Source organism: Lutra lutra, chromosome 5, assembly GCF_902655055.1.
Source record: "Lutra lutra chromosome 5, mLutLut1.2, whole genome shotgun sequence".
Classification (NCBI taxonomy): Eukaryota; Metazoa; Chordata; class Mammalia; order Carnivora; family Mustelidae; genus Lutra; species Lutra lutra.
The window spans coordinates 4851055-4992003 of record NC_062282.1 but is presented as its reverse complement, the minus strand read 5'-3'; the positions used below and the strand labels follow the sequence as shown (position 1 = coordinate 4992003).

The following is a 140949-nucleotide window of genomic DNA, read 5'->3' as shown; positions in this document are numbered from 1 at the left end:
CACACACAACAAAAAGATCCTGACGCAGGCTTCCCTGTGCAGAGCTGGTGAATGAGCACAGGGAGGGAGCCGGGGCCCCAGGCGCTCAGCCGAGCTCAGGGCCAGGGCCACGGGGAGAAAGGCCAGGGTCACAGCCAGAGGAGCACGGTCTGCTCCTGCGAAGCTCATTCCAGCACACGCAGGCCAGGAAGACGGCCCCACTCCTGCGAGCTCTGCCAGCAAGGACGCACCCTCCACGGAGCCCACCAGACATGGGGACCACACAAAGAACTCCGAAATCTGAAGGAGTCCAGGGAAGAGTGCTGGTGGGGAGCAGGACGTCTCTGTAAATACAAAACCGAGACTCACCCACTGCAAACTGTGGTCTCCCGCATCCGGACAGGACTGCGGTGTCACTAGGAACCCTGACTGCCTGGGGTCAGAGGCCCTGCTGCTTTCCAGCGACCGGACCTTGCAGCATGCAGACAGGCCTCCACACGGCGTTGTCATGAAGATTTAAGGAATCCAGACAAAGTACTCAGAACAGGACCTGGCACTTAGTAAAGACTCAGTAAGTGGCAGTGATTATAATTACAGAACAAAATACAAACGCCTAACTCCTGGTGACAAAGTAATTCAATGCACATCAGGAAGTAAAGATATATGAAAGGGCTATTTTAGTTCGCTCAGGCCACTGGAACAGGACACCACAGACTGGGCAATTCCAACAACAGACATTTATTTCTCACAGTTCTGGAGGCTACAAGTCCAAGATCAGGGGCCCGGCGCAGTCAGGCTCCGGTGAGAGCCCTCTTCCTGGCTTGTAGACGGCTGCCTTCTCACTCCGTCTGCAACAGGGCTGAAAGCCAGCAAGCAATCTGGCCTCTTCTTAGAAAGACACTAATCCCAGGATGAGACCCTGCCTTTGTGACCTCATCTAACCCTAATCACCTCCCAAGGGCCCCTTCCCCAAGTATCATCACACTGGGGTCTGGGGCTTCAACATACGAATTTGGGGGGACGCGACTCAGTCTGCGGCAAGGACTAACAACGGCTCTACGCCACGTAGCAGTAAGCAAATGGGTATGATGTCATCAAAGCTTCTCCTTTGATTTTTCTGCACTCAGCCACTTAAGGTTTTCATCATTTTTAAGGGGGTGGGGAGGGGCAGAGGGAAAGAGAATCTCAAGCAGACTCCACACCCAGAGGAAAGCAGGACATGGGGCTCAATCTCGTGACCTTGAGATCATGACCTGAGCTGAAACCAAGAGTTGGTCACTTAACCAACTGAGCCACCCAGGCGCCCCTCATCATTTATGCTCTTGGTCTCGGCAATACCTCCTAGAAACTAGTATTTTCATGAGAGGTTCCACATTATTTTCACTTTTAAGCAAAATCAAAAATTCAGTAAACTTTGTTTAAAGAGAACATGAACCATAATGGAAGTATTTCCGTTGATCAATCCATGTGTCTGTCCACCATGGGCTTAAAGGGAGAGGTCTACAGTGGCAGTCACCTAATTGTATTTTGGTTATTGCTAGGGGGTGGACCCCATGACTTTTAAGCTTCTTTTTTTAAACACACACACACACAAATCAACTTAATAAAAATAATCATTTAAAAGTCAGCAGAAAACACTCTTAGACTCCACCTCTCACTGAAGCAATCAGCAGACAGAACTGTTAAGAGGCTCGGCATCGCGCACGGTGGCGGTGTGTGTCACTGACCACTTAAAGGAGTCACCCTTGCAAGGCAGGGGACAGTACCAGATCGCAGGCCCGGTTTGCGAGAAAATACTTTCGACTCCTCCTGGGGAGACTGGGACGCACGGTTCAGAGCCTGGGCAGAGCTTCAAGATGCTCTCTGCAACCTGAGAGGTCCTGTCTCTACCCAGAGACTGGGGTTCAGTGTCTTTCTTTTCTTGCTAGTACAAGACCTCTCTGAACAACCCCCTCTCTGCTCTGCACGTCTAGTGGTTAAGAAGAAATGCTGTGGCCTCAGACTGCCTAGGATCCAAAGCTGGTGCCTCACCGACCTGCGGTGCGAGCTAGCCGGCCCCTGGGCTCCGAGCCGCGCCCCTGCCCTGCACCCGGGAGGGCGGAGGGGGGCGCGGCATGAAGGGCTGTGGGCTCAATGGGGTCCCGATGATGAGTGACAGTGACACAGCACACATGTGTGACAGCAGTGACAAGTGCTGAAGACCACTCACTTGGAGGGAGCAAAGGAGAGGCAGAGGCAGCACCTGCGCAGGAAGGCCGGAGAACGCCAGGCCTCTTCCCCAACCACAAGCCGCTCACTTCTGATGGTCTTACCCCAAAAGCCTTCCAAAAAGGCCATTTTTACTCTTAACAATTTTGTGAGTTTCAGTTCATCCCAAACCTTAACCTGGGGCAGTTCGCACAGGTCCCCATTCTCTGGAGTTCGGTCTCCATTCCACGTGCTTGCTTCGGCCGCGCGGGCGTGGAGGGCTGCTCAGTCTCCCGTGCGCCAGCCTCTGACGGGGCCGCAAACGCTCCCGCCGGATTCACCGTGCGCTTCCGTCCCCGAGCTGACTCACGCGGTACTCGAGGACCTCCGCGGGGCACCGCCGTGGAAGGTGTGCGTCCTCTTTCACATGCCGGCCAGCTCTTCAGCCTTCTCCTTCGATTTTTAAAACTCTGACTGCTTCAGTTTAGAGAAGATGCTAATGACCGAAAAACTCCAGCGTGCTGCACGCAGGCCGCCACCTCTGCCGGGTGGCCATGTCCCTGCTTCCTGCTCTTGATCCCAGCACACCTGTTCCCTCCTGGGGGGGCGGCGGTGACGTGTACGGGCTCTCCTGCCCCGCGCGCCCGCTGGGGGGCTGCAGCTCTCCTACTGCCTGGCTGCCACTCGGGGAGACGCTTCGTCTACTGAAGCGGACTCTCTCTAAACCGAATCATTGATGAGAAAAAATGGGAGGAGGCAGGCAACAGACGCTCACCCGTCCCGCTTCCGGCTTTCAACAATCTTCAGTTGAAACGGCAACTCACCAACTGCTCCACTCTTCCTAGATACAACTTGCCAGAAAAATCCAGACGGGAGGAGCCCTGCCTGCCCACAGTCGGGGACGGTCTGCGGAAAGCAGGCCCTTCAGCGAACCGGAGCATCAGGACGGCTTCGGCCCCGCAGACCCTCCCCCACAAAGCTCCCCCAAGCCCACCTCCAGCATCTTCATCATCTGCCATCTGACTCCAGGTGCCCCCAGGAGGAGCTCGGTTCTCCCTCTCCCTCGATCCGCTCTCTCTCTCCAGAAAAGCAAAACAGCAAATGTCCCCTTACAGACACACGGAGGCTGGCTTCCCAGGGCGAGCTGCCGCCCCCTCCCGCGTCCTGAACAGGTCCCCTTCCCCCAGCAGGCCGGCGCCCTGCCGTCAGCTCTGGGAGGATGTTGGCCTGGCCAGGCTTCAGCCTTCTGTCTGTGGTACCCATCTCCCAGGCCTGCTCGGAGAACGCCCGACCCTCCCGCAAGCCGGCCGAGAGCCCAGCCCCGCGGAGCCCCTGCTCAGGGAGCCGCGGCTGCCCCGGAGCCGGAGAAGAGCGGAGGCTCCGGGCAGGGCACCAGCGGGTGGGCAGGAGCGCTGCCCCGCCCCCCCTCCAGGCCGGACCGAGTTGTTCCTCGTGGCACTCTGCGTGACCGAGACCATGCTGCGTGTGCTACTGAAACGGTGGCCCTTTGAGAAGGAGTCCCACCGGAAACTCAGAAACGCCAGTTCTAGAGCTTTCCAGGGGTGGCTCGCTGAGCCCCATGGCTTCCGCGGCTGTTGCAGTTCGGATTCATTTAGGCAGCAGTTACCGGACCAAATACTGAGTTTGCAGTAAAGAGAGTCTAAAGCTACTCTAGGTCGGCACTGTCAGAAGTCATTAGACTACTTAAGTGTTCATTAAGACGAAATACAATTAAGATTCAGTTCCACAGCTGCGTCAGGCGCACGGCAAGAGCTCCAGGGCCACACGGGGCCAGCAGCGACTGCTCGGGCTGCACAAAACCCGGGTCGGCCGCCCTCACGGAGCACGCCACAGCGCCCCGTCCCACCGTCCACAGAGGCCAAGCCAGAGGCTGCAAAGCGCTCAGAGAAAGAGCATGCGCTCCTACTACGCGCACAGAACCCGAAATCCTAAACCGCCTGCCACCGGTCGCATGAAGCCGCACAGCCGATACCAGAGCAGTGCCCGGAAAGATCTGGAAAGACGCTTAATTTAAGACCTACAGAACACGTTACTCAGGCACTGTTTAAATTTTTAAAATCAGAAAAAAACGCCTTGACTCCAAGGGAGAAGCGTCTCCACGACACTGCTAAAGACCTTTGGGCTTTAGCAGCTTCTCTGAGAAAAGCTCAGGCCTGAGAGGGAAACTTGTATTTTCAAACCCCAAGCAAAAGGCTTTTTCTCTCCAGTTGGCAACGAGCCCCGCCTAATTTTTGGTTTCAATTTCCTCAGAGAAGAGAGGAGAAAAGGGAAGGAAAGGAGTGGCCTTCTCAGCTCTCCACGTCACTATTCACATGGCACTTCCAAGTCTCCTCTGTTTAGCACATCCTGCCAGGGGGATGTTGTAGACGTCGCCTCCCGGGTGGGGAAACTGAGGCGCAGAAGTCAGGACCCAGCATGAAATCAGTCAACACCAGGCCCGTGCATGAGGCTACAGGGGTGCAGAGCGCAGGAGAACCAAGGGAGCTCAAGGCCACGTGCAGATCGCAGCCGAAGGGCTCCGAGCAAAAAACGGAAGGATCTGATTTTTCATTTCCCTTCCACTCCTGCATCCCAGCCATGGCTTCAGATCCACCGGATTCCAGAAACACAACGATCTGAAATCTCTCTCAAATACGGAAAGATAGAAACCACCTACATCCACATGTTATCACTTAGGAAATTAACTCCAATCTTAAACCACAGGAGGACCTAAATGGTTCTACAGAGCAGCTGATCTGGGAATGAAAAAGAGCACAAACCCACAATAAAAAGGCACATCGCTGACAATGAAAGACATTCCCTGCCAATGGGAACCTCGGAGACACTCCCACGGAGCCCGCCCCATCAGCCTGGAGACAGACCCCTGCGCAGAAACCGCTATGCCAGGAGGGAGAGCCAGCGTCTCCTCCTTGCTGCTGGGGCACGGAGCACACGCCCCAGAGCTCAGGCCATGCCCAACCTGATCCCAGGACACTCAGCAGGTGGCTGACGGACAGGCAATGTATCTTCATACTTCCCTGAGTTTTCGGACTTTGCCATGTTTAGGTGTTAGTTTTCTAATAACAAAGAGAAGACTGCTGAATCTAAGTGGCAATGCCTTTCAAACACAGAACTGTTGGAAAGCTTTCTGCTTTTGAGTTCTACACTGTAAGGTATAAAAGTGGTTTAACCACACTCTTTGGGAAGATAAACAGAAAAACTACAATCAATTTTACTTTAATATTCTGCACTTAAGTAACTTCAGAGTTGGCAATCAAATCTTCAAAAATTCTAAGACAACACCGTTACCTTCAGCAACTGACCCAAACCACCTAAGCGGCCAGCACGCCCTTGTTCATGGAAGCGGCCAGACCCCGTCACGCGTGCTCACCATTCATCAGAGCCTGATGCAGAGCTGGCCAGCAGCACCCACTTGGCCCTGGGAATGCAGCTAAGACACGGCCCCTCCTCCCCAAGGGGAAGCGGAAGACCAGCAGTCAATGTCAGCTGTGTCAGAGCGGTGGCCACTCCACAGGAAGGGGCCAGGGAAGAACTGCGAGGGAGTGTGCTTGCTCTGAAGCGAGGGTCACAGCCCGTGGAGGGGGAGGCGCCCACTCCCATTAACTTGGGCTGCTGTACACGCGGTGTGGGGTCTTATGCAAAGCAAATATGGTCTGCTATGTGCTTAGACCTAAATTCCAGAGGCAACATGAGTGAATCTTGTCGCATCCCCGCTGACCCCCTACCCGCCCCCCCCCAGCCCCCGAAAGGAATAACAGCTTCCCCAGGCTGCCCAGTGCAGGGGGCCTCAGGAACAGGACTTTTCAACTGCTGTAGTTCTCACGTACTCGTTCACATGGCTTTCACATACACTTCTCTTAGGTGACATAGGAGACAAGCACAGAAAGGCCCCGAGAGCTAGTCTCTCTGGTTGCCTGAGTTCAGTCGGGACGACCAAGCCAGAGGACAGACAACAATCTACCAGAGTCATCACAGCGGGCTGGAGTCCAGTCGAGGGAGTGAAGTGCTGGAAAAGACAACCACATGGTTTAATCTATCTACAGGAGCATGCCTTCAGGCATGGAAGGAAGCCTCCAGAAGACCCCATGCCCCAAGCCTCAGAACCCGTGGCTGAGACAAAATCATCACCACATGCCCTTAAGAGAGACAACTACCTAAAAGGGCCTGACGCAAACACACAAGCCCTTCAGGCAGAGGGCTTCCGCCAGCTGGCAGAGGGGTGGCCAGAGACAGTCAAAGCTCTGTCGCCAATGTGCAGATGGGGGGACCACAAGTCAAGGAAGGCAAAGATGGCTTTAGATGCTGAGACAGTCCCCCAACTGGCAGCTAGCAAAGAAAGGGGACCTAAGTCCTGCAACAGCAAGGAACTGAATTCGCCAGCAGTATGCAAGAGGAGCCTGGGCTCCAGTCAGGAACGCAGCAGCCAACGCCGTGCCTGCACCCTGGTGAGAGCCTGAGCAGGAAGCCAACCCAGCTGTCCCAACCTCTGACACACAGAGTCCATGAGACAGTAAAGGAGTATTGGTTTAAGCTGCTAAGTTTATGCTCATTTGTCACACAGCCACAAAGAACAACTGCGGCATGGAAACCCTGGAGTAAGCCATTTAAGTTGCGGTGCAAATCCTGCACTGTAAGAAGATGCACCCCTGACCACCTCACCTGGGACACAGACTGGCATGGGGGACAGGCATCTCGGTCAACTGTCTCAGTCACCAAGGTCACCCATCTGCCTTTACGCCAGTGCCACACTCACCCAGCAGCCTTCAGACCAGAGAGTCGGGAGGGGCCTCTCCAGAGCCATGGCCAGCAGCAGTCTTCTCGAGGCCCCGTGAGCAGGACACCGCGCCCCCTCACCTGTCAGCCTGTGCCCAGGTGCAGCGGCAACACAGCTTTTCTCAACTTCAAATTCACAGGCTGCTCTTTGCTCTGTCTTGGTTTGTTTGTTTTAAAGATTTTATTTATTTGACAGAGATGACAAGCAGGCAGGCAGAGAGAGAGAGAGAGAGAGAGAGATGGAAGCAGTGTCCCTGCGGGGCAGAGAGCCCGATTCAGGGCTCCATCCCAGGACCCTGAGATCCTGACCTGAGCTGAAGGCAGAGGCTTTAACCCACTGAGCCCCTCAGGTGCCCCCGTCTTGCTTTTTAATAGCTTCTTTCATTCCGTAACTTAAAAAACTGGTCCTAAACCAACGCACAGGAAGTCCTCATTTCCCAGAATAACCATGACGCCTCCTCCCATCGGACGTACACGATTCTGTTTACAATGGGAAACAAAATTTCTTATTAAATAGTGACCAAAGGAAGTCTGAGGCTTTACCTTGAAAAATCCCAAAGTTATGAAAAATGGACACTTTAAAACATTTACTTAAAAACTATTTTTCCAGGTGCTCATCACACCCGCGCTACTGCTGAGAAGCCAACAGCATCGCCGCCTCAAGCTCCTCCCTCACAAGCCCCGGGCAGCCCGGCAGCGCGGGGTCCGCCAGCGGCAACTGCGGCAGCATGGCCATTACCAAGGTCGTTTTCTGCAAAAAACTTTCGAGGTCTCTGCCTTCCCCCAGGACTCCTTCAGCCTGTTTCATACCGCAATCCTTTCCAGGGCGTCCGTCCAGCCCTTCTCCGAGGGTCGGCAGTCCTCATTGCGCCTCTTCACTTACCGGCAACCAGGCGCAACTCTCCCCAACTTCATCCCGGCCCGCACACAGCCCTAGATTTTCGATCTCACTTTGCAGTGACAGGCCAGGGCATACTGGGTGGGAACAAGCGACACTGTTACTAACGGGGTTGGAACCTCTGAGAAGGAGCTCATTGCACATGCTCAGCGCAGCAGCAATGCGGGCACGGCTTCCACGCACGACCTCATACCCAGTGGTCGCAGATGATGAACACTGAGAAAATGAAGCCTGTGCGTGCCACTGTCACCTTGCGGGGCGGGTCTCATTCTAACCTCTCCCATGTGTCCCATGTGTGCAGGCAGATATGGGACGGAAAGGACGCAACAGGAGTGATGATGCTGTCGTCTGCCATGGGTTCTGCTGGGCTTTCACCTGCGCCCTCCCACTGGGTCCCCAGAAGGACACATTGCGGGAGGGGGTCACCTGCATGCTACTTTACGTAGTGCCAAGTCAGGCTGCAAGCACAGAGGGAGAGGAGGCATCCTGAAGCCTCCTGAATCCTCCTCCAGGCTCAGCCTCTCCAAACAGAGTGAAGGAAAACACACATGGAGTCCTGCAGGGTCACCATCCTACGAATGACATGGGACCGTTTCTCACCAACATCAGATGAAGAACTGAATTTTGAGTGAACAGAAGATGTCAAAAAATAAACACTGTTAAAAGCCCTGCAGGAAGGACGCTCCATGACCATTTCACACTCAGGCACACCAGAGAGGACGACGCACAGATGGCCAAAGCCCACACTGAAGCCTGGTCAGGGCCTGGCCTGCAGGGGCCCACCAGAGTCCAGGGGCCTTCCCTCGTCTCATTACGCTCCTCCTGGGGCTCTACAGGGCACCAGTAAGGACGCAGCAACACACTTGGGGTCCAAGCTCCCCCCACCCCCACCTGGGACTTTTCTTTGCCTTGAGGCTCACGAGGTTTCTGAAGCTGGCAGCACTAACCAGGGCAAAGTAACAACTCGCTGGGCCAGGGAGTGGAGGTGAGGACATGGGAAGGTGACAAGGGCCGGAGGCTAGGAAGTGCAGGGCCCAGGAGCCTGTCCACACCTGCCCACGTCCCTAAATCAGAAGCCCAGGTAGAGAGGAGAGAGCACATTCCACACCGTTCCCAAAACAAAAGTTTGAGTTCGGGCCCCTGGGTGGCTCAGTGGGTTAAGCCGCTGCCTTCGGCTCAGGTCATGATCTCAGGGTCCTGGGATTGAGTCCCGCATCGGGCTCTCTGCTCAGCAGGGAGCCTGCTTCCCTTCCTCTCTCTCTGCCTGCCTCTCTGTCTACTTGTGATCTCTCTCTCTGTCAAATAAATAAAATCTTTAAAAAAAAAAAAAAAAGTTTGAGTTCAACGGAAACACAGAACAGCTGCTCCAAGACAAGTGTTTCCCTTTCCCTGCTCCGAGGGTTCCCGTTCGGATCCCTGTCTGCCTCCCCTGGCTTCGTCACCTCCTCAAGGGTGGAAGCAGACCAGCAACCCTGTGAGGCCAGGCCACCAGTACAGTTTCGAAGGGCAAAGCCCTCCACCCCAGAAAAGAGCAGACAGCGCAGCCTGCTCCACGGGCCACCACGCAAACGCCCGACTGGCTTGGGCTGATGCTACCCAGCCTCCTGCAGCATCGGCCGATGGCTCAGCCTTTCTTGAGGACTAGAGACGTGGTCCTTCCAGAAACACCTGTCCTGGGCCTACACAGTAAGTCTGAGCCACTACTCATCAACAAGGCTCCTTTCTACTGACCAGGTCAAGGGCTCTCCCATCACAGTCCTTTCCCCTTCTGAGCTATAGATGAAACACGTGGCGGTGGCCTTCCTCATCACCCTGAGTAAGCTGGTGGCTGGCGGCGAGTTCTAGACAGACTTATTTCTTGATACCAAAAAGTTAGCAGCCATAAGCCCAGCGGCCCGCCATGGGCAGGACCATGAAGAACAGCTCCCTCCTCTGACCACAGGCATACCTCCACAGCTCAAGGGCTACTCTGACTTCCTGCTCCTCTGCTCAGTGCACCCCCCCCCTGCCAACGGTGGCCTGCTAGAAGCATTCTGCGTAGCAAACCAAGATGGGGCACCCCACCCTTCCAGACACATGGCCGGCAGTCCTAGCAGGCTCCTCCTCTAGGCAGAGATGGCAGTAAGTGGAGAGACCCCGAGTGGTACACGTCAGCCACAGAGGCAGCCAAGGAGAAAAGAAAGAGCATCACCAAGAGCAGGACTGCACCGGCTCCTATTCAGGTAGGTTAAAACGGGGAACTCCTGGCTGGGCTGCTTCAGAAGCTACTCTTCAACCCTCCACAAGGCCTCTGAGCAGAAACCTCACAGGCCAGCAGGGGGGGGGAGGGTAGGACCCGCAGTAGGCCCCCAGGCAGGGCCCAGAGCAGCAGCGCCCAGGAGGCAGGCTCAGTCTCTGGCTGCAGTCTTTAACCCCAGGAGGACCGCAGAGATGCCATCACGGCGATCTAAAGGGGACAGACCTAACCAAACCTGCTGACGGAGGAGATTCTCCCACTGGCCGCTCTGGGAGAGGCCCAGAGGCCGGCAACAGTGTTCGAGGACCACCGGCCGCTGGAGCAATCTCCGCGAGCAGTGACATGCTGCGGGAGGGTAAAGAGATCTGATCAAAGACTAGATGGGGGAGACAGACAAGGAGGAGGGAAGATGTGCACACTGTGCTAGCGTGCGCTGTGCAGGGGCACGCAGATGGAGGCCAGGGTTCAGAGGCAGGATCAAGAGACAGGCATCTTCCAGGCCAACTACTACCTCAGGTCCTAGCAAAGAACCTCGTATTTGGTGGGCTCATTTATTAATAAAAGCACCAGCAGGGGCACCTGGGTGGCTCACTCAGTTAAGCATCTGCCTTCAGCTCAGGTCCAGATCCCAGAGTCCTGGGATCAAGTCCCATTCTGGTTCCCTGCTCAGCAGGGATCCTGCTTCTCCCTCTCCCTCTGTTCCTCCTCCCCCATCCCACTCCTGGTGTGTGTTTCTCTCCCTCTCTCAAGTAAATAAGTAAAAATAAATAAATAACGTACGTATTGAAGCTTTCTAGAAACCTAGGGGGGAGGAAATAGCTTCCAGGGCCTAAGTAATTTGCAAAAAGGCATGATGCCGACACTGTCAACAGCTCACTGAAGAAGCAAGACTTGGGACCGTTTGGACCCCCAAATGCTCTACCAGTGAAGACCACATGTCCTCCTATTTTCCTAGTGCTAAGACACAGAGTCAGTTCCAGAGACATGACAGGCTGGAAATCTGCATGCCTCACCACAGCCCCAACCAAGGAACTCAGGTATGATGCTATACATCAGGAAATCGCTCCATACCACCCTTTCTTGGACAGTTTGACAAGTAAGGGCTGGAGACAGAGAAGCAAGAGGAGAATGGCTCCTACCTGGGGCTGAAATGCATACTGGGGCTTCGGGGAATTTAAGAATGTAACACTTCTAACCCAGACCAGGTGAAACAAATTGCAGGACATGAAGCTCCTACTACTTGCTTTAAAGTAGTATCAACTTAACCATTTTCCAATCTGAATGAACAGATTTACAACAAAAAAGAGTTACTTTAAGAAGTAATCTCAACACCTAGCAATCGCTGGATTAGAACTCTAATATTTGTTAAAAACAAACAAACAAAAAAAAACAAAAAACCCTAGTACCCTGGAAAATCCTTATGCAGCTCTTAAATCAGCATACAACTTGCAAAGAAAGTTTATGATTTAAGTCTTGAAATAATGACATAATATCTACATACAAACGCTTTGTTTCTAGATGCTCAGAAAAGCACAGAAAGGCAAAAGGGCTGGCAGGTAGCATTCCCACCTGAGCAGCCTCACCGGGGACTGCTTCAACCAACACGCCCACGTTTTGTTTTTTTAAACAGCCCCTGTCATGTGTAACTGCACTAAACTTAAGTAGAACTTTTCTCTAGGCCAACGTGGAAATATTTAAAATAAAAATGGCATCTTCCAAAGAATACGTGCTACAAACGTTTTTGTCTTCTTTGAAGACTATCAACTACTTTTTCAAAACTAGAAAAATGCTTTTTATGTTAATTTCTGCATAAAATTGAATCATAACACACACGCCGTCATCCAAAAAAATTACTTCTAAATTCACTGTTGGTTAAATTGTATCACTAATTTAAAAAAAAAAAAAAAAAAAAGACAATGAATCATCTTCCAAAAAGATTTTTCTCAAAAAAAAGTTATTATTTAACGAGTATTTGCCTTCAACTCAATTCAAGTTCCCGGCAATATTAAAACCGTCTGCAGCTGAAATAAAGCTCCACACCCATCCGCGCCCCACTTTGACAAGGGGTCCGTCCCTAACATGTCTGGGGAGAGGGAAAAAGGTGAAGTATCCCACACCCCCTTCCGGTGGCCCAAGTCGGGCTCAGCGGCCCCCGTCCCCCGCGGTCCGTCTGGGGATCCGAGCAGCAGATCGCCGCTCCTTTACAACAGGAATCTACTGCGCAGTGCAAGGAGAAGCCTTCCGCGCAGAGTCGCACCCGGCGTCCCCCCGCGCGCCCCGCACTCACCCCTGGATGCCGGGGCTGTACGCGCGGCTCTTCCAAGGCGTGCCGGGCCGCGGCGCCTGGGGCCCGGGGCCGCCCCCTCCGCTCAGCGCGGCCGCACGGCTGCCCGACAGCAGGTAGTTGAGGCCGTAGGTGCTGGCCTTGTTCTCGCGTTTCCGGCGGCCCGGGTGGAACTGGTGCTGCGGCGGGGAGCCGGCGGGCGCGGGGCCGCGCGGCCCGGGGTGCCCGTTGGCCGCGCCGGGGGCGCTCGGCGGGCCGTCGGCGAAGTGGAAGAAGGCGCCGCCGCGGCCGCCGCCCGCCCGGCCGAGCGAGGCGCTGCTCGAGGACGACGACGAGCAGCCGGGGCTCTCGGTGCCCGACTCGGCGTTGGACGAGGACGACGACGACGACGACAGCGACGGCGACTTGTGCAGGCGCCGGGCCCCCTCGGTCGCGGGCCCGAGCGCCGTCAGCAGCGCGGGGGGCAGCGCGGCGGGGCCGGGCGCGGGCGGCGGGGGCGACGCGGCGGGAAGCGCGGGCCCCGCCAGGCCGCCGCCACCGCCGCCGCCGCCCAGCCCCGCCGCCCCCGCCGCGACCGCGGTGTCCAGCGCGGGCGAGTTGAGGCAGAAGTAGGACGCGAAGCCCGACCCGCCGCGGCCCACGCCCTGCGAGGTCTCCCAGATCTGCATCCACAGGGCATTGGCCGGCCCCTTCTGCTCGGGCTGGATCCAGGCCACGCGCGGATCCATCCACGCGCCGCCCCGCGGGCCCGCGCGCCCGCCCGCCCCGCCGCGGCCCCGCCCCCGCCGCGCCCCGAGCCCCGGCCGCGCCGCGCACGGACGGACGGACGGACGGGCCGCGGGCGGACGGGCTGACGGGCGCGCGGGCCTGCGCCCGCGGCTCCGGCCGGCTCGCGGCAGCGGCGGCGGCTCCCGTCGGGGTCCCGGCGCGGGGCGGGCCCGGGGCAGGCCGCAGCGGGCGGCTCGGGCCTGTCGGGCTCCCTTCACGCGGCGCGGGGCGGGCGCGGGGGCCGCGGCGGCGGCGGCGTTCCACTCGGGCCGGGGGGAGAGGCCATCGGAGAGGGGCGGGCAGCCGGGCCGAGGGGGCGGGCCCAGGCGCCGCGCGGCCCGGGACCCGCGGGAGGGCCGCCGCCGTGCGCCGGGCCCTCGGTCACGCTCGCACCGCTCGCTCCGTGCTCCTGCAGCGGTGGTGGCGGCGGCGAAAAGACACTCTCGGCGGCGACAGGACGCGGGGGAAGGAGGGGGCGCCGCCGCCTCCGCTCCAATGAGGGGCGGGGAGGGAGCGGGGCGGGGAGGAAGCGCGGCCTCCCTCGCCGGGGCCGGGACGTCAGTGCGCACGCGCGGCGGATTTCAAATCCTCACTAGACACCGCCGCCTTGGTTACCGCGCCTGCGCACTGGGACGCTCCCCCGTGTGGGTGAGGAGGGCACCGCGTCGGAAGGAGACACGACTGGGAGGGGCTGAAGGGGCGGCGGCGGCAGCGGCGTGGGTCTTTCTAGACTAGACTTGGCTGCAGTGTGGCGCGGAAGAAGTGAGGGGGCTGCTGCGCCGCCTTCGCCGCGACTTCCTCCGCCGGCCCCACCTCCCGCCGTCGCTAGCAGGCCGAGGCCTGGAGACATGCGCGCTGGGGCCGGGGTCCCGGCAGCCGCCCGGTCGCGCTGCGCGTGCGCAGAGATGAGACGCCGCCGCCGCAGCTGGGTGGATGTTTCCGCGCCGCCCGGCAAGGCCGGGGATCCAGCCCCAGGCCTGACCCAGGGACCGCCGGCTCGCGGTACCAGGGAGCCAAGGCAGCACGGACCACTGTCTGGCCGCTCTCCCAGGAGAAGGACAAAAGTGCCCCCAGGCTTCCTCCCGTCCATCCTCCGGGGTCCGTGTGCAGCCGGTAGCGCTGCGGTCACTCGTGCCCGCCCACGTGCTCGCCGGCGTCCTCCGGGAGGAGCGGTCGCTCACCAGCGGCCCGGGCGGCGTTGCCCGCTAAGCCGCCGCCCTGGACAGAGCGGAACCCTCCTAGGAGAATCTCCTCATAGGCATTTTTGTTTCCTTTTAAAAATGCTTTCCTATGCCTAGAATGAAGTTAAAACTTTGCAGTTAGCTCACTGGCGTGATTTCCCCAGGCAGGCTTGGCAGTGCTGCCTATCAGAGCAGCGGCCCACGTGCTTGGGTGTCTGGGCTCGCAGCTGGCACGGTGGTGGCCGGATTCCACAGAGATCCTACCCGCGGGGCGAGTACCCTGTGTCCAGAGGATGCCCCAAGCCCGGTTTGACAGTGCTGTCTTTAGGACTCTGTCACCAACCACACATACTGTGAAGTGAAAACGCCAGAGTGCCATTATGTAAGCCTGCTTGTGCCCCATGAGCCCAGCCGGTGTGATGGACACCATGGCCCCTCTGGAGCCCAGGCCTGTCCTGGTCCCCGCCCAGCGGATGCATTCCCTGGCCAGGCAACTTTGAGGAAGCTCAGCGCTTGGGCCGGTGTTCCTTTTAAACATTGAAAGAAGCCCTTTTTAACCTGCTCTTCTGAGTACACGTTACTCAGCGCTTGACACTTTAAAACATGGTAACAACTGAAAATCCGTGTATTGCCTACTAAGGCTCCTTGGCAAATGCTAATCAAACTATAAATAACTGTTTTGGTTCAGGAGTCTGTATTGCACACGTGGAAATTACGACAAAGGATTAGAACATGTGCATTAAATAAAATGGAGATCACACACCAGCCAGACAGCAGTTGTTCTGGATCTCCTTGCTTCCAGTGCCTAGGGCCAAAATCCCTGGGGTCATCCCAGTCGCCCCTCCCCATAACCAACAGATTCTCTTATGTCTACCTGCCAGAAACATCCAAAATTCAACAGCTACCCTTCACTCCCTCCATCTACTCACTTACAGCCCTTTAAAGCCACCACTATTTCTAGCATATTTTAAAACAGTGCCTCCTAGCTAGTTTGTCACATTCCAATCTTGTCCTCTTTGGCATTTTCTCCACAGAGCAGCTTGTGAGTGATACTTTAAAAAAAAAAAAAAAAAAAAAAAAGGCAGATTATGTCAGTCTCCCGCTCAAAACTCTCCAGTAGCTTCCTTTCTCAAACTCAGGCTTATTATGACCTACAAGTCCCTACATTGGCTGGTCCTTCTCTCCTTTTCTCCCACTTCGTCTTCCAGCTCATCCCCTAACCCAGCCTGTTCCAGCCAGAAGCATAGCAGGCACAGATGTGCCTCAGGGCTTTTGCACTTGCTGTTCTCCTTCCCCTTGGATGCTACATACCCCCATGGGTCCCACCTTACCCACTCTCACACCTTAGGGACGACGTTGCTCGATCTGAACTACAAACCCAACCCTCAACACTCCCCACTTCCATTCCTTGCTTTATGTTTCTCTTAGCATTTATCTCCATTGGTTTCCTAGGGCCACAAACTGGGTGACTCACAACAGCAGAAATGTATTCTCTTACTGTTCTAGAGGCTCAGTGACTGAAATCAAGGTGTTGGCAGGGCCATGCTCTCTCTCTCTGAGGTCTCCAGGGCAGGTTTCTCTTAGCTTCTGCTGTTTTCCTTGGCCTTCTTTGGCTTGTAGGTGCCTCACTTCATTCTCTGCCTCCATCACTGCATGGAGCTTTCCCCATGTCTGTGTCTCCTCTTGTCGCAAGGATGCCATTCATACTGCATTAGGGTTCACCCTAGTGAACTTGTGTTACCTTGATTACATCTGCAGAGGCCCTATTTCCAAATAAAGCTAACATTCTATTGATATACAGGGTTAGGACTTGAAGTTCATTTGGTGAGAGGGGGCGGGGGGCACAATTCAATCCACTGTGCCATCTCATGAATTTTATTTACCTTATTTATCATCTGTGTCCTCTCACCCAGCTAGAATCTAAGTTACACAAGGAGGGGGCTTTTTATCTGTACTTTTCCCTGCTGTGTGTGAGCTTGAGAACTGTGATTGGCACATGGCGGGTCCTGGATGGCTACTGGTGAAATGACCAACAGTCGGCTGACCGACTCAATGGGAACGAAAGCCTTGCCTGGCTTCAGGATCTAGCCACAGATTGCTCTACGTCTTTACAACATTTTAAGTTGTTTTTCCCTGGGGCTTCCTGCTCTATCTTTGCAATTTGTCTCTAGTTAATCCCTCTAACTTTGATTCATCAGCCATAGTTAACTTCTTATAATTAGATACAGGGTTTCATGCTGTATGTATTTGATCATAAGTTTTTATGTAAATTAGAAGCAATATGTTTCTTTCTGCAAAACAAGAATGAATACTAAGTCATATGTAGTCCTTGTTGCAGTCCCTGTGGCTCTGGGCAGAGGAAGCCTTTCTCACTGCTTATCAGTTTTCACAGATAAGCCCAGATTTTTCCTTCTGTGGCCAAAACCAACTCCTCTTTCTTCTCATGTTGTTCTCATGAACAAATAGTTTCTGAAACTCTGACTACCATGGACTTCCCGTGCCAGAATCGGATATGCTGGTTAAAACGCAGACAGCGAGGGCTCACCAGACCTGAAACTTATTCAGAGTGAGGTCCAGGGATCTGCATTTTAAGTAAATTCCCTGGGCAATTTTAAGCCTAATTCAGGGTTCCCAAACTCAATTGCTCACAGGAACTGAATAGGTTATGTAAGTAACTGAAAAAAAATCAAGGTGTATGTGCATCGGTCAGCTACTACTGGGTAACAAACCACCCCCAAACACAGCGGCTCAAAGGAAGTGCTTATTATTGCTCACAAGTCTATAGATCAGCTGTGTGGTTCTGCTGATCTGGGTCAGACACAGCAGATCTTAGCTTACAAGTCACTTCAGGCTCCACTCCGCTGACAGGAGAGCTGAGGCTGGCTGGTCTAGAGTGGCCACACTCACACGACGGGCAGCTGGCTGACGGGCAGCTGGCTGGCTGGCAGCTGGAACACCCGGGTTTATGGGCCCATGTGTCTCTCCTTATCCAGCAGGGGAGCCCCAGCTTGTTCTCAGGGTGGCTGCACAGGGTTTCAAGAAAGCAAGAGACATGCCTGAAGTAAGACCTGGCATGTCTTCGTTTCCTCAGCATTCTGTGAGCCCAAGTAAATGACGAGGCCTTGATAAGATTCGAGAGGGGGAGAAATAGCCCCCATGTCCTGACAGAAGAAGCTGCAGTCACATTGCTAGGGGCGTGGGACGCTGGGAGGAGAATCATGGGGACCCCAGTGGGACCTGAATGAGGAGTGGTGGGGACCATAGGATCCAGGAGAGCACCTGCCTGGTGTACAGGAGTGGAAAAGCACTCCTCCACAGGTGGTCAGCAACGTCAAGTCTCCTGAGAACCTGGACAGGTAGACGTGAGCCTGAATCCTCCAGGTTTGAGATGTCAACCTCTAGGCAGATGCTGCTGGCTGCCCACACAAGTCCTTTGTCCCCACCGCCCCTTTCTTCTCAGGGTGGCAGAGCCCTGGTCCTGGCCAGGAATTTGCATGGCAGGTACGCAGAAAGGCCGCCCCCGGTGCCGTCTTTCTGTCTGCCAGTGCCAACATAAGCATAATACACACCCCCATTCTAGAGGAGGGGGTCGCCAGGACACTCCTGGGAAAGTCTTCCAGGTGAGGAAGAAGAGACCTACCAGAGGACACTCTCCACATCACCAGTGGACACAGTTCTCTCTGTGTGGGATGCCTGGCACCGCCGTAGCCACCTTGAGACCAGAAGAGAGATGGGACCAGTGCCCTGGGAACCAGGATGAACGTGGGAAACGTGGCCCCAAGCCCCAGCCATACTACACCATATCCCCCAGTCCAGCCCCATCCTGGTTGCTTTGTGTTCTGGGCAGGTCACACTGTCATTTGCTACAGAAAACACCCAGGATAGCAACCAGTTCAGAAAACTGCTAACGTGCTGTGGAGGGTGGCCTGCAAGTCTCTGTGAGTAATGCCCAGCTTGTGGGTAACCTCTGATCACCAGAAGACAAATAATATGATGGGGCGGGGTGAGTGGTGCCCGTCCTGAAGAAAGGTTTCCTTCAGAGAGGTGGGTTCCCTCCTGCAAGGGTGAACACTGAGCCCTGTGAAAGTTTCAGGCGCCAGTGCCACTCATTAAAGGAAATCTTGGGAGTGAGTTTTTCTGCAAAACTATCTTCCTCCTATCCTTAATTATGGAAAGTCCCAAACTTGCATAACACTGGGGAGACTATATATACTGAACCCCTTCAGTAGCTGTCAGCTCAAGGTCAAACTTGCTCACCAATGTCCTTACCTGCTTTCTCCAATTATTTCAAAGCAAATCCCTGGTAATACATCCTTTCACCCATAAGTGACACAGTATGCATTAGTGAGTTATAAGCATATGTTTTGAAACGTAACTACAATATGACCACATCAAAGTAGTACTAACAATGTCTTCCTTAATATCATCAAATATCTGATCCATAATATCTTTGATTATCTTATAAAATTTTTTACTGGTAGTTTTGTCAAAAACAAAAGGTCTATATACTGATTTAGATCTTCTCATGCTTTTAATCTGTGGTTTCTCTGTCATCTTTTGTGGGGGCAGGTTGTCGGGGGTCACCTATTGTTGAAGAACATGGTTCATTCATCTCATAGTCTGGATTTTGCCGATTATATCTCCCTGTGGTATCATTTAACACGTTCCCTGTCATCCATATATTTTTGTAATTTGGCCATTGAATCTAAGGTGTTGGTCGAATTCGGGTTCTGTCTTTTTTTTTTTTTAAAGATTTTATTTATTTATTTGACAGAGATCACAAGCAGGCAGAGAGGCAGGCAGAGAGAGAGAGAAAGAGGAGGAAGCAGGCTCCCCGCTGAGCAGAGAGCCCGATGCGGGGCTCCATCCCAGGACCCTGGGATCACGACCTGAGCCGAAGGCAGAGGCTTTAACCCACTGAGCCACCCAGGCGCCCCGGGTTCTGTCTTTTATCGACAAGGCCACTTCAGAGGTGCTGCTGTGTCCCTCGCACAGTGTCTGGTGCTCTCTTTGGTGAGATGAGTGTGAGCTCCTTTGATGGTACTGTCTCAAGCCCTGCCCCAGGGCTTCTGTGGGAGGAATCGTACCCTTCAAATGCCGCGAGATCCCAGGACGGCCCCTCTCACAGCACTCAAGAAGCAGACTCAGGGTCTCTGCTTTCCAGGTGAGGATTCTGAGGCTGGCCCACAACCAAAGGTCCATAGGGATGACCAGTGTTGGGGGCTTAACATAGCAAGTCCTACGAATTAGACCCCATAAAAATTAACTTTGGTCTGTCACATGGACTATGACCTAATGGGACATGGAAAAATTGAGAAAATGGTCTGTAGGGAATCTAGATCTAGGGGGTCCAGAAATTACACTTGGGCTCTTTTTGCCCAAGGAAGCACTCCCTGACCCTGGTAAGTACACAAGGTCCTTCACCAGAAGGTGAGCTCTGTGAAAGGAAGCAGATCTCAAAAGACCCCACCTGGGGAAAAAAAAAAAAAAAAAAAAAAAAAAAAAAAGGAGGGGGTAAGCTATGTGAGGAGGCGGATAAGTTAATTAGCTTCACTGTAATAATTGTGCTGCTGTGTATAGGTGGATCAAATCCCCATGTTGTATACCTTAAACATACACAATTTTTATTAATATAAATGAAATGAAATTTTTAAAAAAATCTTAAGTTAGAGCACATTTAAAAATATTGGTTTGAGAAAGCAAAAAATAGATATTTCAAAGTGCTTCAAATTAATAGTGGATATTAAATAGATATAGAGAATATTCAAAGTTTGTGAACACAAAAAATGGTAAGCCTCAGTTCTGTGTGATACCACTTTGTGTGGGAAGTTGTGTTTCCTCACAGTGTAAGACAAATGAAGTGGCATATAGGTATCCTCCATTTTAAAGGTCTCAGTGATACTCAGGGTTCTCTTCAGATTGTATAAATCTTCCACCTTGTAAATGTCTCGATGATGAAAAGTAAGGAATAAATTAGTGGTACATATTGGGAGCCACATTAAAAAAAAAAGTCCCACGGAGAAGTAGAAGACACGTCCTTCATTTCTCCCCACAGTGACCTTCCAACTGGCTCCCTTCCCTTGTCCTCAGAGGAGGGCACCTGGAGAGAAACACCCCCAGTCTGCGATCTGAGCTGGCTCCCCGCCCATGTCCTCGTGAGACGTGAGTCGGTTCTCCTAAAGTCACAGAAAACTTCAGGAGGGGCTGGACTTGTTGCCTGGGGCTGCCCATAACCAACGACCACAAACTGCACGGATTGAAGCAACAGGAATTGCCTCTCTCACGGTTCTGGAGGCCAGAAGACCTAGATCAAGTTGTCAGCAGGTCCAGCTGCCCTCCAGAGTCCCCAGGGGAGGATCCCTCCTGTAGCTCCTGAGGGATCCTGGGGGGCTCCTTGTGTCCCTAGGCATGTGGCAGCGCTGTTCCACTCACCGCCTCTTGCCCCCATGTGGTCTCGTCCCCAGGGCTGTCTCCATCCCTCCCTTCTTGTGAGGACCCCAATCCTGGGATTGAGACCCTCCCCAAATCCAGGGTGACTTCATGTCAAGATCCCCATCCAATCACATCTGCAAGACCTTACTTCTAGATAAGGTCATATTCTGAGGTTCTAGGTGGACATGAATGGCTGGGGTCAATATTCAACCCCTACAGGGACACAGACAAAATCCAGTTCTTTTCCTCTCATAATTAAGGAAGCAGAAGGTAGAGGGCTTTGGTGTGCACTCCAGGAGGCCAAAGCTGGCCCATCTGTGACTCTCCCCCTGCCCTAGCCCTCATGCCTGCAATCCGGGAGGGAGAGAGGTTGGAGGAGTGTGTGGTGTCTGTTGCTTCTGACCCTAACAGAAAAGCAAAAGTGTCTAAGAAACCCTCACACCAGACTTCCCCTTGTATCTCCTTGACTTGAACTGGTTATACGGCTACCCTTACCGCAGGAGAGGCTGGGATGCTAAGATACAGAATAATCCAGAATAGCCTGGACCAATCTCAAGATACTGCTTGTGTTGGCCATATGGCCATGCTGAAAAAGCCTGGGGTGTGTTGGCAAAGGAGAAGCAGCTGGTGGGTACTCGGTAGGCCCCATGTCTGCCACCCTGAATCTGTTCTGGATTGGGTCCCCACAACTTGGCTTCTGAGAGCCAGTTTGGGCAAAATCTGGTTTCAGGTCAGCGTTGACTAGGGTGAGCTCATCAAGATAACGTGCCCTCTGAATTCTTGTTATGGTTAGCACACGATTCCTTCTCTGACATGACCCCAGAGCAGGGCTTCTCAGGTGGGGCCCACTTTGTTTCCCGGGGGACATTGGACAATGTCCAGAGATAATTTTATTGTCCTCTCCCCGGTGGTGGGTAGTTGTCGAGGTCCTGCTCTGTGTCAAAGACACAGACAACCAACACTCTCTATACCAAGCACTCCTAGTGCAGTGGTGGTGTGTGGTGTGTGGGTCCCTGGGGGGACACGGAGGGGGTGTGGCCAGACTCATCCCACAAGATGAGCAGCAGTTAAGCCGACAGAGGGAAGTAGAGAGCAGAGAGATGGAAGGACATTCCAGAAGGAGTCTGGTGAGAAAAACAGCCATGAAGACAGAAATGCCCGGCACTCCCGTGGTCAGGCCCTGTGGGTGCCAACAGAGAGCTGGCACGAAGCTGGCCCTGTGGACTGTGGACGAAAGCAGGCCTGGGAAGACCACGTGCCACATTAGGGTCCCTCCAAGGCTGCATTTGGCGGTGCCATTGTCAGCTGTACACCAAGGAGCAGATAGACTGACTTGGGCTTTAAGAGGCTCGCTCTGCCTTAGCAGCTGGAATTGGGATGGCTGAAGGTGGGGCAGAGGCGGGGAGGGCAAGGAGAGAGGTAGGAAGGCAGTGATGGGCACAGCGGTAGCTCTGGAAGGATCACCTAGGAGAAGAGAAATTAGTCAAGTGGCTGTGTTTGCTGCAGGACTCACCCTCAAACCTCAGTGCGGAGAATGTATTTCTTACTCGCATCCCAGCCCAGTGTGAGTCTGCGGCGGGGCCTGGCTGTGGCAGGGAGGTCCACTTCATGTGGTCATTCAGGGACCCAGCCCCCCTCCATCCATTACCCTGGGCCTGGCTGTCCTCTGCAGCGTGCTGCCCGGAGAGGGAACAGAAAGGATGGAAGATGCTGCAGGAGGCTGGGGGCCAGGCCTGCGGTGGCCCACACGGGACTCCTGCCAACGCCCCAGCGTCCTGGCTATCAGAAAGGACTCGGGCCTGTGGCCCCACTGCTGAGGATGAGTCTCAGAAGTGCAGTTGAGCTGAGCTCAGAGCAGAAAGGAAACGGGTCTGGCCAACAGACAGTACTGACTCTGCCACAGAATGTTTCAGAGGTAAAATCATCCTCAGGCCCCATAATTAATCCCATATGGAGGAGGGGAGAGCTTCCAGGTTCCCACCAAGGAGCCTGGGGTGGACGTTTTGGTGGTGCGCACAACAGCCACTGCCTTAGCAAGTGACACAGTGGGTCTGGGTATGTCATCCTCCGTCCCAGACACCTGCAGCTGAATCGCCCCTCGGCTGCCAGGCCCCTCTCCTGCTGAGGTCCATGGCAGCCTTGTCTGAACCTCACTGTCATGGCCAGAAGTCTGGATGTACAGGGAGGCCATTCTGGGTCCATGAGTCCGATGGTCTGGCTTATGAAGTTTGCCAAAATGTCCCTGTTTTTGGACTTGAAGCAGGGTGTCCAGTCTATTGCCAAACTCAGATCTGTTGAGTTGGTTAGGAACAGGGACTGCGGAGCCAGTTTTCTTTGCAATGGCTCTGCTGTTTCTGAGGTCTCGGGTGAGCTGATTAACCTCAGTGGCCTCAGTCTGCTCATCTGCTGAACAGGGACAAGAGTTGTAACTATCAGACTGTGTGACGATGAGAAGGATCAGCACCCGTGAAATGCTTGCCAGAGTGACCTGTACGTTGTACCCGCCCACTGTGTGCTCCTGCTGCCATCGTTCTGAGGTTCTTAGAGAAGCTGGAATTTCTTTTGCAATTTTGTCCCTTGCGGGTCTGTTCTCTAATTAGGGGAAGACGCGGTCGCGGGAGCACTGCTGCCTGCTTTCTGATCTTGGGCACACTCCACCTTCCCCGCTGATGCAAGGGAGCCGCTCACTGGCCCCCACTCTAATGACCTCATTAACTTTTTTATTTCTCTGACTGCTCTCCTTCCCCAGCTGAATTTTGGGGTGAGTGTTTTGTTCTGTTGTGTAAACTTGGGGTTGGGTTGGCTGGAGGCATCTCTCTTTGCAATTGTTGCTAAATCTTCACTGGAGTCAGAAGCTTCTGTACCGGACATTAAGCAAACAGAGGTAAGACAGGTGGGGACTCACAGGTACCTGACTCCTCTGTCACAGGCCAAGGAGAGGGGTGGAGACATGCACGGCTCCACGGTGAGCCATCGAAATGGGATCTAAGATTTAGGATTTATGTTCTCTAACAGATCCGTCTGTGTGTATGTGAAGAGGTACCTGGGCTGGGGGGGAGGGGGAAGTCGAGGCACTAGCTCCAGGGGAAGAGACATAGTGGTACCAGGCTGGTGGGGGCTGCGGGGACCCAGAGGCAGATTCATTATAGAGTCTGAAGGTGGAGTCACCGGGGCCAACTGGGGAGTGAGGCAAAGGGAAGGGCAAAGGGCGGGGTCCTAGTCTGGTGGCTGGAGCCATTGACCAAAACTTCTCCCCAGAGGAGCACCTGGGGCGGGGTGTGCGAGAAGCATTCCCTTTGGAAATGTCAGGTCTGAGGAGATGTCCTGGAAGCAGGGGGCACACAAGTCCTGCATTTAGGAGAGAAGCTGGACTGGAAAGGCGTGCCTGGGAGCAAACCCCGCAGAGTGGCCCCGTCGGGGGTGCATGTGGACAGGGGCAGAGGAGCAGAGCTGGGCCAGCAACAGGGAGCAGCGCAAGGACTCCTGTCACTTGTCTTCGCGGATTAGGAGCATGGCGTCTAAACTTGTTTGAGCTTCCGAGTAGAGTAAGATGCGTTTTCAAGGTCCTATTCAATAAAATATTTGGGTAATTACTACACTCAGGAAACTGGCTCAAATCCACCAAGTCCTAAAAATAGCGAGTTTTGGGACCTGTGGATTCTTTTATCATGACAGCGAGGCCTCCCGGGCCCAGCCAGGCAAAGGGGGAGGCGCGGCCTCCCTTACAGGCGCAGTCGGAGGCTAGACACGGAGACCGGCAGGCAGAGAGCTTTCCAGCGAATTCTGTGAGGCCAGAAAACCAGATGGAGGCGACGCCTGGGCTCTCTCCAGCCTGGCAATCGGCCCTGTGTTGCGAACAACGGCTCGACCTACTGCCTCCTTCCTTCTGAATGTGAGCACCAGGGGACCAGGACCAGAGGCCGCCCCCATCACTGCAAAATGGGGCTGGGCACCGAAGACTTAAGGTGGTTCTGAGGGAGAGGGGGGGAGTGTGAGGGGGAGGTGGACTGTGAGGGGGAGGGTGAGAGGGAGGGGGAGCGGAGTGTGAGGGGGAGGGGAGGGAGGAGGAAGGGGGAGGGAGGAGGGAGGGGGGCTGTGAGGGGGAGGGAAGAGGGGGGAGGGCGGAGGGAAGAGGGAGGAGGGGGGAGGAGGAGGGAGGAGGAGGGAGGGGGGCTGTGAGGGGGAGGGAAGAGGGAGGAAGGGGGAGGGAAGAGGGAGAGGGGGGAGGGGAGGGAGGAGGGAGGAGGGGGAGGGAGAGGGGGGAGGGGAGGGAAGAGGGAGGAGGGGGGAGGGAAGAGGGAGGAGGGGGGAGGGGGCTGTGAGGGGGAGGGAAGGGGGAGGAGGGGAGAGGGAAGAGGGAGGAGGGGGAGGGGGGCTGTGAGGGGGAGGAGGAGGGAGGAGGGGGGAGGAGGGGGTAGGAGGGAGAGGGAGGACGGGGCAGGGGGAGGAGGTAGGAGGGGGGAGGGAGAGGTAGGAGGGGGGAGGGAGGAGGGGTAGGAGGGGGGAGGGGGAGGGAGGAGGGGGGAGGGGGAGGGAGAGGGAGGAGGGAGGGGGAGGAGGGGGGAGGGGGAGGGGGAGGGAGGAGGGGGAGGGGGAAGGAGGAGGGGGAGGGGGAGGGAGGAGGGGGAGGGGGAGGGAGGAGGGGGAGGGAGGAGGGAGGAGGGAGAGGGGGGAGGGAGAGGGAGGAGGGAGGAGGGGGGAGGGAGAGGGGGGAGGGGAGGGAAGAGGGAGGAGGGGGGAGGGAAGAGGGAGGAGGGGGCTGTGAGGGGGAGGGAAGGGGGAGGAGGGGGGAGGGAAGAGGGAGGAGGGGGAGGGGGGTTGTGAGGGGGAGGAGGAGGGAGGAGGGGGGAGGAGGGGGTAGGAGGGAGAGGGAGGACGGGGCAGGGGGAGGAGGGAGGAGGGGGAGGGAGAGGGAGGAGGGGGTAGGAGGGGGGAGGGGGAGGGGGAGGGGGAGGGGGAGGGGGGAGGAGGGGGAGGAGGGAGGAGGGGGAGGGGAGGGAGGAGGGGGAGGGGGAGGGAGGAGGAGGAGGGGGAGGGGAGGGAGGAGGGGGAGGGGAGGGAGGAGGGGGAGGGGAGGGAGGAGGAGGAGGGGGAGGGGAGGGAGGAGGGGGAGGGGGACGGGGAGGGAGGAGGGGGAGGGAGGAGGGGGGAGGGAGGGCGGAAGCGCGGTCTTTCCCCAGCCCAAAAGGTGCGGTTCTGGGCGGCGCAGTCGAAGTCCTGAGGCCGAAGAACACAGTCCCGGAGAGGCTCCTCCGCCCTCGTCCCTTCGCTGGTTTCCGCAAATCGGAGACTTTTGTTCTGGCCTCACCTCCCCGGGGTCGGAGCCCCAGGCCGGCCGGCGGGAGGCGCTGGGCGCCCCGGCGTGACTCCCGGGGAGCCGCCCTCACCCTCCGCTCCGCTCCGCGCGCCGCCGCCCCGGAGCCCCCAGGAAGCCGCGAGACGCGGGTTTCCTCCCCGGGGGGCAGCGGCGGCACTTCCCGAGCGGGCGCTGCGTCAGGCAGGGACACCGCGAACTCAGCCCCACCGCGACACGGGGGGCGCCGCCGCGGACACCACCCCCCCCCCCCCCGCCCCCGGGAGACGCGCGGCTCAGACGCTCTTCCTCTCCGGCTCGGTCCAGCGGCGTTTCTAGGACTCGCTGCCGTCGTTTCGCGGCGGCGCGGGTGCCCCGCGAGTCGGAGCGCGACCCCTGCCGCGCGGGCGGGGCCGGACGCGCTTTCCCCGCCGAGCGTCCTCCCGGGACTACGGCCTCGGCCGCGCCGGTGTCCCCCGCGGGGCGCGCAGCCGGGCGGGGGGCGGGAGCAACTGTCCTCCCGTCCTCGGACCAGGGATTGCTCAGAGCCAGTCGGGGACATCTGAAGTGTCCCAGGACACACACGTGCGGTCGTGACGCACGCAGCTGGTGCGGTCTCGACGGCTGGGGGACGCGTGACCCCGGGTCACGGCCGAACAGGGAAGCGACAGACCAGTTCGGTGGCCCGGGTCTGCCTTCCCGCTGCTCGAGGGAGACACAGAAAGTGCCGCTCCCCAGCATCTTCTTTGCGAAACGCCCGGAGCCAACAGAACAGGCTGGCGCGGCGCGGGCGTTTGCAGAATCCGAGCCCGGAGACCAGCTGCGAGCGGTCACGGCCCGCACCGTGCGCTCCGGACGGGCACGGGTCGGTCCCGACGGTCTGCCGGCGAGCGCGTGAAAGGCAGGAAGGTTTACATTCAAACTGGGACAGCTGAACACCCAGTCTCCTGATGTCCAAAACGTGACACGTGATTTTAGGGGAGGAAAAATATGTATGGTAAATTAAGCTGGAAAATATTTTCTACTTCTGTGAGTCCCCCCCCCCCCCCCAGGATAATTTGAGAGAAAAACAGATATACTATTTTCAACTACTGGGTCGGGAAACATAAAACGACAGTTTGAGGGGTCAGTATAATATTTTAAGAATGATGACAGGGCACTGTCATCAGTGGCTCAGCCGCAGAGCCTGCAACTTGACGTCAGGGTCGTGAATTAGAGCCTCATGTTGGGTGTACAAATTCCTTAAAAATAAATAAATATGGATTAAAATAGAGTTCAAACTTTAAGAATAATGATCAACTAAAGCAAAGAGAAGAGCTATTTATAGAATACTTTTTTTGTGAGTCATTCTTAGCATTTCCTCCCCCAGTCAAATACGCATATTTCCACCATCTGCCTTTATATCCTACGTTTAAAACTTTAATGCATTTTGAATTGATTTTCCTATAAAATGTGACATAGGAAATCTATTTTTTTTTCAAATAATCAGTCATTCAGTCCAATTACTATTTCTCTGATTATTGAGATTATGATATACTAAATTCTTACAAACACTTGTGTGTTTCTAAAGTCCCCCCCCTCCCACGTCATTAATGGTCTATTTTCCTTGACCAGAAAAATACCATTTTAATTATTAGATTGTAAATTGATCTGTTTACTGTCTGGTAAGGGGGGATGGGTTTCCCACCTCCAAAACTGAATGTTTTTGTACAAGAAACAAGTTACCATATGTATTCCAATAAATGTGTTGTCCTAGGTAAATCTTAGAATAATTTTTTCAAGGTTAAAAAAACAGAATTCTATAGATTCAAATGCATTAACTATTACATTTTTAGATTTTATGAATTAGTTCTATTAAATTGTATTAAATATATATAAAAATTAATATGTCTTCCCACTCAGAAGGATATTTTATCACTTGACTTACTCAGAAATTTGTTTCTCTAAGTTTTGTTAATGACTGTTACTAGTTATTCGTGACTTCACAGAGACTCTGTGCATTCTCTTTAAGTTTATTGCTGGTATCTTTATTTTTTTACTAAAAATATAGAGATGATTTTTTAAACTTTCCTTGTTACTGCTGCTATGTCAGAAAGACACTGATTTCTGTATGTTGGATCGCTGTAAAGACAGATGATACTGCTTCCTGGTTTTCAGTATGCAGCTTCATGTTTTTCTCATCTTATTTCATTGTCTAAAATTTCAAATCAATGAAGAACCATACCAGTGATTGCAGGGTTTTTTTATATTCTTGATTTTAAGGGGAGTGCCCATATTTTTAAATTGCTAAATATACTTTAATTGGTGATTTACAATAGGTTCTAAGATTACAAGAAAATTGCATTTTTAAAAAATTTTTATTTTAAGATTTTATTTATTTATTTGACAGATGGAGATCACAAGTAGGCAGAGAAGCCCACAGAGAGAAAGGAGGAAGCAGGCTCCCTGCTGAGCAGAGAGCCCTATGTGGGGCTCCATCCCAGGACCCTGGGATCATGACCCAAGCCGAAGGCATTGGCTTAACCCACTGAGCCACCCAGGTGCCCCAGAAAATTGCATTATATTCCTAGTTCTAGAAGCTTTTTAAAAATTCAGAAGTGAATATTATCAAATACTTTTTTAATATTTATCAAGAAGGCCTATAGTCTTTTCCTCTTCACCTATTTATACATTCAAGAATTATAAAATGGTTTCATTTATGTTAAATTATTTTTACATTCCAGCAATAAAATATACTTTAGACTGGGGAGATTATTACTAGAATAGACTACTAGACAATATACATTAATATTAAAGTTTTTGTGAGTCTTATATAGTTGACATAGTGGCATTTGTTCCCTAAAAATGTCATGATAATGACTTGTAAAATTATCTGACCACACCAAAATTATTGAAGACAGATTTTTGATAACTTCTGAAATTTCAAGAGCCCTTTCCTGGTTTCCTGTTTATCAAATCCTCTTCAGTTATTTGCATCTTTCTAGCAAAGCATCAGTGTTTTCAAGTTGATAGCATGAAACCATGTTTCTATCAATTTCTTTTTGGTATTTCTGAATAGTTTTGCCTTTTGTTTTTAACTACTGTTTTTTGGTAATTGATTCATTAAAGTTATATGACATTCTGAACTGTACAATCTAACAGTATAAAATGACCTCCTGTGCTCTATTTGATCCTCTTTGTGCTGTATATAAGTCAGCATTCTATCAGAAGAACAGAGCCACTGTTAGTATTATGAGAATAAGAGAATAAGGGACTTATCCTAGGAATTAGAGCTTCCAGGTGTGGGAGGAGCTCAGTGAATGAAGGTCTAGAAAGGGAAAGGGAGGATCAGAGAAGCCATTCACCAGCTCACTGAAGACCCAGAGCTAGTGGACATAAGGGAGCTTGCAGGTCTAGCCTCCACAGCTGGGACCACACAGGGCAGCACCCATGGTGAAATCTAGAGAAACTTCTGCCTCAAGGGAGATACTGCCTCTGAGTAACTGTCACCTGTGTAGGACCCACAGGTGCCTGGTGGTGGCCTGGGCACATGGTTGATTAGAAAGGCCAGCAATCAGGAGGATGAGTTGGACCCAAAGTGGGGGAAAGTAAAGATAGCTAGGGTCTACCAGTTGTCTGTGCATTTGTCTGTCACTATAGGTGGCCATGACAACCTTCTATGATTAGTGACTTCTGCTGCTAAGGGTGAGCATTCTGGCCTTCCAAGTTTTGTGCATTTCTCCTTTCAACTCTAAACAGAACCATACAGAAAAGGGGGTTCTGGGAAATCTAGTTTCATTAGTCTTCACCTGGTTTATATACTACAAACCAGTATACATTGAGTTATTGTTTGTCTGGCATTTATAGCTTATAATTGCTATTTTCATTTTGATATATTTTCTCAATATGCTCTGTAGCATACTTTGATACTTGTTTAAATAGATTTTTTTTCTGATTTTAAAATAAAAAGTTCTCTAGGTAACCACTATAAGAATATTACAAGAATGTATAACCAATATTAACATGGGGAAAATAAAATGATGCAAATGTTTGATTAATTCATAAGAAGTCATAAAAAGAGAAAAAAGGGACATAAAGCAGAGGGATGGAATAAAAGGCAAACAGTGAGATAGTAGATATAAGCACAACTCTATCAGTAGTTACATTAAACATAAATAGCCCAGATATTCCACGAAAAAAGATGAAGACTGACTCATCGCTTTTAAAATCCAAATATACACCATTTACAAAAAACAGACTTTAAGCATCAAGACACAGGTAGGTTGAAGGTAAAAGGATGGAAAGTGATATGCTTGGTAACCAAACCAAAAGAAGTTGATATACCTACACTGAGCCAAACCAAGTCAACTTTAAGGCCAGCATGTTACCAGAGATAAACATCTGAGCATGAGAAAGGGGCCAATCCACTAAGAAGATATCACAAATCTTAATCTGTGCATCTAATAACAGAGCTTTAAAATACATGTGACGCAAAATTGACAAGGCATAGAGGATAGATGAATTCACAATCATAATGGTAGGGTTTTTTTTATTTGACAGAGAGAGAGAGAACACAAGCAGGGGGAGCAGCAGAGGGAGAGGGAGAAGCAGGCTCTCTGCTGACCAGGGAGCCTGATGTGGGGCTCAATCCCAGGACCCTGGGATCATGACCTGAGCCGAAAGCAGATGCTTAACTGACTGAGCCACCCAGGTGCCCCCATAATGGCAGATTTTGACATATTTCAAATATGTTACAGAATTATTAAAAAGCAAAATAGTTGAATAATGCAATTAGCAAAAGACTTAATTGACATATATAGAGCACTGTCCTCTAAACCCACAATATGCACATTGTTTGGAATCACACATGGAGCATTTACCAAAACTGATCATGGCTGGGCAATAAGGCCAGCCTCTGAAAACTCTTCACAGTTAAAATAATAAAGAGAATATTCTTCCCACAGTGGAAGTAAAGTCGGGGGAGGGGACTAGAGAATCCCCCAACTGTTTGAAAACTAAACTACACAATTCTAAATAACCCAAGGGTGAAAGAAGAAATCAGAAAAGACATTGGAGAATATCCGGAAGTAGGTGATAATGAAACTATGACCAGTTAAAACCTGTGCTGGGGGGCGCCTGGGTGGCTTAGAGGGTTAGAGCCTCTGCCTTCGGCTCAGGTCTTGATCTCAGGGTCCAGGGATCAAATCCTGCATCGCAGGGAGCCTGCTTCCTCCTCTCTCTCTGCCTGCCTCTCTGCCTACTTGTGATCTCTCTCTCTGTCAAACAAACAAATAAATAAATAAATAAATAAAATCCTTTAAAAAAACAAAGAAACAAACAAACAAACAAAAAAAAAACCACACAAAAAAAACCTGTGCTGGAAAGCTAAAATTGAGTGTAAGAGAAAAACTCACAACTTGAAATTATTACAGAGAAGATGGGCTGAAAGTCTCTCAAGAAACTAGAAAAAGAATAGCAAATCTAAAATGTGGAAGAAAGAATGAATAAAAAAAGGGCAGAGGTCCACGAAATAGGAAACAAATTTACAATAGAGAAAAATAAAAAAGCTCCTTCTTTGAAGACCTCAGTAAAATTGATCAAGAAAAAGGGAAAAGACTATCCCAAAATGAATAATACACTATATGTTAACTAACGTGAATTTAAATCAAACCAAAGAAATTTAATTAAAAAAAGGAAAAAGAAAGAAATATATACAACCAATATTAGGAATGGAAAAAGGGAAATAACTATACATTACATAGCTACCCATTTCACACACTCTTGCAAGGAATGAAAAAGAAGGGACGAGGGGCACCTGGGTGGCTCAGTGGGTTAAAGCCTCTGCCTTCGGCTCAGGTCATGGTCCCAGTGTCCTGGGATCGAGTCCCACATCGGGCTCTGTGCTCTGCAGGGAGCCTGCTTCCCCCTCTCTCTCTATCTGTCTGCCTCTCTGCTTACTTGTGATCTCTGTCTGTCAAATAAATAAATAAAATCTTTGAAAAAAAAAAAAAAAAAAGAAGGGACGACTCCCCACTCAGATTTGAGGCCAGCGAAACATTATACCAAAACCCATCAAGGACATCACAGAAAGGAAAATGGTAGGGCAGTCTTTCTTCTGAAGGCAAATGCAAAAATCCTAGATAAAACATAAGTGAAATTCAACAACATATAAAAATAATAATACATTAGGTCAAATTTGGGTTTATTACAATGTAAGACTGATTTAACACTTAAAAGTCTATGTAATTTGCCACATTAACATCAAGAATATAAGAACCATATGATCTAGATAGATCCAGAAAAATAAAACATTTTATGAGATTTAATGCATTTAAAAAAAGAAAAAACCAAAACTTTTGAAAACCTGGGATAAAATGGTCCATCTTCAATCTAATACAAAACATAAACAAAAACTTTAAGTAAACTTCCTAATGATGGAATATTGAAGCTGTCCTCATAGATCAGGAATGAGTCAATGATGCCACACAATTCACCATTATATTGTAAGTCCTAGGTGTGTGTGATAAGCCCAGGGGAAAAAGAGGCAGAAGAATAATAAAGAAAGAAATAAAACTCATTATTTGCCGAAGACATGATTGTGTACCTGACAAGCCAAAGAGATTTACATAAAGTATTTATACTAGTAAATTTAGAGAGGTTACTGAATATAAAACCAAAACACCCAAAAAATCAATTGTATTTCTCAGTGCAATAATTAACAAGGAGAACATGAAATTTCAAAAATGCATCATTTACAATAGTATGAAAATCAAATACCTAGAGATAGATACATTGAAATATGTGCAAGACCTTTAGACGAAAGCTTCAAAGCATCCTTGGGAGAACTAAGTGCTCCGTGCGTGGAGGGCGCGTCATCTCCAGGGACTGCAAAGCCAGCATTGTAAGGGTTCCAGTTTTCTCAGATTGATCTGTGGGTTGAACCCAATCCTAAGCAAAATTCCAGCATCGTGAAGCTTGGTAAGCTGATTCCAAAAATGGAAATGCAAAATGCTAAAATAGCCAAGAGGATTTGAATTAGAACAAAGTTGGCTTCCTTCTGCTCAGACACTGCCTTCAACTTCTAAGCACATCAGCTTTTTGTAGGCACGACTTATAAAGAGTACATGCTTGTACTTTGTTTTAAGGAACTTTCTGAAAGTTTTCTTTCTTACTCTGGGGTATTACATCATTTATATTTTTTTATTCTGGTTGCTGTACTTTTCCTTCTCTTATGTTGTTCTTTGTTCCACTTCTTTGTTGCTTCTTCATTTTCATTTTTTAAATTAAATTTAATTTCATTTTTTCGCTAGTGTGGGAGAGGTGCTTTATAATATTTTCTGGTCTTTGAAAGTTACATATCCTGGTTTTTAATTCTAACAATGATTGTATTGATCATTCTTAACACAGGCTCACGAGCTAGCCTTTCCTGATTCTCAGGGTGAAGGTTTGCATGTCACTTTTTTTAAAAAGATTTTATTTATTTATTTGAGAAAGAGAGAGCACAAGCAGGGGAGGAGCTGAGGGAAGGGGAGAAATAGACCTCCCCAACCCGCTCCTGAGCGTGGAGCCCCCAAAGGCTCGGCTCTATCGCAGGACCCTGAGGCCATGACCTAAGCCAAAGTCGGATGCTTAACCCGCTGAGCCACTCAGGCGTCCCTACATGTTATGTTTTGATTTGTCATCTATTGCCACATCTCCCCAAGAGTCCGAGGACACACACGTGCACACCCCCCACCGTGCTTGCCGTAGTATCTTCTAACCACTTTTCCACCTTTTAAGTATAATCTGGCATCTTATATCCACTTATTTAATTTCACTGTTTTTTACATTCTAACTCCTCCCTTTTATGAATAAATGCATTATTTATGTTCTAAGAGTCCCGCACTCCTACCAGCCACGTGGCTACCTTTCTCTTTTCAGGCCCCCACTCTTGCCTTACGTCTTCGCCGGAAGGAGCATATCTTCACCCAACACACTCCAGTGTTTTGAGCCAGCAAAATGTGAGTCTTTATTACACTCGGACAAGGTGTAGTAGGGGTTGTTTTGGCCACTTCCCTTGGCTAAAAGTTCAAGTGGGATAAAGTAAAAATGACATGAAATAATAGGAAGAAAATGTCTGAAAGCATTACATTTTTTTAAAAAGAGAAACATTTTGAAAGAAAAATAATTGGAGGAAACTTGTCCTTCCAGGTATCACACAACAACGTAAGAGTATAGTATTCCAACATACGTAGTAGACTGAATGGCATAATACATCCCAACAATGCAGTATCCCGAGAATCTCGTGTCTAGTAAATTAATAAGCAAAGTAGTGAACAGCAAAAGAGACCCAGGCAGATGTAGAGTCTAGTGAATGAAAAGATGTGGTATTTCAAACGCCTGAGGAAAAGACAAAGTACTGGCTTTTCCTAGGGGAAAAGAAACGATAATGTGACTTTGAAGCAGAGAGTTCCCAGATTTCATAGACATCGATGTAGGCAGCTCTGTGTTTGGTCCCTGAGAGGTGGGTGCGTTAGAGTCACAGCTGACACTTAGTCGCACCTGTTGTAGTGTAGGCGTGTGTGCAAGACTGCGTGTGTGTCTGTGGTGGTGTGAATGTGTGTGTGAGGGAATGTATGGTGTGTGTGTGGAATGAGTGTGTATAAGTGAATGTGTGTGAGTGTGTGGTGTGTGAGTGAATGTGTGGTGTATATGAGTGAATGTGTAGTGTGTGAGTGAATGAGTGGTGTGTATGTGAGTGAATGTGTGAGAGTGAATGTGGTATGTGTGTGTGAATGTGGCATGTCAGTGTGACTGAGTGAATATGTATAGTGTTAGTGTGTGTGAGTGAATGTGTGGGGCGTGTGTGTGAATGTGTGTGAGTGAATGTGTGGTGTATATGAATGAATGTGAGTGATTATGTGTAGTGTAAGGGTGAATTCGTGTGAGAGTGAATGTGGTGTGTGTGTGAATGTGTGAGTGAGTGTGAGTGAATGTGTGAGTAAATGTGTGTGTGAGTGAATGTGGTGTGAGTGTGACTGAATGTTGTGAGTGAATGAGTTGTGTGTGTAGTGTGAGTGTAAGTGAATGTGTCAGTGAATATGTAGTGTGAGGGTGAATTTGTGTGAGAGTGAATGTGTTTGTCAGTGAGTGTGAGTGAATGTGTGAGAGTGAATGTTGTGTGTGTATGTGTGAATGAATGTGTTTGTGAGGGAGCGTGAATGAACGTGTGGTGTGAGGGTGAATTTGTGTGAGAATGTGGTGTGTGTGAGTGAGTGTGAGTGAATGTGTGTAAGTGAACGTGGTATGTGTGTATGTGTCGGGGATGCGGGTGTCTGCAGGGGAGGAAACAGGGCCATTTGAGAAGGTGGTGCTTTAGGAAGCGGGAACAGAAGTGGCGAGGGGAAAACCAGATGCTGCGGGGGCCCAGGCCTGGCGGGTGGTGATCAGCCAAGGCCTACGCATGCGGCTTCCTTGGTCACCTCTAGCTCCACGATGAACGCCCCAATTTCACAGGTAAGAAAAGGGCAGGGTTTAAATACCCTTCCCAAGATCCCGATCTTGGGCTGTCTGAGCCCAAAGCCTACTCCTTGCCACGTGCAGTGTGGCCCCCGCGTGGGCTGTGTGCGTCCCCGCACCCAAGGGCCCCACCACCCTGCACCAGGCGTGGCCCTTGCTCACCGTGTGCGGCTCAGCTGTGCTGAGTGTGGGGACGCACGCCCCAGGGGACGCAGCTTAAAAGTGAACGTCACACTTTCATCCCTTACCCACACTTCAGTCGTTAGCCCGTGTGGTCCGTTCTCCAGTACAGTCACATGTAACAGCGATTCTCTTGAACTTGGTTTTTCTGATCCCATCTGGCTGAATGCCTTGTGGGGTCTGCCGCGCAGCTTTCTCGGGTGGCCCTTCCCGGCACAGACCAGCCTCAAGCCCATGTGTCAGAGCGCCTCGCCGGACACTGGAGACAGTTCTGCCTTTCAGAACGGCTGTATGCAAACAGCACGGAATAACGTCCAGCTTATAATCCGAGACTTGGGGTGGGGGGAGAAACTATCTACTGTCCTAGAAGAAGTCTGGCCATCTGTTGGTATATGATGTTGGTTGACCTTGGCCCTTCTCTTAATACACTCCAGGGCTTGAACAGGGCAGCTGGGGACAGGAGAGCCCAGGAAGGAGGTTTGCGTGTGGTTCTGGCCCTTTATTCAAACATCTTAGTGTCCCATCAGGATTCTAACACAAAACTACTGTTGGGGAGCGGAGCCTTCATACCAGCTTTCTTCCCTCCATCAAGGCGCAGGAGTGATACACCTCTGGGCTGACCGCTTGAGAGAAAACTACCAGAGAGACAGAGTGAGGCCCTTGCAAGTCGGAAATTTAATTTGGTGGAAATAGTTGGGCCAAGTAGTTGAATGTACTTGACAGGCTGATCTGGCCTTGGGGGTAAAAGGGAAAGGGACATAAGAGGCTGACCCTGAGGACAGAAGGAATTCCTATCAAAACTCCTTGACCGGGGCACCTGGGTAGCTCAGATGGTTAAGCGTATACCTTTGGCTCAGGTCACCATCTCAGGGTCCTGAGATCGAGCCCCACATCAGGCTCTCTGCCCAGCAGGGAATCTGCCTCTCCCTCTCCCTTTGCCTTTGCTGCTCCCCTTGCTCCTACTCTCTCCAGCTCTCCCTCTCAAATGAATAAATAAAATATTTAAAAACAAAAACAAAAAACTCCTTGACCAAGAATACAGTCAGGTCTCCAGCCTAGCTCTGCCAAGCTACCAGGAAGGTAAAGACGACTTCCAGGTTAAAACAATACTGGAGGGGCACCTGGATGGCTCAGTCATTAGGCGTCTGCCTTCAGCTCAGGTTATGATCCCAGAGTCCTGGGATCGAGCCCTACATCGGGCTCCCTGCTCAGCGGGAAGCCTGCTTCTCCCTCTTCCTCTCCCCTTGCTTGCATTCCCTCTCTCTGTCAAATAAATAAATAAAATCTTAAAAAAAAAATAAAAATAATAAAACAATACTGGAGTGCCCCTGTATTTCTATCAATCCCAACCCCTTCCTGGGTCCTACAGGTCTGGCCTGGGTTGCTCTCCAGCCTGTCCAGCCCCTCTGACCCCACTCTACCCAACTGCAGCCACTTTGGCCTCTGGGCCAGGCTTGGAGTCCCAGCCAATTCCTTTGTCTGGAAGGCCCTCCACCCCCCGCCATAGCTGACTCCTCACCTGTCCTGCCTTCACCTTAATGTCACCTTCTTGGAGTGACGGTGGTGGATATCCCCCCCCACACCCATTTCCCCACCATCTAAAGAAGTGCTGGGGGATGAGCGGTGTCCCCCAAATTCCTACACTGAAGCCTAATCTTGGAACCTCAGAATGTGACTATATTTGGAAGTAGGACCTTGAAAGAGGGGACTCAGTTAAAATAAGGCCATTGGAGTGGGGCCTAGTCCAACAGCACTGGTGTCCTTATAGGAGATTAGGACACACAAAGACATACATGGCATGTCGCCATAGAGAAAAGACCATGTGGGGCCACAGTGCAAGGGGCCCTTGTGCAGACCACGGACAGAGGTCTCAAGAGGAACTGAACCTGCCCACACCTTGATCTTGGACTTCCAGTCTCCGGATCTGGGAGACATGAATGAGGAGAACAAAGGCAAGAAAAATGTAACCAAAACTGAACCATCTTCTGTGTGGTCCACAGATGCACATCTGAGATGTATGGAACATGTTTTGCTAAAGGGTCTCATGACTAATGTTTTACTAGATAACGAAGGGTAACCTTATCTTGACAATAGCTCGGTCCTTCTAAGGTCCTAGAAACCTCACTTTCAACAGACACAAATTCCTTTGAGACTTTGCTATCCACGACGCTTACTAACATAACAAAGGCACCTTTTTGCACAGAAAATGTCTTGAGAATTCTTTCTTGACCATTCACTCACTGACCCCACATCATAATTTGGCTCCCAGTGTGGGGCCTGTCTTTTCGTCTGGACTCCGAATCACAGTGCAGGTGCAAACTTGGTGAGTGACTCCCAGAGTGACTCCCTCTTCTTCACTCTCACGCCGGGGGCTCTTCAAGGAGTGCGGTCTTAGTGGAACACGTTCACGTGGATTGCTCAGGCTGTAGTCCTCTAGCCATTCTACGGGGAGGAGAAGGTCTGCGTTTTGGCTAGAAGCTAGTACCATGGCCAGAATGGTAATGAGACCCAGAAACTTGATGCCCTCTCTTCCTTCCCATTCTTATACAAAGTTGTCTAACTCGGGGACGGGACAGCCACTTAAGTCATCACGAAGGCTGCCAATCTTAAGACTTCCATGTGAGGTTTCCTCCTCATTGGTCTAATGTGATCCTCTTCACATCCCTGGTCTAGTCGCTTCTGGCCATGGGACCTCCGCTTGGAGCCGGCTAAAACCAATACGCAATTGAATTAAAATCCAACTGGGGACCTGTTTCCAAGGGAAGTTGGTGGCAAAAGACGTCATGTGTTGGAATGTTGCTTAGACCATGATGGACCTCTATCCTCACTGCTTTCTGTCAATGTTCTCTACTAACTACTTACAGCATTGTGTAATTCCCCCTTGTAAAACTTTTCTAGTGTTTTCCATGGGTTAAAAACAGCAGTTTCTTCTTGGCATGGCACATTAGTTAGGTCCATTCACTGGCACCCATTTGTAGCCCAGGACACAATGGGGAAATGGAGGGATGCCAACATCCCTCCTATAGCGCAAAACTGCATTCGTAGCAATTTTGTTGGAGGGATGCCTCCAGTTGCTTTGACTCTAGAAACCTCGAACACATCCTGCATGGGACTCCACTTTTCTAGGAACATGGGTTCTTCTTCAGTCCCCAAGGATCTTCTCTTGGGATGCCTTTTAACCCTCTAGAGTCAATTCAGATGGCAAGATTTAAGAAAGACAAGCCTGTTCGTCATCTCCTTCTCCTTCTCCTTCCTCCCCCTCCTTCTCCTCCTCACCAGCACCACTTTTTCTCCTCCTCTTCCTCCTCCTCCTTCTCCCCCTCCCACTCCTCCTCCTTCTCCTCCTCCTCCTTCTCTTTCCTCTTCTTCTTCCTCTTCCCCTTCCTCCTCTTCTTCTTCCTGAGGAAAAATGGCCCATTAATGGGACATTAAACTTGAATATGATACATCAGTTAGATCTCTCCTGCAGGAAACAGGGCAAGTGGACAGAGGTACACTATGTCCAAGCCTTCATGGTCCTAAAACTGGGATCCCAACCTCAGAGTCTCTTGCAGAATGTGTTTGGCCACTAGCCAGGCTAATAAGCCCCCTCCTGATGTACTGGATGATGAATGCCCATTCCTCCTAATAAACCTCGGCTACTGGAGGAGTCACAAGCCTTCCACATAAAGGAGACATTGATGCTGTCACTAGCCCTCTTCCTTACAAGCCTCAGGACCCCTCTGCTCCTGGTCCAGCTGGACACACCAGGAACAGAATTCCCCATCTTCTGGCAGTTCCCCCTAAATCAGCATTGCATCCCTTAGGGAGGCTGCTAATGGAGAAATGGGCATTATCGGAGTCCATATCCTGTCCTCCATGGCACACTTGGCTCAGATAAAACAACTATTAGGTCAATGTTCTGGGAACCTTTTTCAGCTTTACAAGGGTTTTGAACAAGCAGCCATATGTTTGATTTGACTGACAAGATATACATAAATATATCTTGTGTATATACACATACACACATATATATGCCTATAGGGATGATGTTATATATATGATAAATGATAAACACACATATGTGATATGTGTCTGTCTGTCTATCTATCATATTGACTCTTTGTTGAGGAAAAGAACCATGTCTGGACAGGAGCTGCAGAGTTTGCTGAACAACTGGCCACAAGAGATGGAGAATGTTATCTGATGGGGGCACTGCCGTCCCAGTGACTGAGCCACACTGGAGATGTAAGGAAAACGGAGGAAGAGAGAGATGGGATCCTATGATCACTTCCCTGATAGAAGGAATGAAAAAAGGATTCTCTAAACCTGTAAATTTGAACAAAATCCAGAAAGTCCCCCAAATTGCTGGTGACAATCCGGCTGTTTCAGGCTTATAGAAGCTCTCTGTAAATATACAAACCAGGACCCGAAAACACCGGCGGGAATAGCTACTTTAAACGCAGACGATGTGAGTTCGTCGGCGTCTGACATCCGCTGAGATGTAGTTTTTCTGGTCCTTCCATCCTGTTCCACTCCACCCCTTGGGCGAGACTTCATATATAAACCAGGGAGCTGTTCTGCTCCTACTAAAGAAGAGTATGGCTTGTCCTCTTTAACACGTGGAGAACAAGACCCTTACCCTGACGTCCCTTCTAATATCCGGAAGGTAGTAAACCCACAGGTCTGGGATTGCCCTGTCCCAGGATGGACTCTTAAAGCCCAACCCGTTAAAGTGACCTTAAAAGACCCAGCCACTATGCCTCATAGGAGAAAGTTTCCCTTAAAGCCAGAGGCAAAATGAAAGCTGGGTTACACCCACTTCTTGACAAGTTTCTCAAACATGGTATTTTAAGGCCTTGTCAATCTCCTTGCAACGCTTCAGTTTTACCAGTAAAGAAGCCAGGCGGGGACTCTCGAACGGCCTAAGACTGAAGAGCTCTACATGGGACGGGGGTCCCTTTTCATCCCATGGCACCGAGTCCGTATACTCCTCTCTCCCAGGTCCCTGGGGATCCCAACTGGTTTACAGTACTTGATTTATTTGTTTAATTTGAATTCAATTAGCCAACATATAGTCATCATTAGTTTTTGATGGAAGTGTTCAGTGATTCATTCGTTGTGTGTAACACTGCTTGATTTAAAAGATGCCTTCCTCTGCATCCCGCTAAGTGAGGAGACACAGCCACTATTTGCTTTTGAATGGGCCTCACCTTTAAGCCCACAGGCTGCTCAATTAACCCGAATGGTCTTGCACAGGGATTTAGACTGTCCTCACTTGGGGCTGCCTCAAAGGACTATAATTCAAAATGTAGATGATATTTTATTTTACTTTATTTTATATTTTATTTATTTATTTTTAAAGATTTGTTTTATTTATTTGACAGAGAGAGAGAGAGAGACAGGGAGAGAGGGAACACAAGCACGGGGAGTGGGAGAGGGAGAAGCAGGCTTCTCTTCGAGCAGGGAGCCTGATGCGGGGCTCGATCCCAGGACTCTGGGATCATGACCCAAGCTGAAGGCAGATGCTTAAGGACTGAGCCCCCCAGGTGTCCCATGTGGTTGACATTTTAATCCATAGTCCCACAAAAGAAATGTCGGGTAGCAATTCCATAACCTCACTTACTTTCTTGGCAGACAGAGGGTATCACGCCTCCCCTAAAAAGGTACAAATATCTACACAGAAAGTACAATATTTGGAATATGAACTAAGGCCAGGTCATAGAACTCCACCTACTGTTAGAAAAAAGATTGTATTAGATCTTGGGCCCCCAACCACAAAGAACTCCACACTTTCCTAAGCATGGCAGCTTTTGCCACCTGTGGATTCCTGGATTTGGGCCCTTAGCTAAGCGATTATATGATTCAGTTAAAGGTCCCAATGAAGAGACTTTGCTCTGAACCAAAGGCCAGCAGACAGCCTTCAAAGCCTCCCATCAAAGCTTTTACCAGCCCCAGCTTTGGCTCTACTGAACTTGGGAAAAGCTTTCGCTTTACGTGTAGCAGAAAAAAAGGGTCAAGTTTCGGGAGTTCAGACCCAAAAAATGAGGACATGAAATGGGATTGGTAGGCTATTTTTCACTTGACAATGTAGCTCAAGTGTGGCTGGCTTGTCTTCGAGAGATGGCTGGCCCTCCCCGCCTGGGAGAGGATGCCCCAGAACTTCCACGGGACAGTACCAGCCTATGATGACTACACATCAGGTCCAAAGTGTTTTAGAAACTAAAGGCCACTGACGGATGATGAGGGGAAACTTACTAAATATCAGGCCTGGCTTTTAGACACACCGGAAGACTTCCTCGAGACCTGCCAGACCTCAAACCCAGTTGCCCTGAGGCCCAGCCCTGACCATTGTTCTTCTGTAGGACATAACTGCTCAGACGTGGTTGATCTCATGGATTCTAGCAGATCAGACTTGGAAGATTCTCCTACGGGTGATGCACACGACGATGGGTTTATGGAGGGCAGCAATTTCATGGTGAAGGGTGTGCCACGGTCTGTCTAACCCAGACTACTGAGGTCACAGCCCTCCCAGCACGTATGTCCGCCCAGAAAGTGCAGCTAATCGCACTCCTTTGTGCTTCACAGTTGGCAAAAGGCCTCAGCGTTACTATCTATACTGACGCTAAATATGCTTTCCTAGTCATGCACGCACGGGGCAACCTGGAAAGAGAGAGGCTCATTAACAAGCTATCACTTTCCCATTAAATATGGGCCTGAACTAACAGCCCTTTTACAGACCGCACCCAAACCCAAAACAGAGGCTGTCATTCACCTCAGGGGACGTCAGAAGGACCTGTCTAGGGACTCTAGAGGCAATCACCTGGCAGACGGTGCAAGTACTGAGTCCTACACCAGTCCAGGCACCAGTAACAGATAGAGCCCCAGTCTACTCGGACCAAGAAATCTGGGTGGCCCCAGAATGGGGATTTTCCAAAAAAATGCACAAGACTGGTTTAAAAACGACAGAGGAAAAGTCTTTATACCCAAAGGCAACTAATGGAAACCAATGCACGGTATACGTCAGTCTACTCGTTTGGGTGCAAAGGCTGTGCAGCAGATGATTAAGAACACCTCTGATGGGATTCACGTAACCACTAGGAACCCTGTGTGGTTTGCACAGAAGTAAATCCCAGAGGGCTCAACCCTGCCCCTTAAAACCAGTCCAAAGTAGGGGGACATATCTTGGGGAGGACTGGCAACTAGATTTTACAAATGCCATCTTGTAAAGGATATAAGTACTCACTGGTCTACGCAGACACCTTTTCTGGATGGATAGAAGCGATCCCTTGTGAAACAGAAAAGGCCACTGAAGTGATGGAATGTTTATTAAGGGAAAGCACCCCTAGATCTGAACTGCCTAGGTCTGTACAAAGGGACAATGGACCATCTTTTATTGCACAAATAACTGAGCAAATTAGCCCAGGACTTAAAATTTAACTGCTGTGTGCATTCGGCCCAGCATCCGACATGTTCTGGAAGGGTGAAAAAGTCCACCCACACCTGAAAATAACAAATGTAAGCATTTCCACTCAAGAAAATTGGTTTACTCATTTACTGGTAGGACTTCCCAGAACGAGAATTGCCCCAGAGCAACCAGCAGGGGGAAGCCCCTTTGAATCACTCTGGATGCCTGTTCTCACTGTAGATCTGTCCAGAGATGGGGCCTACAGCGCTCTGTTGAATTACTCACTTGAGGCTGGGTTAATCCATGAATCTTGACACCAGTACTCAGACCAAATCCTCCCTAAACCTGATCTGACAGTAACTAACTCCACCTCAGACAGACCAGGGAAATGGGATTTACTTAGAGAACAGGAATTCTAGGAGGGGGACTTGACTCCAAAACGGAAGGGCCCCTACTGGCCGAATCATGTATCATCGCCATACGATGAGAAGGCCATTCCTCGTGGATTCTTTTACCAAGAATTCAACCTGTGTCTTCCTCACAGGACCCCAGGGTGCCAACTAACATGCTTCCTTACTCCCGTGAACCTGTGGAAGACCTCAGACTTCTCTTCAAATGACAACGAACAGTGTACCTCTCTTTCTCATTCTCTTTTCCCCAATTTATACTGATAATTCCTTCTTAACATGGGCACAGCGTTTTTATGAACTTCATAATCGAACAGCTTGCCGGATACATAGGATTCTGCCTGGTTTGGGCACATCTGGTCTGCCTGTGCGGGTCTCCCCATCACGGGCTTTCTTTGTATACCCATGTCTCAGTTACGACCTATGACCCAAGTATGACAATATTTCCTGATAGATCTATCACAAAACAAAATGTTACCCTCTGGCCTGTGATCAGTACCACCTGGAATCTCCCCGGCCATAGTCATATCCCAAAACAGTGAGTTTCTGACTGAATTCACTCATCCACAAATAAATACGTGCCAGAGAATGTCTAAATGACAAACCCCAACTTATCGGTATATGCAGGATGGAATATATCAGATTTGGGACAAATATATATGGCTCACCCCCACAACTGGACGGCTGAGTCTGAAAACGATTCTCTGCTGGGAACAAAGAAACCATATGATGATACCTGGGCGAAGGGCACAGGGCAGTTAAGATGGCCGCCATCTGAAATACGTTCACCGATCATTGTTCTTCAGGCCACTGATTGGTTTGCTACTGATTAGACAAGCAGGCCCAGAATTAGGCAGCGGGCTCCTAATGGGACCCAGTGGGTACATGGCTGTAACCTAAGGCCATGGCTTCTCCTAGGCTGGCTAGGTCACTGCACTCTGGGTTTTGTTTGGATGAACCAATGCACTTTGAAAACCATTACTAACCCAGCCAACCTTCTGAATTCAAAAGAACTGTGGACACACTGCATGTTTCACTGGTATGACCACCTACCTTTGTTCCCTCTTTATGACTGGGGGATGTCACTTGGTACATGGAAGCCCTTGATAAGTACACGGTCAAAGTCCTAAATGACTCCAGGGCAGCACTGTGGGTTAGATACTGAAGTGACACAGATGCCTGAAGCAGTCCTACAAAATAGAGTGGATTCAATGTTCTGACAGCAGCCCAAGGGGGTGGGCGCCCCAGGATTAGAATGGGATGTTGTGAATATATCTCAGATTATCACAAAAATGTAACAGGATTGCTAGAAGATATGAATACTCATACCAGCGCTTCAAACCATCCCTCCCACTGCTTTAATAATTAAACTCCTGGACTGGAGGGAGATTTTGGTCATCAAAGGATCTTATCTGGGCTTCTTTTTCATTCATTTTAACCATGTTTTGCTGTATTTTCTGAAGTCTCTCTACCTGGTGGAGACTCCTTCACTGCCACACCTTCACGCAGACAGATGATCCTTTCTACTCAAGGAGATTTGTGCATGTTGTCTACCTTGGATTCAGCTGCCTCTGCCTTTCAAAATTCCTACATATACATTCCCAACTGACCAGTGCTGACCTGTAGAAGAGATGTCTCTACCCTCCTTATTTAGTAAGATGCAGTGGGAGAAGATGAGACCTTCCACCCTCAGCAACCTTAAAGGTTTAAGAGTCAAAAATGTTCTGGGATGGGGGGCGCCTGGGTGGCTCAGTTGTTAAGTGTCTGCCTTTGGCTCAGGTCATGACCCCAGAGTCCTGTGATCGAGCCCCATATCGGGCTCCCTGCTCATTGGGAGGCCTGCTTCTCCCTCTCCCACTCTCCCTACTTGTAGTATCTCTCTTGCTCTTTCTCTCTCTGTGTCAAATAAATAAATAAATAAATAAATAAATAAATAAATAAAATCTTTAAAAAAATATGTTCAGGGGGAAATGAGGAGGAGAATAAAGAGGCAAGAGAAATATAACAACAAAAAAAATCATCTTAACATGTGGCCCACTGATACACATTTGAGACATACAGAAAGTGGCATTGCTAAAGGGCCTCATGACCAGAGTTTTACTGGATAATGAAGGGTAAATTATTTAAAAAATTTTTTTTTAAAGATTTTATTTATTTATTTGACAGAGAGAGAGAGATATCACAAGTAGGCAGAAAGGCAGGCAGAGAGAAAGGGGGTAGCAGGCTCCTTGCTGAGCAGAGAGCCCATTGCAGGGCTCGAATCCAGGACCCCAGGACCCTGAGTTCATAACCTGAGCCGAAGGCAGAGGCTTAACCCACTGAGCCACCCAGGCGCCCCAAGGGTAAGCTATCTTGACAATAGCTAGCTCTCTAAGGTCTGACAAGCCTCACTTTTTTTTTCTGTTTAGAGAAAACATGATCTTTTTTTTTTAAATTTTTAAATTTTTTTATAAACATAAAATATATTATTAGCCCCGGGGTACAGGTCTGTGAATCACCAGGTTTACACGCTTCACAGCACTCACCATAGCACATACCCTCCCCAATGTCCACAACCCCACCCCCCTCCCCCTCCCCCCCCCCCCCCAGCAACCCTCAGTTTGTTTTGTGAGATTAAGAGTCTCTTATGGTTTATCTCCCTCCTGATCCCATCTTGTTTCATTTATTCTTTTCCTACCCCCCAAACCCCCATGTTGCATCTCCACTTCCTCATATCAGGGAGATCAAAGCCTCACTTTGAACAGACACAAATTCCTAGAGACATCACCATCCCTGACGTCCACTAGCTACAAAGTGAGCATCAGTCACTCCTCTCAGCCCTAGGCAGCTCCTCCTGCCCATGGCTCCTGCCCTTGTGCTGTAATAAAGGCACTTTTTTTTTTTTTTTTGCACCAAAACCATCTCAAGTATTCTTTCTTGATGGCTCGCTCACCAGCCCCACATCCGTAAATGCCCATGAGCCCCATGTACGCGCTGTCATGGTGGCCAAGCTGACAGGAAGCCCATCACCCCGCTCTTCCTGCCACTGAGCCCCTGCGCTTCATTCACGCATAAATTAGACTTCCAAGCACATCTGGTTCTGGGCTCACTTCCCCTCCGAGAACCCTGCCAAACAGGGGCCACTGCTATGAAGAAGGACCGTGACGAGCCTCTAATTCTCCTGCAGAAAGGCCTGAACCACACATGTCTGCTCAGACGTCCGCATGGGTTTGTCAGTTCTCTGGTTCCTGAACTTGTCTGGGTTGATTTCTCAGAGGCCTCCGCTCATTTAGGCGGCCTCCGGCCCTCTCAGTGCTTGCAATGGATCGTCAGCCTTTTTGGAAACGTTCAAGGCCATTGCTGCGCGTTTGGTTTTCGTTCACTTCCCCCAGCTTGTTTAAGCTGCTGTATACACCGCATATAAATGAGCTTATGTTGCTTTGAAGAGATTTGTATGAAATTCCTAGAGATAACTTCTGATAAGCCTAATTCAGGCTCACAGGAATGGGAGAAGAATGGGCAAACGGGGATACGGAATTAGTGACAATTGACTCGGACCATTTATATGATTCATGTTAGAGAGAAAGTCTTAAGTCTCTTTTAAGACATCACCATTTCATTTTGGACCTAACAAATGGGCTCAGATTGTTTGTGTTTGGATCTTTACAAAATTGCTCCAGGATTTTCAGGACCACTCAGAGTCACCTCTTCCGAGAAGCCTTCCCTGACCTTCTCAAGATAGAGAAATGTCTCTCCTCCCTCCCCCCTGCTTTGAGCTCCCATGAAAGCCCCACAGCTAACCTATCCCCTCTGCAGTCAGTATGGCAGCCTCCCCCTTCTGACTGGGCTGTGGCTTCCTGGTCCTGCAGGGCCAGTGGGCACTTGATGAGTATGAAGGTTGGAATAAATCCCCTGTGAAAGGCAGGGTAACACAGGTGGGGTTTTGAGGGTAGGAGCCTGCCATCCTGTTGGCCCACCTGGGATCTGACCCCAAGCACATGGCAGCAGGTGGGAACCCAGAAAAGCCTGTGTGTTTGACGGCAGCCCGGGGACTCTGGGGGGAACACCAGAGAGCTGGCTGGCACCTCCTACACTCTCCTCTCCTCCTGTGCATGCCTCCAACACCCCGAGACCTTGACCTGCCCCAGAGTATTATCAATCCCTCTAGTGGATCCCTCTTGAGTAAAACTTAGTAATTTTTTTTTTTTTTTTTTTTTGTTAACATGGTGCTATCTTCAAGGGTGGAATTTTCTGAAAAGAGATCACTTGCCTGGAAACAGTACAAGGGTGGTTGGCTTTATGGGTTAACCTGCTAGGCCATGGTACCCAGTGGTCTGGGAAAACACTAACGCAGGTGTTCCTGTGAAGATATTTTATCCATATCATGAATGTTTATCGTCAAATGACTTTAAGCCAAGAGAGAACCCTTGATAATGTGGGTGGGCCTAATCTGATCAGATGAAGGCCTTATTAGCAAACATTAAGGTTTCCCAGAGAATAAGGAATTCTGCCTCAAGGTGGAAACATCAACTCCTGCCTGAAACTCTGGCCCACCTTCCTGCTGGTCTGCCCTGTAGATTTTAGACTTGCCAATTACTTAAAATATATCTTTGTATATCTATCTATTGATCCATCCATCCGTCCTATGGGTCTATTTCTCTGGAAAGCCCTGACTTATAATTACATATTTAAAATGTAATGCTGCCATGGAAACAACGGTACTTGTGTGAGGACAGGTGCTGTTCTGCTGAAGAAGGCAAGTCCACCTAAGCTCCTGGTCACTGAAGAAGGCAGGATGAATGCAGGAAGCAGACCCTGAGCTGGGCTAAGAGCCAGCCTGGCCTGGGGGCCCTGTCTTGGGGGCTTAAACACCGTCTCATTTAATCAGAGCAACAGCTCTTCGAGGGAACACTTCAATGGTTTGCACTTTGCAGGTAAGGAAACCAAGGCTTCGAGCAGCCAGGGACAGGAGGAATCACACAGCCGGTGAGAGGTGGCTGGGAGTCTGTTCAAGCTCGGCTCTTCCAGCAGCAGGACACGCCCCCAGGGGAGTGCAGGGAATTGGGGGGGGGGGGGGCGGTTTCTAACCCTCCCTGGAGCACATGCTCTAGCTAGTGGCAGCCACTCCCCAAGAGAGGGGTCTGTAGCCTACCACATGGCCTGTAGCAGTGCCCAAGGCCAGCTCCAGGACAGGGGGTGGCCTGAGACCCTTTGGAGGGAGGCTTTACCCTGCCTGAGGGAGGAAGACTAAATATGCAAACATGCCCCGGAGTGCACACACCAACTCAGGGGCCAAGCACGCCCAGCTCCACGGACTGGTCCTCTCCTTTTACTGTTTTAAAACAAATGAGCTATAATATCTCATTAGGTTAAAAATGTTCCCCACCACTTATCATCTTTATTGGAAATTCCAGTTTCTAAAACCAACACAGTAAATTTAACAAGGGATAAAAATATTTAAAAGAAATTCAAAAGCAATCTCCTTGGGAAAGCACGGAATTACTTATTCCCTGAGAACCATCGCTGTTTAATTTACTGTGAGTATCCTGCATTCTAATTCACCTTATAATAAAATATGTCTTCCATGTCTTTTAAAATCCTTTTAGAAACGAAAAGTAAATTGAAGTTTCCATTTAAGTGCAGGTATGAAATAATTCATAGTGAATTGATGCTTCAGACATATTATTAAATCCCAAAGTGGTTTTTAATTTTCTCTGAGTGGTTAGGGAGGGTCTGTGATGGCCAGTGAGTCATCTCATTTGTCGTTAATTTCATAGTCTGTCTACCATAGATCGGGGGTCAAAAGCTTTGGCCCTTGCCAGTTCCAGCCCTCTCTCTTTACAAATAAAGTTTTATTGGGACACATCCATGTCTATTTGGTCCATACTGTTTCTGGCTGCTTTTGAGTTATCACATCAGAGTTGAGTCATCGTGACTGAGACCCTAGGGCCCACAAAGCTGAAAATATTTACTATCTTGCTAGAAAAATCTTGCCAAACCCTGATGTAGACAGAGTATTCCTCTTTTCCCTCCATTTCATCTTCCTCTTTCATAATTATGCCAAACATCTCTTTGTATTTAATTTTCAGGGAATGCTCTCACTATTATCATGCATTACTCATCCTAAGATTGTCTTAGTATTATGCATAATATTTTAATATTTAATTATCACTTCTAAAACGCAGTGTTCTCAGCTATATAAATATTGCTGAGATTTGACTAGAGAAAAAAGTTTATTTCGGGCTTCAGTTCTGGTGGGTTTCTAGGTTTCAGATATACAGGCACACTGTTCAGGAATGAGCTGCACACAGACTTCAAGCATCGTGCGCACAGCAGGTAGTGTATAAAACACCAGACAAAGAGGAGGGTAAAAACCTGGAACCCTGCTTCTTCCTGGTGACTTCTCGGTTGTGCTTAAAGAAGAAACACCGTCGTTAAGATGCAGTGGCTGTTTGGTCGGTGATAGTCTTACATTCACTGACCAGGCAATGTATTTGCAGGAATCTGCATTTTACTCCTGGGGGACTTAAACCACTTTTCACTATGAATAGAAACATGGATTGCATGAACCTTCGTACTTTTTCTGAACTGCTCTTCCTAAGATGGCGGGAGGGGGGGTTTCTTTTCACTACTTTCTATCTTTTGAAGACATTGATTTGTTCTTCTCAAAAAGTGGAAAAAAATAACAAAAAACTTCATTATTTACTTTTATGCTTAGAAGTGTTTGTCTTTAGTGACAGTTGACAAACGAAACACCATCTGACCTTCAAAATAAAATTCTTGCTCTCACAGATCCTGAGCTTTAGTGTTTGCTCTTAAGGCCTTCATCTGATTAGATGAGGCCTACCCACATTATCAAGGGTTCTCTCTTTGGCTTAAAAGTCAATTGACGATAAACACTCATGATATGTACAAAATATCTTCCTGTGAAGATATTTTGGGTGGGTAGGAACCCACCTGGAGGGATGGTGGGTAGAACCCACCGGAAGGGTTGGTGAAGGTAGCTACAGAGCTGGGCCGAGGCGGGCAACGCCATGCATCGGCTTCCCTGGCTCTCCAGCGCCTGCCACCCATCTCCAGTCAGCCAGCATGGTTCCCGTGGGGCCTGGGGGCGCTGGGTGGGTTCTACACAGCACATGACGACCCTGGGATTGACACAAGATGGAAGCTTCTGAGACTTGTGATCCCTGACTTCAGTTTTCCCAGCCCTGTCTGTGGACGCCGCCACAGTAATGGGTGGGCTAGAGGTGGCGTGTGGGGGGGTATAGATGTCTGTCTCCTGGTCTTGGCATCTGTCTGTGGCGGCCTCCTGACCCCTCCCCATCTCACGCACAGGTAAATTTCACATATATGGACACACACACACAAGTCGATCCTCCTTACACAAGGATTCCATATCGGTGATTCACCTGCTTGCTCAAATGTGTATTCTACCCCCACCCCCAAGTCAGCACCGGCAACACGGCCACGGTCAATCTCAGACATGTGCGGAGTCAGGGAAAAAGGAGTCACCCGGTGTGCGCTTTCATTTCCAGCTGAGAGAGAACAAAGCAGCGCTCTGCCTTCTCGTTTCAAACCCCCTCCCCACCCCCACCACAACCAAGTCTCCTTTATGCAGTCTACAGAGTCCCATGTTTTCCTCGCTTTGGTGCCTTCTGTGGATTTTTCTGTCTCAAGTGGCCCCGACACAGTGCCCACACACCGTCTAGTGATCCTGAGGGCAAGAAGGCTGTGATGGGCCCTGCAGAGAGGGTGCGGGTTCGGGCGCTCGCTGTGGCACTACTGACGGTGAATCAGTGTTAACCGATCCACTATATACATATAAAATAAGGTGTCTTCAATAGTTGATTAACTAACAAGGAAACAGAATTATGTATTGATTGGTTGATGGAAAGGTTATGACGAGAGGCTCAGAGGAAACTAACCCTGTATCTTCTTTAGGAGCCGTGGTCCAGGCTTTGCTAATTTGGTATGTGCTGCCGCTTTGCCAATGTAAACTGAGTATCGAGAACCGGCTGTATCTGATGTCACAGAAACCCGATGTGTATCATGTTCTGGACGTAGTTGGGCATGGTGGTCCTGCTCCGGTGATAATGGGGGACATTGCCCAGCATCCTCTGCCTACCTGAATTCTCAAACTCAATTTTTGGAGCCCAAAATGAAGGGACTTAAACATTTCTCCTTTCATCTCTCATTTTTCATTTGTCCCGATTTGTTGGGAAATGCAGGAACATGGCAGGTCTCTAACACTCATTTTGTTCCATTTATTTTTGTAATTTACAAGTGTCCCAAGGTTGGAGTTAAGCCCAAGGACATGCATGGTTTGGTCTGTGCAGTGTTTTTTGAAACTTCCGAATCAGTTACATTTGGAAATCCAAAGATGCCACATAAAATGCTAAGAGTCCGAGCATGTACCTCTCCCTCCACCTCCTTGTTACCAATCTCCCAACCCTTCGCTTCTATGTCTCTGAGCAACCGCCCACACCAGCAGCTGCACCTGTCCGTGAGGGCAGATCTGTCTGGTCCTTCTCAGTCCGGACAGAGTGGATGAGCTAAAGAACTCCTTGGCCCTCTGGCTTTTGTGGAGCTCTTCCTCCAGTATGGTCTTCCTGGATCTTTCTTGATGGGGTTGATACGCTGCAGCAGACCACCTCCAGCTGGCTCCTCCACATGATTCAAGACCACCCATAAAGCACACATGAGGCTTTTCTTCCCCAGTCAAGGAGACATGAAGAAACCCCCACAAGGAAAAAGAGGCAACACAGGGGGCACAGATGTCACACTCTGAACCACGTATTTATGCTACCCACTGGGGGCCAGTGATACAGACATAAGCCCCACCTGATGACGAATGGGGACACACTCACCCCAAGTTGGTGGGTCAGGCCGCACCACATCCATAATGGAAAGTTTGTGTTCTAGGTATTAGAATAGTGAATCTTGACCATATCTCAACAGGATACAGCCTTTTTTATTTCCCGACTTACCTCATTGTTCTCTACTTCTAGGCATATCCATGTCTCGGCTCCAAGGATGAATCTTGGCTGAGCACATCAAGGATGGAAGGAGCACTACCAGCTCAATATCTGAGAAGACGAGCATCAAGTCACCCTTGACATCCATTTGAGTCAGGACCCATGTGCCATCCACGGTCATGGGCATCTGGTATCAGAGTCCGAGGTGTTGAAATAATAACCCACGTGTGGCTGGCTGGGGGGTTCCGTTTGCCTCCTTCGCCTACCTTACGTCCCTTACCAGCCCTCCTACCCCCACCACCTCTTGCCAGAGGCCCTTTAGACAGAACTCCTGAATTCCTGCTTAGCTGTTCAATCTGACACCATGTCCTACAATGTATTTTTTCATTCTTTCACTTTGTCATAGGTTTAGATGATCATAGAAAAGTTGCAAAACAGTAGAGTGTTCCTATACGCCCTTCATGCAATCATGAAACCACGAAATCAACACTGAACTACAGATCTTGTATAATTGTACCAGCTTTTCCTCGAAAGTCCTTTTACGGTCCAGGATCCCACATCATGGTTAATTTGTTGTGACCTTCGTCTCCTCAGCCTATGATGGATCCTCAGTCATGTCTTTCATGACCTCCGGCCTAGGCACCCTTCCAGTGAACGCGGTTCAGCCTCTGTTCTCACTACAGCTGAACGCCCTGTTTCCTTCCCCTCACCTACCATGTGAACTCCTGATCAGTGTTCCGGACAGGATTATTTAGGCAAGTAATGCTAAGCCTCAGTCCCTCAACACAATGGCAGCTCACTCTCACTTACCCGAATCCGCATGGGTGTCCCTGGTTGGTTGGGTGGCTCTCCTGAGAAGCCGTCCTCCATGTGGTGGGAACATCTTAGGACACAGAAAAGAAGAAAGACAAGTGTGTATGGAAGCTTTCGTCGTTTCTTTAAACAGCACAAGCCAACACAGGCTCGCATCATTTCTGCCCATATTACATGGGTCAGAGCAAATCTGGTTGTCCCCAGATGCAAGAGAAAGGGAAATGTCATTTACTATAACCCAGGAGGGAAATAAGCAGGGAAATCAAGTTAGAACATCATCTCTGATGCTGGCCACTCTTCTAGTCACCAAACTGCTTTCATTTTCTCCCCATAGGATAGAGCTTGCGCACACTCTTCCTAAGAGAGAATGCACACAGCCGTTCAGCTACAGTAACCAACTCAGGGCCCAGGATCTCTGAGTGGATCTGGCCTCTCCGTGGAGAGCAGGAACAGCCCTTTTGGTCTGGTCCCCTGTGACCTGAGAAATACTTGACTTTCCACTGGTTTCCCTGATTTCCAATCCATAGTGGTGGATCGGGGTCTGGGAACACATGGAACCCGCCCTCTTGGAGAAAGGGAGTAGGGAAGGCTCACAACCATCACAGATGCACTTGAGTCCTGCAGGACAGCTGTAGTGACCTTCTCTGCTCTGGAGGCTGATATCCCGCAGAGACCGCCCAGACTTCACCTTCTGGGGGCTCCTCCTTGGTCCTTATTATGCATGGCCACAGGGGAATGGGCTTTGGGGTGTGTGTTCTCCTGGTGGCAATACAGCTTTGGGAGCTCACTTCCTGTTTAGCAAAGACTGGAGACTCAAAGTTTGTTTTTATGTCCCAAACAACTGAAGGATTTTTGGGGTCCAACTCATGGTATTCTTGGCAGTACAGTGGTCTCAAAAACTTAGTGGCTTCTGATCTAATTGTACCAGTAACCTCACCCCTTTCTTGGATGTCATTCTGGAACCTACTTCGTTTCACCACTTCCTCACTGCTCTGAATCTGTCTCAGCTCTCTGAGGCCACCGGGATGAGTGGGAAGTCCATGCACTTATTCACACCTTGGCCCTCAGTCACTTTAGGAACCTTAACTTAGGAGGTTCACCAGTACTTAACGAGGTCAAAATAGTTTTTATTCCATTACTTACTGGTTGGGGGGCTAGACGCAAGTTACCTTTTGCAACCCTACAAGGCCCTGAATTGCTGGATCCTATTACCTTTCATTTTCTGCTTACAAAATAGCCAATTACTCCCTGAGTTCATCTCTTTCTTGCATTGCCTTTCCAAACAGATCCACTTCCAATTAAAACCCATTTCTAATATTCCATTTTCCAGCAACTCCTCCTATGATCCTACAGTGATGAGGTCTGCCTTCCAAGTCTCTGCAGGCAGCCATCTTGCCATGTTTTGTCAATGCCTGAGCAGATGTTCAGCCATCCAATAAGCCACGTGTCTTCCTTGCCTCCTGTCCAACTGCTAAGAGAATGGCTACATAGTTTTGTTACAGTAGCAACCTCCTCAAGATACCACTTTCCACACTACTCAATAAATCATGCTATCATGTTGCAATCATGTTGCAAACAACCCACAATTCCCGTGGCTCCACAAAATAAATTCATTTGCCACCTTCCCCACATCCACTGGGGATTTCCCAGGTAGGGCACCCCCCTTCAGACAATGACTCAGTGATCCAGTGCCTTCCATCTTGGGATGCTGCTGTTTCCAACATGGGGCTCCAACTTGCCATAGGAGAAGAGAGGAAAGATCAGGTGTCCAAGACTTTATGGGCCAACCTGGATGTTTCGTACATCACATCTGCCCACATTCCGTCAGTCAGAATTAGTTTTATGGCCCCACTCAAGTACAAAGGGATGTTTAATGTCATCTTCCTGGGCGTCCAGGAAGATAATTAAATGGTTGACAATAATTAGATTCCTGGCACAAAGACCGATCTGAAATGTCACCTGGTATCTCTGCAGAATCAGGCATTTCTCCTCCACTGACACTGTGTCTTGTACATAATTTGCACCTGCCACTTCGATTAAAAATTATTTTATCGTCTGTAGAACTGGCAGGTAAGGAGTGCCTTGAGGTGAAGAACTGCCCCGGGGTGCTCGCTTTGGCAACACACGTACTAAAATAGGAATGATACAGAGAAGATGAGCAGAGCAAGGATGACATAGACATTCATGACGCGCTCCACGCTAAAAAAGAAAAGGAAGAAAGAACGGTCCTGTAACCATCTCCGTAGAACCCGAGCTTGGCACGTGCAGGTGCTGAGTGTTTGTCAAGAAAACAGGAGCCCAGACGGAGGCCAGACTAGAGAAAATGTTGACTGTTCCTCCTTGCAGAGCAGAATGGGGTTTTTCTAGTAGCAAGGAAACAACTGGAGGCTATCATAAGACATGTTTTCTAATAAAAGTGAAAGTAACATCATGCTCCTTTTTATTTTTTCAAGTGGGCAACTTGTTTTCCCTTCTCTTTCTTGGTGTTTACTTGGTAATTTTGCATTTCCCACTGGACTAGTCCCGGCACAATGAAGCTCCCAGCAGAGGCTGTCATTCATATTTCTTTGAATAGCATCTCTTGTCCTGAACTAAACTGTTACTTACGATAGAAAAAAAAAAAAGTCCGTAAGATACAGGCATTGGATGTTCTTAGGATTTAAGTTGCCACTCAGTACTGGAGGGAGATGAGTGGGGAGGCTGTCCCCTGAAGACTTAGGACTGTGACCCAAGACTTCACTATTCAAGGAGCTCAAGACGGAAAACCTTCCCAGTCAGGCAGAACTGAATCCAATTAACTGACTGAAATACACACAAATGCGGAACAACAGCTCATTTGTTTGGTATTAATCTGAGAAACAAAGGGCGCCTGACGAGGCCGCACAAAGGAATTCTGCCCATTATCTGAAATGTCTCTGGCTCCTAAGCTGGGGTGTGTGAGTGTGAGCCTGGGAGGAGGCTCCTCAGGGCCCTGGTCTGTCGTTCAGGGAGCCCATCACTAGTCACTAGGAGGGATGGGCCAGGAGCTGATGGGTGGTGGCTGTGTTGGGGTGCCACATTTAGGGGATGCCCTCAGGGGTGTGAATAGTACAGGTTTGTATTTCTCTAAACAGTTTTCTAGCAGATGGACGTGTCTTGTTCTGAAACAGTCAGCACCTAGTGACAATTTTATGACAGGTAGATGAGAAGAAGGGCACCTTTTTATAACTTGCCCCAAAGTGTCACCTGAGCTAGCTGTGGCCACATGGGGCAGGCTCGTCCTACCTGTCCTTAACTGTCCCTCCACAGTGTCTGGTTTGCAGAAGGGACTAGCTGTGCAAACAGGTGGCACACTTGTCCTAAAATCGACTGCTGGGAAGTTGGCCCCTGTTTGGGGTTTACACACCTGCCTTTGAGAAGTCCATCCAGCACGAGGGCTCTCTGAAGAGCTCAGAGTCACCCGTCCACTCTCCTGGGCGCCTTTTAACAGGAGGGCACTGGAGCACAGCCCCGTGAAAATCAGAGCATCAGAAATTGAGTGGACAGTAGAGTTCCCATCTACCTTTCTCTCTCCAGACATGGTTTCCCTATTATTAACATCTTCCATTAGCATGGTGCATTTGTAATAACTGGAGATATTAATAATACAGTAATAATTCAAATAGAGCAAAATGTAAACAGCATTTAAACTGAATAACTAAAATAGATGAACATTTAAATGACAAATACAAATGATTATAATGAAATAATATTATAATAATACATCATGATTAATTGAAGTCCACGGTTGACATTAGTGGTCACTCTTGGCGTTGTACCCTCTGTGGGTTTTGACAAATGCGTAATAACGTGTAGCCATCGTCACAGTATCATACAGAGTAGTTTTGCTGTCCTAGAAATCCTTTGTGCTCCACCTGTTATCCCTTCCCCCACCCTGACAACCTCTCATCTTTTCACTATCTTCACTATCTTTTCACTATCTTCGGCCTCTTCCAGAATGTCACGTAGTTGGAATCATACAGCATGTGGACTTTTTGAATCCGTTCCTTCCACTGAGTGCTCTGCCTTCAAGTTTCTTCCTGGTCTGTTTGTGACTCCATAGCTCATTTCTTTTTAGCTCAGAATAATATCACACTGTTGGGATGGGCCACTGTTTCTTCACCCACTCGGCTGTTGGAAGACACCTTGGTTGTGTCTAAGTTTTGGCGATTGTAAGTAAAGCTGCTACACCCATTCATGTGCATGTTTTTGTGTGGACATAAATAAATGTTCAACTCCTTTCAACCAGGTGAGCACACGTGTTAGATCATTTGGTTAAAAGTGAGTTTAACTCTGTAAGAAACTGTCATGCTGCCTCCCAAAGTGACCACATTGCCCTCCACCCAGCGATGCAGGAGAGTTCCTTCTGCCCCACGCCCTCACCAGTGTCTGGAGTCCTCAGTGTTCTGGATTTGACTACTCTGATAGGGGTGTGCCAGCATCTCATGGTGGTTTTAATTGGCGAGTCCCTGATGACATATGATACTGAGCATTTTCTCATATGCCTGTCGCATAGGTGTTTTTTCCTTCATGGGCCTAATGCAGACATTTCTTCCTCCAAGCAAAAAGAGCTGGCTTATGGTGACAAAGGAAACATGTTTCTAGACTGGTTGGGCTGAACATTCCTTCACCACATCTTTCAAAAGTGATGGGTAAGGATACTCCTACCAAGTAACATTCTTTTTTTTTAGGTGCTTTCAAATTTGGCAATCAGCGCTAAAATAGGGAATAAGTGGGGCCCTCCTTAGGGAATCCTGGTTGGGGATGGAGATTTCTCAGCCCCACAGATCCTTGGAGAACAGATTTTGCTGCTTTGCAATGGAGGGAAAGTAACCAATCCAGACTGTTGAATACTTTGCAAAGAGTAAGATACCAATAGATTTGAGATGTTTCTACATTCCTGCCTCCCACGTACGTATTTTAGGCCAGGGCCGCTGGATTTTACGAGAGAAAGAAAAGCACTATCTCTTTGACTCTTGCTTTTAATTCTATCAAACCGAAGATGTTTAGTGTCTGAGCTTGCCCTTGCACATTCTCCCTAGGGCGCTATTTCCTAGGACAGCAATACTGAAGACCACCCCGTCCGCTATAGTGCAGGAGGCACAGAGGGGCAGACCTGTCCTCACCATCATGGGAACACATCAATAACATGCAGACATCAACAGGGATAGCAGACAGCTACAGGTGAGAACGTGACGGCTGGGAGTATCGGTGTCCACCTAGACCATGACGCTTGGGCTCGTGCCAAGATTTCTAGGGGGACATTGGTGGTTGACACTGTCTGCTCTCAGGTGTGTCCCTTGAGATGGGACTGCCTGACAGCAGAGTGGCTGTTGGTCCAAGATGCTTAATGGGATCCTTCAACAGTCGGTGTGCAGACAGCCCTGGTCCTAGAGACTTCGATTATTTTCCTCCTTAAGCACTGGGAATAAATGAAGGCTTAGCTTTCTGAAATGCCTCTTTAATTCACGATGCCCAGGAGTCCAGGCTGACTATTCCTGGCTCCTCAGCACTTGGGCAGCTTGGCCATGACCTTCCTGGTCCTCAGCTCCATCCTGGCCAAGCTCTGATGAGCCTCGCTCTGAGAAGCAAGATGAGGAAGTGGCAGGTCTTTTCACATCATCTGGGGTTTGTGTCTGGCCCACGGACGGTGCCTCCCAATCAGCTCTGAGCATCACACAAAGCTTTCCTACATATTCTCTTCAGAACACAGAGTTTTAACAATCTCAGTCATTCTTTCTCAACCAGCTCTATTGTAGGTGATGAAGACCCATTCTTCCAGTGTGACCCATAAAGCAACCCCGTTTCCGGCATCTTCCTAAACGAAATGTCAAGTTAGAGAGTTACCCTGGCAAAGGGCCGTCTGAAGGCAGGGCTCCTCTCCTACTGGGAGGCCTGCATCAGCCTTTGAAGGACGTAAGGTCCGCCTCCCCTTTCCCACTTGGGGCAGAAACAATGCTCATCACAGGACCAGCTGTGCAGACAGTGTGGACGCACTGTCTCCCCAAGATGCTCCCTTAAACATCGAGGCTCCAAGCCAGGTGGGCAGTCTTGTCTCCTCCCTGGTGGAAGAAGAAGGCCCACCACCCTTCCAGAATGCAGGAGAATGGTGCCCAAGCCTTTATGCTCTGCCCCCGAGAGAGGTACCTGTCCATCTGGCCGTAGACATCTAGACACAGCCCTGCAGAAGCACCGCTATCCTGCCCCATTAGACATCTGTTCACCCTACAGACGGCTGACTGCTCTAGCAGAAGCAGGCATTGAAGAAATAACAATATCTGGTTTACATTTGGCTGCATTGAGGCTTTTACAAATGAAAGGAGAATACTCTGAAGTAGTGTTTTTGACGTCCATTGGTCGGAGGTGATAGAAACTGACGTTCCAGCCCTGCTTTCTTCAAGGAAAAGGGGAGAATGTCCAAAATAAATAAATAAAGCCAGCCCCGGGAAAGCGGTCTACTTCCAGCCGGTCCTCAGCTGGAGCACAGCTGACTGTGTTCATGAGGTCCTGGCCCTCAGGTGAGGCCCTGGGAGGACCGGGACACGGTTTTGCTGACTTAGCATGCCATTTATTTTCTTCTGACACTTCAGGTGTGGAAATGACCCCAAACAAAGGTGCGCCTGGGTGGCTCCGTCACTTACACGGCTGCCTTTCGCTCAGGTCCTGATCCCAGCCTCCTGGGATCCAGTCCCACGCTGGGCTCCCTTCTCAGTGGGGACCCTGCTTTTCCCTCTCTCTCTGCCTCTCCCCTGCTTGTGCTCTCTCTCTCTCGCTCTCTCTGCCAAGTAAATAAATAAAATCTTTAAAAAAAAAAAAGAAAAGAAAGAAATGACCCAAAACAGCTGGGAGAGGAAGCCCCTCTGACCGTGTTTGGTGCCCCCTGCCTCAGTCCACAGTGCGGAAGGCACTCCTGACGCCGGGAAGCATCCTCTGCGGAAGGTGCAAGAAGCTTCTGCCTCAGCGGCTCCCGCTCTCAGCTGGAGGCCAGCGGGGAGAGTCTGCCCAAGGCCGCGAGTGTTCCCAGATCTCAAGTGAAGGAGGCTGTACCGGCGGCCTTGCTGAGGGAGAAGCTGGGACGCAGATGGTTTGCGGAGAAAGCAAGTAGAAGGTGGGAGGGAAGTCACCGCCAGGAAGAGCGCCAGACGCCAGGAAGTCAAGTGGGGAGAAGCTGGAGAAGCTTCAGCTCTGAGCCCTGGGGGTGCTGGAGGGGATTCTGAGCCCGTGGAGGAGAGGCTGTAGGGCCAGATGGAAACAACCTGCTGCTGGTGATGGTTAAGACGGTGACAGCCTCTGGAATGCCCCCTGAATTCAACCCCTTCCTGCCAGGCCAGCCCCTCCCTCTGCCCTGCAGCTTAGGTGACACCCAAATCCCAAGGCTGAGGCCAGAGACAGGCGGGGGCAGGGGACAAGCATGGGAACCGCCTCTTCCAATGCGGGCTGCACTGAAGTGGGGAAGGAGGTGCTCTCAGACCCAGGCTCCAAGTAGGGAGAGGGGCAGACGGGCCAGGAGAGCGCAGTGGGCAAGGGCTTTTGCCTCTGGCCCCAGCCTGGGGACAGCTGCGAGAGGGTAACTGCAGCCACGGGAGGAGCTCACAAGGGCCTCCGGACCTGAAGAGGCGGCTCCGAAGGGAGCAGTGAGCAGGGTGTCTGCACGTACCTGCTTCTCCGGGGATCCCCAGTTACAAGGGAGGGCCGCGGCCAGGCAGAGAGGGCCAGGGGCTACCCCCCTGACCAGTGACGGCTGGGACACGGGTTCCCCGAGGAGAGGCTGCGGCCCCAGCAGCAGATCTGTCTCCCTGCAGAGAGGCCACCTGCCCGGCAGGCAAGGGCGGACGGGGCCGGGGTCCCAAGTTGAACCCTAGCTAAGAGCTGACCACAGTTGGGGGGGGGACCCGTGTTCACACATGGGAAAAAACAGGCAGTGGGCCCTCCCCAGGAGCGCAGGAGGCTGGAGGGACCAGCATCCACAGACTGACACTTACTACAGCTTCTAAAGTCGTGATTTGTTTGGCAATCTTGGACTTCATGGTAGCCCAAGGACTCCCCAAATCTCATCGTTGGTGAAGCTAGTCAGGGTTAAGTCAGGTCAAGTAACAGCCCAGAGGCAGATATAGGGACTCGCACTGGCCTAGGGAGGGGCTGTAGTTTCTAGATGTTACTCCTGCCCTGCGACGGCCACCCCCTCTCCCTGTAGGTACCACTAACTTGCTTCCAAGGAGACAGGCTTCCAAGACTGAAAATACACGAGCCAGTGGTGTTTGGCAGCAGACTTGAAGGCCTCTAGCCAGGGGCAGTGCCAGGCACAGTACTCCAGACCGTCCTCCTGAGAGCCACCATCCCCCTGCACAACTCTTACTTAGGGATCCAGACCCCCGGGCTTTGGTGCGCTTCCCGGCTTCCACCGAAGCACGGGGCTCTCGTACCATGGCTTTCTGGCTCTGGTGAGAAGCAAAGTGAAAGTCGTTTTCTGTATTTAACAAGCGTTTTGAGCCCTATTATTCCAGGCTCCCTACTAGGTCTTCACGTTGGACTGCGGTGGACAGTGGGATGTGGTGTGAACCACGAAGGTCATGTCGTGCTCATCAGGGATCCTGCTGACCAACCCTAGTGAATGGAACACTCTGGGGTGTCTACCATTCAGGACGGCCGCTAGCAATAGCTTGGGGAAGTGGCAATGTTTTAGGTAAATAACTAGCATAAAACCAGTCAAAACTGGAACAATCTAACACGCTAACAACCAACCTGCTGCTTTTGTTGAATTTGTGTCTGATGGTCTCACACAGTGTTGTCACCGTAGCGCATCCCGCAGACGTGGGGCTGGTGTGTTACAGCGATGTTGTGAGGAACCCTAAGGCAGATAGTAGAAAAGAAAAGAGGAATCACTCATGTCTCTTTCACTGTGATCGGGCTAAGGTGCATCTTTATAGGATGAGGCCACTTTTGGACTAGTTGTTTTTTTTTTTTTTTTTAAGTGAGAAAATCAGGTTAAAATTTTGTGAATAAAAATGACATTTTTAGTTAATAATATTCGCTTTTTTTCTGGTCCAACCAGTTTGCACTGTACCTGGAGAAACTCCACTTTGAGCAAACCTGTAGTTTTTATTTTTATTTTTTATTATTATTATTTTTTTAAGATTTTATTTATTTGACAGAGATCACAAGTAGGCAGAGAGGCAGGCAGAGAGAGAGGAAGGGAAGCAGGCTCCCTGCTGAGCAGAGAGCCCGATGCGGGGCTCCATCCCAGGACCCTGAGATCATGACCTGAGCTGAAGGCAGAGGCTTTAACCCAATGAGCCACCCAGGCGCCCCAAACCTGTAGTTTTTAAATATTTGATGTAAATGTGAAAATATTTAATGAAGTATTGTAACTCAGCATTGTATATATAACTAGCTACTGTATGTATGTATATACATACAGGGTATAGTTGTATAACTTAGAGCATATATAGAACATATGTGCTATATACACAGTATAGTAGTATAACTTTATGACTCTTGAGTGTTACTGGGAAAATGTTCCTATTTTGGTGACTACCGTACTTCGAGTGAATTTTTATAGGCTTCAGCTTTTCACATCAGAGAGCTCCGTGCAGCGCCGGCTGGTGTAGGCGCCTGCGAACTCTCGGGTTATGAATCATCCTGTGTCTTCAGGGTCTGACGTCTCCAGAGAGAGCCAAGTGGGGTAATAGTGTAGGAAGGTTCTCAGGTGTGCATTCCATTCTTTGCAGGGCCGAACCTTTGAAAATGAGATTATTATTTTATGAATGAAATTATTATGTGTTCACAAATGAAATTTGTAAATGAAAATATTCATAGATATTTTCAAATGTATTTCAAATGTGTTTCAAAAATATTTTCAAATGTATCTCAGAAATATTACTCATAAATATGATATTCATGAAATATATGATGAATGAAAATATTTATTCATGACTGAAATTATTATTTATTCAAATTGAAATTTTACGTGCTTTTTAAATACAGAACTCTTAAGCCTGAATTATATTTTGACTGCCAGCTGGAACTGGAATTTCTTACGGTATTACAGTCCACACTTAGTGTGTGATGAAGTGTCTCCAGATCTCCCAATAGCACACTTGTAATTCAGTCCGTGGGATAAATACTTCTGAGCTTTGATAATAAAGCAAAGCTTTCAGTAATTTCAGTCCAGCGATGATGAATATCAGAAATGTAATTACTAAAATTTGCAATCATTCACGGATTAAACTCATACTGAATGTTCTTCAAGGGACATGTAAAAAAAATTAAAATTTTTTTTTTTATTTTAAGATTTTATTTATTTATTTGACAGAGAGAGATCACAAGCAGGCAGAGAGGCAGGCAGAGAGAGAGAGAGGGAAGCAGGCTCCCTGCTGAGCAGAGAGCCCGATGCGGGGCTCGATCCCAGGACCCCGAGATCATGACCTGAGCCAAAGAAAAAAATTTTTTTTTAATTCAGTGTTTATGGCTAAAACTTCCTAAGTTTCGAGAGAAACTCAGCTAAACTTTGAAACTCACAGTTAAAAGATTAAGAAAATGCTGTGTTCTTGGGTGCAGGTAGATGACCCTTTGGACACCAGCAGCATTTGTGGTTCGTGATCAAGTCATGGTGAACTGTAAGACCGTTTGTTACTGGGGCTTTGATCAGCATTAAATATCCGATAATCAAAAAAAAAAAAAAAAAGGTGAGAGGGAGAGAGAATAAGAGAATGAAAGGATGGGAAAGAGAAAAGGAGAAGAATAAAGAAGGAAGTTGGAATCTGGAGATTGCCCCAAGCGGCCTCATGGCTTCACCCCCACCCCAGCCCCTCACTCCTCCTCCCCCTTGGCTCCCTCCACCCCCTCCACCCCTCCACCTCACCCCTGCAATGCAGGGTGAGAGTTCCCGGCCCTGGACGCCCTTGCCAGCACTTAGGTCTGGCCTTTTGATGCTGCCGTTCTGTCTGTGGTGTGTGTCATGGTTTTAATTTGCGCCTCCCTGTGACTGAAGAGGTTAAACACCTTCCCACGTGCTTCTCTGTCTCCCGCACAGCTTCTTAGTCCGTGTCTCTTTGAATCTTATGCTTATTGAAAAGTCCCGCCTCGACTCCCGCTCCCAAATGCCGTTCCTACTCTCCCCATCCTGTACTTCGTCCGTTCTGATCCTCATTTCCTCTTCTCCGAACTCCCTGCCTGCCCTGCAGCCCCTACCCAGCCCCACGCGGCTCTCCACATCGCTGCCCCGGAGTGATGGGGTCCTCCTGTCGTCCTGCAGCGGCCACGGGGCACCTTCTTGCTCTGTTCCTTCCCTGTCTGCCTCATCCTGCCCCGTCCCCCAACGCCCCACTCCCTCTTCTCACCTTATTTTCACCCACACCGGCCTAACCGGTGAGCCTCCTTGCTCCTCCACACGTCTGGTCCTACAGGTATGACTTGTGCCCAGGCTGTTTCTCCCCAAATCATACAAATACTGTCCTCCCTGAGCAGACCCATGGGGCCCTCTGTCCTTTTAAGTTCCCATAATGCAAACATCAAGTTGTATTTTCATGGTACATCGGTCTCCACCCTGGCCCACAGATCCCTGAGGACGAAACTGTATTTTGCCTTTGATCCACCTTGTGTCATGCAGAGCCCGGCACGGTGGGCCGCAGGCGGCTTCAGGGACCACAGACTGAGTGACCTGTCCCTGCCGTTCTCCCTCGGGCCCCAGACCTCAGGGGATGTATATTTAACCTGTGAAACACCTCGCTGCTCCCCTGCCCCCGCCAGTCTGCAGAGGGGTTCAAGAACTCCTTGTGTGGCCTTGAACCCCAAATTCTAACAACTAAGACAACAAAGCCATATTGAAGACTCTGTCCTAGGGATATGGAGGCAGCCGCAGGCCTGCGTGGGGCTCCAGGGTCCCGCCTGCCTTGTTGCCTCACATCTCCCTCCCGATTTACATACCCCGGCTTCACTCTCCTCACAGTCTGGGCTCCATGGCCCTTCCCTATGTTCTCTTTTTTAAAATTAAGAAATAAACAATACATAAAGCTACAAAGTATAACTTCACCCCCAGTATAATAGTCACATCACATAACCCCCAGTGTAACTAGTCACATCACATCACCCCCAGTATAATAGTCACATCACATAACACCCCAGTGTAACTAGTCACATCACATAACCCACCAGTATAACTAGTCACATCACATAACCCCCAGTGTAACTAGTCACATCACATAACCCACCAGTATAACTAGTCACATCAGAAAAAGTAGATTTGATATATTTGCTTCGGATTTCTCAAACCAGCAGGAAGAATTGCCCATCGCACAGCACTGTCGTCACCTAGACTGCCGCCTCAGCCCCCTTGTCCTCGAAGATAATCACAGTCATGGGCTTAACGTGTGTCCAGCCCACATCTTCATACTTCTATTACACACGTGCTCCCCACAGATAGTAAGTTTGTTTTGTTTCCTCTCAAACCGCTAACACTGTGCTATTCTGTAGCGAACCACTCTGCCCCTTGCTTCCTCCCTTCACCAGAAGGGTAACCAGGTCTGGCGGTTCTTTGTCTCACAGGTCACTGTGAAGCAAACCTCCGATCAGCTTTTGTGGAGAAAGTATCCAAAATCATCCCCATCACAGAAGTATGGAGAGAGCTTTTCTGTAATACCCACCAGCCAGACATCGGACCTCTTAACTGATCTTGTGTTTTTTGGTTCTTGGCCTTCTGTTATATTTCCTAGGATCAACTTGATTGTACCCTCTACCTCTTCTACCACATTTTTGTTTTCTAATTTCCTAGATTCACCGTTCTCAGGTAATTTTGTTTTCATGGCATCCTATTGCTGTATGGGTACGATAAACTCAGGTCTTTAAAACATCGAGGTGTGATGGACATTCAATGCACTGCATACATTTACAGTATAATTTGATGCAGACAGATGGGAAGCCATCCCACTAGCAAGATAATGAGCATCAATCCTAAATGTTTCCTCTGGCCCTTCTGTAAACTGCCCCCTTGCCCCCGCCCGCAGGCAAACACTTACCTTACACAGTAGTCTGTGCTCTCTTCTGTCTAGCTTCTTTTGGCCGGCATGGCGCTCCCAGATGCTGTCACTTTGTTACTGCCGCTGAGTGTCCCTCTCACGGCGTGTTCCACTGTATGGACACAAGCAGCAAACGGTTAGTCATTCACCTGCTAAAGGACAGCAGGATTGATTCCGGTTTGGGGCTGTTGCAAATAAAGCTGCTATGAACACTCATGTAAAAGTCTTTAATTAGATACATGCTTTCGCTCCTCCTGGGTAACTAATTACCTAGGAGTGACATACTTGTGTCCGATAGCAAGGGTGTATTTCGCTTTCAAGAAACTGCCAGAATGCTTTCACCGCGGCGCTTCCCGCTGGCAGGGTGCGTGTCTCAGAGCCTCTGCATCCTCGCCAAGCCTCTGTTGGTCATTTTCTTCAACGGAAGTTATTCCGAGAGGCCGATAGATAGCGGTGTCCCCCTGCGGTTTGATGGGCGCCTCCCTCATGACCAAACAGGGCGAGCTTCTGCCTGTGCTTGCCTGCCACGTGTGTGTATTCTGTGGGGAAGGATCCGTTCAAATCTTTTGTCCGTTAAAAAGATTGTTTTAAAATTTGTATTGTTGGAATTCGAGAGTTCCTTATGTATTCGGATGCAATTCGTCCGTCTTACGAGGGGCCCATTGCTGCACATTGCGGAAGCCCGTTCTGGGGCGCATGATGCTCTGCCCACGCACCTACTGATGCCCAAGCTCCTCTATTTTTTTCCTGAAATATTTCCCTTTTGCTTCGGGAGTGATGTTTCTCCAGGGGCCTAGGCTTTCCTTTCATGATGTAGACTTCACTACCTGGTGGTCCTTGGTCGTCAGTCGCGTATTTGAAAAGGCTCCAGGAAAGCTGGGTAGAAGCCTGTACTGAGGAGACCCTGCCTGCCCGGGCCCTGGTGCGACATGAGGCAGAAGGGGACCAGCTCCTACACCGGTGGCTCCCCAGGAATCCAAGGTGGGGAATGTTTCTTTCTGGGATGCCAACTTTGGTTCTTCTCAAATAGCTCATTTTATTTATGAAAGGACCCGGCTCCCACTGTGTGTTTCCCAGAAGTGGGTGTGTACATAGCTTCTGGGTTTTCTGGGCTGTTGGTGGGGTGCTTGAGTGGAGGGGGCGCTGTTATCTGCTCTGAGGAAGTCCAGTTGGCTTTCACCTTGCTGCGCGCGGCACCTCCCTCTTCCGTCAGCCCTGGCATTAGGACCTGCCATTCCCCAGGGCACACTGTGGGCCTCTGTCGCCACAGCCCCCTCCCCGCCTGATCAGCGCCAGCCCTGTGCCCTTCAGTTCCCTCTCACAGTGATTCCAGCCGGTCGGGATCAGGAGGGGGAGTTCATCATAATGAATTGGGGACTTTTAAGTGTACTTCTAAAAAACATAAAAATCATTCCTAATGTGGCTTTTTTTTTAAAGAAAATACCTTTCTAAATCACTGTAGAAAATGTAAAAAAGAAAGGAAGTTGCAAATAAATAATAAAAACAGAAAATATGATAAACGGCATCTCAGTATAGCAGTTAGTGAGAGAATTTGAGCCAACATATTCAATGGCAAAGTCTGCTTATCATGTTGTTAAAGATAACCACACAAATGACATCTGAAGGTTTGGAAGGGCCAGGAAATGCTGGATGAATTTGCCAATAAGAGCAGCAGAGTGGTAGTTCCCACATGAGAGCTGGATCCCAGGCAAGCAGCATTCAGCAGGAAGATCACCTTACGCTGTTAGCAGGGAGAGACAGAAAGTTTTGCAGAATGCCCGCATCAAAACACAAAGCACTGGGTGTTTCACACAACTGAGGAATTAGTGAACACTACTGCTGAAACTAATGATGTACTCTATGTAGGCTAATTGAATTTAAATAAAAAAAAAAGCAAAAAAAAAAAAAACCTCTTAGAAATACAAGGAAAATCTGACACGGAAGAAAAATAAGGTTGCAGAGAATTTTAACAATATGATCAATATTCCTGAATGAACAAACTACAGAACAAACAGCATCAACTATAGAGAATGGCCTTATTCTCACTATAAAAGGCTTGAGGCTGCAGAAGGAGAGACTTCATAGCAAACAATCTCCACCACATCCACAAGTATGAAAAAGAAAAAAGCCTTTCAATGAAATCTCCCAAATGACTGGAAAGAAAAAAAAAAGCACCATTTCCAATAAACATTTCCTAGAAACACTGAGATCCACGTAAACCTAGGAAGTATAGCAGGAGACCATTGAGGATCCTAACTCTAGGAAAATGTGGTTGGTGTCACTTCGCAACACACAGGCTTAAAGGCTGAAAACAGCGCTGGGAAAGCAGCTGAACGAGGCACTCACCTAAGCAGTCACGAGCCCAATGACAAGATCTCCTCCCAGAACAGTGAACACAAGAGAAAAGCAGATACGAAGTTAGAAGATACAGGGGAAATCACCATAACACAAATTAGGTTAGAGTAAAACAAGATAAACGGAGACTGACTAATGAAGAAAACCACCCACCAGATCAGTGTCCAAGTGGACGTGTTCCCAGGTCCTGCCCCCTCGCACCTGCTGGCAAGCCCTCCTCCTCATTTCTGATTTATGGAGTACCTGTGCAAATCTCAGAAGAAAGCCCACAGATTTTTTAAGCAAAGAAATGATCCCATTGGCTAAAGGAGAAAACAGGCCAATAAATGTGCAAGAAAATAAAAGAATGCTCCAAATAGTTATCTCAAAGAAAAGCATTCCTGTTAAAATCACACGTGAATTCTGATAATCCCTGCTTTTATTCAGTATTGTCTTCAAATGTCCTGCTACTTTAAGAGGCAGACAACAAAAGCAACAGCTTCAAATACTCCCAAACAAGAACGTGACATGTCTGCAAACGACATGACTGCAAAGCAAGGGAACTGGGAGTAACCAAGGAAAATCTCTGGAACTCATAAAATACCTCCAGCAGCATGGCTGGATGAGGCAAATATGCAACCGTGGATAGCTCTGACTTATCCTAGTTACAGAATGTATATGGGGATGCTCACGATGAACAAAACATCCAACACCTAGGAATGACCTTCCCGGAAGTGCAGGGATTCACACAGAAACTGTCTGTTGCACAGCTCTGCCAAGGCCTGGGAGTACATGACGCTGCGAAATTGTTAACATTAGTGGAAAGCAGGTTTCAGGGCTCAAGATGCTGTTCTCGTCTGAACTTCTAGAGTGCAGCCGTGTGGATACACTGGAGTCATACTGAAGACAAAATGACTGGACTTTATATAATTTTATTAATCTTCTTGTTGTAATTAACACAGTAATTGATGACAGTTTAGTAAGTTACAGTTTTTAGGAAATGGAGGGCAGGGAACCAAGATAGAACAGGGAAACTTCCTATTAATCGTGGACCCAGGGCGGGCTGGCGAAACCAGGAAGGACGCATCAAATCCTGAGTGAAGGCAGAGGTCCAGTGCCCCGGGCAGCTCACATAAAGAAGGAACACTCACGGAAGCTCCCCAGCTCTCAGACCAGCATCCCGCTCCCGCCCTAGGCACCTTCCAGAACCCAGCGGCCCGGATCAATCCTGATGTGCTCAGCATTTTGTGGTCCTGAGGAGATCCAGAATACTTATTGCTTCATGTTTTCAAGTAATTGGAAAATGGTCAGAAAAAGGAGTGGAGTTCTTTTAATAACAAAGTTTCTCTTCAAAAATATGCTCTTTCCAGTGAAAATGAAGCACAGTAGCATCGGGCAAGTTTTCTGCGAATTCTGAAGCCACAAGAGACTCTCAAAATCACAAACCCTGAGAACACGGCTTCTATGTAAAACCTCGTGAGGAGGGGCACCTGGGTGGCTCAGTGGGTTAAGCCTCTGCCTTCAGTTCAGGTCACGATCTCAGGGTCCTGGGATCGAGCCCCGCATCGGGCTCTTTGCTCAGCGAGGAGCCTGCTTCCCCCGCTCTCTCTGCCTCTCTGCCTACTACTTGTGATCTCTCTCTCTCTCTGTAAAATAAATAAATAAAATCTTAAAAAAAAAAAAAAACCTCGTGAGGACACCGACCCTGGTTGGGAAGGCCAGCCAGGAGAGGTTGCGGGGGCCCAGCCCTCTGGGTGCTCTGGACACCCACTCCCACAACCAGCAAACAGTGTCAGCGGGCCAGAGTGAACAGCCTGCTCTTTTCCCTGCTCCCGCGGTTTCTTGCTCTGCGGAGGTGGCCACCCCGGCACCGCTGTCCCAGGCCTGGAGGACACCACCGTCGGACCATCAGCTTCACAGAGTGTCTTTTAGGAGGTTTCTTTCCGGCAATCCACAGTAAATATCATCACTGCCATTTATCTCCATGGGCCTTTCAAGTACATCTAGAGTAAGAAATTCTGTTTCAAGGTACCGTTTTGTAATATTGAGGGCACTTTAAAAAGAGTGCCTTATAACATCCTCATTCTACCCAGAAGGAAAAAAAATCATCTTAGACCACAGACTACTGATGCCCCTGGCAATCAGCATAAGGAAGAACATAATCACGGGGCCTCTAAGAAGTCATTTGAGTGGAGGACAGAGCGGCCTACCCCTTACGAGCACATCTGGCACGGTGCCCTGCAGTGCCATCAGCTGGGGTGCCAGGCTGTAGAAAGTGCCAGATGCCTTTTGTCCAGGCATCAGCCAGGTCTCCTATGTCTCTTTCTCTCCCTTAAGTTCCCTGCCCAACAGCACGCACAGTGAGGGCCCAGGCATTTCCCTGGGTCTGTGACCCACCGTGGGTGCCCCAGCCTCTCTGACCCAGCGGGATGAAAGGAACCAGAGAGGCAGTCCTGCCTTTATCAGGGGAGGGAGCAACGTCGCCTTTGGCCTTGAATTGATGGCTGGAATGGGTTGTATGAGGGGCAGTGATGGGTTTCAGCCCACAGAGGCCACCAGGTACGGCTTGTCATTCTGGTCTTATGCACACTTAGCTGTACGTAGTCAACAGGAGGCTCTGAAAGCAGATAAATGGTCCGCTGGGATGACCCGGAGTTCTGGATTCTCCACTCGGTATGCAGCCCAGTCTGTCAACCTGCATTTCAGTCTGATTAGTCTGTTATTAGGTAGCTTATAGACTCATAGGGAATAATTCCTACAGCAAATTTTGAAAAAGATCCAGTAGCAGGAAAACGACAGAGACATAATTCATTTATATAATCATGAAATGCTTCAAGTCAAAGATCATTCCATGGACAATGGACTTAAAACAAAAATGGAATTATAATTTTTCTGAATTTTGGATAATCTTCAAATTTCTCAAGATACCACCTAAAATAAGACAAAAAAGGAACAGTAAGAAAAAGAAATAATTTGCTGCTTAAACATTTAGATGCTGACAAAACGGACAACACTTCATTATGCAGGAATACGGAGATTTTTAGGAGTAACACTAAAAACTGTGGCATTTCAGATATGTAGTTTGATTTTGTCTCTATAATGAATAACTAAATATATTTTATTCTAAAGCATGATTAATAGGAAGAAACCCATTTAATTCACTCAGGAGGAGTGTCTCGAAGGTCTTCTTCTGGATGTTTTCTGGTTTTCCGCAGTCCCCAGGAGAGCTACGGCTCCAGACCCCGGTCTGTGGAACAGTCATCTGGGTGCGTGCCAGGGGCTCTCAGACAAATCTGGGAAGATGCAGCAGGGCCCGGCATTCAGAACAAACATGCATTATCCACTTTGATATAAATGACAAGTCCCCTCCATTCGTTTTGGGGTAGAGGCTAGCTGGGGAGGGAGGCAGCTACGTGGATGGAATGAACACTTATAATGACCTGACAAGATGGAGAAATTGCCAGAAATAAGGAGTTTTCGTCAGCACAAAAGATAAACAGACGAAGCATCATGATGGGAAGTGACTATGAGCTCACATGGCAGAAACGTATCATGAAGGCAACCTGACAGGGAATTGACAAAATTTGTTGGTTTCTGCCATGTTTCACCCTGCGCTGGCGGACCCGACGGGGAACTGCAGCCCCTCAGACGGCTGTGGGTGCCTCCGCGCACTGCTCTGTCCTGAGCCTCCAGAGAACCCACATGCTGTCCTGGTCCCCCGGGGGGCCACACGCTGTCCTGAGTCCCTGGGGAGGCCACACGCTGTCCTGTGCCCCCGGGGAGGCCACGCGCTGTCCTGAGCCCCTGGGGAGGGCATAAGCTGTCCTGCGCCCTTGGGGGGGCCATGCGCTCTGAAGCTGGGCTGCGGGCCTCGGGAGCAAGCATCACTTCCGACGCGGGGCTGTTCTCTTCCAGACTGTGAGGAGCCCGGACAGCGGAGCGCCCCCGTTGAGGTGGCTGCTGTGCCAGCAGCGTGGAGCAGATTGGCCAGTGCCACACTCAGCTCCTCTCTGCTCACAGAAAGTTCTTGAAGGCTGGCCCTAGTGTTCCCCCTGCGTAACCGCCCCAGATTCCTAGGCTAAGAACTTGATGCCTGAGGGGGCAGCGCTAGGAGGCGGAGCCTCTGGGAGGGGATTGGGTCATGGGGTGAAACCTTCAGGAATGGGATCTGTGTCCTGATCCCCCAGAGCTCCATGGCCCTTCATCGCTGAGGGCAGTGCGGGAGGGGACTGGACTATACAGCCAGCGGGGGCTGTCACTGGAGCTCCACCACACTGGCCCCTGACCTCAGACTTCTGCCCGCCACCCCCATCTACATGTTTCTGCTGTAGCCACCGGAAGGCACTCAGCCTGCTGGCACTGAGGACCTGGACCACAAGCAGGTTTCTCAGAGGCCGGGCACCAGCTCGGAAGCCAGTGACACCTTCAGATCAGCAAGACCAAGCCGGTGATGCCCACACACCCCTCTGGGATGGTCAGAAGCAGCACAGGGCAGCACGGCTGGCCCCTCATGATGTCAGAGCGAGCCTATATCAGATCGAAATGTTCTCACCCAATACAGAGGTTGGCCAAATACATTCGATTCATTTCACAGACACCATTCTATAGGAATAAAACTTACTTTGCTAAAATGATGAGACTACTTTTCTCATCCATGTACATCATGACGTTTGTCAATCCAGCTCGAGAAATCACATCTCGAAATTTATAAATATGTCTATGTATATTATATATACACACACACATTTTAATAGGGCAGGCAGCATATTTTTCTCACGTGTTCTATCCCTAGAATCAAAGCTGTCACTTATGTGACACTGACCAGAGCTGGATACGGATTTTTTTGTCTTGATTTTATCACTGTGGAGCCCGAACTGAGGTCGAAACTAAGGCAACCCGTCACTGAAGGCTGCCCATGTCATCGCATGCGGTTTAGGCTGAATCGGACAGAGTTCTTCGAATTCTTCTTCAAAGCACCAGTGGTCTTTCCAGCCCACGAGCAGGTTCAGTGCCCCGTGCTCCTCTCCTGCGTGTCTCATTCCTTCCAAGCGCTCACAGACCCCGCGCTCTGCTGTGAGAACAAGGACGTCCTTCACAGACTCGTTCTGGTGGGTCTTTATCTGTCTAGGTCATGACACCATCTGTCATTGTGTCCCAAAGACACACGCACTTCAGTTTTCTAAGTGACATTACACACAATTTTTTATTTCGACAGAGCCCCTCCTCCAAGGCTGTCCCCGAAGGCTGGCCTCACCTGCAGGACCCTGGTGTGCACAAGCACGCACCTGGGCTCAGACGACCCCTTGGCCAGGCGCCACAGGAGTGCGTCCAAGCCAGGGCAGCTCCCTTATGTGAGCGCGCGGCTTGAGGCTGGCAGTGGAGAGAACAGTCCGAAAACATTCCTCTTTCCTATTCCTTGACATTTTGCCCTCAAACCACTGTATCTGTTAGCAACTTGGCACAGCTGACCCAATGTTTCCGACCTAGCACTTCATGGTCAGTATAATTCTCAACGAATTTAAACATTTCACATCCGATTATGGAAATAAACTGAGTGTAATAAAACATTGGTTTGAGAACATCATAATACACCAAAAAGAGGGCTAGGAATAGCTCCATGGATTGTTTTCTGTAATCAGCTGGGTTTGTGGGATTAGTTTAAAAAAAAAAAAAAAAAGATAGCTTTTCCTTTGTCCTCAGCTGGTAAATCAACATTTCTGAACATACTTCCACTAAGCTGAATTCATTAAATTTCCAGCAATTAAAATTGGTTTTGCAGTGACATCAGTATAAATAGCAAATGAGTGAAAAAGAATCCTTTCAACTCGTGAAGCTTTCTGCAAAGAATACCTTTGGCTTTTTATTAACAGAGACGTTCATTCAAATTCAAATTTCAAAATGAAATTATTTATTTCTATTTCCTGTTCCAATGATAGAATTTGAATATTTCCCATTAGAAATTTGAATATCTCCTACTCAAATGTCAAGAGAGACTTTCCCATGCTCATTTGAGGAAGCGTCTTTACCACCGACTCAGCTCTTGTTCAATCTTCCTGTGATCCAACTTCTCAGCTACCAGTACCGTCTCGTTTCTCCATTACTAGAAACCAGCCAACATCTGCTTCCTACTCCCTCACGGAACTAATGCACAAGAGTAGCTTGTTCCTCAGAGGCGATGTGATCGATGGGAAGGCGGTCTTGGTGGGGAGGCCCTGCCTGGGAAGGAGGAGGGAAGAGTGGATGGAAGGGAGGAATGGGGGCAGGAGGGGTCCCCAGGAACACAGGACTGCTGGGCTGGACCAAGATGCACTGGTATTGCTGTCACTGTTATTTTTTTCTCCAAAAGGCTTGGTTCCCACCTGGGCAGACGCATCCTGCAGCAGCATGAGCTCTGGGGACAGGCTGGCATGGTGTCATCTGGTAGGAGGAAACGCAGGGCTCCAGAACTCACACATGTTGCCTTTGTCTTTCCTTACAGCCCAGCGGATTCTGGATGGCTCAAAGGCCAGTGTCTTGGCTTCCTGGGGCTTCTGCAACAAAGGCCCACACGCTAGGGGCTTCCAAAGAGACAGGAATTTATTCTCTCCCAGTTCCGGGGGTCAGGGGCCTGACCGTGCTGCCTCCTAAGCTCTCAGCGAGGCTCCTTCTCTGCCTCTCTCAGCTGCTGGCAGCCTCGGGGGTGTGTGGCAGCGTCACTACACGGTCTGCCTCCGCACTTAACACGGCCGTCTCTGTGTGTGTGTCTGCACGTGGTCTTCTCGTCCTTGTGTGCACGTGTGCAGTTTCCCTCCTAAGAAAGTCACCAGTCCTGCTGGGTCAGAGGCTTGCTTACTCTAGTGTGACCTCCCTAACTAATTACATCTGCGATGGCGATGACCCCTATTGCCAAATAAGGTCACATTTGCAGGGTCAAGACTGCAATATCTTTTTTGGGGGGTGGGGGGAGAACGCAATTCAACCCATCATAGCAAATCGTTTCGTTTCCTGTCACCTTTGACGCTGTAACCTGTTTCCTGAGCCTTTCTTGGTGTGAGCTTTCCTTACCTCTGTCCCCCTCCGCAGCTCTGGCATAGGGACAGGTCCCAGCTCTCAGATCCCCCACTGTCTGGAGCAGAGTGGGGCACCTCAGAGCATGGAGCGCTGGAGGGTTCTTCTCCTGTGATCTCAATAATCTTGGGCTTTTGGCATATGGTCTACAAAACCTAGCTAAGGAGACCTTCCAGCTCTGCCCGTTCTCCGCAGTGTCTCTGGTAATAATCTTCTGCATCTTAAAATACATGGTGAGCCCAGAAAGAAACCTAGGAATTCTGACTCTGAAAAGTCTGCGTGCGTCCCATGATGCCATGACATCAGTCTGTCCTTCTGGGGGCTTCTCTCTGCCCCATTTCAAGAGATGACAGGCGCCATGGAGTCAGATGATGCTCTGTGTCTATGTGTGCCTCCGAGAGTATGGGCGGCATTGGAGAGCTTCATGAAATGTGTTTGGGGCAATGCAGCCAGGGAAGGGGGGCAGCGCCCTTTTTAGCTCAGGGGACACAAATGATCCCCATGGGCACTGGCGTGAGCCGCCTGCCCAGTTTCCATCATTGCTGTGGCCTCGGGGGATGGCCCGAGACCTCTCCCATCTGAAAAGCTGGGACTTTGCTCCCTGAGCCTCAGTCCCTTCATGCGTCGGACTGGGAGGGCGCTACCCTAGGTTCGCTTCAGCTTTGACAGCCTTGGATTGGTTTTTATAAGTTTGTACTGGTCTTCGAGATCACAGGCTGTTTGGAGGATCTGACACAGGCCAGGGCCCCTCGCCTTGGGAAACAATGTGATTTTGACGGTGCGCACAGCCTGTGAGTCCAGACAGTGACCGCAGGCCTGCAGGGGTGCGGGGCACTCATGTGCAGGGGCTGCGTGAGGGTCCAGCCGGGCTTCTTCCGCACTTGGTGTGCGCCTCCGGGCCTAGCTGTGGGCACTCGGCATCCTGCCAATGGCGTGCTCCTGGCCAGACCACGAGTCCCCTGCCCGAAGCTTCACGGGACCATGGGCTCCAGCTGCGAACGTCTGAAGGGGCTCAGACTCGGGTGCAGCCAATGACAACGCTGACGTGCACCTGGCGGTTCTCAGAGCAGGTTCTTCTCTGGACGTCTGCATGGTTGTGGACTCGGTTAGCTAATGCCCGGTGTACCCTGCGATCCGGCAGTTCCAACAAATGTGAACATTTCGAGAACGGAACTTGAGAATGGTTATAGTAAGGCCAGAGCACAGAGCCAACATGCGGAGATTGTTCGCGAACTTACTGTTGATGCTGCTGGGCCCGGGTGAAGAGGACGCAGGCGGTAAAGAGTGCGAAGGCCCCGCCCTGGACGGACCAGCTGGCCAGGCCGTAGCCGCTCCACTCCACCACCTCCCCGAAGTAGTTGGCTGCCGTCACGTACTCAAACAAGCCTCCTGCAAGGAAACACAGGCAAGGGGTGCATTTCCTACAGACGACACCCGGGAAAGCACTGACCGATGAGACAGCCATGGGCGCTTACTTGGAGAGCACCAGCTCAGCCCTGGGAAACACGACTGGTCCAGAATTGTAATCAATGAAACACACCCAACGGTACTAGTTCTACCATTTCGTTTTACTATTTCTGGGAGTAACAACGTACTGTTCATCTGAATATAAAATGCTACAATTTTCATGTACTTTACTATGTCACTTGACTAATCAGTGAATCCCACAGATGGAACCTAAGTAGGGACAGAGACCACAGAGTAACAGTGAAGGACTAGCTTAATCAGACGGACCTGCACAGAGGCCTAGACCCAAATTGGAAGAAAATAGTAATTTTCAAGGGCAGATTCATTCATTCAGTCATCCATTTTCACAGATCCTTCAAGTCCACACAACAGGTGAGGCCCTGCTCTAGGCACTGGGAGTGCACCGTGGACAACACCATGTCCCCTTCTGGAACACTAAACCCCGATGCAGCCCGCGAGGAAAGCAGGGATCCCAGCACGTGGTGGGGAGTGCTGTGGAGCAGAGCATGGGGGAGGGCCCAGAAGTCGGGCTGTGGGCGGAGGGAGGGCTGGTCGTGGCCGTGGCTGGAAGGGGCCTCGCTGGTAGGTGAGGTTTGGGTTGGTGTTGGGGTCTCCAGGCAGCAAAGGCTCTGAGGCTGGAGAGCAGAGGGGCGCGCTCCAAGGACCACCTTAGAGCCACAGTTTAAACAACCTGAGATTTGTAGGCTTTTTCCCGTCCTTTGCTTGTCATGTTGTGTTTTCCCCTTGTAGGGTTCCCAGGACGATAAGGATCCATCTAAGCCCGGTCATGTGATTTCCCGTTCCACTGATGTTTTAGTTCTACCCACTGAGTTTTAATTTTTTTTTTTTTTTTTTTTTTAGTTTGAGGATCTCCCTTGCTTTCTATCTTGCATCTATTTAGTTCTTTCTATGGTATGTTACTCTTTTTTTCATAATTTCATCCCTTTTAATTATTTAAACGACTAGATATTCACTTCATGATCTGTTTCTATTAACTCTAATATCTAAAATCTCCCAAGTTTAATTAGCTCTCACTCAAGGCACCATATGTCCTCGTGGGTTTTGTGGCTCTTATTTTGTGGCGTGTGGCCTGCTAGGCTCTCAGAGGCTAGAGTTGAAGACAGGTCTCTTTGGGGATCTGGGTTTGTGCGGACTGGATGCAGGAGGGCACCCCCTCCCTAGGACCACACGGATCCTAACTCGTGACTTGAGGTTTTCGGACTGTCCACGGTTGGCAAACATTTGGGCTACAAAGCTGAGGCAATGAGGGCAGCTAGCGGTTACGGACTCTTACAAGTTGGGTCCTGGACTCAAGCATTCACCCAGCCCTTGCTCTCTGATGATTGACTTCATTTCTGGACATCACACAGATGCATTTTAAAAGATAAAAACAACAACATGTATCCAACATTTTTAACTGTTTTCAGACAGAGGACCAGTCGTCTACTCCTGCTATGGCCAGAAATGAGGTATTAGGCACCCCTGGTAAACCATTAGTTGTTCCTCGTATTCTCTTTCCAAACAGATACAACTAGTTTCCCTTTTGCTTAATAGCCGCTCGGTTAGCCAGAATCAGCCCTTCTGTCATTCTAAGAAAACGATAACCACAGTGATTGCTATCATATTGTGACTCACATCGAAAATTTGTGGCTGTGACTAGATATTAGTTATTGGATCGGATAAAACTGAAAGAGCAAGGCGTCCTGCCGATAGTCTGGCATCAAGTCTCCTGTTTTCAGTACATACCCCTTGGTATCTTATACCCAGTCTCCCCTGGTCTCCGGAGATTCCTCAGGATGTGGTCTGAATGGATGTTTACCAGCATGCCTATTAACCACAGGCAGAATCCTACAGAAAAGGCGATACAGAGCAGCATTAAGTCCATAAACCAGGAAACCCCCAGGCCCAAGCCGGAATGAATGGGATGACCCCAATCCGCCCTATTATCGTTACTAAAGAGCCAGGTCACCACAACTGATAAAGAAGATCATTGTAATAAATATAATGTTTCCCTTAGAGACGTAAGTGCTGCACTCAGGTCTGCGAAAGAGGGCTTTGTTTTTCTAATAATACCAGTAAATCAACTAGTCTGCTCCAAATGTTCTAATGGGATGACTGATGTGCTTGGAAGTAGGACTTAAGACTTGGCCCAGGCTCCTTTCCAGGAAGCACTAAACCAAGAGCCAAAGAACCATGGGACTCTCTGAAACTCAGAAGAAACTTCCTCATCACCAGGAGCCTCGAGGGGGTGTATTTTCTTTTTTTTACACTCTTGCATATATTTTTGACTACTGATGTTTTATTTTCATTTTTCCTCAGAACTTATAAGGCTTTAGTTAGAACTCAAAAATAATAAAGATTTTAAAAAATCAAAAATGTCACAAGACCTAATAGCTTCTGCAAGTTAGCATAATCAGGAAACTCTAAAGGCCTTGTTGGAAGGTGACCCAGTTGGACTTTTTCTCATTTTCCATTAGGAACAGTGGGAGCTTAATGACGGTCTTAGATTACACGGTTAGTAACGGAGCTCCTCAGTCTCCCTCTGTCGTCCGCTCTGCCGGAACCTGCTGCTACTCTGAGGTCTGCTTCAGGAACAGGTATTCATGCTTTCTGGGCCAAGTTGGGGTTGATGGCAGGCATGCGCGTCATATGCTGCTGCTGGGGCCGCGTGCCTCTCCCTCTGGTGCTTGGCCTGCTGCCACAAGGTCATGGACCAGCACCGCCTCCTCTCTCTCGAGGAGCATGGGCTTTCTAACCAGGAACTGTGGGGACATGAAAACCCAGGTTCTGATGAGAACAACGGAGTGCATCCTTAGGGGGACACTCACCTACTAGAAATCGGGGATCTGTGACCCAATCGTCAGCATACACGGCATACTGGCTCAGGTATCTGCTTTGCAAGTAGCCATTGTAGCCACAGAACATGAAGGCCAATGCAAACGTGTACAAGGGCATGGGCTTTCCGCCTCGGATCAGGAATGGGAAAATCAAGGACCTGAGGAAACATGAAACGGAAACACATTTAAATAAAACATAGATCAATGATAAGGAATCTCATTTCTGCCATTCTGTTTCAAGTCTTGGGGTTTTAATCTTGTTTCCTTGTTCAGAAATCATTCTCAGTAATGCTCGCAGTGATATACTCTGTTCAAAGCAGAATTTCTAGATAAAGAGTTAACCATGTTTCAGTAATGTTCACCACAGTGCATAAACTCAGGATTCTAATTGTATCAAATGTGAGACACACATGGAGAGAAAACTAAAGGCTTCAAGAGGCTCTCAATATTATCCTCCCTCGCTCTCGTCTCAGCAACATGACGTGGGGGACACCGTATACCATCCATCAACAAGGCAGCTGTGCTGGCTGAGCACTCAACACCCCACTTGTGGTACCTGGAGACACCCGCGCAGGATGCCCCACGACACATGCAGGACAGAGCACGAGATGGACTCAGTGTGGGGAAGCCATCTGCTCAGCTCATGGCTGAGCTTTGGTGTAAAACCGGGTATCTCAAGGCTCACATTCTGTTCCACCACACGAGTGAAAGTTTAGGGAGAGAAAACAGAAGGACAAGAAAGTGGATCTTATGAAGAAAAGAGGATGCGACGTCGTACTCTGAATTTCCTCTGTAAAATCAGTACATGACACGCTGAGAGAGGGCTATCGCTACGTAGCCTATGGACCTTAAGGGGATAGTAAGGAATCACCATCTACAACTTCATGCCAATAAATGTGACCCTCTGGACAACATGAACAAAAGCCTTAAGACACAGGTGACCAAGACTGACCCACAAGGAAATGGACAACTCAAATAGCCCTGTATGAATGAAAGTGACTGAAGCGACTTTTAATGTTCTAGAGAAGCTGCAGCTGGAGTTGGGGGAGGGGACTAGCTGCACAGAGGCATAGGGACATTTTAGGGGATGCAACCGTTCTGTATCTTGATTGTGGTGATGATTATATGCTGTAGGCAATCATCAACACTGACCAAACCACATTCTTAACAATGAGTGCATTTCATCCTCCGTAAGTTATATCTTAAAACAGAGAAAATATAAAAGCTTGTTATTTGTTTCCATTCTGGCCATCTACCCAAGGGCAAAAACAGAACTGATCTTAGCAGCCGTAGTGAGAGCCTAACGCTGGCTACGTGTCCTCAAGGCATTCTCTTTCAACAGGCTCACTCAGGTTGTGGGAAGAACATTCTTGCAATCAAAGGCAGTCTTCAAGGTTCTCTCTTATCCAGGCCAGCTCCCCCGAAGCAGACTTCATGTGGGTTTAGGGCAAAGCACCAGCTGAATGTAAGCCTGCGTCTGGCCCCAATGTGTGTCATCAGTGAGGTTAGTTGCTTGCCTGGAAACCAGTGTCGAGACACACCTCAAAGAGAACAGAGAATTGCAGCCATTTCTGCTTCGCGGAAGCACGGCTCATGCCTGAGCAGAGCTGGGACAGTGAGCAGGCATCTGGGATACAGGCCCACCGTGCACGTCCGTACCACAAGAGGCGGATCTGGGTGACTGGGTAACTGTGTCTTGGACCAGTGGGGGAGCCTTTAGAAACAAGCAGAAATTTTGACTCGGTGCGATCCAGCATCACGGTGATGGTGTTCGTTCCCTACCCCCATCCTGCTCCTTGGCAGGAGAGCCAGAAGCGAACAATCAGTTCTCTCTCTCTCCCTGGGCATCAAGGAAGCTGCCCCTTGTCTGCCGTCGCCTCAAGGGACGATTCTTTAGGCAGGGGAAAGCAGAAAAGGGCCAGAGGATGAGGAATTGAGAGAAAGCCTCCCTGGGAGTTACGGTCTCAGGGAATTTTCCAGGGGGCAAACCACAGGACAAAGCTGACAAAGTGTTAGAATTCTAAGTTTGAAGAACTAGGGGAAAAAAGAGCAGAAAGAACCACGGGAGGCGCAAAGGCTGGACTCAGTTAGAAAGAAGCCTGCGAAAGTGTGGAGTGCTCAGCTCCCCAGAGCCCGAAACTGGGACCTGAACAAACCCATGTAAATTCAACGCAGAGTAATAGGGACCCAGGGTCAGGAAGGGGGAAGGACAAAGTGTGGAAGCTGAAATACACAGAATCGTTACTGAAGGACAGTGGTGTGGGAAGATGTCTGGGCGAGATGTCACAAATGTCTACATCATAGATGAAAGACGTCTTCTAGAAGCAACACTGAGCAAACCAGTCTGCAAACACGGTAGACATTTCCCTCCAGAATGTACCAAAAAAAAAAGGTGTAGACTTTCCAAATGAGAATCATGTCCAGCAAACTTTTGATTCGTTTCTTCCAATTCAGTTTCAAGTTCAGGGCTGAATTGTGAAAGACTGGCAAACAGGGGCTGACACCTTCTCGAGGTGAAACCCAAACTTGTCCCATGTGGTAGTCACGCCCCGCCTCCTCATCTGTCACCAGTGTTCCTTCCGTGCCCATGATGGCAAAGGCATCTTGATCGGGAGTCAGCAAACACGGCCCCGGCCCAATTCCAGTTCACCACTGGAATTGTACATTGTACCACATCGTACAGCCTGAGAATAAGAACAGTTTTTACCTTTTCAAACAGTAGGGGACACGATCAAAAGGATATTGCAGGACGCATGGGGATCACACGAAGTGCAAATGTCCGCGTCCACAAATAGACTAGCGCTGTGACATGGCCCCGGTCACTCATTTGGGTCCGTTCTGTGGCTGCTCGGGAGCTGGGGCTGAGTTGCGCAGGAGTGACACGGCACGTGGTGTGGTGGTCTAATGTGTCCACGTCCCTGTGCGGTGTGCACACATCCGTGGCAAGCAGCGTTCTGAGTGCACGTCACTTTGTTCTCTCATCAGTGCACACCTGTCCCGTGAAGACGGGGAAAGCAGGCTCCGTGTGCTCTGCAGACCCAGTGGGGTGTGGCTCACTCTCCATCCTGGCAGGTGGCTCAGCACTCTGGGACGCAAGGTCACCGTGGCTGTGTCGCAAGACTAGGCTAGAGGTCGGCATTACCAGATAAGCAGTTCTTGTGATGTTGTCCCCCACTTGCAGGAAAGCAATGGTCAGGGCAAAGCAAGAATTTAAACAGAATCCAGTTCTAGAATTTTACAAAAGAAAGGAAAAGAAGGCTACAACCACTGGAAGTTCCTGGGGGCCGCCTCCTGTTACACCCAGCAAGGAGGGCCATCTGCCAACGGTGAGCTCACTCCCTGCAGCAAACGTCCAGAGGATAGAAGCTCGTGGAACACGATGAGCCCCTCGGGGAGGACGGCTGCTCGTGGAGTCAGGATGCCGAAAGCGAGGTCCGCGGACAGTTGAAAAGCAAGGCCAGCGTCTGAGTGAGCAGTCTTCTGGGCTCCTGGGTCACCAAGGTCCCTGACATGGAACTGAGCTGGGACCGAGTATGAAGTGGCAGAGAAATCAGGCTCCAACGGGTCCTCACACAACACGCAGTGGCGACAGCGTGTGCACAGAAGCTGAGGAGACACTAATGCAGTACAACCCGCGGGGGGACCCGCTAAGATCGTGTAAATGCTGGTGGTAAACACACACACACACGACAGATTTACACAGCCTGTGAGATAGAAGGTGTTTAAAGCTCTTCTCCATATGGCAGGTACTTTGCCAAAAAACAAAACGAAACAAAACAAAACAAACCAAACCACAACACCACCAAATTGATTATTGCCTGTGACTGAACCGTGTCAACAGTGAACTTGACCTTCTGGCCATGGACTTAACCACTGCTCTGAGTTCAAAGCCAAGACTGAAATTTTTCTTTATAAGAAAAAGTGCCTCAACCACTATTACTGAGGTTTTTAAAGGGCTCTGGAAATTAGCTTTTGCTGCAGACTTGATGTTTCTCAGTGAATTCAACCTAAAATTATAGGCAAAAATATCTCCTCTGTGCAAAACATACACGGCGTTAGCCTCCTCAGCAACAAGTGACATTGATTGTCAGAACCACAAGTCACATCAAACTGCTTCCCTGGCTTTCCGTGCCATTAGAATCAAGAGCAGCAGCGAGATCTGCCTTCTCACGTAAACTTGCACTGGTACGATTTCTAAGCTTCAGAAGGAGTTCCTCCAGTGGTGTCTGAACTGTTCAAGACCTATTTAACTGTAACTGAGGAGCCGCCACCTGTCAACCAGAAGACACTCATCTACACTGCAGGAACATACTAAAGGACAAATACCAACAGAAGAATCCAACAGAATTCCATAAATGTCTTCCAAGTAATGAACATGTTAAACTACAATCAGAAACTTGTGGACTGAAACCAAAATCTGGCAGTACCAATGCATATGAAAAGATACTTTCAAAGAGAAAATCTTGATGTGCCTGGGGGTTCAGTCGGTGAACGTCTGCCTTCAGCTGAGGTCATGATCCAAGAGTGCTGGGATCGAGTCCCACCTCAGGATCCCTGCTCAGCGGGGAGTCTGCTTCTTTTCCCCCAATCTGCCCCCCTACCCCCTTGCTTATGCTCCCTCTCTCTCAAATAAATAAAATCTTTAAAATTAAAAAAAAAAAGAGAGAAAAATCTCATTGCCCATCAATCAGCATCAAGGGGTGAACACTTGCCATGGATCTTGGTCATGGGGAACGCTGACTCTGAAGCCCAATGAAGTGAATGCTCTCCCCACCAAATAAAGAATTCTACTCTTCTTGTTACATCTGTTACGGAAATTACGGTATTAGAATTAGAATTTTCTCAATAGAAATCTTTGTGAAATATCTCTTTCACTACATCGCTAATTTTGTCCCTTGTACCACAGAGCTTAAAAGAAGCACTATATGGCCCTTTCCAAAAAGTTTTGACCCTTGACCTAGGTTAAAATAGGATTTACACTCTGGAAACCTCTTTGTGACTTTCTTAGCAAATGCCCTTGCTCAAGGCCACAGTACTTAGGTTGCAGGAGGTCTCTCGGGACAGGGGTGCACCTGGTCTGCCGGATGGGGTCTGTGCATCTGGGTCCTCAGCTAGGCATGGAACAGAGAATCACAGTGATCTGCTCCAGGGTATGCCCTGTGAGAGCCTGGAAAAGACATGCCTAGAGGAGCCGGGAAAAGATGCACTTCTCTCTGGTCTCACATGAACATCAGAAGTGAGGCAAGGACTGGAAACAGGGCTTTAGAACGGTGGATGCAGATCTCTTCTGTTCCTTTCTTATCTCGACCCCTGAAAGGACAGCCATGCCCCTGACGTCCACAGGCCTAGACATAAAGTCACTGAGGGCAGGAGGGGAACAAGCTGGCTCAGGCAATGTCACTTATGACTTTAGACCCTGACGACGGCTCCTGGGGGAGTCCTTATTCCCCAGCTTCTCCTTCCCCACAAGCTGAGGGCACCGATATGAACCAAGCCCTCCTGGCTCTGGGGTCTTCAGCAAGCCAGATGGCCGGATGCAATGCACCTTCCAGAGGGGAGCACTCTGCTCCCTTTTGCTATTTTGGGGATTGCCTTTCTTCTTTTAAGTTATTCCCTTCAGCTTTACTTCTTTTCCTTGGAAGTCCATGCAACAGTTGGGGAAAGGGCTTCCTTTGAATTGGGCCAATTAGGAACCAAAATGGGGCAGATGCGGCTTCTGGGCATGACTTTCATCTGAGCCTTGATCTAGACACTAGAGGGACAAGGGAACCCAAGGGTTACAGTGGACCCCAGGCTGCTTATGGTGAAAGATCTACTTCAAGACATGAGGCCAGGCTCTGTGAGGAAGGTAGACTCGGCTGCTGGACCCACACAGCACTAGTCCCGACCTGGGGGACCCAGGCCATCTCAGTTCAAATGCCTTTCTCACGTGGTGTCTCATCTGCACTGACAAACACCCTTCCACGTGGAACTGTGGGAAATGGGTATTATCCCTCTTTGAGAAAACGTATGAAGCTGGAAGTTGAATATCCCTTAATGTGGAAATCATCTGTAAGGTAAACCATGACGAGCTTGCATTTAAAAATACCTTATTGGGGTGCCCGGGTGGCTCAGTGGGTTAAGCCTCTGCCTTCAGCTCGGGTCATGATCTCAGGGTCCTGGGATCGAGCCCCGAGTCAGGCTCTCTGCTCAGCAGGGAGCCTGCTTCCCTTCCTCTCTCTCTGCCTGCCTCTCTGCCTGCTTGTGATCTCTGTCTGTCAAATAAATAAATAAATAAAATCTTAAAAAAATACATTATTTACGTAATGAGTTATATAAATCTATGCTCGGTTCCGATAATGAGCCGAAGGACATCCAACTCAGGACCCAGGCAGCTACAAAGGGATTCTGTTTTCTACCTCCTCAGATGGAGTGTGGGACCGAATTTGACACTTTGTTTTCTACCATGTTACAATATCCCATTTCCCCCACTTCGCTTCCCCTTAAAGAAACAGAATTTACTTTTCACCAAGTTGTTACTACTCGCGAAACTTGCCCATCTCTGTGGCTGTGAAGCGCCCAGGACTGTGGGACACACTGATGAGGGGCTTAACTGAAGCTTTCAGAACCTGAATCTCTGGGAACTTCGATGGCCGGGCAGCCTGCTGTCTGCCTCCTGCACGCATCAGTGTACAAGCCTGGGGACGGTGTGAGTGTTTCTTACAGTTCCTGATGTAATGTGTCCAGTAATTCCTAATCCTATATAACATGCCTTTTTTTTTTTTTTTAAACATTTCACAACTGTTACTATTAACCTATGTAACAGATGGGGACTGGAGGCTCAGAGGAGCCTGATGACAGAGGCTCAGAAGTGGCAGCTCCAGGGCCATGTCCTCATCCCACAGGTTCTCCCAACAAACTGGAACAACATCCAGTAATTTTGCAATGAGAAACAGCATATTCATTCAACAAATGATTTGGCACTCAAAATAAAACCAATTGGAAATTGTGTCCCAGGTACAATGAAACATCCAGTCTGGTGAATTGGCAGCAAATCTAACAGTAGAGTTAATCATTTTTTAAACATTTAAAACTGAAAGTGGTTGTTATAATTTTAATAACTATATTACTTTTTCTCAACAATTTGACATCTTTGGAATCTATAGCACTTCCAAGATGTCGATTAGTTCCTGTTACTTTTTTTCCCTTCTGAAATGTTCTTTTGCAACAAAGGCACAGATTATTATAAAGCCACACACTTACATAAGCTCTGTGTGCTTTTAAGGCAAGGTTACCAATGCAATGAATATTTCATTACGTGTCACTCTATACTTTTGAATGTAAGTTTGTTTTTTTTTTTTTTTTCCAAATTATTTGAATCCACAAGGCAAGGGTCAAGGGTTTAGCGTGGCCTTCACCTTCTCCAGTTCCCTGATGTGTTTTAATATTACACATGCCCTATGGCACATTTAAAAGTGGGGCTAGGGCCAGGCTCTCCCCATGGGACCACCAGTAGAAGAGAGCAGGAGAAACGATGAATCCAGACAGGTATGATTCTTTGAGGATCACCATCAGGGGTAACAACAGAATCAAGGTCCTGCAAGCTCAGGGAGCTGGCTGAGCCCTGCCCTTGGGGAGAGTGTTAGGAAGAGGAGGCCCTGTGGGCATGTCAAAGTCTGCATTCAGCACTCTCCCTCTGCCTCATGGTCAAGGTGGTCCTGGGGGCCCCGGTGGTAATTAGGACCATGTGCTTAAGGGGGACTTTGTAACAACTGCTAAATGGACAAGCAAACTGAACAAGCCCAATGACTCATTCACTAACCTACCAAGTGGCAAGAGAAAATTCATGAGCAAAGGCAGCCTGAGCTCAGTGAATACTGAAAAAAAATTGGTTGGCAAGAGAGAAAGCAGCAGAACAGGAGGTCCGACTTGAGTTTAGGGGCCCATTAGAAGGGCCTCTGACACATGCAGAACGGCTCTGCACCGATGCTGGGGACCACAGGAAACTACCCCCCACAGTTAACGTGCACTCGCCCGAGGGAGGTCAGACGCTGCTCCACGCATAGCAAAATCGAAGGTGGCAAGACAAGACACCCGAGCCCTCTAGAACTCAGAAGCCCTCATGAGACACTCCAGTGCAGACAGGATTCGGGCAAACACTGTAACTGTCGAGGGCTGCAGAAGACTATGTTGTTTGTCGTGGATTACAAACGTTCCTACAAATGTCCTTCACTACCTAAGGGGGAGCCACCTGACTCCTTGGGATGTTCTCTCCCATAGCTATCCCTTCTTCCCTTCCATGACAGCCTTCCCTACTTTATCAGACTCTTCTGCCGGAAAGATCCTGCACGTGTTTTGGTCTTGCATTTCTGCATTCCCTAAGAGAGTATCTTTTTTATTTTTTTAAAGATTTTCATTCATTTCAGAGAGAGAGAGAGAATGCAGTGAGAAGAGCAGAGGGAGAGAGAGAAACTCAAGTAGACCGTTTAATAAATAAGCTGTTTGGGTAGAATGGAAAATGTTTATCTCTTCTATATGGAAAACGTTGAGTCCCAAAACCATATAGGCTATATGTGTGGTCACAAGTACAACCTGAAACAGAATAGCCCAGCAGGTTGAAAAGCTACACCTGACCTAGCCAATCCTCTGGAGTATGTTTCTAAAGCCTCTGCTCTTGGAATCAGGGGTTTAGTCCCAACCACCCCATTGAATAGCCTTGGGTAAAACACCTGAATTCTGGGTCTCAGAGGCCTCCCCAATGTGAAGGGTCAAATTCTGGCACTCTCCAGGGGACTCTGGCCCAGGGGGTGCTGTATTCACCAGGCTCCCCCTACAGTGAGTGGAAACAATGAAACAGAATGTTTTAAGTTAAAAGGCTAACTCAGGCTTTCCAAGCTCAGCGGACTGTTCCCTTTACACATTTCCAATGTCACCTGTAAGAAGTTTCTTTCTTTCTTTCTTTCTTTTTTAAATTTATTTGACAGACAGAGACCACAAGCAGGCAGAGAGGCAGGCAGAGAGAGAGGGAAGCAGGCTTCCCGCCGAGCAGAGAGCCCGACGCGGGGCTCGATCCCAGGACCCTGAGATCATGACCCGAGCCGAAGGCAGAGGCTTTAACCCACTGAGCCACCCAGGCGCCCCTGTAAGAAGTTTCTTAATGGCTCTTGAGACTGTCAGCAGTGTGTTAACTACCTTTGGGGCACATACGTGGCTGTGCCCCCCTGCACAGTGACCTAGAATGGTCTTGGTCATCATCTCCTGAACATTTGGATTTGCCAGCCCTGTGCAAGCATTTTATGGAGTTATCTTTATTTTTTTTTCCAAGATTTTATTTGTCAGAGAGAGAGAGAGAGAGAGAGAGAGAGAGAGAGAGACACGCAGGCAGAGCAGGCAGAGGGACAAGCAAACTCTGCTGAGCAAGGAGTCTGAGGCAGGACTCGATCCCCTGCGATCATGCCCCATGCTTAACAGACTGAGCCATCCAGGCATCCCTGCAACTGTCTTTTTTTAAATGCATGCTATCCTGTGGGCTGGCGCCACCACGGTGCCCATCCCACTGCTGTGGAAACATGCTGCACAGCAGCTCAGTAACTGATCCCATGTCCTTAGTGACGTGGCTGGGATGACACCTAGCAGTCTGACTGCAGAGCTCGCTTTTGGCCATTAGAGAAACAGAGAGACACAGGTTCTAGCATATTTATAAAGAAATGTACACAGACATGAAAATTCTACTGACATTCAAATTACATCAATGCTTGACAACGTTACAAAATACAAAAACAAAAAACCAAAACCAGCAAAACGCTAGCAGCCTGACAACAATTTTGTTCACTGGAATAATCTTGAAGAGTCAGGAATACAGGATCTGGAAAACCTTTGTTGAGCATTTGACTGTGCCTGTTTAATGTGCCTGCAATACTGCTCCAACGGATTCTGTATTTTCTTTTTTAAGATTTTGTTTATTTTAGAAAGAAAGAGCACAAGAGGAGAGGGGGAAGAAGAGGGAGGGGGAAAGAAGCTCAAGCAGAGTCTGCACTGAGCAGGGAGCCTTACTCAAGCCTCAGTCTCACAACCCAAGATCATGACCCGAGCCATAATCAAGAGTTACACTTAACCCAGCCACCCAGGTGCCTCTGATTCTGTGTTCCCAGTGTCCCCCGTGCTCGAGTAGAATCTTGGCCCACATGCTAACCCTTTCACTGCTTGTCCTGGAGGCATCCTGTGGGTTATTTGCTTCTCAAGAGTCAGTTCAAGTTTCATTCCAGTGAGGGCAGTCCCACATGTCCTGTAAAACACCTGGACTACTCAAACACAAACTATAGAGGTTAATTTATAAACTTAAAAATCATTAAAGTGAACTGTTAGAGTTCCACATTTCAGATGATCAACTCTGAGGCGCTGAGAGTTCTCACAACACAAGGATTTTAAATGATCACTATAAAAAGGTGAATTTAACCAGCACTTTCTGAAAACTCTTTTGAGATTTTGGTTATTCACGTGTATGATAGTCTCTTTCCTTTCTGGATGCCCTTCGGTGGTCACAAACCAAGGTCAGGTTTTTCATTAATCATGGGTTATAGCTTTGCTTTTCTTTCTACCATCAGTCATTTGGATTTTCAGCGGCCCAACACAGAGCTACACAGCATACCCATTCTGAGTAGAGGCTGAATGGCCAAATGCTAAAGTCAGTGTTCAGCTGAGCTCAAGAGCTGACGTCACCATAGTAAAACACATTTCTGGGATACAAGAATAAATCCACAATTTTCAGCCCCCCAAAACTGCACAATGGTTTATCAGACATTTTAGTCAGATTGTCAAAGCTGCACATTCTGATGTAGGGAAGGCACTCAGGTGGTTACCGATCGCACGCCCACTGTATGGAGGTCACTAAGAATGGAAATGTTTTTCTCGCTGCTGTACCTCTGACAGCGCTGAGCGAGGAGCCTTCGCATCATCAAGCTTCCTCTCCTCTGCAGTTGCCTGGTCACACACTCAGCTCCTCCATCGCTATCTTTCCAGCCCTCTCTCACCTTCTCCCACCGCGCCCACGCCCCGCCCACTTTTCCAGACTGTGCTAAGCTATACTCTCCTTCCAGGGGAGAAGGGGCAGGGGCCAGGTACAGAGCGAGAACAGCACGGGCAGAGGGAGCCCGGCGCCGCGAGACGAGACCAGGGAAGGGGTCAGCAGGGACAGGACGCGAGGGCGGGTGTGCAGAGCCGGGCGGCTGGGAAGGGCAGCGGGAAAGAGGCTGCCAGGAGTAGGCACGGGAGCGAGGAAGGAAGAAGGCAGGCACGGGGGCCGGGGAGGAGGGCGGTGGAGAGGGAGGCTGAGGTGCGGGCCAGGGCGCGGCGGCGGGCGCAGGCGGGGCGCCGGGGGACCGGGGAGCAGGGGCGCGCGGGGAGGCGCGAGGCAGCCGGCCGTTACCGTTGCGCGTAGTGGACGAGGAACATGGCCAGAAGGATGCGGTTGGGGGCTCGGCGGAGGCGCTCGGCCGCCGTGACGGTGCACACCCACAGCGGCACGGCGAGCGAGGGCAGCTCCTGCAGCGCCCAGGCAGCCCGCGCCGGCACCCGAAAGGCGGAGCCCGGAGACGCGTAGCGCCCGTAGCAGGAGCGCAGCAGCCGGAGCAGCACGGAGCCCAGGAGGCCCAGGGCGCACTGCAGGTAGGCGAGCTTGTCCAGCAGGAACCTCTCGGCCGGCTCCATGGCGGGAGACTGCAGACGCGCCCCATGGTCTGGCGACCGCGGCGGGCCACTTATAGGGAGGTGGCGGCCCCGGTGTGGGGGCGGGGGGCGCGGCTACCTGAGGCGGCCGCCCGCAGCCGACGCCGGGGCCCGAGCCGCACCCCTTCCCTCCTCCCCGAGCGCCCGAGGCGCGAGCGCACGGGCCCAGCAGGTCGGACCAGAGGCGGTCCGGCGCGGCGGGAGGCGGTCAGGCCCCGCCCCCGATGCCGGAGCCCCGCCCCCGCCTCTCTGCGCACGCGCGACCGCGGGCTGTCCGCGGAGCTGCCGGAGCCCGCGCGGGTTGCTTCGGGGCTGCTTCCCAGCGGCCCCCTCCCAGCCAGGGCTGCCGGCGCTGCCCCTCGCTCGCTGCTCTGCGGGAGCACGGGTCGCGGCGCTCTGGACGTCTTCCACGCAGCGCGCCCGGGAGCGGCGCAGGCGCGGAACCTGCGGGGCCTCCCGCGCCAGCCCGGAAGTCCGCGCGGCCGGCGGTGGCGGGGCGCGGTGTGCAGGCGGCGTGCGCGGCCGCGTGGGCCATGGGGCGGCGGGCGCGGGGCCGGCGGCTCCAGCAGCAGCAGCAGCAGCGGCCGCCGCGCGCGGAGGACGGCGCCGAGGGTGGCGGCAAGCGTCAGGAGGCGGTAGGACCGGGGCGCGGGCGGGCAGGGCCCCCGTCCGTCTCCGGGCCGCCGCGGCCTGCGGGACGGCGCGGAGCGGCTCCTTCGGACCTGGGTGGACGCGTGTCTCGTTCCTCAGGGATGGGAAGGCGGGTACCCCGAGATCGTCAAGGAGAACAAGCTCTTCGAGCACTACTACCAGGAGCTCAAGATCGTGCCCGAGGGCGAGTGGGACCAGTTCATGGAAGCGCTCCGGGAGCCTCTCCCGGCCACTTTGCGAATTACTGGCTACAAAAGGTAGGGGGCTTCGCGGAGCCTTGATTTCCTAGAGTTGGGGTCAGCTCAGGAGGACGGTACCCGTCCGGCCCCGCCTGGCCTCCGAAGAGTGTTAGGGGGCTGGCGAGCGGCTGCTTACCGGCGCTGTGGCTTCCCGCGTCTGCAAGCACGGAGGAGGGAGCACACGGTCCAAGGGGCAGGCTGGGGGGCGTGCGGCAGGTCGGGAGGCTTCAGGACGCGGATATTAGATCTGAGACAGACTCGGGACTTCTGGGCATTCGGGAGCTGAGGATGCCTCCCCTTTGGAACACGGGAGAATTTGTGATATTACAGAGTTTGTGCGAAACTCCGGTTCTCTTGTCTTTTTAAATCGTTGTGGTTCCATCTTTCCGAGATGAGTTGCAAGTAAACAGGAACCGTAGGAATATTTAGGGGACGAAGGAATGCAGTAGTAATTCGCTTAGCTTCATCTTTTAGCGATGAAGCAAGGACAGTTGTTTAAACTTTGAAGGGATAGAGTAGAAGGACTGCCATGAAAGAGTCTGCGTTCAGTGCAAAGATGGTTTTAGTTTTAAGACACTTGCATCTTAAGTTCAAAAGAGATAAAATGTATATGAGTCTTTCAGAGTGGATCAAAACTTGCTTATTTTTTCATAGCCATGCGAAGGAGATTCTCCACTGCTTAAAGAACAAGTATTTCAAGGAACTGGAAGACCTGGAAGTGGATGGTCAGAAAGTTGAGGTTCCACAGCCCCTGAGTTGGTAGGTAAAACAAGTCTTCATCCTGTTGGAGGTTTTTTGGGATTTTAATCTTTGTCATCTGACAGCGTGTTTCTTTGGCAAAGTGTTTTCTGCTAGAGGAGAATCTGAATGTACTTCACAGATATCCTTGTGTGCTCTTAACGCAGTGCTTTTTACCCATATGACTTTATACCGGTGCACAGTTTTTAATACACGGTTTGCAACTAAGAGTTATTTGGTTCAGTTAATTTTTGCAAGTTGATTAGCCTGTTTCCTCCCCATTTCCATTTAAACCCCTTGTTTCCTTATGTCGAAACTGTTGCTGCGAGGCTCTCCTACTTTTAGCAGGACAGACTCAGCCTGAGAAAGGTTGCCACAAACCATTCCAATTGATTCTGCATTTCTCCTTCTTCTTTTTTTTGGGGGGGTTAAGATTTTATTTATTTTAGAGCGAGCACACACAAGGAGCAGAGGGGGAAGAAGAGGGAGGGGGAAAGAAGCTCAAGCAGAGTCTGCACTGAGCAGGGAGCCCTACTCAAGCCTCAGTCTCACAACCCAAGATCATGACCCGAGCCATAATCAAGAGTTACACTTAACCCAGCCACCCAGGTGCTCCTGATTCTGTGTTCCCAGTGTCCCCCGTGCTCGAGTAGAATCTTGGCCCACATGCTAACCCTTTCACTGCTTGTCCTGGAGGCATCCTGTGGGTTATTTGCTTCTCAAGAGTCAGTTCAAGTTTCATTCCAGTGAGGGCAGTCCCACATGTCCTGTAAAACACCTGGACTACTCAAACACAAACTATAGAGGTTAATTTATAAACTTAAAAATCATTAAAGTGAACTGTTAGAGTTCCACATTTCAGATGATCAACTCTGAGGCGCTGAGAGTTCTCACAACACAAGGATTTTAAATGATCACTATAAAAAGGTGAATTTAACCAGCACTTTCTGAAAACTCTTTTGAGATTTTGGTTATTCACGTGTATGATACTCTCTTTCCTTTCTGGATGCCCTTCGGTGGTCACAAACCAAGGTCAGGTTTTTCATTAATCATGGGTTATAGCTTTGCTTTTCTTTCTACCATCAGTCATTTGGATTTTCAGCGACCCCATCACAGAGCTACACAGCATACCCATTCTGAGTAGAGGCTGAATGGCCAAATGCTAAAGTCAGTGTTAAAGCTGAGCTCAAGAGCTGACGTCACCATAGTAAAACACATTTCTGGGATACAAGAATAAATCCACAATTTTCAGCCCCCCAAAATTGCACAATGGTTTATCAGACATTTTAGTCAGATTGTCAAAGCTGCACATTCTGATGTAGGGAAGGCACTCAGGTGGTTACCGATCGCACGCCCACTGTATGGAGGTCTCTAAGAATGGAAATGTTTTTCTCGCTGCTGTACCTCTGACAGCGCTGAGCGAGGAGCCTTCGCATCATCAAGCTTCCTCTCCTCTGCAGTTGCCACTTAACCGCTGGTTTGGAGATTTGACTGGTGGTACTGGTGTTTGAAGCAGGGGCTGTCTGATACTTTCAAAAGAAGTGGGCTTAAGGTCACCTTTGTGCACATTTCAAATTGTCTTGCATGCTGGCTGCTGCATATAATCACCAGAAGACTTTGTTCGTTAAACCTTGTGTTTAGAAATGCAGGTTTTCAGGTGAGGAGGTCTGACCGGCCAGGAGAGCTGAAAAGCTTGCATCCTGTAGAAAAGAAGTGCCTCTGGGTGGGTCATTGTGGGCATTTTTTTCTGCAGGTTCCAACAGATACATGAGAATTTCTTGTTCTTTGCAAACTGCACTTAAACTTCTGTTAGACCTTATAACATTTAACAGGTGCTTTTCCATCTTGATTGTTAACAGTGGCAAGGGATCCATGAATAGGCAATTCTCCAACATCAGAAAGGCCCTGCAGGTTGTCTGGTTGTAGAAGGAATAGGAGTCAGTCTCTAGTAACTACTGGTGATTCTCACATTGCTGTTTGCTGGAACTTTCTGAGCACAGCTGAAGGGTGTGAACAACGTACTGGGTGATTTGGGTTCCTAACATTTGGTTTTTCCATTATCAGGGACAGTTGCCTAACAGATTTTATTGTACCAGCATTCAGTCCAATTTGCGGGTCAGGAATGGGCTACCCGTAAGTCTCTTCATAAGCAAGCAGAGTAGAAACTTCCCAAAGCTTGGGTGGTTTTCTGTATTGTTCAAAAAACAGAGATAAATTGTGTAATATTCTTTTTTTTTTTTTTTAAAGATTTTATTTATTTATTTGAGAGAGAGACAGTGAGAGAGAGCATGAGTGAGAAGGTCAGAGGGAGAAGCAGACTCCCCATGGAGCTGGGAGCCCGATGCGGAACTCGATCCCGGAACTCTGGGATCATGACCTGAGCCGAAGGCAGTCGTCCAACCAACTGAGCCACCCAGGCGTCCCAATTGTGTAATATTCTTAACCTTTTGGTACATAGTGGAATTAAATTTAGGGAAGTGTTTTTGGGAATCATGTTTTATAGAAGGAATATTAAGTGTAGGACTCATGGCTTGGGCAGTTGTATTTTTATTTTTTTCCTTTTTGTAGGCTCAGAACTGTAAGGCGTTATCCCAAAGCATTCTTATAAAAGCCTCATTTTGGCACTTGGTTGTGGAGAGTGTACTTTTATTGTCATTCTGTTGATGTTCTTTTTAACACATGGATTGAAGACGACTTATCATAAATGAGTATTCATGTGTTTTTTTTCTGTAAGAATTTTTGAGGTATAAAGATGACAGTGGTGCTTTTAATTCATCCTCAGAAAACATGACAGGTTTCCAAGTAAAACTTTAAAGACCCAAGAGCTACATTCAAATTACACAACTAAAAATTAAATTTAGTTCTTCAAGATAATTTATTTGATGTTAAAAGCTACAAAAATTTTAATAAACATTTGTTGTCTCCACTGAAAAAAATGGTTCCTAAGCTGTAGAAGACTCATACATTTTCTTTTTATTTATTTATTTGACAGATAGAGATCACAAGTAGGCAGAGAGGCAGGCAGAGAGAGAGGGGGAAACAGGCTCCCTGCTGAGTAGAGAGCCCGCTGCAGGGCTTGATCCCATAACCTTGGGATCATGACCTGAGCTGAAGGCAGAGGCTTTAACCCACTGAGCTCCCAGCCGCCCCTATTTTTTATTTTATTTTATTTTACTGTTTATCAGAGAGAGAGCGAATGAGCGGGAGTACAAGCTGGGGGAGCAGCAGGGTGAGGAAGAAGTGGACTCCCCGCTGAGCAGGGAGCCAGATGCGGGACTTGATCCCGAGACCCAGGGATCATGACCCAAGCTAAAGGCAGACACCTAACTGACTGAGCCACCCAGGCATCCCACTTTTTCATTTTAACTGTCAGTTTTTGTATTTAATGATTTGAAAGTTAAGTATTTTTTTCAAAAGATTAATAGCTTTCACAATCTTAATTACTTGCCATGGAATTTTCATCCTAGTAAATTTATATTTTTTAAATGGAAATTCAGTCTGAAAGGTGTATTTGCTCAGATTATATCTAGGCTGCTTATCTTTATTTGAAAATGAAAACTCAGCTCTTAATGTTTGAGAGCTCAGTTGAGCAGTTCATGGTTGATTGCATGCCTGAGGCATTCAGCTTCATGATGTTTTGGTGATTTGGCGAGGTGGTAACTTGGCATAGTTCACTGTCATTGATCACATACAGTTCAGGGTTAGAAGGAGTTTTGTAAAAGTCATTGATCACACACAGTTCAGGTTTGCAAGAAATTTCAAAAAGTAAGTGTTTGGCTCCCCAGTCTTGCAGGGCTTGCACTGAAACAGCAGATTTTGCCAAATATTGCAGATGAAGGCAAATCTGAGTGTGTTCTGTTTTAGCTTTAAGGAGGCCAAAGGAAATATTTAAGACTAAACCCTTTTTTAATGGCCTTGTAAGTATGGTTGTGTTTTGATTTAGATTTTTGAATCAGGTTAAATACTGAAGAAGGCACTGGGCATAGGGAGTAGAGACGGTGTGGGGACAGCTGGAGGGAGGCTGTGAACAGATCAACCAGCTTCATATTTTTGGTAGAAAGTACTTCCCAGATATATCTCGTAATAGCATCATAGTAAAGTGCTGTCTTGAAATCTCAAGACCTGAGTTTGTTTCAACTAATCACCCTTTCAAAGCAGTCATGAGTATCCTGCAACAGTTATGGTTTCATTTTCATGGCTGTCACCTTAGCTACAATCTGATGCTTGGAGATATTGAGGAACACGTCCTAAGTCTGCAGTGAGACTTAACACCGAGTACCAAGCAGTGCATCCCTTGGCGCTGGGCTGGGTTTGAGTGTGGCTCTGTGTTGTAGCAGTGTGCCGACTGGAGCCGTTGGAGCTCAGGGATCCGTGTGAGCCACGTTTAAAGAGACCTGTTTCCTCATCAGTGATGTCATTGTTCTAGAAAGCTTAAATACAGAAATGGCAGGAGACGCTTCTTCATTCTTAGGTGTGTATAAGTAACAGCCTAGGCACGCAGGCCAATGCCGCTGTGATCCCAGGGGTTTTGGTGTGTAATGTATTTCAGTACATTATCGGGCTGTTTTAGACATAGTGAAAAATTTCGTTAAGATTGAAGTTAAATGTCAAACGTTTTGACAGCTCTTCAGGTGTGTTATTTTGATTGATCTACATTTTTTTAATTTGTATGTCTTTTTTTTTTTAATTTATTTGAGAGAGAATGTGGGGAAGGGCGGAGGGAGAGGGAGAACCTCAAGCAGACTGCCCTCTGAGTGCAGAGCCCAGCTTGGGGCTTGATCCCGGGATCCTGAGCCTGTGACTGGGCCGAAATCAAGAGTCAGATGCTTAAGTGACTTTTTCTGATGGTCTCTGTCCCATCGTTAGCACACACGGGGAAGAGCACCTGAGTCCCCATTTTCTCATCTAGTCTTCAACACTCATCATTGTAGTTTCATGGTAGCATCATAAGTATATCTCTTCAAGCTGCATGGCTCTCCTGTTTCTACCTGGGCTGTGATACAGTTAGACATCCCGCAGTGTTGGCCGGGTGTGTGAAGAGGGTCGTGGATGTGAGCAAGTAGAGGAAAATTGGATGTCTCATTGGTGTATGGTCTATAAAAGGAGGAAGTTAAGAGGGCACTTTAATATATATAATCCGTGGATGCTTTATTTTCTTTTTGGTCAGGTATCCTGAAGAACTTGCCTGGCACACAAATTTAAGTCGAAAAATCTTGAGAAAGTCTCCACAGTTGGAAAAGTTTCACCAGTTTCTGGTTAGCGAAACCGAATCTGTGAGTAGATTTCTTTGGATTTGTTGCTTCCCTTGAAGCTTGAAATGCGCATTAGTATCTTGGTTGTATTTTGTCCACACCCGTCAGCGACCCGGTAGAGACGGCATACGGAGAAGTGTGTCTATCCCCTTTAATTTCTGAGGACTCCCACAGCTGCCCTCTTCTTTGGCACGTCCCGTCCAGGTGTGGAATTCGGGGAGGATCTCAGCCACAGTTGTCCCCTGGATGTGTCATTTCCTTGCCCCTCGTGGGTCTGGCTGGCCAGGGCGCTGGGGAGAGCCGCGCACTGCGCAATGAGACCTCGCGTGGGGACTCCCGCCTTCTTGTGCTTCAGCCTGTTTTTTCTGGGCTCCTTCTAGTCCACCTTTGCCACACAAAAACAGCAAAACCTGAATCTGACAGCTTTGGTTCTGCACGACCCTGTGTCTTCATCCTGTCTTTTCGCCATCCCGAGTTCCCCAGTTCGGTTCCGTCCCTGAGCTGCTTAGCTTTCCCCTCGCTCCTCCTCTCAGCGCCGCTCCTCCTCTCAGCGCCGTCCCTCCTGCCTCACTGGGTGAAACCAGGTGCCCACGGATTTCACTGGTGAACTTTTTGGGTTTTTTTGGAATTGTCACTCGTATTTAAAATCCAAGTTCCCCTTTCCTGTTCTCTAGTCTCCTTTTCTAGCCAAGGACACCTTTGTGTTCACCCAGATGGCGGTCGCGTCTTGTCATCCTGAGCTCCCGGGCGGGCTTACAGGATACCTGCGGTTCCCGGGCGTCTCCCCTCGAGGCCCTCAGCCCTGCCCCGTTCTCTCCTGCCATGGGGGCGCTCTGTCCCTTTAGGTGACCCTCTAAATGGCCTCCTCCCGGCCGGCTCCCCGCCCCCCCCGCAAGGGAGAAGCGAGCCGGCTGCTGCCCCGCTCCTCATTGTCTGGGCATCAGGACGAGAAGGGGCTCCCGGGCGCTGCTTTCCGTCCGGCGGAGGTCGGGGAGGGTGGACTGAGAGCCGTGAGGTTTGACCTTCAGCAGAGAGGAGGGTCTGCGGGAGCGAGTCCGGCGTTGCTGGGCGGCCGGGCGAGCCGGGTTTCGGTGGTGGAGCCGGGCGTGGGCGTCGGTGGGCGTCGGTGGCCCGCGCTGCGGGGCCTCGCGCGGGTTCGCGATGGGCATCGGCAGGGGAGGCGCCGTGCGAGGTGCGGGAAGCGGGGTGTTGGCTGCGAGCCCCTCGGGCACGTGCGTGTGAAGGAAGCGACTGCCGCCCGCTTGTCGGGTCAGGGACCCCCGGCCCCGAGCAGCTCGGAGGCTTTGATCAAACACTTGGGTGACTGCGGGAGGCGGGCTTTTCGGGATGATACGCGTAACCTGGAGCTCGGGCTCAGCGTGCCTGGGGAGTGGGTGCGGATTCAGCCGGTCTCCGCAGCCGGTCTCCGCAGCCGGTCTCCGCAGCCGGTCCCCGCAGCCTCCTCGCCGCCGGAGCCGGTGAGCTGCGCGTGCGCCGGCTCGCCTGGGGCTCCGTCCGGTTCCCACGGGCGCGGGTGTGCGCGGAGCGGCGGCTGCGGGCCGGTCGGGTTCAGACGAGCAGGCGGCCGCGCGGCAGAGTCTCCGCGGCTGGCGGCCTCTAGCTCTTCCACTGCCGAGTGTTTCTCAGGCGTGCGGTCTTCCCGCTGTGGAGCTCGGGCCGTGGTGGGGCGCGCGCGGGAGCCGGTCCGGGGCGCCGTGTGTGCGCCGGCGTGCGCGGCGGCAGAGCCCGAGCGCTGCTGGCTGCGCGGGGCCGCGGACACGTGGGGGCCGTGGCCGGGGTCTTCGTCTGGCGACGGGCAGTGCTCGGGAGGAGAAAGCAGGCTGGGCTCTTCTACAGACAGACGAGGACTGAAATAGAAGTTTCAGTTCGGCCGAGCGGGGAGGCCTTGCGGGCAGCGGCTTTCTGTCCTGTGCTCGTGGCCGTCGCTCCCTGCCGCCCAGGGGCCGGTCGGCCGAGGGCAGGGGCCGGTCGGCCCGAGGGCAGCTGCTCCAGCTTCCGTTCTGCCTCAGGGCGGGTGGGGCGGAAGCGCACACTGCCCTTTCTTCCAGAACATCCAGGATTATACCTGGGTTCCTCATGTCTGACCGTGAGTTTTGCCGTGAATGGTCATTCTTCTTTAGCCTTTTAGGTGGCAACCATTTACCCACTAGTATAAAAGCCTGTCGTATTTACGTAGGTCTTGTGTGATAGTATTAACTGTTTTATGTGAGTATTAACTGTTTTGTGTGAGGATTATGCGGTCTTTTTCTGTTGCGTATGAAATAATGCCCAATATTGAAAATTTCTGCCTTTTTAAATATTGTTCCTGTTTTTTTAAAAATTTTACTTTCTAAGGGAAATATCAGCCGTCAAGAAGCTGTTAGCATGATTCCACCGCTGTTACTCAACGCTCATCCTCACCATAAGGTATTGTGTATTAAACTGGGAGTGGCTTTGTTTGTTGACACCTTTTTTCTTAATATTATTCTTAGGGTTTTGTGTAGTTTTTTTTTTTTTTTTCATGCCTTTGATAAAGAATGCTGTTTTTTTTAGTATTTGTATATTTATTTATTTTTGAGAATGCTCTGTTTTATTTTAGGTTCTGTTTTTTGAATTTTTGTCTTATTTAAATTTTACAGCCTGTAACTGGGTTTCTTCTCTTTTCAAGTTTGCTCACTAATGTGTTTACTGCACAGACTATCCTCAGCGGTCTTGACTGGCTCAGATAGATTGAAAATCACGATGAGCACGTCCTGAGAACTTGTTACACGCCAAGCATCGCTTTGTGCTCTTCTCGTGCGTTAATGCATTTGGTTATCCACACAAGCGCGTGAGGGCAGATGCTGTCCCTGTCCCTGGTTTTCCAGATGAGGGAAAGGAGGCAAAGAAGACTAGAAGCAGCTAGCTCAGGGTTTGGGACCAGCAAGTGGCTGTTCGAGGCCTGGGAGCAGGCTGCTTACGGTGCTGCTGCTGGCAGTGTCCTTGCTCGTCCTCCCCTGAACTGCGGGCTTCCCCTGGCCTTTGGGTCAGTCTGTTCTTGTGGAGAGTTTTTCTCCTGAGCTCCCAGAAGTTAAATCTATCATGTTGTAGAGTCCTTCTGTAAAGAAATGTGTTTAAGTGTGCAGAACAAAATACTAGAATGACTCATAAAATTGTTTTAAATTAAATGTTGAATGATTTCTTAAAACATCAAACATTTCTTGCTTTTTAATAGATCTTAGATATGTGTGCAGCGCCTGGATCAAAGACCACACAATTAATTGAAATGTTACATGCCGACATGAATGTCCCTTTCCCAGGTATGCGTTGGACTGCTCTGTGGAAGGCTAGAATGCCACTTGTCTGGGTGTAGATGGCAAAGAGGTGGTGTCACACTGCCCATGGGCTGGGTCTCGAAGCCTTCTGCGACAAGCACTTGGGTTTCTGCCCCTGAGAGTAGGACTGGGCATTTAGCACGCCACTGGGACTAGTTCCCAAACCAAGGTGTTTGTACGTCGCGGCGGGAGGGTGGCTTCATTTTAGAATTATGTGGGTCTTCTGTGAAAGCCGGTGGTGTTTATTAAGCCAGAGTACGTAGACTTCAGTTTGAATCTTCAGTAGTATCATTGTCAGGCTGGGTTTCTGTGTTGGTTGGTTCCGTGGTGACTCTCAGCCCACGCAAGAGGCAGTAGAGCGTCCTGAAGAGCTGCTGGCAGGCCTGCCGGCTTCACATCCCGCCATGGTGGGCGGCAGTATTGGGCGTCACCTATGAAATGGGCACCAGTCCTGGATTTACACGGGTGTTCTGAGCCTGCAGAGGGCTCAGGCCATGGCAGTGATCCAAGTGTCGCTGGTGCTCCTTTCTGGGGGTTCTCTGAAATGCCTGTCTGTGGGGGTCTTACCCTTCTAATGTTTTACCTGCGTCTGTTCCCCCTTCCTCCATTCAAGCCACCTGCTCTCCTTCTGTTCTAATGGGCGAGCTAGTAGCTTAGTTCTAAGTTGGGTTTTGGGGTTTTTTTTTTGTGACAAATAACTTTGTTTAAAAGCCTTCTTTATTTTCTATTTTTAGTTATTTTTCCCAAATCAGTGGTAAAGAGCCTCTTTTTATTTTCATTGTTTTGCATTTCATGTTTTTTAAAGAGCAGTCTTGACTGTAAAATGTTTTTAGGCCATATGATCCTTTTTGCCGGTTCTAGAACCAGGAGCGAGATGGGGTGGCACCCAGGTCTTAGCCAGAGGGGAGACCAGCATCTTCCAGGTGGCCTTCAGAAGGAGCCTGGGCCCCAGCCCAGAAACGCGACTCACAGAGTCAAGAATGGAGGCCCAGCCTGTGTGTGCTGGAGTTCAAACTCTTGTCAGGGGATGCTGTTGTCTTCTACCCCTTTCTCCCCCCCCTCAGTCTCCGTTTTGTTACTAATAGAAAAGATGTTTTTGTCATAGTAATTGTTACAAAGTGAATAATTCAGTTATTGAAAAAATGAGTCTTGTGGTTTTAGAATTTTAGGGGATCATAAAAATCTGTGCTGAGCTGTGTTTTTGGACTGCTCCGCTTATTCTGGCTAATCTGATGCTTGGATCTTACGTTTGCTGGATTCCTGCTTCTCACCTGCCAACCAGGAGCTTACGTGTTTCAGAAAATTATTCTGCTTTTGCTGTGTTTCACCTGACTCTATAATTTTATGTTCTCAGAGGGGTTCGTCATTGCGAACGACGTGGACAACAAGCGTTGCTATCTGCTCGTTCATCAGGCCAAAAGGCTGAGCAGCCCCTGCATCATGGTGGTCAACCACGATGCGTCCAGCATACCTAGACTCAAAATAGATGTGGACGGGAGGAAGGAGATTCTCTTCTACGATCGCATCTTATGTGATGTCCCCTGCAGGTATTTATGTCATTCGGAGACCAAAAAGCCTACAATCCGCTAAGGAAGTCAGGTCAAATGTCGACTAATGTGAATTGGTGCGCAAATACCCACAGAGCTGTACGCATCGTTCTTGCGGCAGCCGGTGTCAAGACACAGACTCTGTGACTTTAAATTAGGAGACAGACGCTCAGAACTTTAATGCCACCGAGCACAGCAGAACGAGGGTACGGCACGAAGAGACACAAGGTGGGATGGTTCTGTAGTCTTCCCGAGGGTCGGGAGATCCCCGAGAGGGTGGTGGTGTCATAAGCTCTTAACTGTAGTCATTCTAGGAGGAGGTGATCGTTGGGAATGACGGTTCCTGCCAAGCGCCCGAATTCCTGATTCCGCCTCCTTACGGAGTGGTGGGGAGGCACGTTGGGTTTTCATGACGAGTCTCTGTTCCTCAGCACAGTGCAGTTCAGGAGTTCAGACCTTTGAGAAACTCACTGTGCCTGTATTTGTACACATACATTTCTTCCAATTTTGTGTGTGTACGTATACCTGTAAGAGAATTTTGTGGATTAACTGAGTAACTTGAGTTTTTCTAAAAAGAAAAGGAGAAAACTTATGATCTCACTCAGTTCCCAGAGACAGTGACGTAGGCCATGGTCACCTAGTGAGCACATGGATTTGTTGAGCTCGGAGTGTAGAAATCACCATAAAACTCAGCACAGAATGCAGTGCTTAACGTGAGACGTCCAATACCACACTCCATCGCATTTAAACTCCGTGTGAGAGCTGTAAGTCGTTAGTATGAATGGGGTGGCGCTTTAAAATTCCTGCAGGAACGCCCTGTGAAATAAAACTTAAAATGGGTCATGAGCCACTGTTGTCTGGTTCTCCTTTAGATCAGATGTTTTCCCATTCCTGTGCTCCTTTGACCAGAAACCTGTAACTTCTCGTGTCCTCTTGGAGAATGCAGGAAACTTCTGAGCACGGAGCTGTAAGCTGAGGGCGTGCTAACCATTACGGTAGAATTCTAAGCCACCACTGTACCAGCATGGGATGTCATTGAAAGCCATTGTATCTCATAGGGCATTTTCCTCCTGCAGCCCCTTCCCCTCAAGAAAGTTAACTAGACCACCCAGGGACATTAAACGCTACAGAAAGCCAGCAGATACAGGAATTGCCCCAGAAAAAAATGGGTGGGTAAAGTCAGACGTGGACAGAAAGATGAATCCGTCAAGTCCATATTATAAAATTTACGTGGAAATAATTTCCATCAAGTGAAAGTAGAAAATCAAGTGTTTAACTGATGCATAGAAAAATCTTGATAAAGAAGTTAAATTGGCTTAATTGAATTTGCTGTGGAAAATCCCTTATGAGTGTAAGTTTATCATTATTCACGTGAATCTGATTAAAATGCCACCGTTGATTAACCAAGTTGTTAAGTAACAGGATCCAAATGTCTTCACGTTTCTGTGTCCTAGGTCTGAAAATTAGTTTTGCTGGTATTTCTCTCAAATGGAAGCAAATTGATACCTCTGTAATTCTTGAATGAGATTATCTGTTGAGTTCTGTTATTTCCTTATCTAATTGAAAACTAAAGTACAATTTAAAAGTTTAATGTCATTAGTGTCCCCAGAGCAGAAATAGAAAGTTGATGGTAGTTTGTGAGAATTTAGATGGTGTCCTAATTAGCGTTTATAGTAATAAAAATACCCATTTTGTAATTAGCTTGTATGTGACATAATTGTTAAACTCTGATCGGTCTACCTGGACAGAGTTAAGTTCTGAAATACCTTACTTTCTAGTGGAGATGGCACTATGAGAAAGAACATTGATGTCTGGAAGAAGTGGACAACCTTGAATAGCTTGCAGCTGCATGGGTGAGTCGGGCTGGGTCTGGCAGGCTGTCCCACGTGGAGCAGGGGAGGGCGCTGCATTTGGGGACAGCATTGGAGCCGGGGTTGTTAATGGCCACCGTGGAGAGAGTTTGCATATGTATCAGAAGGAGTTGTTTTTAGAACCTCTTGGGAGTGGTAAATTGAACACTGTATACATTTCAGGTACACGTTAATTAAAAATGTCTTCTTATGACAGTTTCCTATAACATTTCAGGATGTCTGTTTTCCATGAAATGACCACTTAACCTTTTACTGTCTTACTCATCTTTCTTTTGTTTTCTGTTCCTTTGCGTTGACTTATTTTGCTTGACATTTTGATCTCCAATACTGTGTTTAAAGACAATTTGGAAAATTCTTAGAAGTAGAAGGAAAGGAAGATCTCATAAATCAGATAACTTCTGTAATGTCTGGGGCGCTGTGGGTGGGTTTCTGCACATCGGGACGGTAGCACACCAGTCTCGAGTGTGTGGTCTACACAGCTGTGGATTTTTTCATTTGACATCAGTGTTATGCATTCTTAATTACAGACTTGCGGGTGGTCTATACTGTGCTCATGAATATTCACCATAAACAACTGCAGCAGCAGATTTTGTTTTTCCGTTAAATACTTTTTAACTGTTTGTGAAATAGGTACTAGGATTAGAATGTACGAAGGGACCTAAGTTGTTTATAGAATGAAAAGTCAAATATGTGTACAGGTGTGGGGGCTTTGTCATGGTGAGACTCACATAATATGTTGACTTCAGTCACTAACCCGTTTTGTGTTCTGCTTGCGGCTTGTCAGGAAGGCCTGGTAGAACAGTGAATGTGTTTACCTCGATGCTGTTTTGGTCGATAGGAGACACCTCATGTGGCTTTATTGTAACATCACTGAAGACCTTAAGGAGTTGTTTTTGTGGGAGTTGTTGATTTTGTATTTTATTGTAAGCATGTCGTAAGAACTTGCAGTAAGCGTGGCGGAACGGGTGGTATGTGTGCTGCGTGGGTGTGTTTGGTCTCGGGGTGACCGAGTGTCTGACCCTTAGCTTACAGCTGCGGATCGCGACGCGGGGTGCTGAGCAGCTGGTGGAAGGCGGTAGGATGGTGTATTCCACGTGTTCCCTCAACCCCATTGAGGATGAAGCTGTCATAGCCTCTTTGCTGGAAAAAAGTGAAGGTAAGCGTTGTGGGACACATCAAGTATGAGATTCATAAACACGTCGTTTACTGCTGCAGTATATATGCACGTAGACCTTTTCTGGGCACTTGCTAGTGTGATTAGCCTGTAAGCCCTGAAGTGAGCCGCCCTTGCGTACGGCGTGCTTATGCAGTGGGTTTGTCATCGTCGATGAACTACGAGGATTGCCTCCTTGGTATCTCTTACGTTTGAAAGATTAGGTCAGTCCTTATCACAGTGGTTTTTTAAAAAAAAATCTTAGTTATAAAACACTTGTAACTTGAAGTTTACCGTTGTTTTAACTGTTCTCAAATGTGCGTTTTGGGAGTGTTGAGAACACTCACATTGTCGTGTAGCCAGTCTCTAGAGCGCTTTACTTGCCAAGCTGAAATTATGGACCCATCACAACTTCCCGTTTTCCCACCCCATTGTCCTCTTTTTTTTTTTTAAATTAATTTATTTTATTTATTTATTTTTTAAGATTTTGTTTATTTGACACAGAGAGATCACAAGTAGGCAGAGAGGCAGGCAGAGAGAGAGGAGGAAGCAGGCTCCCCGCAGAGCAGAGAGCCCGATGTGGGACTCGATTCCAGGACCCTGAGATCATGACCTGAGCCGAAGGCAGAGGCTTAACCCCCTGAGCCACCCAGGTGCCCCCCCCCCCCCCCCCGCATCGTCCTCTTTGCTGTCTCTGGAGTTTGATCACTCTTGGGACCCCACAGGTGGAATCAGAGTGTAGGTGTCTTTTTGTTGACTGGCTTATTCCACTGAGCATCCTGTCCTGATGTTTCCTCCGTGTTGTAGCGGGGATCAGGGTCTCCTTCCTCCAGCCCTAAGGGCTGAAAACGCTGGCTGTGTGCATGTGCCGCATTCTGTCTACCCATTCTTCTCTCCGTGGACACTTGAGGTGTTCCCTGTTTTAGTTCTTGTGATCAGTGCTGCGATGACTGTGGCTGCACAGGTAGCTCTTCAGGACCCTGCTTTCAGGTTTTGGGGTGTATATCTCGTGGAATTGTCGGTGATACGATAATTCTGTTTCATTTTTGAGGTTCCCCCATTTTACGTTCCCAGAACCCAGGGGTTCCCACTTCTTCCCGTCCTTGCCGGCAGGGCCCTTGTTACCTTCTGCTTTCTTGAGAGTAGTTGTCCTAACGGGTGGGACGTCCTAGCGCATGGTTTCGTACGAGAAACTGGACAGATGGTATGAAATGATTTTAAATGAGTTTCCATAATGGTTTGATGTAAATGATTTCTTCTTACATAAATTTTCACTGACATGTTAACTTTTCCCATCACACTCTCCTTAAAGCCAATAATGAGGGATTTCAAACTAGGATTCCAGAGTAGAATGTTTCCACATTCGCTACACACGTGGTATGAAGGAAGCTGGAACATAAACATCGAGACCAGTATCCCCAGCTGTCCCGGCTTCCAGTTACCTTGTTTGCAGTGCTGACTGACCTGTGCTGTGTAGTTTGCTCCCTAGTTGTTCTCACTCTCGGAGTCCTTGAGATTGGAATTGAGTACATTGTGTTTATTTTGTTTGGCTGTGCTTAAGTTGGCCTGTGTAAAGGTGTGATTTCTAAATGGTGTTCTTTGCAGGGTCATAGTCTCTGTGTTTGTGGTGGGACTTCATTTCAGAGCCATGTGAGGAGAAGGCGGATGGCATTGAGTGGTGACTGAAACCGCAGGTGTCCTGTGCTGCATCATTTTCTTACTGGGCTGGTGGGGTTCCACTCTGGGTTTGCTGTGACAGTCTTCAGGCCACAGTGTGCTCTCCATCTTTGTCTCTCAGAGGCTTCACGTGTCAGCAGGGCTTCATGGCAGAGTTGTCCTTTGCCGAACCTTGCACTTGACGGTGACTAAAAATCTGGGAGCAGTGAGGTCCCTGCCTGAAGGAGCTCAGACCTGGCTACAGGCAGGGTGGCTGACGAGCATTCGGTCTGCACACGCTGGGCCAGCGTTCCATCTCCTGACCCCCACGCTGGCGGGGAGTCCGTCACTGCTGAGCCCTGCCTGGGCAGGGGGTGCGGGACAAAGCCAGCTTCTGCAAACCTGCGCTATTAGTGTTTGCTTTTAGAAGGAAGACAGTTCAGGTAGAGTAGTGCCAAGTCCGCACGATGCTTTTGTCAAAGATTTCTTAGGAGGACGCTTCTGCCTTGAGGGCTTTCTTGCGTTGTGTTTATACTTGTCCGAGTGTCTGGTAGCTTCCATGGGGCTTTGTTCGATTTTCCTCTTCTGTGAGGCTGACCAGTCTCTGATCTGCGGCTGGAGGTGTGTGTGGAGGGTCCCACTGTGGCCCCATCTTGCAGCCTCTCATGATGTTGTTACTGTGGACGCGTGTTTTTAAAGCTGGACTATTGCCCTGCTGGACAAGTTTTGAAAACTTAACTTGAACCTGGAACAGAAGGTTTACAAATTTTCACAGTTCACTATAAATGTTACTATTTGGCTGTTTACTAGATGGGAAAGCATGAAGACCCACGGCCTCTAACTGGTGTGTGTCTAGAAGCCAGGAGTGGGTGGAACGCTCGGATCCTCCTGGCCTTGTGGTGTGTTCGCCGGTGGGGGGGGGCGCGCGTGTGCCACTGCCCCAGGGCTCACGTTGGGCATGCCACATGCCGTGGGACTCCATAGCTGCTATGTGGCTCTGTGGCTTCGCTGGTAGTAACTCACGTGCCACAGTGTCACTTGTTTTAAGGGTACGACTAGTGACCTTTATGGAGTGTCTGTGCACAGCTGTCCCCCCCCCCCCCCCCCGGGCCCCGGCGTGGACCGTTTCTGACCCCCCATGAAGCACCTGTGTGTGCTCCTGGCCTGTGCAGTCCCTGCCCCAGGAACCAGTGCCTGCTTGCTGTCGTATGGAATTGCTCTCCCTGGGCATTTTGTAGAAATCAAGCTACATGGTATATGATCTTCTGCATCTGGTATTTTGCATTGGGCAAAATGTGGACTTTTTTTTTTTTTTTGGTCTGTAGGTGCGTTGGAGCTTGCTGATGTGTCATCTGAGTTGCCTGGACTGAAATGGATGCCTGGAATTGCACATTGGAAGGTAATCTTTCTGGGAGGACTCTGGCTCCTAAAAGCAGGTACAGCTGGCTAGGCTTGTCCAAGTCGTGCACATTTTAAAGCACCCACTCTGGGGTAACATCAGTAAATACTACGGCTGGCTGTGCCGTCAGTTTGGCTTAGAATTGATTTCAAAATTCTATTGAACGACAAATGGTACGATTCCACAGATACTTTTCTCTGGTTTGGAAAAGCTTCCCTGCCTTTATTTTGCAATTAGAAATTAGCTTTGTGTATTTTCATCCTTATAAGTATAGCTGTGCTGTTTTTTTATTACTGGCTGGGATTCAAGCTTCATTTCCAATATGAAACTATTTACTTTTCAGTTTTAAACCAGCAACAACCTGAGACTTGTTTTTAAAAAAAAAATCCTACATGGAAAATGCTCTTTTACAAAATGACTATTCTGTTTGATAGAATATGGGATCATCTCACTTTTCGCTCCCCACACAGTCCCAGCTTTGGAGAGCAGTGAGAGCTGGCGTTTACCACGTTGGAGAGCCTTTACCTGTGATTTTCTTCTTCGGGAGTGTGGTGATGTGGAGTTCTGCCCTCTCCTCTTCCAGGTCATGACCAAAGACGGACAGTGGTTTTCGGAGTGGGAAGAGGTGCCTCACAGCAGACACACCCAGATCCGGCCCACCATGTTCCCACCAAAGGACCCGGAGAAGTTACAGGCGATGCACCTCGAGCGTTGGTGAGTCTGTGGGGCTCGCAGAGGTTTGGGGAGGCGCGGGGAGGGGCCTCCAGCATTCCTGCAAGGCCTGGGCCGTGGGTGTGGCCGACCTCAGGTGTGCGAACTTGCCGGAAAGAAAGAAGTTCACGTTTCCTGTCCACTGCCGGCACTGAGCGTTCATAAATACGGCAGGTGGGGAGGATCTAAAGGCTTGAACTTCGCCTGCTCCCTTAACTGTGCACAGCGTGCGCCGGCCGTCCCGTGAGGGCTCCCTGAGTGCTGACCAGAAGACAGGATGTCTCTGTCATAGGTCTTCTTGCCAGTTTTTGTCTTAGTACTAAAAGGATGTATTTTGAATCCGTTAAAACATGTGCATTGTGGGGTTTTGTTTGTTTTTTTTTTTGTTCTTTTTTTCCTCAGTCTTAGGATATTACCACATCATCAGAATACCGGAGGGTTCTTTGTGGCAGTGTTAGTGAAAAAGTCGTCAATGCCGTGGAATAAACGTCCTCCAAAGGTGAGCATCTTCTGAAATAACGCGGCATATCACAAGCTTTCTGTGCGTTCGAGGCAGACACTGGCAGAAGTTGGTGGAACCGTTTTTGAAGGGTGGAGAGCAGCTGAGCATGAACGTGTGTGGCGGGGGCAGGGATGCATTTAAATTTTGAGTTTTTCAAAAAGCAGCAGAGTGTCTTAAAGGGATAGATCCATGAAAAAGGCAGACTTGGGAGATCATGTTCTTTCTGCATCTCAAGTCCAGTTCTTTAATAAAAATTGAAAAGACATAATGACGGCCCTGTGGCCCAGAGTCGAGCCCCATGCTGACTTCTGTGCTCCGTGCCCTGGGGCTCACTGGAGCCCATTGCAGATGGACAGAACTCGCCGGCCTCAGACCAGCCTGTCTTCCCCTTGGCTGTGAGGGACAGTGACAGGGACTTTGTCCAGGCCTGGCCGAAAAGGAGGCAGAGAAGACCCAAGCCGTCCTCATGGGTTGTTGTAGGAGGCCCTGGAGCAGGGAGGGTGGGTAGGAGAGCAGCCTTTGAGCTTTCCCATGTGATGTCTGCTGGCCTCCTCGGTATCAGCATGACATTTCTTTCGCTAGTTCCTACCTCAGCCTTTCCATAATGTGGGAACATGGCTGGGATCACAGTCTGAAGGTCAGTATTTCTTTCAGACGAATGCTTACAAGGGAGCACAAAGAATGCTTAGACTTCGGAGAGGCAGAAAGGAGACTGTTCCTGGGATCTGGCCAACCCACACAAACGTGTCCGTGTTGGCCTCACAGTGGCCCAGGAGTGGACCCAGCACGTCCGCGCGGGCACTGTGCTGGTTGTGGGAGGCCGGAGAGGGCTCCGCTGTGCCTGGTGGTCTGGCGGCTCCTTGGCCCCGGACTCCAGGGTCGGGAGCTCCCAGCAGCACTGTCGCTGACACGTGTCAGCTCCATGTGTCACTTCCGCGGGCTTGTAGTCACTTTTTTAAAGCGCACACGGGGGGGCGCCTGGGTGGCTCAGATGGTTAAGCCTCTGCCTTCGGCTCAGGTCATGATCCCAGGGTCCTGGGATTGAGCCCCACGTCGAGCTCCCTGCTCAGCGGGGATCTGCTGCTTCTGCCTCTCCCTACCGCTCCGTGCTCACGTGTTACCTCTATCTCAGATAAATAAATCTTTAAAAAGTAAAAATGGAAAAAAGCACAAGGAAACGAGCGAAATTAATTTCAGTACCTGGTTTGTCCCAATATACATAGACGTTTACTCTGTGGTCATCGTGCACGTTGCTAGTAAGTCATCTTCTGGGTCTCACACGGAGTGTTGGAAGCCACGTGAGGGCACAGCCGAGATCACTCTTCCTTGCGTTGGTCCCGTGGCCGCGGTGACAAAGCTCGCCCTGGGTGTGTTTCCAGCACCACGCGGCACGGGGTCGAGCCGCTTGTGTGTGCGCACTGTAGGCTGCGCAGACCTGTCGCGGGACCGCCTGCAAGGACGAGCGTCCGACTGTTCCCAGAGGCTGCCCGTTCCCTGCTCCGGTGTGCGTGTGGCTGCGGAGAAGGGCTTGCTGTCACGTGCGCCTTCCGTGATGATTAGCCTCGCCTTTCCTGTTGCTGCTCCTGCTCCTCGTTCCTCCCACGGAGGGACTGGGTGTGACGCGGGCACGGCTCCATGCTCCTGGGCTGCGCGGCTGACCGAGGCGTGTGCCTCGACGTAGAAGTGAGGGGACCTGCAGGCGCAGAGCTGGCCCAGAGGGCACCGGGTTGGGGGGGTTTGCACTGGAGCTGCACTGGGAGGAACCGGGAGTAGCATTTCTAGGGTCTGAGGGGGTGGGCAGGGTGTTTGGGTGACTGTTTTGTGTTTTCCCTTTAAATAAAAGGTATTTTCTGGGAGGCAGTGTTGCATAGCATGGGGTCCCAGCAGCTTGTCTGCCTTTGGGCTTTGTGACCTTGGGGAGCGTGTTTTACTGTTCTTGCCCAAGTGTCCTAATCGCACCAACCCTGTGACTTGTTAGGACATGTCGTTTTGAGTAAGTTTTTGTATAGTATCTTGTATAAAGTGCATCTGAAGCAGTTTCAGTAAGTCAGCTGTTTTGCGCTCTCTGCCAGCCAGAGCGATCCTGTGGCCCCGGTTCCAAAGTTGGTTCCCAGTGTTCCCTGGGGCACGCCGTGTCTGCTTCCCGTTCCTGGGGGCCTGTACCCGGGCGGCGGCACGGGCCATCGCAGGCTGCAGTTACTTACGCCCATGTGCCGGCCCCGCCTGCTGTTGCCAGGATCGTGCCTGACACAGGGCAGGTGCGCGCTCAGCTCTGAGTGGAGTTGAACCGGCTGTGTCCTCGGCCTGTACTGGGAAATGGCCTCATGTGCTCTTTATGGGAGGAAGGTAGAAACTGTGCCGACAACTTCCGCACATAACAGCAAATAGACTTAAGATATTTCCAGAACATTCTGTAGCCGTCTATGTGTGCAATGCCGTAGAGAACTAGGATGGGTCTTGTGTAGTGAGTTTTCATTTTTTTGCAGCATGTGAAGTGGGTTGTGCTTGGAGTGTAGACGCACTTGTCCCCTGTTGCAGATACAGGGTGAGCCGCTGGTGGAGCCCAGAGAGCCTGTGCGGTCCAGGCCTGCACACCCTGCGGAAGGAGCAGCTGTGGACCCCACCGAGCCGGAGAGTAAGCCTGCCTGTGGGACGGATGACACAGACATCACAGAAAGATCTGAGAACGTAGAGAACAGCGGAAGTAAGAAGGACGGAGTGTGCGGGTAAGAGAAGGGGTTCTGTGCTCCCTTGTGTCTTCCAGCCCCTTAGCTTGCAGGAACGGGGGGCCATCCTGCAGCAGGTGGGTGCCGCTGTGTGCGGCCGGTCGGATGCGTGTGGAGAGCCTGGGCCGTGTGGGGCTGAGCAGGAGGGCTGGCGGGCAGGGGGAGTGTGCTGCTGGCCTGTTGCCTTAGGACCGATGCATGTTTCTCACCCTGATTCCCTCCTCAGTCCTCCTCCATCTAAGAAAATGAAGTTGTTTGGATTTAAAGAAGATCCGTTTGTATTTATTCCTGAAGATGATCCGTTATTTCCACCCATCCAGTAAGGATTAATTCATCATGCTAAATTGTTAAAATTTGCGTACCTGGTTGCATTTGGCTATATGTTTTTATTTAGTTGTGTATAGCATCTGTTTTCCGTTCGTAATAGCTTGGTAGAGCTGGGTGACACTTTGGAGTGTATGGTGAGCTGTCGGAGTCTGTAAGGTGCTCGGGGTTGGGTTGGGGTAGTGGTGGGGGCTCGACAGTGGCCCCTGAATGTTCCTGGCGGAGCTTCTAGACCCATGGCCACAGCCACCTGCCCAGGTCCTGTGTGGGACTTGGAGAGTGGGTCTCGGTGGGAGGTTGGGGACCCTAGCTGGAAACTGGTAGGTGGAGCAGAGGGAAAAGGTGCTTAAGTTAACAGGCTCCGACTTCTTTCTTCCTGCTTAGTTAAGTTTCAGTACCCAGTTACTACGGCGGCACGCGTGCTGCCCTGTGGCTCGTTACCTGTCTCAGTGGGCAGAGGGGTTGTCAGATCACCAGAGTAACAGGTGAGAGAGCGGAGGCGTACTTGTCCGTGAAGGTTCCCACTCTAGTTGTTCCCGGGGAACTCGATCAAGTGTGGACAGTGGGCGTGTGCGGCAGAGCGCGAGCGCCCTGAGCCGCAGATGAGACACCGAGCTCTGTCCCAGGAGAGTCCGTGCGGGGGGCGCCTGTCACGTGTGAACCAAACTCGTAAACAGCTCTGTCTCGTTTGTAGGAAGTTTTATGCGTTGGATCCTTCATTCCCAAAGATGAATTTGTTGACTAGGACTACGGAAGGGAAGAAGAGGCAGCTCTACATGGTCTCCAAGGAGCTGAGGAACGTGCTGGTGAACAACAGCGAGCGGATGAAGGTGTGCGTGGCGGGGTCGCAGGGGTGCAGGCAGGCCCGGGCGCCGGCTCTGTGTTCGGAGCGGGCAGGGGACCCCGGCTCTCCTGGTCTGATGCCTGCCGTGCGGATCATTAGTCCTCTTCGGCTGCTCTAGGCCAGCCTCAGCTGAGAGCATCAGTGAGGCTGTGGGAACCCCTGCTTCGGTCAGACTTCTAAAACTTTTCGTTTTCTTTTTCTTCCCTTCCCGGCTCACGGCTGTGCCTCCTTGGTGTAGAAGGGCTTATTTTAATTGATTATTCAGCTTTTATTTGTATGTGTGTGTCCTCTTACTGTCTTACGTGCAGGTTATAAACACGGGGATAAAAGTGTGGTGTCGGAATAACAGCGGTGAAGAGTTTGATTGCGCTTTTCGGTTGGCACAGGAGGTAATTTGGGACGCGGACTTGGTAGCAGCAGCCGGTGGTGGATCCGTGGGCGTGGGTGCCGTGCAGCTGGGCTGGTGCCCTTGGGGAGGTGGGGGCTGGACGAGGTGTGTGCCAAGGCCTCGGGGACAGCGGGTGATGGTTCTTACTCATAATGGTGGCCTCTCTTTATTCACACAGGGAATATACACGCTGTATCCATTTATTAATTCAAGAATTATCACTGTATCCATAGAAGATGTCAAAATTCTATTAACCCAGGAAAATCCATTTTTTAGGAAACTTAGCAGTGAGACCTACAGCCAAGCCAAAGACTTGGGTAAGCCGTTGGACTTGCATAATGGCATGACTTGTCCTCGTAAAGACACCGAAGACGTGGGTGTGCAGGCTTCTTAGAGTCTCTCAGTCTTAGATTTTAATACGTCATGGCTTTCTTTCTGCTGAGACTTGTCAGCTTTCAGAGGGCCTTGTGGAGACAGAAGGCACATCGGAGTGTACCCAGGCACAGAGGCACCCCATGGGTTGCCCTCCTTCCCCAGGCCATGGTGGAGGGCTGTGCCGCCCACCAGCCTGTGGGTGTCTGCAGCTGTTGGGCCCTGGCCGTCCCATGAGCCAGAGCCCTGAGTGCCTCTGGCCAAGGGGACAGCCAGGGCAGGTCCCCGCAGGGATGCAGGGCACGTCCTGGTGCTCGGGCTTGTCTGCATCCCGTCACGAGGTGCGGGACGCTGACTGACGCAGACGTTTGGCATTTCATCTTTGGCATTTCATCATCTGGGTTGAAGCCGGATGCGAGTGTTGCCAGCTCCTGCCGTGGCCTGGCCAGCCCCCCAAAGTAGATCCTTGGTCACGTTGTTGTTTACGCGTTTTATAAACTTCCACTTCAAGTTATTCTAGTGATATTTTCACCTAAGAACAAAAGTAATTCCACCAAGAATTCTAATCTTGTTTCTTTTTTTATTCTTGTTTATTTTTATAACTTTATTTACTGTTTCTGACTCAGCTGGCCCAAAACTGCACAAATCAGGTTACCGCAGTTACGGGGCTGCACGCTTTATCCTGAAACCGAAGGGTACGGAACATGCTGGGTGGGGTCCGGCTCCTGGTGGCTCAGGCAGGAGCCGGATATAAAGTAGAGATTGGTTTGTGCTTGGCCGCTTCTTGGTCTTAATCCCACCTTGAGATGATTCTGGTATAACTTTTGTCAGTTTTTATGTGTGTTTCATGCTGTTTCTGGAAGTTGGAGCAACTGTTTGTTTAATCTTCAATTTTGAGAATTGACTAGTAGTTAATCCCCCTCTCCCCACTGCTGGGAGAGACCTTCTGAGCTGCTCCACCGACACCCCCGAGCGGTCTCACGCAGTCCGCCACGTGGCCGGTGGTTCTGTGCTTTTAGAAAGAAAATGCTCTTCTCCATGGAGACTCTGCAGGTTATTTGCTGCTTTCTCCACAATGCTGGACACGAACAGCATCGATGACCGGCAGGCTTTGCCAACACGTGTCTATTTCTCTTCCAGCCAAGGGGAGCATTGTCCTGAAGTATGAGCCAGACCCTGCGTAAGTGTGGGCGCCCCTGCCGGTGGGGGAACTGGGGTTGGTCGCGGGAGCCTTTGACGAACGTTGTCTTAAACGTAGTGTTGTAGAAATTTTAGGACGAATATTAATATATATCTTCACCAGAGTACTTTCTTCTAGGACATTCAGCTCAGACCAAACATATTTTCACTGCGATAATAGAATGTGCCGTACTTCTCTATGGCTGAGAAATCTGGTTCTGATTTCTGTCTTAAACAGAATGAATGGAAAGGTTGAACAGTTGAGAGGTCAAGGCTTTCTGTCTCTACCATGGGTTCAGCCCCGGTCTCTGGGTTCCCGATCACGCATGCATCGGGCAGTGTTGTTCCAATGTGGGGTGTGGGGGTTCCCTCCTGCCTGACCGCCGTCCGTGGTGCTCACAAGTGCCCATGCAGCCCTCAGGAGTCTGTGGAGAGTAGGCGCTGAAGGTCAGCGCTGTCCAGAGCGGGGTGAAGAGCTCGGGCGGCATGCCCAGCATGCCTCAGCTAGGGAGTGCCAGAGGCAGGATTTGTACCCAGGACATCTCACGTGTCACAGCCACCTCTTTGTAAAGTAAAATACCACTTCCAAGGGGAGGAAGGAAAATGGGGCACAGGGCTGGAGAGGGATTTGGGGGAGAGTTTAGGTGGAGCTATGGGCAGTTCTGTGGGAGGTGGTATTTGGCCAGACTCTGAATGGCAAAAGGGAAGCAGAGAAGCACCAGCCTGAGGAAGGAATGAGCTCAAAGGCAGCCTGGGTAGAGCTGGCAGAAGGGGGCAGGCCCAAGCTCCCTGCATGGTCTACATGGCCTCCAGCTGCAGTGAAGACAGTAGCCTGGGTGTGATCCTGAGTGTGCTTGTGGGAGACAAGGTGCACAGCAAGAGGGGGCAGCATGGGAGATGGGAGGTGGGTGCCAGGGGCCTAGTGTTGGAGAGAGGTGCACGTGGGGTCCTGCGGGGCTGCGTTTGCAGGTCCAGGAGGGCTGTGAGTGCAAAGGTGCAGGAGAGCTCAGGGTCGGCTTCGGGTTTGAGTGGCGCAGATACCCTCCAGTAAGGGGAAAGGTGGAGGAGAACGGATACACTGAATCTGAAGATGCAGGACTAGACCGCAGGAGACAGGCAGGCCGCTCTACGGAAGTGTTGGGAATTGAGGGGAGAGGTCACTCCAGGTGTGGATCTTCAGGGTTCATGAGTGTGTCCGTGCTGCGTCAGCCACGGGCTTGATGCCAGAGCTCCTGAGGGCGGTGTAGCTGGGAACCAGGGTTTGTAGGCTCTCATGCCAGTGTCGGGGTCCAGGTCTGCGAGATGGGAGCGGCCAAGGAGGGGGGACAAGGCAGGAGAGAGAACGCAAAGAGCGGGGGAGGCGGGCCAGTATCTGAGCTGGGGGAGCTGGTGTGGACTGTGCCTGCCAGGCATCTGTGGGGCGGAACAGCGAATGGGGCTTTCCTGGGCCAGTGGCTGGGTCAGAGGAGGTCTAAGTGGGGGAGCCCTCAGCCTGCTTCTGTACACATGGAAAACCCAAGAAAAGGAAAACAGGCTGTGGGTTGCCAGATTGAGGGGCAGTGTCGCAGAAGCATTTAGACCGGGACCCAGAAGTGGGTTTGGAAGGTCTGGATACCGTGTGCTCTTCCACTGTCCCTAGTTCTGTGAGCTGGCACTCACTGGCACAGGCAGGTGCCAGAGCCCTGAGATGGAGCGACAGCTAGGGTTGGGCGGTGGGGACTCTTGTCTTTTCCTATCATCGTGTCTTCTCAGTGTACCATCCAGGCTTTACCCAGGGAATATGGAAAGGTACTGAGGTGTTTCCCTCTGTGTCGTGGTTTATTTCTCTCATTGGTTCAACCCCTTCTTTTTTGCTGGGTATATTTTCTTTAAATCTGATGGGTACCCTCCTGTGTTCCTTCCTCTGCCCGTGACCCTGCTGCCTGGCATTGAGTGGCATAGAATGGGACGTAGAGTTAATTGGACGGGGCTCTAGGGGCCAAAATGCTAGAGCGGAGTCACTCCTGGAGGGAAACGATGATTTGCATGGTCCTCGGGAGGGGGCATGTGAGTTACACAGTAACTGGCGTCTCATCCAAGGGATGGGGACTTGAAGCCTCCTGGTGAGCAGGTGGGCATGTCTGTGTGGCAGGATTGAGCAGAGTCAGGGAGGTAGGGGTGCTTTGGGCCCCAGTAACACTGCATGCTGGAAACGGGCGAGCACGGTGTGCCAGGGCCTGTCTTGTCATGTGGGTGGGTAACCGAGAGGAGTTGGGGTCATCCAGTCGGAAGGCGCGGAAGCACGGAGTGCGGACAGCGTGGGCGGTCTGGCTCCCGGACGGCTCTGCACAGCTGAGGCCTCCCAGCTGGGTCTTCACCTTGGAGAAGATGGAGGTGTTTGGAAATTCTCACGCTGAAAGTGTGTATAAACTCTGGATGTGGGGGTTATTCCTTCAGGAGCTTTTAGGAAGAAAAACTGGCCAACGTGAGCATGTTGGGAATATTTAGGATTTGCTGCAGGAGCCAGTCTTCATTTGAGGGAACTCCGTAGGATCACAGAGCGAGTTGGCCCCCAGTGCTCTGGGCATACTGTTCTTGGAAGGTCGCCTCTTTATCCTTCAGTGGCTAGGAAGGCACTTGATACTCACACACAACCACTTTTTTGTAGGAAACCAGACACCCTTCAGTGTCCCATTGTGTTATGTGGATGGCGGGGAAAGGCCTCCATTCGGACTTTTGTGCCCAAGAACGAACGGCTTCATTATCTCAGGATGATGGGGCTGGAGGGGTTGGCAGAAAAGAAGAAGGAAGGGACTGTCGTGGCTCAGGAGAGTACTGACAGCTCTGGGCTGCCGGAGGACGAGGTGAGTGCCGAGCACGGAGCGGAGCAGGCCACCAGCGCAGATGCCAGCGAGGACACCAGCGCGGACACCAGTGAGGACGCCAGTGTGGACCCCGCCTCGGATCCCTCAGGCCCTGCCCCCGGGGAGGCCGTCCTGCCACGATGAGGAGGTCCCTGCGAGGAGGCCCCGGGACTGTGTGGGCAGCCCAGTGTTCCTCTGCGGTGTCCCAGGCCAGACCCAGAACTTCTGACCTGTAAAGTACAGGACGTGGAGGCTGGAGACGGATGGAATGGTGGAAGAGTCACGAAGGATCTCAGTACTGCTTTCATATATTTTTTTAGCTTTGTTAGAAGTTGCTCATTATACTGTTTGTTTTGCGAATCTGGGTCCGTTGTGTCTGTGGCCAGCGGTAGACTATTGCCGTTAGTCTTACTCTTAAGAAACAAAACTGCCCTTGCGGGAATGTTCAGGTTCCTTTTGTTATGCCTTTATTGGTCTGTGGTCTGGTGTTTCTTTTAATTATTATTTATAGAGAGAATCTATAACTCATTGTGGGCCGTTGGAAGACATCCTGTAAACGTTAACAATTGTGTGAAGTTGCACATTAGTGGTGCGACATTAACACGCGGTGGGTTAGCATCTGAGGTCTCAGATGGCTTCTGTGCCTTTGTAACAAAAGGTAAAATAAACTCTTTTCTCAGAGTAAGAGCTGTCTTGTGATAGTGTGAGGTTTTGTGTCTTTTTATTGAAGGGAGTGCTTTGCGATTCTAGCTTTTAAATGGGGTTGGGATCCTTGGAACAGTGAAATAAATTATTAATGATGGGGTGTGTGTGTGTGTGTGTGTGTGTGTTTACTCTGTGAGGTGGAAAGAACAAACATTTTTGGTAAAATGGAAATGTTTCCCAGCGTTCTCGGCTCCTAAGAGGAATATTAATGTAAAGGTTGCTCTCGAGGGAGTAGACCGGACGTGAAGCCCTTCTCCTGGGCTCCCCGTTGTTCCGCAGATGGCAGCGCTCACGCCCCTGCTGCTGGGAGGGTCAGGTGGACGCGGGCTGGGTGGGCAGGAGGGTCGGCGGATGCAGGCCTGATGGGCCGGGTGAGAAGCGTCCGTAGCCCTAGCGGGGCTGCCTCAGGCACCATTGTGGGGCCCCAGAGGGGATGCTCATCAGGCGGGGCCGCAGGGCACGTCCCCGCATCACTTACGGAGTCCTTGCTGGGTGCCAGGCAGGGTCCCAGGGGCCAGGGACGCGGCTCAGCGCCAAAGCCAGTTTCAGCGTCGCCAGGAGAGAGTGGCGTGGTGAACCTGTGTGTCCCCATCCCCCGCCGCCGGCACAGTTGCTGGCAGTCGTGTTTTGTCAGTACCCTAGCTTTCTGAAATACCTGGGAGTCAGCTGGGCCCCTGGAGCTCCGGCTCCCTTTCACGGAGCCTGCTGGTTAGAAACGCAGATCTGGAGTTAGGTGTGTTCATTGCTACGAGGTGTCATTTCTTACAGACCAGACAGAGCCGGGAATTAAGTGTCTCTGAGCACACACACAGCGAACATAGAAACACGTGCCTGTTAGTTTGTCGTCTAAACCCCGTCACGGCCAGACATCTGATTCTGGCCCGTGCCCTGGGTTCTGCTGTCACTTCTCTATCTATACGGGTCACTCCCTTCTGAAGCCGATGGCCCCGATTTTCCCCACTGCATTGACGTATCTGTCTGCCCTTTGCATTTGTTGCCCTGTTTGGCTGGCTGTGGAACGCAGGTCCAGACCCTCCTGCGCCCCACAGCTCTGGCAAGACCACACTTGACCATCCTTCATCCGCTTCGCGGGAGACCGTGACTGATCAGGGCCCGCATGGCCTTCAGCGCCAGCTAAAGGGATGGGCAGTCTCTGCGCCCTCCTGCAGTTTCCCCTCCAGAGCTCCGGGGCGCTCTGGCCCTACTTGGTAGAGATTCTCCTGCGTGTGGCTGCGTGGAGTCTAGTCCCCATGTGGTTGTGCTGTGGCCAGGTCTAGGGACCCCGGTTTGAGGAACTAGCTCATCTACCAAGTGGTCCCTGAACGAAAGATTAGAACCACTAGGGTTTTCTTTGCGGTAAAGGTGGCGAACGCTTGTCCGGTCGAGGTGCTTTACAGTCGTCCAGTGCCGTTCTACTCCACAGACGTGCTTGCATTGTCGACCAGATGCTGCGCGACAGAGCCAAGGTGGGAGGCCAGCTACGTCCGCACTGCCTCCTGATGGCCAGGGCCTCACTGGGACAATAGACACAGATCTCTTCACTCTTTGTCATATATGCAAACGGAGAATAGGTGGTGACAGCCATCTGACAGGACAGTGCCTGGCCGTCACAGATACAATCTAAGTGGTCTGCTTTCGGGAGGAGCCACAGTGGTTCACACAGGGAAGGTTCACCAGCGCTGCTAACGCATGGGTTGGAGTGTTGAGGGGTTGGCTGGTAAACAGCGGATGCCGAGCAGTAGAGGACAGATAGGCGGAGCAGCTGTTGCGCCAAGGGAGACTGCGCCTGTCGCGCCTGCCACCCTCCCGGGGCTAGTTGGGGGGGCTGGATAGCGGAGAAGTTGCTGCCGCTCCGTATCAGACGAATTTGCTAGAAATCGGCCATCTAGGCTGCTAGGGAAATCCTTCCCGACGGAGGCGCCTTGCTAGAGAGCATGGTGGCTCTGGGGACAGCGGCTGCGCGCTGTGCACTGCGGCAGCCAGGCTCGGGGAAGCCACGGGCATGAGCACCTCGGGGGTCCAGGGCACCGTGGCCAAGCAGCAGGAAACCTGCTTCCTGGAGTGTCTCTCCGGGGCCCCTGCAGACGGTGGCATGTGGCGCCAGCTGGCCAAACACATTTTAGGGGCCCAGATGGGTTGAGATAGAGGGTGACGGCTGGTGACTGGAGGCCTGAGGCGGTCCGCTGATGACCTGTGACTCATTTAGCCCAGCAACCTCGGAGGCGGAGGGAGAGGTGTTGCCATCCTGTGCACAGATAAGAAAATCCAGCGATAATCTGTCACAGAGTAAGTGACAAAGCCAGGAGCCCAGTTTTTTAAAAAAAAAGCCTTGACCAGCAGGAGCAGAGCTGGCTCAGATGTATCTGGGGGTCCCTGGCCCGGAGTGATCCCCTTTCATGGACAGGCCCTGCAGCTGTTCTGACGTGATCTATTTTCAAGGTTTTAGCAGCTTTCCAAATTGGCCACAAATGAATGAAGCTACAGAGGGATAAAGATCATATTTAAGTGGATGTCTCTTTTTTTTTTTTTTTTAATTAGGGCTACTTAAAATCTCTAAGCTCTTTCGTCAAATGTAAACTTGAACTTTTACCACAGCAGAGGGTAATTAGGGTCGGCCTGGGTTGCCATATGAATTGAATCCACACGTAGAATTTTACTGCCTCCCAAACCCGAGTGACGCTGCAGTCGCAAAACTTGAACAAGAACAGTGAAGGGGAGCGCCGGCACGGCCCGGTTCGGGAAGCTGGGAAGCGGATGGAAAGGCGGTGTTAGGGAAGCAAGAGAACAAAGCCCCATCCGGCGGTGGGGACAGCTGAGAAGCTGTCCTTGTGCCCCACAGAATTCTTAAGTGTCAGACACGGCTGCGTTCACAGAGCAGGGGGTTCCCTGCTGGCCTGGGGGTGCCGGACACAGTGGAGGGCGGGGGGGTTAGTGGCTGTCTGCTCACCTCCCTTCCCTCGGCTCCCGGAACGTGTGGGGCAGCCCGACCCCGGTCTCCCAGCAGGAGATCTCTGGGGGATACTTTTCTGGAACCTGCCCAGCTCTAGAGAAAAGACTGAAAGACTGTGGCCTCAGTATTGCATCTCTCAAGTTAGAGCCTGTCGCACCCCCTCAGGACACGATGCTCTGACACGGTGCTTCCCGTCCCACGTGCCCTGTCACCCCACGCTGAGTCAGGAACCGACCACCGCCGGGATTAGCGACATCCGACGACAGCCGCTGCCATCGAAGACAGGGATCAAAGCAAACAGGGAAAGGCAGCTAGGCCGAGGCGTAGACTACACAGGCAGCAGAAAGGTTTTTTAAAATCCCCGTTAATTGAAAAATGAGCTAAACCAAGCCTGATGAGACCATTTACAAACCAAAAAAGAGGAAGTTGCTAACATGAACAATTACACTGGAAGTTTCTCCTCCAGTTTTAATCAATGTTTTGGCAAGGGGCTTCCCCAGAATGAAGGCACTGCAGATGGCAGACTGGGCTGAAGAAGGTTCTTGTCCAAGATGGACAAGGGGGTATGTGCCTGGGCCGCTTCGGAGTGGACCCATGGGTCAGGAGACGGCCCTTGTTGCGGCTGGGCTAGAATGTGTTCCACTTAGGACCCTCTGTACCCTTTGAGCGTTGAAACGCCTTTTGAGACAAAATAAATTTCCGGAAAGAATGACAAATGTGCATCATTTGGACCCAGTACGATGGCAGCAAACCAGAAGGACCTTGGTCCGTGCATGAGGACCTCTGCTGAGCTAGATGAGCCGGAGCCATGCAGCAGAGTTCCTGGTGGACTTGACCCCAGGGATCGCCACGCAGTGGAAGTGAGAAGGCAGGGAACAGGGAAATGTGTTTACCCAGCTGCCATTTGTGTACACAGGGAGAAACACGTGCTTTTAAAAGTATACTGGGTAACTGAGGGAAGGGACGGAAGAGATTGTCAGTGCAGGTTGCCTACTGGGGGAGGCGATCTAGGTGGGTTGAGGCAAGGTCGGGATGGAGAGTTTGAATGTCAGACCCATTCAAAAATTGAATCCCCGGGGTGCCTGGGTGGCTTAGTGGGTTAAAGCCTCTGCCTTCGGCTCAGGTCATGATCTCAGGGTCCTGGGATCGAGCCCCGCATTGGGCTCTCTGCTCAGCAGGGAGCCGCTTCCCCCTCTATCTATGCCTCCCTCTCTGCCTACTTGTGATCTCTCTGTGTCAAATAAATAAATAAAATTAAAAAAAAAAAAGGACACCCTCACCCTGACGTCCACAAACTTTAAAAAAAAAAAATTGAATCCCCACCCGTGGTGCTCTCCAGGGCTGTGGCTGCGGGCTGGACCTGGGGAGGGGTTCCCGAGGCATTGGTATTCTAAGTTAAATTACCAGAGACGGTGAATTCTGTCTTGCTCTGTCAGTGAGTTAGGAGTCCCAGCACCATCCCTAAAGTTGATGGTTCTCGGGGGGATTCCGAGGCTAGTCGGACTCACAGCCCTGGCTGATTACGGGGAAGGATTGCAGACGCAGAGGGAAAGGGGTGCAGGCTGACCCCGGAGGAAACCAGACTCCGGTCGCAAGAGCCCGCTCCCAGGGGAGGCGTGTAGCCTGCACCTGGTTCACTCAGCAAGATGGGGCCGTGTGTGTGACATGTCGTCTGCTGGGGGAACTCAGGAGACTTGGCGCCCAGGACACACAGGCACCTTCTGAAGTCGCAGACCTCCACGAGGGAGCAGGTGATCAGTGTATCATTCTCAGCAACAGTTCAGGCACAGTGAACCCTCCTTATGGGGGGGGGTACTCCCAAAATCCAAGTTCCCAGGCGCCAGCCAACAGCCAGCCTCCTACTGGTGCCTTTCCGAGGACAGTGGTAACTGTCCTCTGCTGTGATAACGTGCTCTGGGCGCCCCGCCACACCAGCTCAGTCACTGAAGGGGTGAGTGCCGCGCTGGTGGAGCCGGGAGAGGTTGAGCCCCTCGTCCGACACCTCCTGTGGAAGCGAACCCCGCCAACAGCCGTGTACGTGAGCTCAGAAGTGGGTCCTTCCCTAGTTGAGTCGTTTTTTTAAAGCTTTTTTTCAGTATGGCTGACACACAGTTTCCATTAGTTTCAGGGGTACAACGTCATGACTTGGCAAGTTCATATGCTGTGCTGTGCCCACCATAAGTGTGGCCACAGTCTTCTTGAGAGGACTCGAACCTCTCGAGAGACCCACCTAAGCCTCACCCAGATTCCTGCCCCACAGAAGCCGAGAGACAAGAGATATGTCAAGCCCCCAAGTTCTCTGGCAATTTATTGGCGGCCACAGATGACAGATACAGTGGGTCATTGACTGCGTGACCCTGGGCAGGTTTCTTGGCATCACCGGGCCTCCGTTTGCTCACCTGTGAGATGGGTCTCATGATGGGGAATGCTGGGAACTGAACTCGTGACTGTGGGACGCACTGAGGACAGCAGCCGGCATCCAGTGTTTCAAGGTGGATGCTGGGTTTTTAGGCTCAGGCTCAGACAAAGCATTCCCAAATAAGCACTTGGTTCTTTCTGGTATTAAGATTTGATCAGGAGAGACAGACCAGAGCGTGTGGGTAAAGTTTGTAACAGCTTAAGTTGTGGATTTTGCTCACAGACTCTGCTGCCGTGACATCCTCAATCTTGACAGTGTGGTCAGTCACAGAAGTGAGGCCATTCAGACATCCCTCCCACTGCCGGTCCCTCCCATCCTTAAAGCCAAACTTTAATACTGACGATTATTTTAAACTAGTGGACAAAACTTGTAAAAACCAGAAAACATTGGCCCAACATTGAAAGTATCCTAACACCTGGGAAATAATGCAAATGTGTGTTCTGATTGGAGTTTTTGTATGATTGTTGTTGGTATCTGGAGAAAGTCTGCATTTTTTAAAATAAAAATAAATATCTGTGGTTTGTTTTTCCGGGTGGAGTTTGGTTGGAGCAAATGGCATTTCCCAATAACAGAATTTCTATATAGCTCAACCAGTTTTAAAGCCTAAAAACCAGTTTTAAATACGAGCAGTATAAAGCACCCAGAGCCCACGCTCAAGGGGCCTGTCCAGTACAGGCGCATGGATAGGTTTTCAATAACCGATCATCTCTTACTGACTGCATCGGACCCATTTATGTTTTCGCAGGGCTCTTCGAACGTGTTAAACAAACCAGTCCTTGCAGAAAAAAGACACGGAGTAAATGTAAATGCATAACAGTGCAGGGCCCCGTTGGTGGTGAGTGCAGGAAGTCCGCTCCGGGTAGGGGAGGGAAGGCCAAGGTCTGCTGAGGTATGGGCCCCGTGTGGCAGGGAGATCACAGTTTTCATGAGGCAATATTTGTTTCCGTAGGTTCCCTGGGGACAGGCTCCGGGCTGGAGATTGGCACATGGGGAGCTTGGATTGGTCCCTAGAGGTTGGGTCCACATACACGCAGGCGAGCCCCCCAGTGAGACTCGCTTGTCAAGTCGAGAGGCACTGTGCCTTCTGAACCGTTGAAGGAAAAAGGTCTCCAGATCGTATCTGTCCAACCAGGGCAAGCGGAGGAAGGGGAACAAAATAGAAATGAGGAAACATAATAAACACAAAACACAAATAGCTCAAAAACACGGAAACTGACAATGGTCATGGGAAATGCAGATGGGTTTTTGTTCGTTTGTTTTTAATTGTGGTTTGAAGAGAGGTTTCAACTTGCAGAGAGCTCAGTATTTGAGAGGGGAGCTGCCTCCAGGCCCCGTTTTCCTCCATGGGGCCGCCTGTGGGAGGTCTGTCCGTCCTCCCAAGTGTCGTCCCTCCCACCCCCACCCCACACAGATGCTGATGTCTATCCAGAATGTTCAGTTTCCAGCAACAGTTTTCGTTTGATAATACAGCATGGAGGTCGTTTCCCGTCAGCTCCATTCTTCCATAAACTGTAGAGGAGCCCTGTATCCAGACCCCGTGGACGGATGCTGGGCTTGGTCCCAGTGTTTTGCTACTACCCAAAGACTGTAGTGAATAAATTGTACCTTCCATTTCAAATGTCGCCCAGGCACGTGGATGAGAAAAAATCCCCTAGAAGTACTAACTTACCTGTCAAGGAGTATGTGCATTTTAAATTATGATAAGTATTAGGTGTGTCAATATTAATATAAAGTAAAATGGAATTCATAGCACTATAGGAAAAACAGGGATACTGTATAGATTTTATAGTTATAAAACGTAGAACATATTTTGTAAGAACGTACAACAGCCTTTACAGCATCTTACAACAAAATATTGGAAGAGGAGAAAATACTGCCAGTAGAAGAAATTGACAAACCTACCATTATATTAAGAAATTTTAATAACAGGGGCGCCTGGGTGGCTCAGTGGGTTAAAGCCGCTGCCTTTGGCTTGGGTCATGGTCCCAGGGTCCTGGGATCGAGCCCCCAGTCGGGCTCTCTGCTCAGCAGGGAGCCTGCTTCCTCCTCTCTCTCTGCCTGCCTCTCTGCCTACTTGTGATCTCTGTCTGTAAAATGAATAAATAAAATCTTAAAAAAAAAAAAAGAAATTTTAATAACAGCATTGATCAGAAATTGACAAAGTAGGATAAAGTCTGAGTTACCAATTAACAATTGTGAGTAAACACATAGTCATGAAATAGAGCCCATATTCAGGGTGATCAATAGTTTGAAAGCTTTTGGAAAGACCAATAAAATAAATCTTTCGTACCTATTCAGGAAGGAAAAAGAGAGAAAGCCATTACACTACTAAGAAGTCCCCACTTGTAGGAGCACCGCTTTGCCTTCCATGCCAACAATTTGAAAACAGAGCTGAAATGAATGCCCAGGGCAGCCTACATTATCAGCCTTCTTTCAAGGTAGGAGGAAGAAAGAGTCAGTTGGAGGGTCCCCACTTCCACGACACCCCCCCACCACCACCAAAGCAGGCGTGGACCCCAGGGAAGTTTCCAGACCAGCTTTGCTGCATTTTCAGGAAACATCTATTTCCTCTGTTAAATTCATTTTGTAGAAACAGAATACTTCCCCTGTTACTCCGCACCAGCACACCCAGGGGCCCTGCATGGACCAGGCTACCAAGCAGAAGAACCGCCATTCGGCCAACAGTTGCTACCACTCGAGTAGTGAGAATACCTGAGTATTAGTGGAACAGAACGGACGGGCGGAATGGGTTCAGCATGATCTATTCGTGGAGCAAGAGCTGTTATGCACTTTCTATGATACATAATCACATTTAATTACATAAATTATAATTACATATTCTATTCCATGTATTACAGATAGTATTCAGGACATACCCATGTTATAAAATATGTTATATATGAATTTATATGTTGTAATATAATGATACAGGAATCATAAAGGATATTAAGAGGTCAAGGGAGACCAATTAATATCTTGATTTGGTAAAATTCGAGACCCATTTTAAAAAATAGCAATAAGCTGAGAATGGAAGGGAACTTATTTAACTTGATAAGGGATGTTTATCAGAAATCCTATGTCAGACAACCTGCTGAATGGTAAGAGAAACAGGAGTCAGCTAGTCCACACTGAAAATCCTTGCCAGCGCAAGAAGACCAAGAGGTGAGATCAGGTGTAGTAGGAAGAAAGTGGAGACTAACCCTGCAATTATTTGCAGGTCAGATAATTACCCATGCATGAAAATCCAAGAGAAAAAACAGGAAAGGTATACAAACTCATAATAGTTCAGTAGTTTGATAAAAATGAAAGATCATAAAGCTTTTGACAAAGTGACACATTGGGAGAGAATATTCACCATGTGTATATAGTATATAGCACATAATGTCTGTACCATATGTAAATAGTATCCACAAATCAATAAGAAAAAAAGATGAGCAATTTACAAGTAGTCAAAGGATATAAATGGGTAGTTTCCAGAAGAAGACATACAATAGACAGCCCCATTCATGCTGAAAAATGAAAAATGACAGTATCCAAAAAAATCCATTTTTCTCTCATCAAAGTGACAAGAGTACTAATATCCAGTGATGATGACGGGGGATGGGCACTTTCTGTTGCCGGTCATCTTTTCAGAAGGTGGCCTTTCCCTGTGCTGCTGGTTTGATTCCGGGGGAGGCCGCGTTGCTGACACCCCCATCGTGCCCTCGGGTTAAGAGAACGTCTGAGTACGTGGATCCCGGTTGCTCGGGGACTTGGGTCCCAGGAGCTGCATAGAGCTGGGAGTCAGATGGGTGAGGACTTTCCTCCTGGGGTGTTTGTGCAGAGGATTTCGATCCTGTGGTGCCTCTTGAGGTGACAGTCCCAGTGGAGCTCTTCGCTAGCATGAGATCCACAAAGAAAACAGAAGCTGTAATGTTGTTCTCAGGTGTCACCTGAAAGTCTGAGAGCTGAGGCGTTCCCCCCGCTCTTTGACCAGCTCAAGTTCAGAGTCGGGGCTCCTCCCGCTCAGGACAGCTCGTCGTAAACCGTGAGAACAGCATTTGGACGTCTCTTTGCCAGGCTCTGTATGGGCTGGCTTACTTCGCTTCCTGTTGGCCTCCCACCCTCTGGACAGCAAGCTCCACGAAGACAGGCAAGTGGTCCATGCCCGGGGCCTGGACCCAGCGGGTTCTCTGGGAGCATCTGTTGAGTGAATGCTGATGAACGGATCCCCAGCAACAGGTGTCCTGCGTGATGGCGGCCTCTCGAGGGGACGCTGAATTCTCTGTTGGGGTCTTATGAGGTGTCTCTGCCTCAGGGTTACAGTTTGAAAGGAAGGAAGTGGGGGGAGTCACTGCTTTGCAGCCTATCACAGGACTCAGGGAGGGGCCTCAGACCAGCCCCCCCATCCAGCTCCTACTCACGTCAGGGAGCTGGCCCTTGTTGAGCAGTGCTGTGAGGCGCCTGCCTGGCCAGCAATCACTTGGATCCCCCATTCATCTGCTTAGCCAGCAAGTACGGGGGCTGCTCTTCTCTGAGGTGGGCCTCGAGACCTCGCCTGGTTTAGGAGGAGGAAGCAAGAGGACCCTCCCAGAGGGCCTTGTCTCCTGCCCCAGGAGGGCCGCGCTGGGAGCGGACACTCCTTTTGGAGCCTTGTGGGGATGTAGTTTAAAACACACGTATTCAGCTTATGAATATGGACTTCACAGTTGGAAGATGACACTGAAATTATTTTAAAAAAAATAGTAATTGCAGGAAATGAAACTCATTAGAATCCTCTTGGCCAGTGGAGCTACGTAGAAGACTCCCCTTCCAACCCCCGGCCACACCCCATCTCTGCACAGTGGACCAAATCTCCGGGCTGGGTGGGGGCCACACACGAGGCTTCATCTGAAAGGGATGGTAAGGGTCTGGAGCCATCCAGGGCCGTGGACCCAGAAGACAGGGTGAGGCTGGTGAGCACGCGGGCTGGCTGGGCTCAGGTGGCCCTCAGGTGGCCAGTGTCCACGCCCGCCTCACACTTGGGCATCTGGAGGGGACGCCGCAAGCACATGCATGGGAGTCCCCGTGGAGCTGTCTTTATACTGCTGGGGATGCCCCCTGACTGGCCCGCGTTAGGTCAGGGCACGTGTGCAGCTCGAGATCCTCCGTCTCGGGAGCAAATGCACCAATGCCAGTAGCTGCAGAAGGAAGTGCAGCCACAGACCATTGTGACCCACCAGTGGCCCCTTGCTCCGGGATCCTTTCCTGAGACCTTGAGCTGGTCCTGGCGGTGGGGTGGCCTCACCTGCCCCCGGGGGTGCAGCTCTCAGACTGTCAGCTGAGAGGGACAGCAGAGGCAGCTTAGAGCCATGGATAGATGGGCTGCCCTTAGAGGGGGGACCTATGTGCCCAGCTGCCTCGGGATGGCCCATGGCGGGAGGGAGGGGGTAGGAGCTGGCTGGGTCCCCATACCACATATTTGGGATGGTTTTGCCTTGCCTTGACCACAGTGGGGCTCTGGACACATCCTCTGAGCGCTGGGCCCCAGTGAATTACAGTGTAGAGCGGAAGGTCACACGGACCTACTTGAGATCGTGTACCAGGTGGTTAGACGGCATTGCTCTGATTTAGAGACGTTGGGAAGCTAATCGTCCTCGTGGGGTGGATAACGAATGATTTCATTTTATAGACAGGGAAAGAGAAGCATGCCAGCAAATCAGCCACCAGCCACCCCCTGGTCTGGGGCCTCTTTTAGACCAAAGTAGGTGGTTGGTGGTCTGGATTTCACCGAGCTGCAAGCCAGCAATAATTAATAACTAATAATTAATCCTCAGGATGCGAAGAAAGCCATGCTGCTCCCATTCTGCACCCCTCCCCACCCACCACCTCCCACAGGGGCTGGTCAGGCCCCCAGGTGTCCTCCACTGGGTTCTCCCTGAGGGCTGCGTGTGTGGGCGCAGCGCTATCCCTCTCTCCTGAGCTCTTTATCCTGTGTGGTCACGTGTGACATTCTCCCAGGGAGAGCTGCAGCCGCGACGAGCTTTTTCAGGAATGTGTTTTTCTAGTCCCCTGAAAAAGGACTGGCAGGAAAACGTATCTCCTCTTTACTCCCTGGTGTTGTATCTGTGTCTCCAAATTCTGGCCAAAGCATTATTTTAAACTCAATTGAATTTCACCCAGAAACCGAATGTGAAGGTTGTAAAGTGGAAGCCATTCTTCAGCACATCCGCCGGGGTCCTCCGCTGCTTCCTCCGTGAGGCCAGGTGTGGGCAGAATGGGGGGACGCTGAGGGGGTCCATTGTGCCCAGCCAGCCACGTGGCCCGCTGGCTATGTGACTTCAGGTGACAATCGTCACCTCAGTTCTGTCATTGTGAACATGGGGCTGGACATACGGATCTCTGTACACCTCCCCCCCCCGCCCCACTGTGCAGTCGAGTGTACATCTCATACAGTGTGCACGTGTGTGGAGGGGATTTAAAGTCAGCTGAGTTTTGCAACATTGGAGTGAGGGAGCCTTTTAAAAATATTACTCTGAATCCAGACACATGAAAAAAAAATTCATGAATTCAAAGACGTAAAAATCTCCTCTATGGAAAAACAAAACCAAACATAACAAAAAACACACAACCCTGTAAGATAGTCAAGAAAAAAGACAAATTGAAAGGTGTTCCCAATCAGAGGCCTAATTTCTTTAATGCAGAGTGCCTCAAGTAGAAAGAAGACAAGAGTAGGCAAAATATATAAATACGAATGGCCAGTAGAGGCTCAGGCTCGTGGGAGAACACACAGGCGATGAGACACGTTGTGCCTTTTTCTCTGCCGCACTGTATCAGCAAGAGGCCCGCCCTCTCACGTCGCTCACGCGGCTGATTAGAGCTCTGCAGAACACTTTGACCACCGCTGTCAGATGGAAAATGCCGGTGCCCTTTGACGTGGGATTTACACTTCCGGGCACTTACCCAACAACTACCTTGGTAAGTGTAAGGGCGTTTATGCAGGGTTAACCCCGGGGTTAGTAAGAGTCAAGGATTGCAAACCAGCCGCCAGTAGGGAATTGATTAAGTAGACGGCCATGTGTCCACCGTATATTATTCAATATGCCACAGTGACAAAAAGACTAGGATGGCTCTATATTACCATTATGTGTTTTTTTTTTTTTTTAATTTGCACTGTTTTTCTTACACTTGGGTGTAGAAGGGATTTGGGGTTGGGGGGAAGCAGAGAGTTACATGGATGACCCTGTCTCTTCCACGTAATCCAGAATCAAGGGGAATGGGCAATGTGTTGCATATGAGGTCCTGTACCCATTACTCATTCTGTAGGCTGATGTCCAGTCCTGCATCCACACCCCTCGGGCAGTCATAGGGGCTGCCTCCCAGCCTCAGTTTCTCCTCTGTAGCAGCAGAAATGGCAAGGGGCTAGGGCCTGAGACCTGAGAGCTTCTCGTGAATCCCCGCCCAGAGCTTTCTGCCTTTGGGTGGGAGGCTGGTGGACAGGACTCTTGTCCCCACATGTTCAGAGGGTGGCTAAGGGCCCATTATGTGTGTCTTGTGGTCTGGGGGCAGCTCGCACAGCAGCACTCCTGACGTCAGGCAGCTCACAAAGGCGGGAGTGATGCCTGCTCGGCTGGGATGACTAATTCTACTGTGTTTGCTATGGTCCGTTTCATGTCATGCCCTAGCTAAGTGATCACCCCCAAATCTCGGTATTGCTGTGGAGCTATACTCTAGTCAAGGAGATTACCCTTCCTGGTGTGGGTGGGCCTCATCTAATTAGTTGAGGGCCTTACGAGCACAACGGAGGATTCCTTGAGAAAGAAGAGATTCTGCCTCAAGACTGCAGCATCAGCCCCTGCCTGAGCATCTCTAGTTGGCCCTTCCTGCTGTCCTGCCCTGCGGGTTCCACATGTGTAAGCCCTGTGACCGCGGAAGCTACTCCTTAACCTTTCTCTCCTGCCCCTCCCCTCCCTCTGCACCTTCTGGATGTATTCTGCTCGTTTTCTTCCTCTGTTTCTGTGCTGGGGCCCCGAGTGATAGCGTCCTCCCAGACTGCGAGCTTCCAAATGTCGTCTAGTACTCAGGGTTCAGAGGGTTCATTTCAGATACGTACTTGCCCTCTAGATTGCTTTGGAATCACTTAGGTAGGAGATGAGAAGTACTGGCAGGGGAATGTTTCTCCTTCTCACAGTTCTGTGAACCAGAAGCACAGGGGAGAGGGAGTGACGGGGGGAATGAAATGGTGCGAGAACCTTGAAGAAGGCCAAAGGGGGTGAAGTAGAGGAGTTTGAGAACTTTCTTTTCTAGTGTCCGACGGCTGAGATCTCTGAACACCCAGTGCTTGTGAGAGTACTGCTGGGCTCTTCCTGTTGACTAATGCTTTTGAGGGACAGCACAACTTTGCTTCCAGGAGCTTTGAAATAGCCTCTCCCCACAGCTGGGGCTTAGGGCCCCCATCCACCTGCTTCGTTGTTTGGGGAGGGAGCCGGTACACAGGGTCCAGGGGCCTGAGCCATGAAGCCCCAGGGCTGACACTCGAGCTAGAAACCGAAGCTGGTGGACAAGCTTCCGTGTAGGGGCTGGCTCCCAGGCTCCGTCTCCCACCACTTGCCCCGTGCCCCAGCGTGCCTTTTCTGTTTTCAGAAAATAATGGTGGCATTTGAGGACCAAATGAATACCAGCCTGTAGACTAATTGTGGTATCGGTGCTTTACCGGATGTGGGATTTTTTTCCTAACATAGCTTGATTTGCAGCCTATATAATGCCTGGTAAACACAAGTGTGTCATCATGAGGTCCAAGTATAATTTCAAAAATTTCAGAACATGATTCAGAGACAAGTATACAGTGAGCACGGATCAACGACTCATGGACAACTGACTCGGGAGTGCGGGCAGCAGCATGGCCAAGACCTTTGAGGAGCAGAGACTGATAAGTCAACTGGACGAGAGGTGCCTCAGAAGCTGGCTCTGGACCTGCAGAACTGGGGAGCAGCCACTGGGCAGTAACGGTGGGGCCACTGAGGTCATCTTTTCTAGCAGACAAATGTCATTTGCAGTTTAGTAAGCTAGTAGCCAGCATCTGGGAGACTGGCTTGACTCATGGCCCAAGCAGGTGCATCCCGAGGGCAGAAGGCAGTTAAGTTCTTGAGTTAAGTTCTCCCGCACTCTGCGGGGTCTGTCTGCCCTTGTCCTCTCAGATCACAGCCTGGATGCATCAGGAGGCCGTAAGCTGTGTTCACTGTTAGCACTTGGTCTGTTGGGCAGGGTGGGCACTCAGTCTGATGACGTGGTCAGAGAGTGGGCTGAGCCCTGCTATGAGCTCAGTTTCCCCACCTGAACCGTGGGGAGACATGACCACATACTATTGTTTTGAGGATCAGATTCACGACACACATGTGACTGTGTGGCTCTTGGGCAGTAGACAGGACCCCCTTCCCAGCTTTGGGGGGGTGCAGGCACGGTGGGGATCATCTACAGCAGCTCTGAGTGCGTGTACTCCGTGGGGCATCAGGCACCCTGCCTCTCCTCCTTCCTTGGAAGTCTTGGGGGTAGTGGCTCTGCAGCTAGAGGCTATCTTCTCTTGTCCCAAGTCCTCATGGGACTGGGGGTTACATACGTCCCTTTGGCCTGCTGGAGAAGAACCTGGAGAAGCGCAGGGGGAGGGGCTGAGAGAGGCACAGCAGCGGAGAGGCTGGGCTGTCTGGAGGTCTGAGGTGTCCAGTTATGGCACCAGCAAACAGGCCAGCTGGGAAAGCCTCAGACAAGATCACCAGATCGAGCAATTAAAACCACAGACACCCAGATGCATGTGACTACCAGATAAACCACATCTATCTATTTTTTAAGCATAAGTATGTCCCGTGCAATATTTGGGATATATTTATACCAATAAATTATTTGTTATTTCTCTGAAAATCAGATTTAACTCCCATCCTGTATTTTATCTGGTAACTTTAGTCCTGAGACCAGCAAGGGCAGAAAGAGGAACAGGACCATGGAGGGAGGGGGTAGGTGCTTTGAGAGGACGTCCTGGGGGTAGTGGGAATGTGGGGCAAACCGTCCAAGAACAAGCGACCTGGAGACTTGCAACCAAGGAGGAGCGGAAGGGCACCGAGCCAGCCAGGGACAGCCACACTCTGTGTGCCGAGGTGGGAGGAAACCGGCCTGGGGTGAGGGCTGTAGAAATAAATGAAGGACCAAATGAGAAAAGCACGGGCTATTGATTCTGAACGTGTTGTGGCCAGGAGTCGGCCACGGTCACTTGTGTTTGGCAGGCCTCATAGTGGAAGAGGGACGGCTCGGGGAGGGGACGCATGAAAGCTGTTGGGTGGGGAGGCCGGGGGCAGGAATTAGAAGCAGGGTGCCTAGGTGATGGGCGAGGGGAGCCTACTTGGCTTTCTCTGGATGGTCCTACGTAGGAAACAGCACAAAACAACAAAAACAGAAACTTGAGGAGGCTGTGAGTTACTCATCAAATGTGTCCACGAGCCTCCTGGACGGTCACTGGCGACGGCAGGCTGACTTCCCGCAGGTCCGACCTGGAGAGCTGTGTGGGGGCGGCGCTCTGAGCCGCACACGGGATTTCACCTTCGTGGCAAAGCGGTGATGCTCAGGGATGAGAAGTTCAATGTCGTCAACAGTGGTCCTCAGTCCCCCTCTGAGCTCCGCGTTTGCTTTTTCATTTACCTTTTAAGTTTTAATTGTGATATTCTTCTTTCGTCTTTTGATTCAGCAATTGGATTGTGTTAACTTTTTTATTATGGGGAATTTCAAATGCACAGGTGTGGGGGGCAGGGTGCAGGGACCCTCCCCTCGGGCGAGCATCACCCAGCTCCAACAAGTGACGTTTGGGTTCGTCTTGTTATGTCTGTGCAGAGACCCTTCTTCCTGACACAGACAGATGTAACGTACACACACGCCTGTCCCAGATGATTGTAAAGCAAACACAGGACCGTCTGTTGTTTCCTTCATGAATGCCCACGAGCCACAGGTGTGGTGCTATTACCATATGACGATACGGTTTTCTCACCTGAGAAGTGCAAGGCGGTTACCAAAGTCAGCCAGGCTCGCAGCAGGCCTCGGGACACATCGTGTTGCTCCCGCACATTCCTGGGAGAGCGCCGGCTCCATGGGGCCGTCTCGGTCTCGTGCACCGTTGGCTCTATCCTGAGCACCCGCGCTGCAAAGTGCTTCATAAATCCTCCTCGCATGGCCGCGCCTGTCCTCAAATAAGCCGTTCCCTCCCCGACGTGCACGGAGCCGATTTCCTCCCAGGCTGCATTAGCACTCCCTGCAGGACTTCGCTTCTGGCTCTAATAAGCTGAATACCCTTCCGTGAAATCAGCTTGAATTCTAATTTTTATCTTATTAGGACGTGTTCCCCAAATGATTATCCAACCTACTGGTTCTCCGCCCTGGCCTCCCATCAGAACCACCTGAGCTGTGCGGAGAGCACCCCCGGGGGAACTGGTGTCGCCAGCCTCGGGGCGTGGAGCGCAGACACAGGGCTGTCTTAGCGCCCTCTGCCAGGCAGCCTGGGTGGAGACCGCTGTCCCTGCACCCTGTCACTGACATGATGATGAACCAAAATTTTGCTCCGGATGCTGAAAACCATTCATTTGGCCCAGCTTTTCCCTTCCAAGCGCAGGCAACAGCTGGAGCCAGACCATTAAGTCAGCCAGCATGGCTAATTGAAAACCACAAGGGGCTCCCTTATCCAGAGAGATGGAGCTGCTCTCACTGGGCCTCCCAACTGTCTGGGCCTTGCATTTGAGGCTCCTGAGGACTTCAAAGAGGGCTGGGCCCTTCAGAAGGGAAAATACTCATTTCTATTCCTTCTGCATCCCTGGGCGAAGGCACTATAAGCCAAGCAGAGAACCTCAGTGGGCGCCCATCATCGCCTGGTTATCGCAGGTTAAATCAGATTTAGCGGGATGGCCGATACCCTTGGGAAGTTGTGGTATGCACAATTCTAGGATGACCGCCCAGTCCTATCCCGTGCCAGGTATGCCCTTTATAGTCACCTCCCTGGGTTTCAGGGAACCGGGGACTATATGGGAGAGTAGGTTACTAATTAGTTGACTTTTCATTAATCAAAAAAGGAGCTGATCTTGGTGGGCCTGGCCTAATTAGGTGAGCCCTCACAAGGGACTGGGCCCTTCCTGGAGTGAGAGCTTGCACATTTGAGAGGCTTATGGAGGGGACCATGGGACAAGGACCTGAGGGTGACTTTGAGAAGCTAAGAGTGGTCTCTGGCTGACAGCTTGCAAGACAACAGGGACCTCAGAACTGTGACCACAAGGAAACACATCCTGTCAAGAATGTGAGCGGCACCGGGTGTGGATCTTTCCCAGCTGAGTGTCCAGATGGGGGTACTGTCGGCCGCAGCCCTGCACAGAGGACCCAGCTAAAGAGTGTTCAGGCTCCATGGAAACTGACAGATAATGCATCCGTGGGGTCTTATCTGCTTATTTAGGTTTATTTATTATAAATAAATAAATAAATTTATCATTTTAATCATCTGTAGGCATAGACGTCAGTGGCATTGAAAGCACAGTACTGTGCAACTCTCAGCACTTCTCAGCACTCTCAGCACTCAACTCTTCCCAAACTGTGACTCTGTTCCCATTAAACAAGAGCTCCCCGCTCTCAGCCCCCAGCCCTGGCAACCTCTGTTCTACTTTCTGTCTCCACCAATTAGACTGTCGCAGGCCGTCACACCATTGCAAGCACACAGTGTCCGCCTTTTCCGTGCCTGGCTTCTCTCACTCAGCACACTGTCTTCGAGTTTCTTCCATGTTCTAGCAGGGGTCAGAATTTTCTTCCTTCTGCGGGTGGATGACAGTCCACTCTACGGACAGACCACGCTGCGTTTGTGCGTCTGTCAACTGACTGGTTTCCAGCTTCCGGCCATCATGAGCGACGCTGCTGTGAGCGTGGGACACGAGGACACGAGGACCGGCCTGAGTCCCCGGGCTGCTGAATGTTGTGTAGGCTGGGATGCTGTCCTAGAAAACTGATCCAGAAGGAGAACTCGAGTCTCAAAGGAAGTCTTCGTGCGGCTGGCTGTGTTTGAGGAACACGCGCACTGTGAACGTTCCGACGGCGTGTGTGTTCGTCCCGCTTCCCTTTCCGATAGCCAAGGGCAGGGAGCGTGAGCGGAAGCGGCCTGTGCCGAGCTCGGGCACACTGTGCTGCAAAATGCTAGTCTCATGCAAAGTGTCCCTCTGCACCAGGGCCCCTTCAACCAGCCTCTTCCAGACTGGTATGTCCCTGTGACTCCATGCCTTGTGCTGGGGACAGTGTGACACACCGTTTTGCCTCCATCCCAGTCTGTCAGGGCTCACAGTCGAGTAGGCTCCGGCTTGAGCCACGACCTGCAGGAAAAGAAAGGACGGCACGTGTGTGCTTCCTAGGCTGGCGTGCAAGACGGCTGCGAGGGGGCAAGATGGCCACTCTGTCTCGTGGGTGGGCAGAAAATTCCGATTATGATGACACATTTTTGAAAACGGTTCTTTTGAGCCCCTTGGCAACAGCGGAGGGATCGACATGTATTTTTAAATCAAATGGATAGTGTGTTCCTAGAAAATATTTCTACTGGGCATGCCAGTCTTGTAGGATGATGGCTGTGACAGCTGGTGATGTTCTAGAATGAATTCTGAGGGTATCCGTGCATTTCAACTTAGACTAAAGGTCATTCTATGGTGTTCTTACCCAAGAGAATGGAGAGATTTTTAGTGTGACCGTTCTCTGGACGGAACTGCTCCCCAGCTCCGGGAAGGAGGACGGAGGGGCAGGAAGGTTGGTTTTGCTCCAGGCGGGCAGTCTTTCTCCAGTTCCGTTGAATCAGGGACGTGATCAGCTTTGGGCGTCCGGGCCAGCCCAGTGCCGAGGTCAATTGGCAGGGCTGCAGAAAGGCCCCTGGCTTGAGGGGATGTCCGGGGCTGCTGGGAGGAGTTGTGTACATGGGGAAGTGGATGCAGGTGAGGAGGGGAGGGAGATGCGGAGCCCGGAATGTGCTCACGGGCTCCCTGGGTCCCAGGAAGAGCAGAGAGAGTGCTGACCCACAGTACCTGTGCTCTACCGAATTTCTGCTGGGAGCATCTCCCGGGAATAATGTGCTAAGGTCCAGCCTGAAGAAATGTGGCCGCAGGCAGTAGGGAAGCAGGGAGGGACTTGGAGGGGCTTTGAGCAGGGAGCCGGCATGGTCAGGTGGGTGGTTGAAATGGTCACCAAGGCTGTTTGCCGACCTGAGCCCAAGTGTAGCAGACCCCTGAGCAGGCCTGGCATCTCGGGGGTCAGTGCGGTCATGCAGGGCAGACTGGAGAGGTCCTGCCCGAGGAGGCGGCTGTGAGAGCGCAGAGACATGGCCTCACAGGTGCACAGGAAGTGGAAAGCAGGAGGGGGTTGAGCTGGGAGACACCGATGGCCCGAGGCCCCATGTGGAATCCCAGAGAATGCAGGCTTGAGGGCGGAGGTACAGGAATGCAGTCGGGGTACCCTGAACTTGAACACGGAGGTTGATATATGCCTCCGGCCTCTGTGCCTCAGGCCGCTCATCTAAAAGTGGGGACAACAGTGGCCCCAGTGGGTCAGCAGGTACAACACGGACTGGCTCCGACTGAGCGCTCCATGAACCTGCCGACTATGGAGATAGCTGGAGAAAGCGGCTGCCTTCTCTCTGTCATGGAACCCACTCCCGTGTGCGTCAGTGCGTCCAGCCTCTCTGTCTCCTGGGGCTGTGCTGGCCAGGACAGTCACATCTAGGCCTGTGCTGACTGCTCGCCTGGTGGAGGGCCAGCTGCTTTCCTCCCTGGCGTTGTGTGTGGAAGGGCCCTGGGTTCTGGTTTTTCTGTGTCCAACTCCTCTGTCTGTCTTCCAAAGAGCCCATCGTCTCCACCCCCATCAGCCTGCCTCTCTGCTGGCCCCCTGGACAGCCAAGTTCGGTCCACGTCGTTGTACCCATCCAGAATGTCCCTGTGCCCTGCTCCTGGGGCCATGCTGAGGTCCCAATGCACATCTTCAGCAAGTCACCACATTCACTGGTCTATAGTGAGCACTCGTTGAAAATGTTTAATGCAGCAGGTACTTTGCTAGAAATTTCATTCTCAGATATTTGAGGTGGTTCTATTAGGTCCCTGTTTATAAATGACAGACTAAGGCTTGGGGAGGTCAGGAACTTGCCTAAAGGGATGGCACTGGAGTCAGAAGATCACGTGGCCATGACTAGTGTCCGAGGCCCTCCATGGCCGACTACGTGCCTGGGCACACTGGACATCTGGGGAGACTGAGGCAGGAGAGGGTTCTTGGAGACAGAGAGACAGGAACCCGGACAAGGTGCTGCACCTGAATTTCCAGGTCCCGTGTCCAGCTTGACTTTGTTCAGCTCTCGATGGCTGTGAGAGTCCCTCAGAAAAATCCCTGCTCCCCAGACACCAGAGTTAACCTGAGCCCACTTGTCCTCATAAGCAAGTGCCTTCAGCAAAATAACTGATTATGTAATTCTCTTACTATACCCTG

General features: G+C 50.2%; 4 protein-coding genes, 1 long non-coding RNA gene and 1 pseudogene across 8 annotated transcripts in view; 3 read left to right on the top strand and 3 right to left on the bottom strand.

Annotated features, from left to right (window-relative positions):
* Positions 1-13234, bottom strand: part of TENT4A (terminal nucleotidyltransferase 4A) — a 51242-nt gene extending 38008 nt beyond the window's left edge. Inside the window, 1 exon segment of the mRNA XM_047729267.1 lies at positions 12382-13234. Within this exon segment, the coding sequence (XP_047585223.1) occupies positions 12382-13106 (725 nt within the window). The 5' untranslated portion in view covers positions 13107-13234.
* A 19225-nt stretch (positions 13235-32459) lies between these two features.
* LOC125101328 (uncharacterized) lies at positions 32460-36523 on the bottom strand. The gene is made up of 2 exons (XR_007127788.1): positions 35778-36523; positions 32460-34439 (listed from the first exon to the last, which is right to left on the bottom strand). It is a non-coding gene; the product is annotated as an uncharacterized LOC125101328 (long non-coding RNA).
* A 15425-nt stretch (positions 36524-51948) lies between these two features.
* SRD5A1 (steroid 5 alpha-reductase 1) lies at positions 51949-91891 on the bottom strand. 3 transcript variants are annotated; one of them, XM_047731896.1, is made up of 8 exons: positions 91391-91866; positions 79978-80144; positions 78896-78997; positions 76921-77071; positions 66302-66413; positions 62031-62136; positions 53268-53340; positions 51949-52644 (listed from the first exon to the last, which is right to left on the bottom strand). In XM_047731896.1, exons 1-5 carry the CDS (start codon positions 91669-91671, stop codon positions 66377-66379), a joined length of 738 nt encoding a protein of 245 aa, XP_047587852.1. In that variant the 5' UTR covers positions 91672-91866; the 3' UTR covers positions 51949-52644; positions 53268-53340; positions 62031-62136; positions 66302-66376. The 3 variants fall into 3 exon arrangements, with proteins under 3 accessions (XP_047587852.1, XP_047587851.1, XP_047587850.1); XM_047731895.1 differs by lacking the exons at positions 51949-52644; positions 53268-53340; positions 62031-62136; positions 66302-66413 and adding exons at positions 69552-70108; positions 70323-71566 and having other exon boundaries at positions 91391-91858; XM_047731894.1 differs by lacking the exons at positions 51949-52644; positions 53268-53340; positions 62031-62136; positions 66302-66413 and adding an exon at positions 74261-76809 and having other exon boundaries at positions 91391-91891.
* On the top strand, positions 55376-55474 carry LOC125101437 (uncharacterized; annotated as a pseudogene).
* On the top strand, positions 91501-120083 carry NSUN2 (NOP2/Sun RNA methyltransferase 2). 2 transcript variants are annotated; one of them, XM_047731891.1, is made up of 19 exons: positions 91501-91629; positions 92440-92597; positions 93234-93338; positions 98485-98590; positions 100925-100996; positions 101784-101868; positions 103238-103430; positions 105209-105283; positions 106327-106457; positions 109436-109509; positions 110093-110223; positions 110623-110719; positions 113261-113448; positions 113675-113767; positions 114467-114602; positions 114925-115005; positions 115183-115321; positions 116517-116556; positions 119203-120083. In XM_047731891.1, exons 2-19 carry the CDS (start codon positions 92542-92544, stop codon positions 119540-119542), a joined length of 2142 nt encoding a protein of 713 aa, XP_047587847.1. In that variant the 5' UTR covers positions 91501-91629; positions 92440-92541; the 3' UTR covers positions 119543-120083. The 2 variants fall into 2 exon arrangements, with proteins under 2 accessions (XP_047587847.1, XP_047587846.1); XM_047731890.1 differs by lacking the exon at positions 91501-91629 and adding an exon at positions 91959-92324.
* Positions 98599-100916, top strand: LOC125101326 (uncharacterized). The gene is made up of 2 exons (XM_047731892.1): positions 98599-99991; positions 100028-100916. The coding sequence occupies exons 1-2, from the start codon at positions 99427-99429 to the stop codon at positions 100444-100446; spliced, it is 984 nt and encodes a 327-aa protein (XP_047587848.1). The 5' UTR covers positions 98599-99426; the 3' UTR covers positions 100447-100916.
* Positions 120084-140949: the final 20866 nt, after the last annotated feature.

Excerpts from the sequence above, each read along its gene's own strand:
- SRD5A1 (XM_047731894.1), bottom strand. The coding sequence starts at position 91,671 with ATGGAGCCGGCCGAGAGGTTCCTGCTGGACAAGCTCGCCTACCTGCAG. Across the intron at positions 80,145-91,390 it reads CTCGTCCACTACGCGCAACG|GTCCTTGATTTTCCCATTCC; the intron begins GTAACGGCCGGC and ends ATGTTTCCTCAG. Across the intron at positions 76,810-76,920 it reads CGGGCCCAGCAGCATCAACA|GGTACACCGGGCATTAGCTA; the intron begins GTAAGTTCGCGA and ends GCCGGATCGCAG.
- NSUN2 (XM_047731890.1), top strand. The coding sequence starts at position 92,223 with ATGGGGCGGCGGGCGCGGGGCCGGCGGCTCCAGCAGCAGCAGCAGCAG. Across the intron at positions 109,510-110,092 it reads CTGGAATTGCACATTGGAAG|GTCATGACCAAAGACGGACA; the intron begins GTAATCTTTCTG and ends CTCCTCTTCCAG. Across the intron at positions 110,720-113,260 it reads GGAATAAACGTCCTCCAAAG|ATACAGGGTGAGCCGCTGGT; the intron begins GTGAGCATCTTC and ends CCCCTGTTGCAG.
- LOC125101326 (XM_047731892.1), top strand. The coding sequence starts at position 99,427 with ATGGCCTCCTCCCGGCCGGCTCCCCGCCCCCCCCGCAAGGGAGAAGCG. Across the intron at positions 99,992-100,027 it reads TCAGCCGGTCTCCGCAGCCG|CCTCCTCGCCGCCGGAGCCG; the intron begins GTCTCCGCAGCC and ends CGGTCCCCGCAG.